General features: G+C 42.9%; 4 protein-coding genes and 1 long non-coding RNA gene across 7 annotated transcripts; 2 read left to right on the top strand and 3 right to left on the bottom strand.

Annotated features, from left to right (window-relative positions):
• The first annotated feature begins 35,694 nt into the window (after nt 1-35,694).
• On the top strand, nt 35,695-62,154 carry zmp:0000000926 (ataxin-1-like). Of its 2 annotated transcripts, none has more exons than XM_029124350.2 (3): nt 35,695-36,174; nt 57,891-59,591; nt 59,829-62,154. In XM_029124350.2, exons 2-3 carry the CDS (start codon nt 58,050-58,052, stop codon nt 60,294-60,296), a joined length of 2,010 nt encoding a protein of 669 aa, XP_028980183.1. In that variant the 5' UTR covers nt 35,695-36,174; nt 57,891-58,049; the 3' UTR covers nt 60,297-62,154. The 2 variants fall into 2 exon arrangements, with proteins under 2 accessions (XP_028980183.1, XP_028980184.1); XM_029124351.2 differs by lacking the exon at nt 35,695-36,174 and adding an exon at nt 53,410-53,914.
• A 1,631-nt stretch (nt 62,155-63,785) lies between these two features.
• On the bottom strand, nt 63,786-72,081 carry irf10 (interferon regulatory factor 10). Its single transcript, XM_034295719.1, is given in 10 exon segments — nt 63,786-64,302; nt 64,304-64,377; nt 69,669-69,787; nt 69,891-70,277; nt 70,393-70,497; nt 70,587-70,638; nt 70,805-70,884; nt 70,993-71,188; nt 71,550-71,723; nt 72,026-72,081. Coding segments are annotated over 10 exon segments (1,278 nt in total). The 5' UTR covers nt 72,059-72,081; the 3' UTR covers nt 63,786-64,244.
• Nucleotides 72,082-73,445: 1,364 nt separating this feature from the next.
• bmp7b (bone morphogenetic protein 7b) lies at nt 73,446-106,026 on the bottom strand. The gene is made up of 7 exons (XM_010905017.3): nt 105,329-106,026; nt 81,770-81,962; nt 80,113-80,261; nt 78,916-79,122; nt 77,891-77,967; nt 77,282-77,392; nt 73,446-76,443 (listed from the first exon to the last, which is right to left on the bottom strand). The coding sequence occupies exons 1-7, from the start codon at nt 105,726-105,728 to the stop codon at nt 76,294-76,296; spliced, it is 1,287 nt and encodes a 428-aa protein (XP_010903319.1). The 5' UTR covers nt 105,729-106,026; the 3' UTR covers nt 73,446-76,293.
• Nucleotides 106,027-128,242: 22,216 nt separating this feature from the next.
• Nucleotides 128,243-130,791, top strand: LOC114840483 (meiotic recombination protein SPO11-like). The gene is given in 6 exon segments (XM_029124073.2): nt 128,243-128,386; nt 128,493-128,592; nt 128,922-128,956; nt 129,547-129,623; nt 130,096-130,207; nt 130,648-130,791. Coding segments are annotated over 6 exon segments (588 nt in total). The 3' UTR covers nt 130,768-130,791.
• A 7,277-nt stretch (nt 130,792-138,068) lies between these two features.
• LOC105009901 lies at nt 138,069-140,563 on the bottom strand. 2 transcript variants are annotated; one of them, XR_004576621.1, is made up of 3 exons: nt 140,354-140,563; nt 139,691-139,794; nt 138,069-139,032 (listed from the first exon to the last, which is right to left on the bottom strand). It is a non-coding gene; the product is annotated as an uncharacterized LOC105009901 (long non-coding RNA). The 2 variants fall into 2 exon arrangements; XR_002197520.3 differs by lacking the exon at nt 140,354-140,563 and having other exon boundaries at nt 138,069-138,634; nt 138,879-139,032; nt 139,691-140,339.
• Between the last annotated feature and the right edge of the window lie 3,616 nt (nt 140,564-144,179).

The following is a 144,179-nucleotide window of genomic DNA, read 5'->3' on the forward strand; positions in this document are numbered from 1 at the left end:
CGGTCCGCCTCAGGGCAATGTGCCATTCACTGCCCTGGAGTATTGGGAGTATTAGGTTTAAGAGGTGAGCCAGCAATGGGATGCAGGGAAAAAACTATAGCATTGTCTCCCTAGAGCTCATGATTACTCTTAATGGTTACTTGGTTTAAAAATGAGCCCTCACATCTCCCAGTTTTAAAAGCATACATAATATTGTGTTGGTCTGTCTGTATTTTTTTTTTTTTTTTTTTGGGTGAGTTTGTGTGACTGAGTGTGAACTCATGCATTAGAAAAATAAAAAAAGGGGAAAGAAATGATGCTAATAATGACAGTAATTACCATTGACTTGGTTGACATTAATAATGACAGTAATTACCATTGACTTGGTTGACTTTAATGACTGATGTGCACAAAAAAATAAAAAAGTGGCGTATCGATATCATTCTTATTCCTTCTCTGGCAGAGAATAACAGAACATAGGGAACGATGAGCAGGAATCAGCAGTAATCAACTCAATCCTTCATTTGCATTATACAGGCTGTTATCCAGAACAACCCACAACACATTCATCTCTGCACATCCCTCATTCCTCCAGATACAGAAACCATGTAGCTTTTTGGAAAGAGGGGACTGTAGTTTGTTGCTGACAGTTAATATAGTATATTTAGCATTTTTACATTTTAGACAGTATTGCTTACCAATATGTAATTATCTGTCTACCTTAACAGAGGCTGCAAAAGGTCAGAGAAAATATAAAGGTCAGTTGAATTCAGGGGTGGGTGTTAATAGGTAGAGACAGAAATAGCGATGCACAAAGATGGGCTGTGGCCAGCAACAGCAGGAGTCATCAGCAATAATCTTGATCATCAACACAATGGGTGGATTTTAGTCAGGGACAACTTCGAGGGAGGGATGGAGTAACACATTAGTGAAAATACCTGAAAATACCCCTGGACAGGGCCAACCTGGCAAAAGAAAGCCTCCCCCACTTTGCCAGGTGTAGCCTCAGACCACTAACAAACTACTTGGAGACATGGCTGAGCGTATTGTCTCCCTGGTACATGCTTCACAATAGTAGACAGAAAGATCTTATCAGTGATTCAATGCACTAAAATGTACCCCTCTTATCTGGCAATTTTCCAATGTCATTAAACCTCTGTTAAAAAAGTGTAGCTTAGAACCTTGTGTATTCAGCAACTATAGACCTATATTAAAATTTGCGTTCAATTGCGTTCAAACCTTTTTCAAACAAATAAGCAATTCCTTAAACTCAAATGGTTACTTTGACACTTACCAATCAAGATTTCGGACCCACCACAGCACAGAAACAGCCCTTAGTAAAGTTTTAACAACATTCTAAAATGACATTTGTCTAAATACAGATTCTGGTAAATTATAAATCCTAATGTTATTGGACCTTCGTACAGACACTAAACTAGATACAGTTGACCACACAATACTGCTAGACAGACTGAAAAACTGTGTTAGTCTTAGTGACACTTTGCTAACTGCATTTCATTCTACTGTACTCGTACTGTTCAATGACAATACAGTTGAATCTAATCTGATCTGTCTCTATACGCAACTATGTATCAGAGAGAACATGCATGACATGTGGAGTTCTGCAGTGCTTTATCTTGGGGCCCCTTTTATTCAACATTGATATGCTACCATTATCCCAAATCATGCAAAGCAACAAAATTGCTTAGCATAACTATTGTTGTCTCTCTGTTGCGCACTTGTGCAATTGGGCTCTACTCTGCTGGCAATACTCGGCCCTCATTCAGGTTGGTTGCGGTTGGTGGGTGTCCCTTTGGTTGTTGCTTGGCAATGTAGGTGGATTGATTTCCTGCCTGTTGGGCCCTGTCCGGGGCCTCCCTTGGGTAGGGCCACAGTGTTGCCGGACTCTTATGCTGTTATATTATTGTGCTGGGGGAGTAGGGTCAGTTCTCCTTCCCCACTAAGTTCTTCTTTTCCACTATAAATCGTTGTTGATATGAGGAATGCCTTTTCTGAATTTTCCCAGTCTCCTCCCATTTAAAACATTAGGAGGACATGAGGTCCTGGTCCACACCTGCGGAGTACCTGGTTTGGGGGACCCATTGATGTCCCTGTCCAAAATTCTCCTGGTTGTGTTGCAGATCAAGACGATACCTGACGATTTCACTGTGCTGACACCTCCCCCTCCCCTGTGTTGTCCCTGTCCTTGTCCATCTGGTCATGCTTCTGACCTGGTCTAAATTTAAATAGACTCTGGATTTAGCCCACAAGCATTTATTAATTATTCCAATTGGACTCTTAATATTTCCCCCGGCACAGCCAGAAGAGGACTGATCACCCCTCTGAGCCTGGGTCCTCTCTAAGTTTCTTCCTAAAACTCGGCCTTCTTAGGGAGGTTTTCCTAGCCACTCAAATTCAACACTACTGTTGTCTGCTCTTGGGGTTTAAGGCCGGGGGTTTTTGTAAAAGCACTTTGTGACAACTGCTGTTGATAGATTGATTGATTGCTTATCATAATCATAATTATATAATCTAGTGACCATGGTCCCATATACTCACATATGTGTGCCAGAACTTTCTGGAACTAAATGAAGATTAAACTGAAATAAATATATTTTGGTGCCAAGGACACGAGACCGACAGTTAGTAATTACCTTAAGACTAAAAGCCAAGTTAAAAATCTAAGGGTACAATGTCAATAGCCACATAACATTTATTACAAAATCAGCCTATTAACACAGCTAGAATTATAGGATTAGTGTCCAGACAAGATCTAGAACAACGTATCCATGCATCTATCTCCAGTAGGTTGTACTATTGTAATAGCCTGTTTTCAGGTCTCTCAAAGAAAGCCCTCAGAAAATTACAGCTAATTCAGAACACTGCTGCTCAAGTTCTAATAAAAACGATATAAGCTGAACACATTACACCAATTCTTATGTCTCTGAATTGAATCACTGTATCTCATAGAATTCTTTTTAAGATATTGCTTCTTGTCTATAAATCTCTCAATGGTTCAGGGCCAAGTTACATCTCAGACCTACTCTCTCAGTATAAACCCTCTAGACCCCTCAGGTCATCAGTGTCTTGTCTGCTAACCATTCTGAGAATAAGGACAAAGGTTGGTGAGGACGCTTTTAGTGATTATGCTGCCCAGAGTTGGAACAAGCCAGAAAGCCTTAGACTTGCTCCAACATTGAACACTTTAATCTTGGCCAAAAGCTTTTATGTTTTCTTCAGCCTTGTATTCATCTTTTAATAATGTTTTAGCCATTTTTTATGTGATTATTTTGTATGCTTTGTATGCTTTGTCTTATATGCTAAATTTATTTATATTATTCCTGTATTTGTTTTCCTATTTATAACAGCCTGGCATGATGTGATACACATTCTTAGAAATGGCACAGGAGAGCCAATGATTCAACCTCTATAATAGTATCAGTGGAGAGAGGGGAGACAGAAAGGTTAGTTTGTCTATGCCAGTGAAACTAGGTTAAGTACCATAAGCTCAATCCACAGCTAGCTTGAGATGTGGCTATACAATTAATACGTTTTGTATAGCTCGAATGGTTGGAAACGTTGTCAAGCACGGAGGTCACGTGTGTTGCGGAACAATGGACCACGAGTTTGGGCCCAGTGTGGGGCCTGATCAACTGTCAGTGGAGGAACATAAATAGTTAGCAACAGCATGGTGACGTCAGCTTCACCGGTGCCTTGCTATTCATCTTTACAGCCCTGGGCCAGACTACTGAAGAGATGAGTCTTCAGTAAAGACTTGAGACCGCGTCTTCATCGTTGTCATTGACTGACGAATCAGAAAGCCCTGCCTCCAGAAAATCCAGGAACAGTACGGAGGCCTGGATCTTCTGACCAAAGTGTACTTGGTGAAGGTATGTATGGCAGTACCAACTCAACAATATAAGTCCATGTAATGCTTTTTAGGTTAACTGTTAAACTTTGAAATCATTCCAGCCAGAACAGTATGCCACTGTAAACAGGCTAGCAGTGGAGTAATGTGATCCAAATGTATATATTTTTTTGTCTTTTATTTAATACTTCACTTCCACTTTGAACAGAGTTGGAACTCAAAGCAGGTTGTATATCAGCCTGGCGCAATAACTATGGTCCCTTGAGGAGCTAATAAGCAGTTGAGCCAGAAGGGTTCTGACAGGACCTCACTGCTCTCTCAATAATAAAGGCCTACTAACAGCCAATTACTCCATACGTGTGCAGCCTTGAATCACGAGGGAGCTCTAAAGCTAAACGCTAGCATCTAAAACTCGGTCAAAGTGTGTAGTGCTCAGAGGCCCAATCCTAATGTTCCAGGCAATATTGTTCTGATGTATGACATAGTTAACTCCTGCTGCTGGGATGATCCATTACTACTGTGATGTCATGGGGATCTCAGGGTTGTCTTCCCCCAGTTCTCTAGCCACTTACACATCATCTAGTCAGCATGCTAAGGCACCAGTCAGTATAATGTAATCAGGGGCATGAGAGATGCAGGAGGAATACCAATATAATGGCATTAATTCCTCCCGGAAGGGATATCGGGAGTATTCTCCAAAATGTTATGTTTGCTTTGTATTTCTCCATCAAAGATGGGCAGTTTGCTTTAAGAAAAAGATAATCGTTTCATATTTTCAGTCCACAGGTATAGTACCTTTCGAAAGTCTTAGAACATATATTGACATATGTAGCCCTGTCACAGTGGAGGCGCACTACAAGGTCATCAGAGGTGAGGACTAGAGTCATGTGACTTGGACTGGAGTTATCTTGAGCCACAATAATCATGAATTTGGACTTGAGAAAATCTGAAATGGCTTATACACTCACCTAAAGGATTATTAGGAACATTGATCCCCTTTCGCCTTCAGAACACCCTTAATTCTACGTGGCATTGATTGAACAAGGTGTTGAAAGCATTCTTTAGAAATGTTGGCCCATATTGATAGGATAGCATCTTGCAGTTGATGGAGATTTGGGGGTGCACATCCAGGGCACGAAGCTCCTGTTCCACCACATCCCAAAGATGCTCTATTGGGTTGAGATCTGGTGACTGTGAGGGCCATTTCAGTACAGTGAACTCATTGTCATGTTCAAGAAACCAATTTGAAATGATTCAAGCTTTGTGACATGGTGCATTATCCTGCTGGAAGTAGCCATCAGAGGATGGGTACATGATGGTCATAAAGGGATGGACATGTTCAGAAACAATGCTCAGGTAGGCCGTGGCATTTAAACAATGCCCAATTGGCACTAAGGGGCCTAAAGTGTGCCAAGAAAACATCCCCCACACCATTACACCTCCACCACCACCAGCCTGCACAGTGGTAACAAGGCATGATGGATCCATGTTCTCATTCTGTCTACGCCAAATTCTGACTCTACCATCTGAATGTCTCAACAGAAATTGAGACTAATCAGACAAAGCAACATTCTTCCAGTCTTCAACTGTCCAATTGTGGTGAGCTCGTGCAAATTGTAGCCTCTTTTTCCTATTTGTAGTGGAGATGAGTGGTACCCGGTGGGGTCTTCTGCTGTTGTAGCCCATCCGCCTCAAGGTTGTGCATGTTGTGGCTTCACAAATGCTTTGCTGCATACCTCGATTGTAACAAGTGGTTATTTCAGTCAAAGTTGCTCTTCTATCAGCTTGAATCAGTCGCCCCATTCTCCTCAGACCTCTAGCATCAACAAGGCTCTTTCGCCCACAGGACTGCCGCATACTGGAGGTTTTTCCCTTTTCACACCATTCTTTGTAAACCCTAGAAATGGTTGTGCGTGAAAATCCCAGTAACTGAGCAGATTGTGAAATACTCAGACCGGCCCGTCTGGCACCAACAACCATGCCACGCTCAAAATTGCTTAAATCACCTTTCTTTCCAATACTGACATTCAGTTTGGAGTTCAGGAGATTGTCTTGACCAGGACCACACCCCTAAATGCATTGAAGCAACTTCCATGTGATTGGTTGATTAGATAATTGCATTAATGAGAAATTGAACAGGTGTTCCTAATAATCCTTTAGGTGAGTGTATTTGGCTTAGACTTGGCAATCACTCACTTGAGACTTGACTTGGCACGACTTGGGGAGAGAAACATATTCTTTTTGTCATATTGTTGTACATTTTTTGTGTGCATTCAAGTGGATGAGTGCCATTCCGTGGGTGAATATGTTGCTGATTATGTCAAGCACCTTGTGGCTGCAACCTGGTCTCAGGAAACAACGTAGACAATTTTACGTAAATCCATGGCACCCGATTTCGTATATGATATGTGACGTTACGTAAGGTTACATTACATTGCGCTACCAAAATGTATGATACATAACAAAATTATTAAAACATAACATATCTTACGAACGCTATTACAACGTATCAAATGTTACGAACGCTATTAAAACGTAAAATAACATACGAACGTCAAACAAAAGTATGATATTTAGGAATTTTTCACAAAATGTTTAACCTGTGTTTCAAACTGGCGACATTTGGATGAGAAGGTAGTAACCCTTCCCACTGACCCACACTAGATATATACATTTAGGATAAGTAACAGCAACACCAAGATCGCTAGAATATTTTATGAAAGCATTTTATCATTAAAGTTAGGTGAACGTAAGGCATCACAGCACCAGGGTTAGGGTTAAGGTTAGATATCACAGCACTGGGGTTAAGGTTAGGGTTAAGGTTTGGTTAGGTCGCACATCTCCGGGGTTCAGGTTAAGGTTTGGGTTAAGGTTAGGTATCACAGCACTGGGGTTTAGGTTAGGGTTATGGTTTGGGTTAGGATTGCAAACAAAATCACTTCTAACATATTTATGTTGTGACAACACCGCTTGCCCTAGCAGTTGACAGGTTCCTCACTTGAGCAGTGGGTAGCACACTTGTTGGGAACGTGGAAGGTCCCTGCTTCAAAACATGGTTTTCACTTTTTTTATCCATTCCGACTCCAAAGTTGTTTTACTGAACGTAATATATCTTACGAAATCCCCTGGCTAAAATGTACTTAGAATTGTCAACGTAGTGTCATGAGACCAGGCTGGTCAGTAATGTGGTATTGCGCAGACCCTCTTACAATGACAGGCCACGAGGGAACGGTGTGCAACATGCCTGTGCCTAGAATTATTTCATCTAGCTGTGACAGGGAAATCACCGAATGTGGAGTGCAATGATGCACTGGCAAATACGAGACTTGAGGATCGAAATGAGACATATCAGACTTGACCTGGGTCTTACTTGAGACTTGCCTACGAAAGAGTTATTTGGACTTGAAGTCAAAAGACTTACTTGTAATAATTACTTGTTGACACCTCTGGTGGCCACCAGATGGAGGCAAAGACTGGATCTGCTGGCCACCTTACCCCCTTCCCAGGCAAACACACCTGGGGCTGATCAACCTCCATACTCCTGCAACTCATTGCTTAATTGGCCAGGTTCCTAGATAATCTGCCTGGAAAACTCTTAAGGGGAGTGTAAGTAAAACCCTCAACATGTCAGTGTGGCTGATAAAGTGTTGAATTACATTAGTAATTTGTTTTTTAACAAGTTTTGTAACCTGAGTTTTATGTTACATTTCCTGTTGCAAATCTCCGGAAAATGGAATGCGTTTTTTTACCTGCACTGCAGCAAACACCGACAGCCCTATGGGGATTTGTATTTTTTTAATTTTATTTGTGTTTGTGTGTGTATTTGTGTGTGTGTTAAATTTTTTTTGGAACAAATTTGTGACTATGCCTAGCATAATAGAGAGCTCCATGGTAACAAAATATTGTAAAGGGCCACAGCAAGGACACGAGACGTGGCTGCAGGTTGAGGCCCAAGGCCGTTTTACTAAATGCAACAAAACCAAACCGGATAAATGAAAACATAAAAAAGGTACACAAAAATGTCACTGGAAACTGAAACTGAAGATGGATCGTGAGCTGTTACACATAGAACTGAATTAGTTGTCTTGTGGTGGTGCATCAGTCCAGAAGGAAGAAGTCTGCAACTTTATAACAATATTTCGGTGCAATTTTTGTGTACAACAAATTGCCAGTTCCCCTGGGAAAATACAATGCATTTTCTTTAATATTGTTGTTCTATGTTATGGAATAATTACATGAAAGTTTATTATGGCCTGTGGAGACTTTGAACAAAACTAGAGGGAGAAATGCGAACCGTAAGCTGCTAGTGTGAATTGAATTATTGCAAGAGAGATATAAATGACTACAGTAATAACCATCAAGCTCTTTTTGCATTCCCATTTCTCACTCGCTCGACCCTTAAGATATGTTTCCTGCTCCATCTCTTCATGTTGCGCTTAGAATATCCTAGCAAATTTATTTAAATATTCACTGGATTACTAAAGTTACAAGACATGCAAGTCTAGAAAACACAGCATTCCATTTCTTGAAACAACTGACTCTGACTGTGTCATTTACAACCTGGCAAGTGCCTGACTATGCAGAGTATACTCACAAGTCGTATGGCAATTCAAAAATAAAACAACTAAAGAGACAGTATTCTCCGTTCCAAAAATACATAATGATCATACCTAAATCAGTCCAATACATAATGATCATACCTAAATTAGTCCAATACATAATGATCATACCTAAATCAGTCCAATACATAATGATCATACCTAAATCAGTCCAATGCAGTATTTTCCAGTGAGGCAACTATTATCATAGATTATTCGCTGTGATACTGCTTTGCCTGCATGCCATGTGGTACCAAGTCTGTAACTGACAGAATCCTGCAACTGTAAACATAAGTTCATCATCACAAAATTAGTTTAAACTTAAAACAATTGAGTAAAAGTCAGTATCATATAAACATTTTAAGTCATTAGAAACCTTTCACTAACATTTCACTAACACTTAGTAGAAATGTTTGAATAAAAAATACCTTAGGGTTTACTGTAGCTTCTACCCCCAAGCCATGAGACTTTTCAACAATACAGCCAAAAAATGATCAAATGGCTAAGCTAACTGCATCTGTATCTTTTTTGTACAAGCCCTTTATTATTGACCATAATGCACACACTAGATTCAACCCAGTCACACATACTTGCACTCCAGACACACAAACATTTTATTAATTTACTTGTATCTGCATTTATCGTGAAAATCGCCCCATAAATGTCTCACTGTTAGCTTACACCTAGTTAATGATTTAAGTACAGTTCAATTTTATTTTATTGGAGGGTCGATTAGAATTCAGAATTACACAATAAAATATGAATGTGAGTAAACTCTTTAAAACAGGTGAGCAAATAGTATTTCACACATTTGAAGTTGCATAAACTGCTTTTACATGAGATTGTACCCGACACTACACTGCTGTTTGTAATGTAATAATCTCCTTTTAAACACGGCAGTCTTTGACACTGAAAAATCCCCAGTGACTCATATCAGCACGGGCCGTAATTAGCAATTGCCATTGCAAAGTTTGCACGAGTCAAATATAGAGTTGAAGTACTACTGTACCAAAGTAAGAAGGGGATTTGACAGTTGAGTCAACACTGTATTGAACTGGCATTAGAGAAGGAACAGTTCAGTTGTAGTTGTGATAGGCCTAGACATGAACTGTGTCACCACTGCTACACTTCGCAAAATGTCATAGGATCAGTGCTAATCAACATTGCCATCTGATATCCGTGCAGTTAAATTACAGTAATCATCAGAGTGTTCGCCTTACGACCTCACATATTTCCTTATCGTTTAGCTTAATCTGGTGGTGTGTATTGTCACCTAGTGGGGAAGATTGTATATTACACGTCAGAAATGCAATGACGACTCATACTTTGCCTGTATAGTGACAGAAACACATTCAAGAGAACAGAATGGGTGTAAGTATTACTTTTTTTAGTGTTTGTTAGTTTAATGTCAGCAAAACAAATGAATCAAAAACAATTAATAACTTAAGTTCCTATGTTTTTATTGCACCAAGGTCCATGTCAAAATGAGTCTCCACTATCAATGTTTAACCCTCTTGTTTTTGTGAGTGCACGTGTACATGCATGTGTGTGCGCATTTGGGCCTTAGTGTGTGAGCGTGCGTGTGTTTGTGTACGCACCTGTGTGTGCTTATTTGCTCTTAGAGCTCTATCAGTGCTGGCTTCCTGTATGAAACTGTGGAGATGTCTCAGCGCACTGCACCGTAGTCTCTGATGTGGCTCTTGAGTCATGTTGTGGTAAACACAAACATACACACGCATCTTCCTCATTCACTAGACTTCTGCAATGCATCAGATGACAGAGGTCTGCTGACAGAGTGGTTTTTACTACTAGATTAGTTTTACTGTGCAACTTCTGAGAGTCGATACTTGCGAAATGCATTAAATTTTTTCCATAAGACAATGTAACTTCTCATTGTTACCATGGTAACAAACATCTATTTGGTTCTATGCCAGATAGATATTTAAGGAGTGTGTAGACGTCATATAGAGAGAGGACTGTGAAACCTTGGTACAAAGTGCTGGTTACTTGTTATGTTGCTGGAAGGTTGAGATGATTGTGCATCCTGAATGGTGAAAAGATATTGTACATTCCTCACCTTGACAACAGTAGTGAGAGAGAAACTTTAGCAAGATTCTGGGCAGCAAGTTGTCTTAACCAAAGAAAGATGTTTCTAACATAGTATTCAGTGTCCTTTTCCTTTAATCTGTATACTACCTATCAATATATATATAATTACAGCCTTCTACTCACTTCAAGTGACACTTAGAGAACTTTAAGAGCAAGTGCATTGAGAACCAACTCTTTATTCTCATTGAAAACGAAAAGTCCCCTGCAAATGCTTCTCAATGTAATATAGTCAGGTTTGAATTACAATTATGACAACAAGTTATAGCTTGCTCATACAATGCCTTCGGAAAGTATTCATAATACTCACCCTTCCATTTCTCCACATTTTGTTGTTTTTGGGCTTATTTAGTAATGTTTTACTTTTCTTTGTCATTAATATACACACTCTAGCCCATAATGACAAAGCAGAAACATGTTTTTAGACATGTGCATCCATTTATAGGAAAAAGTCCCTGAAATATCTCATGCAGACTACATATATAGTCCAACCCTTTATTCAATACCTAAAACACAGCTTTGAGTCTTCTTGGTACACTCTTACCAGCTTTACTAACTTTTGCTTCTGCTATCATTTTGATAAATATTAGCATATTCATAATGCTTGCAAGGTAGATTACACTCTTCCAATCCCCATATTCTCCCTCTGTTCCAGTACATTTTAATTTTGTGGGGCCTGGACAACCAAAACATGGGCATCAGGCTAAAACATGAATGGCTAGCCAGAGTCAGGGGGGAGAGGTCCTTGACCTCAAAACGTCTACTAATTTATTGATTCGCTGCCCTTTCAGTTATTGGGGTGGAAAAAGCTGTTTGACAGTTTCAAGATATTGACAGGTGGGTGTGTACATGCCACAACAAGAGACTCCCACATTAAATCATACCTCTTAGACAAATCTTGTTTAGGCATGTCATGGCTTTTTCATTTGTTAATGAACCAGCCTCAAAACAAGGCCAAATCAGTTGGTTGTAGTTGCTTTTGAATTGTCCTCTTTCCATTGCCATAGCAAAATCCTACCGTACAATACAGAAATTCAACAAATCTGATATTTTTCTGTGGTCTTGGGTAATAATGTGACCATGCATCCATATTTTCCCTGGGACAGTCCCCACGTTCTGGTGACCCGCTGAACCCTCAGAACGTAAAGATACTTGAGTCAATCATTGTTCCTGATTTACTCACTACAGTCATTACTTCCGCCCACTCACCTGTCTCTCTCTGTACAGCAGACCTGCCTAATGTAGCAAAGTTAGAAGATATATTCAAGATGAATGACCATTGTGAATGGTTATCAAATAGACGCCAATATGATAAGAACTATGTATTGGAGTCTACCTGGAAAATAAATTGAAAGTTGGTGGTCTTTCTTGCTCTTCCATGTTTGTGCCTAGTCAATGAGAGATTCGACAGAGCCATGTAAAAAAGCAACCAACATATTAATTGGGCAATTGTTTTACTTTATTTGTCAAGTGGCTTTCTATGTTGGTAATAAATATGTATACAATAATTACCAGAGTTGAGTGAGAGTGAGATGGGGAGAGAGAGAGAGAAGTTAATTGTATTGAGAAGAAGCAACCCTGTAAATTACAGTAATTAATTCATCTTGCACCTACTGTAATACAAATAGGAAACACTGAGCAGGTCTATCTTGATATATAAAAAAATATTTTGAATGTCAAACCACATTGTCCTTTCTTAATATTTTTACAGTTGATTTCTGTAATACTTTACAGTTAGGAGACAATGACAGGCAGGAAGGAGAGTATGTGGACAAGTTAGACAGGAAAGGAAGACATTCAGAACAGACACCTAATGGAGGGAGACTACAATGAGTCCAAGAGGAAGACAGAACAGAGAAAACCAGTTTTTTGAGTTTTTAGAAGGTTGAGAAGTTTGAGAAGCTTAAAACATCTGGTAAGAGTTTCTCTGTTAATTCAGTGTTGTGATGGTATGGTAATATTTGGCAAGGTCGGCACTGTTGTTCGACTTCTAAAGGAGAGCTTGTGAGTCATTAAGAGAGTGCAGGCTGTTGAGGCCTGGTGATTGAGAGTATCGGTTTGACTCTGCCTACAAACCAGAGTGGAGCAGAGCGGAGCAAAGCGACCTTCATATTCTTCTGTGGAAGATATCAGTCAGAAAGCACTCCTTACCCTGGCCTAAGTCTGTCTTTGCCTTTCTCTCTGTATTTATCTCTGTCTGTCTCAATGTCCCTGTGTCTGTATCTGTCTGTCTATTTTTGTCTCTGTCTGTGTGTCTCTGTCCATTGTCTGTGTGTTTGGGTTTCTTATTCTTTCCTTCTCCCAAACAGTCTCTTTAACTATATATCATGTTCTGTGACATTACAAGGTATTCATATTCTTCACATTGAGCACAGTGAGCGAAAAGAGCACTTGAACATTATAATCAACAGAGGGGGTACTGGAGTCAAATTGCCCATAGTAGTTTAATGAATGCAGTAAGAGAAACATATTTGCCTTTCAATTCCAATAATTCTCTGTAGGATTGTAGAATTATCCTTTACATTGTACTGAAGAGCGACATTTTATATTGACTTTTTAATGTCAGGCAATAATTTGTATGTACAATGCTGAATAAAGTGAAAGAAGAATTAGGCCACAGTCCTCACACACTTGGTCTAGTTGTGTGTGATGTCTTCAGTTTAATGTATGTATTTGCATGTGTGCTTGGCCACAGTGTCACCGTGCATGCACTTATCAGGTGTTTGTGTGTATTTTAGTCTCGAATTTTGAATATGAAATGGTGTGTGAGGGGTATTGTGTTTGTTTGCGGGTTTGAATATGAAATGGTGTGTGCGGATATTGTATGTGTGTTTGTGTGTGTGAAGGTGAAATGGTGCATGAGTGTAATGCGTGTGTAGATTTGCAGTCCTGATGCCCATCTCTCTCACCTCCTCTCTCCACTCACGACTGTGCTCCTCTAGTAAACCCGCTGAACTCAGCAACAGGCATGTGCTCCTTTATTATTCCTCTCTCTCACTCTCCCTCCCTCCCTCCACCTCATCCTCTTTCTCTGCCCCCGCAGCTTCAGAGTTGTTCAGACTCACTCAGACGTTCACATCTGTGGAGATATTTGATTCAGCAAGTGTGTGTGTGTGTTATGCACACACGCATGCTTCTCCACGCATGTGTGAGGTAGAGACAGGTAGAAATAGACCTACAGAGAGACAGAGACAACAGACAATAAAGAGACAGAGTCACACAAACAGGCAGAGGCAAAAGAGAAGGAATAGCTGTTGCGCAACAATTTTAAGCGATATTGTATTGAACAATTGCAACAGAACGTAACATTTACTCTGGACAGAACATGTTAGATAGGAATGTGTTGAGGAATGGCTCAGCACATTCCTCCGTGCATTTCTCAGAGCGTTATAAATAACCACCATCCGAATCATTGCAATTATGGTACTCGGAAGTGCCTTTCACCAATAAATCCAAGATGTATTTCAAATAGAAGGGAGAGCTGCGTAGTTTCGCGAGAGTTGAGTGTGGGCTGAGCTGATGGGAAAGGGCAAACTGAACAGGTGTTTTTTGAGACTGTTTTAGGAGACAGTTATCTAGTCAGAGATGGGTCAGGGCCTCCAACGGCTCAATCCGCCGTCCTGGACAACGTTGAGTCAGAGTGGGGGACATTGTAGATGAGAGCTAGCATCTACTAGGTAATGGATGATTTGACTGGGAGCCAGTCAAGGTGTAGCCTAGTGGGGATTTGCTGGTTTCTTCAAATGGGACATTGCAGTTGTCCAGATGTGATGTAACGAAAACATTGTCAGATGTCAGTGGACAACATGAAATCACCACACACGGAAACAGAGTAAAAGAAAATAATAGGGGAGAACAAAATCAGAACAGAGAGATGAGTAAAAGAGGTAGTGATATTCAGTGACTAAGTGTTATACACACAAATAAACTGAATGATCGGCCATGCAGCCAGTGGAGCAAGCTGCCATGGCATCTTACAATATCTCGCTATATTTTCTCAGGCTTTGTAAAGACTACACCCTGACGAGAGCCCTGTTACCACCCTTGATGGGGGGGTTTTCAACGCAGAGCACCACTGGCTTTTACAGATTTGGGAGATAGTTAGATAATCCTTGAGAAGTTGCGAAGCAGTGACAGCTTTCCGATGACCAAAAAAGTGCTATGAATTCTGGCTAGTGTGGTTCGCTTACAACAAGGAAATGTAAATGGCCCATTTCCACCAGCCCAATGCAGAAATGCTTACATTTGTGTCACATGAGGTGAATTCGCAAATTTGATGCACATATGATATGTTAATACCATATTAATGGACAAATAAAAATAGAGCAGCTGAGACTTTTCCCTTTAATTGTTAGGTTTAGAGCAGAAGGGTTAGGGTTAGCATTAGGGTTAGGCATCTGGGATAGGTTAAGTTAAACGTTATTGAGTTTAAGGATAGGTTAAGGTTAAGGGCAATAAACTTTGCTGTCCACATTTAGATAAGTAAATTTGTGTGTGTGTGTGTTTGTGTGTGTAAGGGGGTAGCTTGTGGGTGTAAAAGTCTTGTCACACTAAGTCATACCACTAATATTGGCCAGAAGGAAGGGGCAGTTTTCAGTCGCTACTTTATGTAACTTTATCCCCAGAGGACAAACGTCATCTATGGTGCCTGGGCTGAAAACTGTTGAGCTTGCACTTCTTTGCGTAGTTGTGGAACTGAAACATGCTATTAATAAGCATCGTGACTGTTTGTGTGTGTGTGTGTGTGTGTATGTGTATCCCATATGAATAAAAAAATTAATGTAAACAACATTACTGGGGATACATTTTATGATATACATGAAATATATTTTAAATGTAATAATAATAATAATAAATAATGAATTTTTTTGAATTAGTTGAATTTGTAAAAAATACATTTGTAAAGGAAATACATAATATATGTATTCTGTATTTCCCCCTTATGGGCTTTGTGTGTACAAATGTTTATAAAGGGCACATCTTGAAAGTCCACTGATTTGAGTAGAGGTGGTGAAACCCAGAACGTGCATCAAGGCTTGTGCCTTAAAATAACACATCTCACTGTACTGTGATGACTCTTGCTTTAGTCTGTGTGTTTGTGTGTGTGCGTGTGCTTGAGGGTGCGCATCGTTCATACTATATAACCCATTCCTTTAGGTCAAAGGTAATATGATTATAATAAGGTGAATTGTGTCCAGTCATGCTATGCTAATGGATGATTCCCTGGTCAGAAGCAGTCTTGATACCGATTGTGTCAGCTCTAACTGTACACAGTGAATGTCTGCACTCTGCTTTGCCTCCAAACTAAATATTTATCAAAACAGTGCAACATATCACACAGTAGTCTGATTGGCTTGTATGGGGGCACTTTAAATCTGTCTCATCTTTTCAATGATGTTGTTAAACAGGCAGAGATGCATTTCCCTGGCATTCTGTCTTTTCCCCAGGCAATTCCTTACGCAGATTCTTCCTGGTCGTCTCCCTCCCCAAGTGGCACACGATGGGTGTTGCCGCAGCCCCAGGCATGGTCATGGATAGCGAGGATAAACGGCTAATCGGGTATCAAACCAGTGGAGGGGAAAAAGCCTCTCCGTTCTGTGTCTCATTCATTATTCACACACAGCAAATGAAGTGGGTATAGTGGGAATGCTCAATTATAAATGAGATGGAGGGCAGAGGGAGTGGGAGGGTGTGTGTGTGTGTGTGTTTGTGTGTGCATGCGTGTGTGAGAAAGAAAGAAATAAAGAAAGAGGGGGAGAGACAGGGGTAAAGACAAGGAAGAGGCTGTAGGAGAAGCCCTGGTCTCTAGCAGTATTCCAGCATGTCAGTGAACATTACAGCAGCGTTTATGAAACAGGCTTTTCATACACACACTGAAGCCCCTACACACACTCCCTCACACACACACATGCACACAAAGGCCAGAGAAGCCTCCACAGCGCTAAACTTGCCTATCATACCACAGCCACATTGAAACAACATCTTCAGCCCAACGCTATCCAAACCTCTGCTGTAACCCCAGACTAACTTACCGTTAGTAAGCAAGCCCACTTTCACACACACACACACACACACACTAGACTGTTTGAGCGTACAATAACTTGACATGAAATCGGACGTGGATGAAACTCGACAGCAGTCGTGATAGTTTGCCGTCATGAAACCAATAGATATTAAGGGGTAGCCTAGTTCATACCACATATCCATGTAAAACAGGGTTCCAACATTATCATCAGACCAATGTTTTGTAATGATTAGCGGCTCCCCCGGGTTCATCTCTGTGATCTTGGTGTTTACCAACTCTCTTGTGTTCCATTGTAGTCATAGTGAAACTTGGTTTGATCTTCAAGCTGATGTTGATCTCCTAATCAGTGGGTCACAATGTTCTGCAGTCAGGATACAATTCTCCACATTCAGCAATTTCACTGAAATGTCACTCTCATGCGCACGTATTGTTACAACATCAGACAGAGCATACAACGAAACAATATGCATAAATAACAAAGACATCAGAAAAAGATTGTCTAATGTAGGCGTGTGAACACACACAAACACACACACACTCTCTCACACACAGAAACTGTATCAAAGGGTAGAGTGAATGAACATGAACCAACACACTTCGTGATTAGTAGGAAGTGTGTCCTAGTTGGCAACATGTGCACAGCTCATTTCAGTTTTCATCGTTTGTCCAAAGCGCGGTTAATAGTCCATGGGTAAAGGAAAAGGTTACTGGGTTAGGTGTTCATTCTGAATGGCTAAACGCCAAGATTTGGGAAAGGCTTCAAACTAAATGAAAGCGGCAGTGCTTCTACAAAGGCAGCAGATATAAACGTGTCTCTGTGGGTTCAAATAATTTGCTGGACAAAACCGTTCACATCACTGTCTAAACCTGACCACCCCAACCAACTGCCGTGTACTGGCATGCACTATCACCACTAGTGACCATTATATCCTCCATTGGCCCACCTGGAAGAACGTCTAAAACACACATTGATCTGTGGTGATCACTTTCAGATCTGTCAGTCAGTGTGCTGATAAGGAGTTTGCAGCTGGATCTAGTATGTTTACTTCTGTCGCAGTGTGTTTGCACCAAATGTGTTGTTTTCAGAACTCATGTGGCACTGACACCTCTACCTCCACATCCTCTGGCATTCTGGGACAGTCCCACACACTCACACACATATGCACACACAACCACTATGTGAGGGATTGTTCCAGACCATTCTTCGACGCGATCGCCGTTGAAATGCAACAGATTGATCGTTTTTTTCGAATGTCAAATTTTTTTCGCACTGTTTTTCAAAGTGTATCACTGCACTATGATTTATCTCTCCATTCCTCTATCTCTTTCTTTCTCTCTGTGATTGAGTGCATGTTGGTGTGTGTGTGAGTGTGTGGGCAGAGAGGCTGTTTGAAGTGAGTCAGACCTAAACCAGGCTGGTTTCTCTCACATGTGTGTGGGACGGATCCAGATGGCTCCAGAAGGCCCGCACAAATGTCACACTGTGATAATGAGACGACTGGGGCTGTGAACACACAGGTAGGATTGAAACACACACACACAGCAGAGTAGCAATGTAGCCAGTAGGTGTTGCGTTTGATGTTGGACTGATGATCTATCGCCTAATGGCTTTTGTTGATGTATCATGAGTTAGGAAAGATTTCATTGGACAATGGTCGCTTTACACTTCTTAAATCCAGTTCAATTCAATGTTTTTGTCTTCTTGATTGTATATGGACATTTTAAACCTACTAATTTGGACCTCCTATAAAAGTGCTTGTGATCCATACAAGTTTGAACCTAACATTTATGCTGTACCAGATTGATCAATGGCAAGGGCCAACTTCAATTCAAACATCTACCAGAGGTCATCACTAGCTAGGGGCCAGGGTCTCCCTGAGACAGCAGTTTCCATAGAAACAGCAGTTCTGGGATCTTACTGTGACACCTCTCTCTCTTCGCCAGACTCTCTGGAGTTGGTGTGAACGCAGCAGCGACAACTTGTTATTTATTTCATTTCAGTGTAGCCTGTCAACTCTCTTACCATCTTGAGCCCCCTCTCTTCCACTCTTCCTTTCTCTTAACATCTCTGCACACACAAACTCTCACGCACCATCCTGGTTCTACACACCTAATCTCTAGCTGTTTCTCTCCCAAATGTGATACTTTCCTTCTTTCAATGTTTCTGAAACACTAAGAGCAGTCTGTTTCTGATTACACAATCAAATATGACACTAGTTTGGCTGTGTGTGTGTGTGTTTGCCTGTGTACTACCAGAGATAATTTTGCATGATGTGTATTGCACCTTGGTTTGATACACACATGCGGCCTGTGTCAACACACTGTGTGAACAAGCATGCGTCTGTTACGTAACACGACAGTGCGTAACACGACAGTGCGTAACACGACAGTGCGTGCGTGTCTGTGTCCAGTGCTGGCTCCAGATTTCCTTAGAGGTGATCTGTTATAGTGACAGGGCTGCAGTATTTTTAGATAGAGAGAGAGAAAAGACAGATAGTAAAACAGAGAGAGAGTGCTAGAGAGTGACAGAGGGAGAAAAGGACAGAGGGAGAGAGAAATAGGGGAGGTGTTGGACAGCGGAAGCCATCTGGGTATGGACTGGATTTAGAGCTCCACCGTTTTACTGGATGATATAAGACCTGTTAATTAAAAAAAAAAAAAAACGTCCTGAGCTGTAGTTCATTTGAGGAGAAAGAATTCAAAAGACGCAAGCAGACACACGCTCGCAGACACGCACACACACACACACACACACACACACTCCTTGAAGTCTACCTTGGACACTTCTAAGTGCAGCCTTTCTAAAGAGAGGAAGAACTGTATGGGTGAGACAGAAAAACAGCATGGGTGACAGAAAGAGACCACAGTGAACGAGAACTGAAGGAAAAAGAACAAAGACGAGTAAAAGGGGGATGACGGTGGGAGAGAATGAGAGAGATATTCAGAGAGCGAGGGATGAAAAGAGAAAAAGACATGATTGTGAGCGTGAAATCTATTCAGGCTGTCCCACCGCGGACTGGTTGGGTCACATTGGCTAAAGCCTCAGAGCGGTTGGAGAAAAGATGTGTGGGTGCTGGTGTGTGTTTGTGTAACAATCCTCTCATTTAGCGCAATGTGCTTCTCCATCTCAGGGCCTGTTTCCTGAGTCAGCATTCTGAGCCAGCTCCAGTTTCCCCACTGCCGACCGACACCGCTCTGCCAGCAGGACACTAATAGGACATCACTGCGTGTGTGTTTGTGTGTGTGCGTGTGTGTGTGTGTGCATGCTTGAGAATGAGTATGATTATTTTTGTGTGTGTATGTGTGTGTGTTTGAGAACCCACGCAAGTGTCTGTCTGTACATACATCCGCAAGACAGCTTGAAGTTCACTTTGCATCTCTGTGCTCAGGTCACTCTTACATCTTACGCAATACCATATCTTTCATTTTCAGAGTAAGCCATGATATTTTGGTCCAGTGAATCTCTGATTCTACCTTGATATGATTAAAGACACAGGACTCTCTAAACCTCGCCGACACGCTCTGTTGATGTGGTGCTATTTTAGGCCACTATTATCATTCAGAGTCATATGAGTGCTATAACTTCTCTTTGATTTAATGACACAGTACAGGATTAGGGGGCTGAAGTGTGGAGTAAAGTCCTCTGACTTAGCAGAGGAGTAGCTAACGCGTGGTGAGTCAATTTCACACATGCACAAGCTGACACACAAACATACACACACACACACAGATAGAAACATAGAAGGGAAAGCTTGGGGCTTTCTGGATGCTATTTGATTCAGTTGACCTAGAATCAATGGTCTGTGCACCATGCAGAATGACAGGACAAATGGCCTGACAGAAAAACACCTGCTAAAACTAAGGGGCAGAGTTTCATGGTTAACAAATCAGGCTGTGATTATCATAACAGGAACTCAAAACTTGCTGCTCTCCTAACCTGCAATACTTCACAATCAAATGTAGAATATAATAGCTTGTGGAAATTCTTTAGTCTGTGCATATCCCTCCCGAAGGAGCAGAACTCTGAACAAACTATAAACTGTGTATCCTCAGGCGGCCTTCGTTGCGGTCAGATTATGAGGAAGATTGCTTTAAAAAATATCCCCCAACGCATCTCTTATGCTACACACAGAGTATGGTGAAACACTGTTATAATCTGTTTCAGAACTGCTACAAAGCTTTCCACTAGCCCCTTAAGTATGATCAGACCACAACTCCTTTCTATACATTCCTACCTTTAGACAAAAACAGGAAGTACCAGTGTAAGGACTGTACTTGTGTCACTGGAGTTAATACATTTATTCAGGATATTGTCCCGACAGTAAATATAAAACATTTTCAGATTAAAAAATCCTAGAAATGTGTGCCTTTGCACAAAACTGTTAAACTGTACCATTGTGTGGTGTTCTTGCTAACTTTCAGTATTTATGGACTTTTATCAAAATCCATTTTATCCTTTAAATCAGTTTTAGGACTGGTATTGACTGCGGTAGTGAACATGTTAACTAGATGTAGTGGAAAAGTACATAGATAATAACATGGATTGATAGTTTGGATAAGACTTGACAGAATTAACATGTACAATATGGTTTAGTGTCTTTGAGCTATCAGTAAGTTACTTGACCAAATTTAGTTGTATATTTGAATACCGATTAAAGAGAATTAAAAGTTAGTGTGACATTTGTTTTATATTTTGTCTTGTAGCTTAATTGTTCAAGTTCCTATTTAAATGGGAAAAAAAATCCTAAAAACAACAGAATGTGACTTTGAAAGAGGAAATTCAGAAAAAAATCAAAATTACACAAATTACACAACTTCTGTTTTTCTATGTCAAATCGAGGGTTACTTATGTCAAGTGTAAATTGCTTATGTTGAAATTGGAATATCAGAAGACATTTGGGTAGCTGATTGTTTAGCAGTTAGAGCATCTGTGCAGTAATTGAAAGGTTGCTAGATTGAATCACCAAGGTGAAAAATCTGTCCTTGTGCCCCAAGAGACTGTTATTTTAAAGTCAGTGATTCTGGACTTCGGCATGGCGAAGGACTCTAATTTTTATTTTAAAAAATCACAGAACTTTTGTTTTGGCATGATAACCTTTATCTTGAAAATGGAAATCTGAGGACTCATTTTAGCATGTTTAAAATGCAGCACTATTATATTGAAATTTTAAATATAGGGACACTTATTTAGAAATAAGTAATGAATTACTTATAATTCAACAATCCATGGTGTAGGACTCCAGATGTTGTCCTGTGGTTCTCATTTACCCATGTTTATTTTTTTACATTATACCTTACAACTTTTAATAATATTTAAAAATCCACTGATAATCAAATCTGGGCCAGTTAAACACATAAGTGATAGTTGTGAATTTTAAGTAAGAGAAGTGGGGATTTTAGACACTTACAATTCAAGTCTAAAAAGCTTTCATGAATGGTGGTTGTTTCATTAGTAATTAAAACATATTTGTTGGTTATTATTAACTTGCTCATTTTGAGCATAGCAGGTTTGGTCTGGTGTTGGTACCATATCTTAAACAGGGTAAAATGAAAAGCATTCCCTTTGACATTTAGAAGTTGGTTTCATGTAAAAAGCTTAAAGGTGCTACAAGAGGGATGTTTCCCATATGTGAAAAATAAGTGAATTACAAGACAAATATGCATCATTTAAATTAAATATGTATCAAGAGAATATCTTTTTTTTTTTATGGTCATTATAAACTTGCTCATTTTGAGCACAGCACATTTAGTTTGGTTTGGTGTTAGTACCATAGCTTAAACAGGGTAATAGGAAAAGCATTCCTTTTTTGACATTTAGAAGTTTTGTTTCATGTTAAGAGCTTAAAGGTGCAACACAAGGGATTTTTCCCATTTGTGAAAGATAAGTGAATTACAAGAGCAGTATGCTTCATTCAAATAAAATATCCCCCTCCTCCGCTCCATATCACCCATGCTGACTTTTTACTTTCACTTTCATACAACAGTTTTTAACTGAAAGAAATTATATAATTATAAATATACAAGCCCGTTTCCAAAAAAGTTGGAACACTACGTAAAATGCAAATAAAAAGAGAATGCAATGATGTGCAAATCATTTGTCCATGTATTTAATTGAAATTAGTACACATTTCAAATAAAATCTGATCAAATGTACACATATCAAATGTTATAACTGATAAATGTTTTTGTTTTTGGAAAAATACATGCCCATTTTTTATTTGATGCCAGCAACATAGGGCAGGGGCATGTTTACCACTGTGTTGCATCACATCTTCGTTTAACAATACTCTGTAAGCGTTTGGGAACTGAGGAGACAAGTTGCTGTAGTTTTAAAAGTGGAATGTTCCTCCATTCATGCTTTATAAATGTTTTCAACAGTTCTGGGGTCTCCTTTGCTGTATTTGTCATTTCATAATGTGCCAAATGTTTTCAATAGGGGACGGGTCTGAACTGCAGGCAGGCCAGTTCAGCACCTGGACTCTTTTATTACAGAACCATGCTGTTGTGATTCATACAGAATGTGGTTTGGCAATGTCCTGCTTAAATAACCAAGGCCTTGCCTAAAAAAGATGTTGTCTGGATGGCAGCATATGTTGCTCCAAAACATGTATATATTGTTCAGCATTTATGATGCCTTCATAGATGTGTAAGTCACGCATGCCATGTTCACAAATGCACCCTCATGCCATCACGGATGTTGGCTTTTGCACTGTGTGCTGATAACAAGCTGGATGGTCCCTCTCCTCTTTAGTTTGGAGGATCTAGCCTCCATGATTCCCGAAAATAATCTCAAATTTCGATTTGTCGGCCCAAATGAGCTTGGGCCCAGAGAAGGCGCTGATGCTTCTGGATCTTGTTTAAGTAGGGTTTCTTCTTTGCATGCTGGAGATTTAACTTGTATTTGTGGATGCTGCGACATACTGTGTTCACACACAATGTTTTTTGGAGGTGTTTCTGAGACCATGCAGTGAGGTCCACCACAGAATTATATCTTGTTATAATCCAGTGCCACCTGAGGGCACGAACCAATCCAATATTGGTTTTCCGCCTTGTCCCTTGCGTAAAAAGATATTTGTCCAGATTCTCTGGATCTTTCAATTACATTGTGTATCATAGATGATGAAATCCTTAAACTCTTTGCAATTTTACATTGTGAATTGTTATTCTTGAATTGTGGCACTATCTGCCCACGCAGTCTTTAACAAAGTGGTGAACCCTTCCCCATTCTCAATTCTAACAGGGCCATCATCTTCAAAAAAAGTCCCAACTTTTTTGAAACATGTTGCTGGTCTCAAATTCAAATTGAGCATATATTTTCCAAGAAACAATAAAATGTCAACAATTGATATGTTGTACAATTTTCTATTGAATAAAGGGTATAAATTATTTGCATTCTGTCTTTCTTTACATTTTACACAGCGTCCCAACTTTTTTGGAAACAGGGTTGTATATACACTATCGTTCAAAAGATGGGGGAAACATTTCCTTGTTTTCCATAACCAGAAAAGAAACCAGGCAAGCCTAGTTCAGCTGGCCTGCGATTAGAAGGGATGAATGTTGTTGTCCCTGCATGGTTTCGATCCATGGATTTCTTTGCGGCAGACTGTGTATTAACCATTGTGCTATCTAACCAGTGGGAATCCAACTTTTACCTCAGCCATTAAATTTTTGCTAATATAACGTGGATAACAAAGTTTGTCTGTCCTGAACAAATCCTAATGCATACTTCGTTCCCGTTGGAGGCGCAGATCAAACACTGGTCGCCTGCATGAACGTCCGCAACTCTACCCACTACGCTATTTAACAAGGGGTAGTCAATCACTCAGTCAGTCAGTCACTCCCTCAGTAAGAGACATTCGCGATTTTTGTCCGGTTCCGCTTACGCGGAATAGGATATATAGCAAAATGATTTGGAAATATAGTCATTAACAAGATTAGAAATAATGATTGTGTCCTTCAAACTTTGCTTCAGTCAAAGAGTCGTCCATTTGCAGCAATTGCAGACGTTTGGCATTCTAGTTGTACATTTTTTGAGGTAATCTGAAGATATTTCACCCCCCTGGTTCCTGAAGCACTTCCCACAAGTTTTGCTTGTTGGGCACTTCTTACGATCATGCTGCTCCCAAACAGCTCAATGTGGTAGAGACTGATGACTGTGCTGGCCACTCCATTATAGACAGAATACCAGCTGACTGCTTCTTCCCTAAATAGATCTTCCATAGTTTGTAGCTGTGCTTTGGGTTATTGTCCTGTTGTAGAAGGAAATTGGCACCAATCAAGCGGCATCCATAGGGTATGGCATGGTGTTGCAAAATGGAGTGACAGCTCTCCTTCTTCGATATCTCTTTTACTCTGTACAAATCTCCCACTTTACCCCCACCAAAGCACCCCCAGACCATCACATTACCTCCAACATGCTTGACAGATGGCGTCAAACACATTTCCAGCATGTTTTCATTTGGTCTTCATCTCACAAATATTATTCTTTGTGATCCGAACACCTTAAACTCCAATCCAGTGTCTGTGTTCTTTTGGCCATCTTAATCTTCTATTTTTATTGGTCTGAGATGGCTTTTTCTATGCAACTCTGCCCAGAAGGCCAGCATCTCTTCACAGTTGACCTTGAAATTGGTATTTTGCAGGTACTATTTAATGAAGCTTTTTCTCAAACTAGACACTAACATATTTGTCCTCTTGCTCCATTGTGCACCAGGGCCACCCACCCCTCTCTCTATTCTGGTTGGAGCTAGTTTGCATTACTCTGTGAAGGGAGAAGTACACAGCATTGTGCGAGAGCTTTAGTTTTGTGGCCTCAACATTTTAGTTTTTGTGGCCTCAAGACCTCAACATTTTGAACGGTATTATATACATATAATTATCACTGCCAATCATAACCCTGATGGGTAAGTGATAGTTTAAACCACCATCCACTATTACTGTAGTCAATTGTTCACAACACTACGGTTCAGACCCGAGTATGTGAGCAAAGCAAGGAGCAATCCCAATTTGACTGGTGCATGAAATAGCACAATAGTTCCATTTTGGCTGCATGCTGATAAAACGTTTTTCTTTTCTTTGTAGTTGAATCCCAAGTAATTAGGCTTTATCTTTTATTTTATTTAATATATTCTATATGCAAAATTTTGTTTAAACATTCTGAACACTTGGCAGCCGATGGTTTATTGGAAATGCTTTACTATTTCGTTGTTGTATAAGCTAATAATGTAGTCCAACTTGTTTGAGTGTAGGCTATACATTTTGGTTAAAAGACTGGTAGATAGATAGATCGATAGATAGATAGATTATTTAGTTATTATTTCCCTGAAAGCGAAGAGAGGTTTTGAGATTCAAATATTACAATAACTTACAAGCCTCTTTACTGGTTTGTTATGAATACGTAGCAGGAAGGCAGCAGTTAGAGCCTAGTGGTTATGGATCGAATCCCAAGCAAAAAAAAATATTTGATCCCTAACGCAGCAATTATAAATGTGTAAGTCACTATTACTGGGAGTGTCAACTTTACAAAGCCAACTAAAATAGCTAGCTGTATAGTAGCTGCCTATTTTTGTGTTTGGGTTAGGTTTAAAAGGGCTTTAAGTTTGTGTTAGTTTAAAACCTTAGATTGCATGAGCCTAATGCACCCCTCTGTCTGTTCAGGTTAGGCTTAGAGCTTTGGTAATTGTTTTTGAAGCGTGGTTACACGTTTGATATACAAATTGATCATATAAAGAGTTGACAGAGTTGTTTTAACCTGGGCTAAGCTGCTTTGACATGCTTAGCATGTGACCAGCAGTGCCTCCCAGTGACATTTCAGGGCAACTTTGTCCTACGGGAAGCCCCCTTTGCTAATGCGGACTGTGGGTTCACATTCTGTAATGCTGGATTTTGAAGCCCCTAGTGATGCAAATCAGTATATTTCTAGCTTATTTGCTATTTTTGATATCTGTGTCCATCCTAAACGTTTATGCCCCTTTTGGAGCATACTTAGTAAGTATTTATATATGTCAACTTAAAATGGACCTTCATTTGTATATTATTTTAACACACTTTCACAGTTTGAGATGTTTAAGTACATTTGTCATTATGCTTGCAAAAGGGATAACCATTTTGCGCTAGAGACAACAATGTTATGTCTTTATTCCATTGGTTCCATTGAGGTTTAGCACATCTTACATACTTACCCTAGTTGTATGTGGGTTAGTATCTCTTATATACAGTACATACCTTAATTGTATGGGGGTTTGTGCATCTTACATATTTAACTTGAGGGAATTCCTTCAGCTGTTTTGTGGTAGTCAATACTGGGATTTAGCATTATGTATAACACTCACTTCTAATTCATACTCTAGTAAAACATTCTGCACTCTTAGCCTCTTTCATTTATTGAGATTCATATAAATGTTTTAAGTTATCTTACATCTTCACACAACTTCCATTAAAAAAGTCAGTTACAGTCTTTGGCGCTTCATGGGAGAGGATTTACAGTATCTCTGTGCATAGCTGTGCACACAAAATGCTTGGTGAAGACAGAATAACACCATTGTTCACAGTAATGCCAACTGACTAGCACACAACCCAGTAGTGCTACTTAGTCATTGTGAAATGCTTGGATTGGCTGGACAAGGACCACATCACCTTCATCCTCCTGCCACCCTGAAACTGCATTCCTCCTGGACCAAGCTTGGGACAATGCAACAGCACACACTGCTCTATCCCACCAGGACAGGAGTAACACCTATGTCAGAAGGGTGTTTAATCGATTACAGCTTTCAACGCCTTAGAACCTTGAAGCGTGTCATGGATCTGTGGCTGGAATGGATGTTTGACTTCCTGGTGGGCGGACCCCAGGTCGTGAAACAGGGTTTTCCAATCCTGGTTCTGGGGACCTCTAGGGGTGCCTGTTTTTGATATTGTCCGAGCACTCACGCAACTGATTCAGATGAAGCACCACCATTTACTCACTTGAATGACGTAATCAACTTATCATCAAGTCATTCATTTAAATCAGGTTTGTGAATGCTAGGGCAAAAACTAAAACATGCACCCCTTTGGGGTCCCCAGAACCAGGACTGAGAAACACTTTGATAATGACCTACACCTCAGTGGCCTGTGTGTTCTCAGCATTCTACTGTTCTCCCTGTTCTCCCACTACTGCATCGTCACGTACAACTCCACTTTAATCATCAAGTGTGGTGAATATATGCATGACAACATGATAGTTAGAGCAGTACAGTTTCAGTGCAGCCCTTGATGTTATTGATCAACATTTTTTTTTTCATTGAACTAACCATAATTAAGTATTCCCTTTGTAGAACTGTAGCAGATTTTGGGGGGATGGTGGGAAATGGGAGGGGACATGATGAGTCTATGGACATGAAGGTGGGTTTGATCTACACTACGTCTTTCGGTCGTGCAATTCTCTAGCTGTCTTCGACATTCTTTTTTATTTATGTTTTGGTCAAGCCTGTATATCATAAAAACTAGCTAGCTAGATTTGATTTTAGATCAGCAAATCAAGCTAATGTTAGCCAGCACACTGGATTATTAAGAAAAAATTTGTTCACTAACAAGTTTGCTAGCTAACATTGCCTCAGACAGCTCCTTTTTTTCCTGCGTGTGCTGAGGTTGGCTCCTTTTTGAAGTGAAGCCAGGAAAATCAATGAAATAGCATGGCATGCATTTTAAAAAACATTCTACAGCTAGCCTAACGCCACAAGTACAATCTTCTTGTCTATATCAAAATTGGTTTAACGCTGGGCTGGGGGCTTTATCTAGCTTAAAGTTGACACCAAATCTTTCATATGGATCCATCTCTTATCAGGGCGTTACTCCATACTTGAATATGTGAATGCACGAATAGATAATTTGCAATTTTAATAAATCATCATTTGTTAATAGAGAGCATAAGCTCAGGTTGCATCACGGCCTGCTGCACAACCGGCTCCTTTGAAGGTAGTGACGTTGGCACCATTAGGCTTCTGGTCCTCCAGTGATCATCCACACAGGTCTGCATGAAGGTCACATGGTTCTCAGCCGCCAGCAGTTTACGATTAAGTCATAGATGGTTCAAGAGCATTGAAAAAAGGATAGTGACTGATAGAATACTTCTGCACTCAGGCCACCAGACTGTTAAACTAACTGCATATCTGCACTCTCAGACTCATTCAGTCTCACACTCACTCTCAGACTTATAGACTCTCACTCTCAGATTCATAAAGTCTCACACTCACTCTCAGATTCATACAGTCTCACACTCTCAGACTCATACAGTCTCACACTCACTCTCAGACTCATACAGTCTTACAATCTCAGATTCATAAAGTCTCACACTCACTCCCAGATTCATACAGTCTCACAATCTCAGACTCATAGTCTCACACTCTCAGATTCATACAGTCTCTCACTCTCAGATTCATAGTCTCACATTCACTCTGACTCATACAATCTCAAACTCTTAGACTCATACAGTCTCACACTCACTCTGACTCATACAGTCTCACACTCACTCTGACTCATACAGTCCCACACTCTCAGATTCATTTTGTCTTGCAATCACTTTGACTCATACAGTCTCACACTCTCAGACTCATACAGTCTCACACTCTCTAAATCATTAAGTCTCACACTCACTCCCAGATTCATACAGTCTCACACTCACTCTCAGACTCAAACAGTCTTACACTCTCAGATTCATAAAGTCTCATACTCACTCCCTGATTCATACAGTCTCACAATATCAGACTCATACAATCTCACACTCATTCTGACTCATAGTCTCACACTCTCAGATTCATAGTCTCACACTCACTCAGACTCATACAATCTCACACTCTCAGACTCATACAGTCTCACACTCACTCTGACTCATACAGTCTTACACTCTCAGATTCATAAAGTCTCATACTCACTCCCTGATTCATACAGTCTCACAATATCAGACTCATACAATCTCACATTCATTCTGACTCATAGTCTCACACTCTCAGATTCATAGTCTCACACTCACTCTGACGCATACAATCTCACACTCTCAGACTCATACAGTCTCACACTCACTCTGACTCATACAGTCTTACACTCTCAGATTCATAAAGTCTCACACTCACTCCCTGATTCATACAGTCTCACAATCTCAGACTCATACAATCTCACATTCATTCTGACTCATAGTCTCACACTCTCAGATTCATAGTCTCACACTCACTCTGACTCATACAATCTCACACTCTCAGACTCATACAGTCTCACACTCACCCTGACTCATACAGTCTTACACTCTCAGATTCATAGAGTCTCACACTCACTCCCTGATTCATACAGTCTCACAATCTCAGACTCATACAATCTCACACTCATTCTGACTCATAGTCTCACACTCTCAGATTCATAGTGTCACACTCACTCTGACTCATACAATCTCACACTCTCAGACTCATACAGTCTCACACTCACTCTGACTCATACAGTCTTACACTCTCAGATTCATAAAGTCTCACACTCACTCCCTGATTCATACAGTCTCACACTCTCAGACTCATACAGTCTCACACTCACTCAGACTCATACAGTCTTACACTCTCAGATTCATACAGTCTCACACTCACTCTCAGATTCATACAGTCTCACAATCTCAGACTCATACAGTCTCACACTCACTCTCAGACTCATACAGTCTTACAATCTCAGATTCATAAAGTCTCACACTCACTCCCAGATTCATACAGTCTCACAATCTCAGACTCATAGTCTCACACTCACAGATTCATACAGTCTCTCACTCTCAGATTCATAGTCTCACATTCACTCTGACTCATACAATCTCACACTCTTAGACTCATACAGTCTCACAATCACTCTGACTCATACAGCCTCACACTCTCAGACTCATACAGTCTCACACTCACTCTGACTCATACAGTCCCACACTCTCAGATTCATTTTGTCTCACAATCACTTTGACTCATACATTCTCACACTCTCAGACTCATACAGTCTCACACTCTCTAAATCATTAAGTCTCACACTCACTCCCAGATTCATACAGTCTCACACTCACTCTCAGACTCTCACACTCTTACACTCTCAGATTCATAAAGTCTCACACTCACTCCCTGATTCATAAAGTCTCACAATCTCAGACTCATACAATCTCACATTCATTCTGACTCATAGTCTCACACTCTCAGACTCATACAGTCTCACACTCACTTAGACTCATACAGTCTTACACTCTCAGATTCATACAGTCTCACACTCACTCTCAGATTCATACAGTCTCACACTCTCAGACTCATACAGTCTCACACTCACTCTCAGACTCATACAGTCTTACAATCTCAGATTTATAAAGTCTCACAGTCACTCCCAGATTCATACAGTCTCACAATCTCAGACTCATAGTCTCACACTCTCAGATTCATACAGTCTCTCACTCACTCCCTGATTCATACAGTCTCACAATCTCAGACTCATACAATCTCACATTCATTCTGACTCATAGTCTCACACTCTCAGATTCATAGTGTCACACTCACTCTGACTCATACAATCTCACACTCACTCTGACTCATACAGTCTCACACTCACTCTGACTCATACAGTCTTACACTCTCAGATTCATAAAGTCTCACACTCACTCCCTGATTCATACAGTCTCACACTCTCAGACTCATACAGTCTCACACTCACTCAGACTCATACAGTCTTACACTCTCAGATTCATACAGTCTCACACTCACTCTCAGATTCATACAGTCTTACAATCTCAGACTCATACAGTCTCACACTCACTCTCAGACTCATACAGTCTTACAATCTCAGATTCATAAAGTCTCACACTCACTCCCAGATTCATACAGTCTCACAATCTCAGACTCATAGTCTCACACTCACAGATTCATACAGTCTCTCACTCTCAGATTCATAGTCTCACATTCACTCTGACTCATACAATCTCACACTCTTAGACTCATACAGTCTCACAATCACTCTGACTCATACAGCCTCACACTCTCAGACTCATACAGTCTCACACTCATTCTGACTCATACAGTCCCACACTCTCAGATTCATTTTGTCTCACAATCACTTTGACTCATACATTCTCACACTCTCAGACTCATACAGTCTCACACTCTCTAAATCATTAAGTCTCACACTCACTCCCAGATTCATACAGTCTCACACTCACTCTCAGACTCTCACACTCTTACACTCTCAGATTCATAAAGTCTCACACTCACTCCCTGATTCATACAGTCTCACAATCTCAGACTCATACAATCTCACATTCATTCTGACTCATAGTCTCACACTCTCAGATTCATAGTCTCACACTCACTCTGACTCATACAATCTCACACTCTCAGACTCATACAGTCTCACACTCTCTGATTCATAAATTCTCACACTCACTCCCAGATTCATACAGTCTCACACTCACTCTCAGACTCTTGTAGTCTCATGCTCCCTCTCCTTTTCTCAACATACACACACAAACACATATTCAGTCCACAATGTGTACATAATGAACATCCTTCTTTATAGATTTGTATTTGTCCTTTTGTTGTTAAATATGTGATTTGTTTTATTACAGTTGACTTAATATACAGTTGAACTCATTAGATTGCATACCCTGGCACATATTGTGAAATGTTGGCATTCATTTTGAAAATATGACTCATCATGTCCTTTTTTAAAGGATAGTGATCATTTGAAGCCATTCAATATCACATTGTTGTTTGGCTCCTTTTAAATCATAATGATAACAGAAATCACCCAAATTGCCATGATTTACATACCCTTGAATGTTTGGCTTTGTTACAGACACACAAGGTGACACACACTGGTGAAAATGGCGATTAAAGGTGAACTTCCCACACCTGTGGCTTTTTAAATTGCAATTAGTGTCTGTGTATAAACATTCAATGAGTTTGTTAGCTCTTACGTGGATGCACTGAGCAGGCTAGATACTGAGCCAGGGGTGCAGAAAATAAATGTCTGAAGACCTCCGTAACAAGGTAATGGAACTTCATAAAGAAGAAAAAGGATATCAAAAGATATCAAAAGCCTTGCAAATGCCAGTCAGTACAGTTCAGTCACTTATTAAGAAGTGGCAATTCAGGGATCTTTTGATACCAAGCCAAGGTCAGGTAGACCAAGAAAGATTTCAGCCAAAACTGCCAGAAGAATTATTCGGGATACAAAGAAAAACGCACACGTAACCTCAGGAGAAATACAGGCTGCTCTAGAAAAAGATGGTGTGGTTGTTTCATGGAGCACAATATGACGATACTTGAACAAAAATTAGCTGCATGGTCGAGTTGCCAGAAAGAAGCCTTTACTTCGCCAAAGCCACAAAAAACCCTGGTTGCAATATGCCCGACAACACCTTGACACAGCTTCTGGCACAATGTAATTCTGAGTGACGAGACCAAAATAGAGCTTTATGGTCACAATCATAAGCACTATGTTTGGAGAGGGGTCAACAAGGCCTATAATGAACAGAATATCATCCCCAGTGTGAAGCATGGTGGTAGCCCACTGATGTTTTGGGGGTGTGTGAGCTCTAAAGGCACGGGGAATCTTGTATATGTATGGCAAGATGAATGCAGCATGTTATCAGAAAAAACTTAACATTCTTCTGCATGAATGTTGCGCATGGGATGCTCTTGGACTTTCCAGCACGACAATGACCCTAAGCACATGGCCAAGTTGACCCTCCAGTGGTTACAGCAGACAAAGGTGAAGGTTCTGGAGTGGCCATCACAGTCTCCTGACTGTAATATCATCGAGCCACTCTGAGGAGATCTTACGGTTCATGCAAGACGTCCAAGGACTTTGCATGACCTGGACCTGGGCAGCTATACCACCTGCTAGAATTTGGGGCCTCATACATAACTACTACTATTACAATACACAGTATGAAAAAATAAGTGTATGCAGACTTTTGAACAGGGGTCAGTTCAATTGTTTTCTTTGTTGACACGTTTTGTTTTATGATTGTGCCATTACCTTATGATCTACAGTTGAATGTGAATCCCATAAGAAATAAAAAACGTGTCATGCCTGCTCACTTGTATTTTCTTTACAAATGTTACATATATTATCAGTACTCCAAGGGTATGCAAACGTTTGAGCACAACTGTAACCGACGGCATTGTGTAAGACCCGATACACAAGCATTTAGCTACATCTGTGATGACATCTGCTATAATGCCACCAATAAAACATAAACTATTTCAAATCCAAGTGTGTGATGCCTAAACATAATGTCAGACCTGGGAGGAAACTCAGCAATACATAGCTAAACCAATCAGGATGCAGTAAGAACTAACGACGATACTAGGCGATGACGTTGTCATTTTGTGTATGTGTGTGTTTCTGTTTGTGTGTTCGTGTGTATTACTGGCTTGCCCACCTGGGGTCACATCACAGAGGGCGTACTGCCAATGGCCTCCACCCCCCAGTGGCTGTTTATACTTCTGTCCTATCGATCCCTTCCTGAACAGTCAGCGTGAGAATGTTTATGTGTGTGTGTGTTTCAGAGAGAATTAAGAGAGCAAAGGTCACCTAGGTTGATGTAACTTTCCTTTCACATACTTTGTAGAGTAAGGCATTGTGTACAAGGAGGTACTGTGTTACATTGTAGGATAATACTTCTTCAGTCTACACAAAGAATACAGAAGTGAGAGTGGAAAATTGAGTGAGCGAGAAAAAGAAAGGGATAGAAGGAGAGAAAAAACCACAAAGAAAGAGCGACAAATAAAAAGAGACTGTGAGAGAGCGAGAGACAGAGAAAAGAAACAAAAAGAGATAAAGGGACAGGGGGATAGAGGTCAAGACACAGAAAGGAGAGAGAGACAGAGAGAAAGAGGGGGGGTGATACTGCAGGGTTAGGGCGGTGTACCCAGTGCTCACAAAAGCAGCCACACACTCATCATGTGACCTTTCTCTCAGCATGTGCTAGTCAGACTTTTTCTCATCAGCTGTGTATTTTGAAATCACACCCCGTCACACATCTCAGGACTCAACCTTTGGGCGGAAGAAGCACTTTAATAATGTGGCAATTCAACTCTTTACAGTGCATACTACAATGCAAATAGAGAGCCAAGTTGATTATGTTAAGGGTTTGTGTAATTTCTGACGGATGGAGGTCACTAATGCTATACTGTGCTCCAAAGCTCTGAGCTGTGCTTTAGTTCTCAGTAGAACCATAACCTGAGGTGCGAGAGGACAACAGGGTTACGGTTGAATGATAAATCACATGATGTTATGCAGGAGAGAAAATTGAAATAAAACACATAAGTATAGCTAAATGATCAAATTATAATGAACTATGTTTTTTTTTAACCCATTTCCATTTTAAACATTAGGTTATTTTTTTAAAGAAAATCATTTAAACAAAGAGAAATATGATAACATCAGCTTTTATTTCAACAACAGCTTTTGCACATGTTTGCCTTTTTCTCATTTTGGAAAGTATTCCACCCTTTTTCCTTCATCCTCTTTCCACTTTGATCCCAAACCGATAATTGATCAAGGGGTTGAGGAATTGTCAATGAGTTATTAGACAACTGAAAGAGTATCTGTTTACCAGTGTTCGGCATGGATACTCATATATTTTCTACGGCTGCAATATTTAGAAATCTGTTACACCCAATGAATTAGCTTTATGACCATTTATAAGGGAATTATGAACATTTATACATATAAAAACGTAAAAGTAACTACAGCTAGTCAACGCTACATTGTCTCTCACTATTTGTATTTATTTTATTTGGTATGGTGAATGTGAAAATCTTTTCATTTCCAGCATGACCTGGGAGCAATTAGGGTTAACTGCCTTGGCCAAAGACAGACAGATTTTTCACCTTGCTGTCTCTGGGATTTGATCTAGCAACCTTTCCCGTGACTGATCAGATGCTCTAACAGCTAGACTCCCTGCCGCCTGCTACTGCTAGCTAACACCGCTGCTAGCTCACGCTGCTACAATGAGCCTGACTCTATCAGCTATCAGCTCTGCACTGTGCTCTGGCTAATTATACACACAGGGGGAGGGCAGAGGGTGGGAGGGCGGGTCTAGAGAGGGAAAGAAGGAGGCATAGGAAAGGGGAAGAGGGAGGAATGGAGAGAGCATGTGTGTGCCTGGGCGTGTGTGTGCGTGTGTTTGTGATGAAAGACGAGAGAGAGTCTGTGTGAGAGAAAGGAAAGGGGGAGAAAGGCATTGTAAGTTTATGTGAGGGAAAAAAGGAAAGGGATAGAGTGGTGTATTTCTGTGCGAGAGAAGGAGGGGGTTCTAGAGATCAAGCGAGCTACAGTGAGAGAGAGAGTGCACTGGAGGAAGAGCTAGCTTGAGAGGAGAGAGTGAGGGAGAGCGCAAGAGTGTAGAAGAGTTTAGAGCAAACAGAGTGTGAGACAAGGTGAAGAGGAAAGAGCAGCGTGAAAACAGTGACTCGGAGACAGACAGTAAGAGTTAGACCAGAGGGAAATCGCAGTGAGGTTCACAGTATCAAAGCTGGATTTTTCTATGTGCTTTACTGCTGGCTGATCCAATGATAACTCACTCCATTACTCACCAGGCAGAGACACCCAGAGAGGTAGGTGACCGGGACACTTTCCACCCTCAGACAGTATGTGTTGAGTGTGTGTGTGTGTGTGTGTGTGTGTGTGTGTGTGTGTGTGTGTAAGTGGGCATGTGGGTGGGTAACAGTGAATGAGTGTGTTTGAATTTGGAGTGTGTGTGAGATGACAGACAGTTTAATTAACAGGCAGACATGCAGAATATAGATGGATATAAATAAATGATAGCCAAATTATGATGGATGATATGTGTGTTGTATTAGTGGATTGTGTAAACATGTGTGATAAAAGAAGACTGTGAGGTTGGCACTGTCTGAGGTTCATGATAGAAGTCAGTGGGGGTGAAACAGAGATACTCCATGCATTCATTCATTCATGTGTGTACACTACTGCATTCTGCATGTCAGTGTGTGTCTAACAGCGTGTGGACTTACAACATACTTTATGGATGTGTGTATATCTGTGCACTAGTGTGTGTGTGTTTTTGTATGAGTGTGGGCACATTAGAGAATGTACATATGCCAGAGCCCTGGTCTGTGTGTGCGTGCGTGTGCGTGCGTGTGTGTGTGTGTGTGCGCACACACTTGTTAGTAATTTTGTGTGAGGGACAGAGAGGTGTACGTTCACCATTAAGCTTGTCTGCAGAGCCGACCTCAGAATCAGAGCAGTGGGCTGAAATAGAATGAGTCCAGAGATAGCCACTCACACAGAGAGGGGCAAATATGAAGAACACATATGGAGCTTGTTGTGGAAGATATCGCAGGGGGCAGGGGGATTCCAAATGTAGTTGGAGGGGCAAAAGAAAGACAGACAGACAGAGGGATGGATGATACACAAATTGCCTTCATTTCTAAATGAATAAATAGTCACTGAAATTACTAAATGGAGGACAAACAAAGGTAATTGTATCAGGTTACAATTAAGGAGTTAAGGAATTTGACTAGACTGATGTGAGAGGTAGACACGGGAACAAGAGTTCTTGGGTTGGGCCCATTCATACATGCTCTGGAATTCAGTCAACCTCACACAGTAGACAAAAACCACCTGCATCTATATATAAATAGTTGTGGGTGTGTGTGAGATAACTGTGTTTTCTTCTGCAGTACTCATGAGCCCTCCTTGTCTTGCTGCTTGTTGCGTGACACTACATTGTTCGAGGCAGTGCGAATACATGCATGATTACATTGGTCCAACCATCGCAGCTCACCCAATCAAAACCCTCTCACTCAGGGCCGGCTCTAGCCTTTTGGGGGCCCTAAGCTAAATTTGATTTAGGGCCCCCTCCCCTAGCAATCCCTTGTGGTCAAGGCGCCCGTAGCGGTCCGCTTATGTCTCTTATGCTTAGAACCGGCCCTGCTCTCACTCTTTTGGTTTCTTGGTAAAAGTGACTTCTTCAGTGACTACTTCAGGTCACTTTTCCATTATAACGTCCATTCCCGAGCTTTTCACTCTGCCCTGCCATGGGGCCAGACTCTTAAGCTTCCACCTGAGTTTATTGTTAAGGGGAGATGGAATTCTGCAAGTACAAGTTGGTCCACTGTTAGGAAAAAAACAAACAACCTTGGTTCACCCTATCCAGCTTGAAGTGTAGTGTTTTTTGGAGTCCTCTCGTGTCTGACAGCTCTCTCACAGTATTTCAACGTGAAGGTATACTGTGTATCGTATTATAGCGTAAGACTATGCACGGTCAGCATCTGTGAGTCTGTTACGTGAATATGAATCGATTGTGCTTTCGACCGTTCCAACGTTGTGTTTGGTGTCAGATTTGCCCTTGCCTTTGAAATGACTAAGCACAGTGTGTTTGTCTCTGTGTCCATAGACATTGTATGTGTGTGTCTGTGCAAGCACGTTCGTGGGTGTGTGCGTCTGCGTGTGTGTGTGTACGGGCGAGGTTTGCCCGGGTGGGGCTGGCTGAAGTTAACGCATGTGGATTTATTGTGTTAGGGCTTTCTTTTCATTTGAAGGTGTAGTCTTGCCTCTCCACCTCGAGGTCATCAACCCGGAATGGCATCTGACTCCATCGGGCCCGTCAGTCGCATTCACCGTCAAACACGCGTCCTCATAGGGGAACTGATTGGGTGTCTGCCACTGTCTTCTGACTCCTACACCGTTGACCGATTATACGAGGATCCAATACGTTGGAACGGCAAGGCAGGAAGCTTAAAGAGCTCAGGGTCACCTAATAATTCACCAGGGTTTATTGCACGAGCAGCGTGGATAATGTAAACTGTGTTACAGTAAATGTCAGGTTTACTCTCAACTGCCCGCGTGTCATGTTGGATGAATGTGTGTGTGTGTGTGTTTGTGTGTGTGTGGGGGGGCTGTTGAAGAGAGTGGATCTCTAAATGAGAATGAACTGACTCTCCTTTTACAAACATCTGCACACACACAAACACACACACAAACAGGGTTGAGTCGAATCCATTTCAATTCCCATCATTTCAGTAAGCAAACAATTCCAAAACGTTCCTCATTCAAACCCGTCAGATTTTCAGGTTTACTTCCTGAATTCCTTGTCCTCTGACTGCGTCGTTGGCCCTTTAAGAGGTTTATTTTTACAGGGCAGGCTCATGCATGGAGCGAGGCACAGCACAGAGGAGGCATGGACTTGTAACTGTGACTTGCTAAAACACATAGACCCTTATAGGACTTTGGTTTTGTGTGTCTGTGTGTGGTGGTGGTGGTGGTGGTGGTGGGGGGGGTGGTTATTGGTGTTTGAATGCATGTTTGTTACACCATAAATGGTCTTCACTTCAAATGGACATTAACACCCTTCAAATGAACTGTAACACTGTGTGCATGCGTGCATGAGCGCTGGACCTGATATGTGACCTTTGACCCTGTACTTAGACATAAATGGAAGGCTATGCACAGAAAAACAAATATATGTAATCCCACATACATACATGCCCTGCCAGAGTGTGCCCTCTCCTACGTGATATACACCCACAAGTACTCTTATAGCCCAAAAAAATTACATATACACACACACACATTAATTCTCCCCTACACACACACACACACATTCATTCTCCCTTAAACGCACATGCTGCACATTTGAAGACACGCACAATTTCACACACAGGTGGGACGGAGAAAACACACCCACTGACCAAATGACTTACACATGGCCTGAAAACATCCACCTGCCTTACGCAATCCGTACGTTACATAAAGCCCGGCCTTGCTGTCGTTATCACGGGCCTCACCTACATTGACCCATCTACATTCACACACGCCCCCCACCCCCCGTTAACAGTCATACACTCCAGTAAACTCAAGCTCTATCCCTCTCTCTACGTGTGCAGAACACACTGAAGCAGAAACTGAACGAGAGAAAGTGATGCATGGGAGATGTAGAAGAAAGGCAACACACGAAGAGAGATGTGCAGAGAGAGGGCTGAGACAGATGCAGGATCTTCATTTGAGAATGTTTTTTTTTCTGAACGTGATCAAGTACAGGAGGGGTGAAACACATAGTGCATTTGATCAAATTAAGATCTCTACAGTAGTTGGTGACTGCAGAAATTGATAGGCAGAGGGATATAAGACTGCTAAAGGTTTCCCATCAAATTCCTTTAACACCAGTGGAAAATATTCAACGATGAGGTTTGTGTGTGCGTGCATGGGCGTACGTTGTCACATGTATGCACATACGTCTATGAGTGTCTGCATGCGTGTCTGTGTGCGAACGGGAGTCCCTCAGCTCAGCGTGGGTCCCATTCTGAACCCGGGGAGAGGATAAGCCCATTCTGTGAGCAGCAGGAGAGCAGGTTGATAGTTGGGGCTGCGCAGTAATCCAATAGTAAAGTCAAACAACTACACTGGGCCCGACAGCTCACACACTGGCACCGATCCACCGTCATCTTCACCTCCTCCACATTCCAGACTCTCAAGCCAATGTTTCCCTCCAGAGACTTGGGGACTCGAGTCTCGGATTCGTTTGTAGAGTTGAGCGGACACGAGAAAAAAAAGAAAAGCTGAGCACTACAGAACCAATCCGAGGTCTTAGGGGCGGGTCTTGATAATGGTGCGGTAGCGTGGGTTTTGCCTGGAAGCAAGGGGCGTGGATTTTCAAAGCAGCGGGTGGAGGCTCGCTGCCACACTGCGCTCGCGGGCTTGTAGCCACTCTTTTGAAAATAGCTGACACCACACTACCAAAGTCAGCCAGGAAAAGGATGAAGATCTTGGATCAACATCAACCCACAGCAGAGCACATTAGACAGGTCCGACAGGAGCGTACAAACTGGCACAGGTGTGTGTGTGGATGTGTGTGTGTTTGGATGTGTGCGCGTGTGGATGTGTGTGTGTGTGTGTGTGTGTAGATGTGTGCTCGTGTGGATGTGCGCGCGTGTGGATGTGTGTGTGTGTGTGTGGATGTGTGCACGTGCACGTTAGACACATGACTCAGACAACTGGATAGGATCCTTTTGTCCTTACTCACTGTGTGTTTGACTGTGTGCTGTGTTGACTTGGGTAACTGCTCCGTAATGAACAGCACTGTTGTCCTCCTCCGTCCTTCTGAGTCTACAGCAGGGGTTGTGACCTCTCACCTATGCCTCCCACTATACCTCCCACTCCGTTTCCATTGGGTGGGCCTGCTGTTTCTCTCTGTCCTCACCGAGACTCAACTTACAGGAAAAAATATCATACAGACATTTGCATGCCCAGCACGCATACTGACAGGTACGAGGCCTAGAGAGAGGGAGAGAGATACTGTTCTAATTTCAGACATAATGTACAGTATTTATCCTGTGATAAAAGGTGTGAGTGGGCATCTATTTGAATAAATGTATTTGATATAAAACATTATAAAATGAATCCATTATTTATTAACTTTAAGAAGTCTTAAGAATCATAATGACACTAAGATTTTATATAATGTATAAACAGATAGATGGACAGTGCCATCAATAAGTATTTGGAAAGTAATGCCAAAATTGCTATTTTTGTTGTACCCACAAGGCATTTGGAAATACAATTAAAGTATAAATATAAGGCAGAAGTACAGACTGTCACTTTTTATCATGTCATGTTTTTCCAAATAAAAATAACACTTTCAGAGTTCCAACCCTATTAAATGTGAGCACAAGTATTGGGACAATTCGACTTAAAGGAAATGTGAAAATATAAAAGCAGTGAGAATGCGACCCATTGACAGCAAATCTTGGTATCGTCCTTTGAGATGCTTTGCCAAACCTTTGATGGAGGCATTTTGAGCTGTTGCTTGTTTTGGGGAGTTTCTGACTTCAGTATCCTGTTCATCAAGTGAAATGCATGTTAAATCTTATTTAAATCAGGCGGTTGACTCGGCCCATCTAAAATATCCCCTTTTCCGATGATTGGTCATTGTGCTGCAACATTGTGAAGTGCCACCCAATGAGTCTGGTGATATTTTCGTTGGTAGCCAAGGTTATAACATTTCTGAATAGATTCTGCTGCTGCCATCATTTGTTACATTTCCATTTTTCCATTTTAGTAATTTAGCGGACGCTCTTACAGAAAGTGCATACATTTTAGAAGGGATATGTGAAATAACCACACAGTTTATTAGTAAATGCATTGTACTCAATGAATTAGTTATAGCCAAAGGTCAATGCTGTAAAGAAGCCTATATAAATAAACATAAAACATAAAAAGTTAACAAAAGACAACCAACAGAGGTGGTGGCGGTGGAACTATTTAACATTTTCTGTGTGAGTTTTCTGTGCTGCTTCCTGAGTTGAGGTAAGGCCATACTCAACCAATATCGTAGTGCATGAACCTGCAGGACAAAGTCACTGCCTTGATGTAGCAGAAACCAACAGCGTGTGGTTGAGGGTTGCACCAAGGTTCTTTGCACTCTGGGAGGAGGACAAGGAGCAACCATGGTGGACATGTCCTGGAGAAGACTGCCCTTCCTGTAAAAGAAGAGCACCTCAGTCTTGTCATGGTTAAGCTTGAGGTGGTGGCACAGAGAGATGCATGTTGTCACCTGGGTGTCGGAACAGAGCCAAGACATGGTGTATAGAGAGAAGAGGAGAGGGCCAAGAACCAAGTCTTGGGGAACACCAGTAGTAAGAGGCTATGCGACAGACACCGATCCTCTCCATGTCATCTGGTAGGAGTGGTCTGCCAGGCAGGAAGCAATTCACAGTGTATAGTTCACAGTGTTAAAGGCAGCAGAAAGATTAAGGAGGATGAGAAAAGAGGAGATTGAGGTAGCTTGGGCAGTACAAAGAGCTTCTGTTACATAGAGGAGAGCAGTCTCGGTGGAGTTGCTTGTTTTGAATCTTGACTGGTTAGGGTCAAGGAGATTGTTTCAAATGTGTTAAGAAGAAAGTTGGTTGAAGAGCGCTCAAGTGTCTTGGACTCACTCATCAATAATGATGAGAGAGAATTGTGGATGGTTTTTGAGTAAAGTAGTAATTTTATTTCTGGGTCTAAGATGTCCCTCATGGACAAACCCTGCCCCCTAATAATTGATCATTTGTTTCTGGCAGAAATATAGACACTGGACTGCCCAGTTCCCCACCCCCAAAAAGGGTATACTTAAATGTCAGTTGTACTTTAATACCCCAAATATAATTAACATCATATTAAAATAATATTAACAAGTATTTTTTACATACTTGTAAGCATACTTAAAGGAAAGGTTTGCTGTTTTTGATCCTGGGGCATTTTGTGGATTATCTAGCCTAATCCTGGACTGTGGAGACATTATTTTTTGGAATGAATCCGGTTTTGAGAGTTTAAATTTTTTTTCAGGAAGCCTCTCCTGGCTAAAATGAAAGTGATCAGACCAACAGATATAGCTTTCAAAATTATATGATACATTTGTTTTTCCAAAACGGGAAGGCCAGGGTATATAGGTTTCGGCATGTTCAACAATTTGTGCCAAAACAAGCATTGTATCAATGGTTATCGCTGTTTATTCTTTCTGGAAAATGGATAAGCAGCTGCCACACGGATGAATATGTCTCTGAGGAGGCTGTATCCGTAACCGGCTTTGTATACAGAACTGTAGTTCACGTTAGCTAGTATCGACTATGAGCTCAAACAAAAATATCAGCAACATTTTCGTCAGCAAGCAATCTAGCTCAAGACAAAAATCCATAATTTGTTGGTCTGTCTACGAGGAGGTTCTACAACAGAGGCGTCGCTAGGATCAAAATACATTCGGGGCTTAGCCCACCTTCCCACCCCGCCAGGGCAGAAGGTATAGGGTTTTGAATGTACACGCTAGCAGCCTACACATCTACATTGTCATAATGCGTGATCAGAATTAAAATGAATAGATATAATGCATTATAAGGCATTCATTTATATCCAGGTGTGTAAAAAAGAAGACTTTTAACTTTGAAAGCACTACTATACACTACTGTTCAAAAGTTTGGGGTCACAAATAAATTTGCTTGTTTTTTAAGGAAAAGCACATTTCTGGTCCATTGCAATAACATCACATTTATCAGAAATACAGTGTACTGTAGACACTGTTAATGTTGTAAATGACTATTGTAGCTGGAAACGGGTGATTTTCAATGGAATATCTACATAGGCATACAGAGGCCTATTATCAGCAACCATCACTCCTGTGTTCCAAAGGCACGTTGTGTTTGCTAATCCAAGTTCATTTTAGGCTAATTGATTAATAGAAAACCTTTTTTGTGACTATGTTAGCACAGCATTCTGTAGACTGGTTGAGCATGTGGACCATTAGCGTTTGTGGGTTGAAACAAAGAAAAGTCTTCTGAAACTCATCAATCTATTGTTGTTTGGAGAAATGAAGGCTATTCGTACAACTATGTGTACAACTCCCTTCACAGAAATGACCAAATTGGCTCTAAACAGAATAGAAAGACAAGCGGGAGGGCCCGGTACCCTACTGAGCAAGAGGACAAATGCATTAGAGTGTCTAGTTGGAGATATAGATGGCTCCCAGGTCCTCAACTGGCAGCTTCATTAAATAGTACCATCAAAACACCAGTCTCAATATCAACAGTGAAGAGGCAACTCCAGGATGCTGGCCTTCTAGGCAGAGTTTCCAAGATAAAGAAAATTCAGACCGGCCAATACAAAGAAAAGATTAAAATGGGCTAAAGAACTCAGACACTGGACAAAAAAAATCTCTGAAAAAATTCTGCTTGTCCTCTGCAGATAACAATGTAGAAGTTCATTTGTATTTTTTTCAATTATCAAAAAGTGGATGAATCAAACTTTAATTTGGCTTCAAATGTGATTTTAGGTCATGAAAATAATCACAATATAAAGTCCTGCAATGTGCTTTTTAGAACTTTACTTGTACACATTACTGTGCTCAATTTGTCAGACAAATGTAAACCACATTTTAAGCCAAAACATTCAGAAATTCTATCATGTTCCATCTCTTATTTAGCTCCACTATCCTATATGCATAAGTTAATAAGAATGAAGTATATCCAATGCTGTATATCCAAAATATTGCCTCCTCTACATGAGGGAAAATAAGTGGCTAATTTGCTGTCAAGGGATTGGGATGAATGTACATTATTTGGATGTACATGTATTTGGGCTGTCAGTAGTTACAGTGTATAGCAGGGCTGCTCAATTCTGATCCTGGAGATTTACCATCCTGTAGGTTTACTTTCCAACCCCAGTTGTGACTAACCTGATTTAGCTTTTCTTCCAGCTCATTATTAGAATCATGTGCGCAAAATTTGGGTTGGAGAGAAAACCACCAAGATGATAGCTCTCCAGGAACAAGATTAAGCAGCGTATGTGGAGCACCATTCAATCTTCCAAGCTATCAGAGTGTTAGTTGCTGCAACAAGGTATGACAAATTCACTCAAATATCCAACGTTTTAATTCCCCTTAGAATAACATGTTTTGGAGGTCGAGACATAATACTTAGACTTCATTAACTAGTTATTCTACAAAAAAAGTGTTGAAGTTAGCGAAAGACTTTCTTAAAAAATTTATGTGCCGGCATAAGCAGCTCTGGTAATTTAACCCATTGTTTGTGGTGTCAGAGTCGGCAGTGGAACCACCCATTCACCCTATCCATCCTCAACAGCATAGCAAGTTGTCGGTTTTCTCATTACACTAAAATATACAACTGCTTATTATTGCCCATACTGGCCAATGTTCTCTTATGCCTCGTTTCCACTGGTGCCAAACACTAGTGTTTCACCACAGAGTTCAGAAATGGGCCAGCGCCATTCGGCTTTAAGACTTAGGTTTCAGGTTCACATGTTATGTGCTGCGAAAATGCTGTGCTATTCGAATAGCAATGTTTAGCCTATCATTTGCTGAATCTTTAGGCTTTTCGTAATGGTTTTCATCCGATCGAACAAACAGATCCCTGATAAAATAAAGAAAATAAAGCAAAAGTACAGGGAATCAAAGATTTAGAACGGAAAGAGTTGAAACGGCCGAAGGTGGTACGATGCCATTGACTTAATAGAAAACGGAGCACTGAGAGCGAGATGTAGCCTGCAGAACCTATAATAACCCAAATTACCTAAATTCTCCCAAATCCTTTTATTAAAGGTAGACAGTTTTGACAAAATACTTATTAAACTAAATAATGAATACAATAGCTTACTGTTACGAGTGTTATGAGTGTATGTGGAGAAGGAGCCGGTGGCAGGAGTTTGAGGAAGAAATCAGTTTTATTACTCAATGCTGTATTATAAACAAACTGAGCATGGTGTTATTGTTTATTTTACTACCAGAAAAATATCGCCTTTTATTTTTTATAACCAGAAAACCAAATGTTTAGTTGAAACAGGAAAGTCTAGAGCCAACATTAGCATAAATCACTGGCGTAGCCCTTGTACCGGGGTAAAGCACCAGTGGAAATGCAGCTTAGTGACAATTTTCATCAGCTGGACAAACATCTAAAATAGAGATGGATCTGATCTGAACTGCCTGGTAGATGTGATCTAAATCGTATCCCTGCACATCTGACTACTCCAGATAATTGCTGGTATAAGTGACTACAGCAATCAAGACATTATCATTTCTGATTATACCTTAACCCCTGTCACCTTGGCGACGATGGGTTGTTCTCCAGCAGGTCCTGGGGTTTGGTCTCCATGGTGATAGAGCCATATGCTTGACTGTGTCTGACAGTTTGTTACCATAGCGATTTGGAGAAAACATTGTTTGACTGATCGTCTGTGGCCAGCAGTGTCAGTGCTTATGAGACTAGACAAAGAGCAGCCTCTCTCTCTTTCCCCACTTCTTTCTTTTCTATCTCATTTTCACCCTTTCTCCCACTTTTCCATTCTCTTTCTCGCTTTCTACTACTCTCTCTGTCTCTCTTTTTCTACACCAGCACTCTTTCTTTATTCTCCCACTCCCACTTCCCCCTTTCTCTCTTATTGTTTTCTGTTTGAGTGTGTCATATATTGCTGCATAGTTTGCTAGAGGAGCTGGTACAGCTTGACATGATCTGAACACATGGCCTACAGGCCTGGGAGCAAATAATGACCATCTTTGTATAGCATCCAGTGGTGATGCAGTTATTTGCATTAGTAATGCATCTCAATGAAGAGGATCCAAGACACCCATTTGATATTAATTCAACTAGTCACAAAAGCCTCCCTCTCTTTTCCTTTCTCACTTTCTCTCTCTTTCTCTCTCTCTCTCTCTCTCTCACTTTCTCCCTTCCCCCTTGTTTTCTACTTCTCTCTCTTTTTCCCATCCATCCTCCCTTTCCACTTTTTCTCTTCCTTCCTACCAACCTCTTCACTCTTCCTCCCTGTCTCTGTCTCCCTAGTAAGCGGGTCACTGATCTCATAGCGCATGAGTTCTGCTCACACCATGGGTTCTGAGCTCGGCTAATCTGGTCCGACTGGCAGCCAGGAAAGACTGCTGTTTGAGTGTGTCATATATTGCTGCATAGTTTGCTAGAGGAGCTGGTACAGCTTGACATGATCTGAACACATGGCCTACAGGCCTGGGAGCAAATAATGACCATCTTTGTATAGCATCCTGTGATGATGCATCTCAGTGAGGATCCAAAACACCCATTTGACATAGATTCAGGAGCTTACATTATTTACATGCATGATAAAAATCATAGTGAGTCTGTGTATGCATGTTTTTTTATGTGTGTGTTTGTGTGTGTGTTTGTGTTTGTGATGTTGCCTCATGAAAGCCTCAAACCCACTCTTTGGTTAGTTTGAATGCTAAGGAGGCCTGATATGACTATTAGCTAGTGGAAATCTGATCAAATGAAATTTCATCAGATGACTGTTAAATGTCAAAGAAAGAAAACAACACAACCACTACCAAAATGTCAGTAGTGTTTTTTTTTAGAATACCATTTACAAATTATTTCACAGTCCCCGAAGGGCAGCATGAGTATATTCTTGGGCAGTGTGTGTGGGTGTGCATGCTTTCATGTCTATTTAACACTGCGTGAGTGTGTGACAGAGAGAAAGGAGATGAAGGAGTAAATAAGAAGAGGGAGTGGATGGAGGAGGACAGGAGAGGAGGTTCCCGGCTCCCACTCTACTGAGTAGCTGACCTGGATGTAATTAGCCCAGTCATATTTTTAACTGATACTGCGTAAAAGCCAGCTTAAGGAGCCATAGCTGCCCTATTTATACCCATGGGGCTAACAGCCTGTACCACTACGGGTCTGGGGGGTTGCTTTAGGCCGTACCAATGAGGATTCACAGGGATTAGGGAAGTTGTGCAGTAGGCTCCCCTTCTGCCCTAACCCTCTGTCTCTCACTCCATCTCTTCCTTCTCACTCGCATTAAAACTGTAATGTGCCTCTCACTGGCACTTTTTAACGGTTCTACTGATTCACAACGTGGCTGCCTCTGGACACGTGGCTGCCTTTCATCCTGTTTGAGAATGGGTCAGGTCCTGGAAGACTGACATGGCCTGAAGCCCAATCCCATCTCCCATATCACCCTGGACACTCACAGGATTACCTAAGGCATCATGTAGATAAGCCCCCCCCCCCCCCCCCCCCACGGGGAGACAGTAGTACTCTCACACAGTTTACATTCACACACATAGTCAACGGAACACGTGTTTTTAGGGCAGTGTTTTTAAGGCTCACTGCCCTCTCTGTCCTCTTCTCCTCTCTTCTCCTCCACGGATGGAGAGATCTGTTACATTCAGCAACAAATTTCCGCTGCCTCAGGCGTCCATCACATACCCCCCATGCGCCGGGCTGAAATGTGATCGGGCAGTAGATAGCCGCCTCTCATCGCCAGGGAGGAAAGTTTGTAACAGCGTTCTCATCCAAACTATGACTTTTGGAGCAAAATATAAACGGGATTGAATTTTGCTCCGGATGTTGTTGAGACTTCCGTTCCTAGTTGGTATGATGATGACTTTCAACTTTTCTCTTTGACTTGTCAACGGTCCTAAAGCACTTTGGCCCATTTGGTTTGAGACATTGGATCTGTGCTGTTTGATGTTTGATTCCAGTTTCAAGCGTCGAAGTGCTATAGCAAGTATTTGATACACTGCCGATTTTGCAGGTTTTCCCACTTACAAAGCATGTAGAAGTCTGTAATTTTTATCATAGGTACTCTTCAACTGTGAGTGACGGAATCTAAAACAAAAGTACTTTAATTTTAAGTAATTAATTTGCATTTTATTGCATGACATAAGTATTTGATACATCAGAAAAGCAGCACTTAATATTTGGTACAGCAACCTTTGTTTGCAATTACAGAGATCATACGTTTCCTGTAGTTATTGACCAGGTTTGCACACACTGCAGCAGGGATTTTGGCCCACTCCTCCATACAGACCTTCTCCAGATTTTTCAGGTTTCGGGCTGTTGCTGGGCAATACGGACTTTCAGCTTCCTCCAAAGATTTTCTATTGGGTTCAGGTCTGGAGACTGGCTAGGACACTCCAGGACCTTGAGATGCTTCTTACGGAGCCACTCCTTAGTTGCCCTGGCTGTGTGTTTCGGGTCGTTGTCATGCTGGAAGACCCAGCCACAACCCAGCCACTGAGGGAAGGAGGTTGTTGGCCAAGGTCTTGCGATACATGTCCCCATCCATCCTCCCCTCAATACAGTGCAGTCATCCTGTCTCCTTTGCAGAAAAGCATCCCCAAAGAATGATGTTTCCTCCTCCATGCTTCACGGTTGGGATGGTGTTCTTGGGGATGTACTCATCCTTCTTCTTCCTCCAAACACAGCGAGTGGAGTTTAGACCAAAAAGCTCTATTTTTGTCTCATCAGACCCCATAACCTTCTCCCATTCCTCCTGTGGATTATCCAAATGGTCATTGGCAAACTTCAGACGGGCCTGGACATTCGCTGGCTTGAGCAGGGGGACCTTGCGTGCGCTGCAGGATTTTAATCCATGACGGCGTAGTGTGTTACTAATGGTTTTCTTTGAGACTGTGGTCCCAGCTCTCTTCAGGTCATTGACCAGGTCCTGCTGTGTAGTTCTGGGCTGATCCCTCACCTTCCTCATGATCATTGATGCCCCACGAGGTGAAATCTTGCATGGAGCCACAGAACGAGGGAGATTGACCGTCATCTTGAACTTCTTCCATTTTCTAATAATTGCGCCAACAGTTGTTGCCTTCTCACCAAGCTGCTTGACTATTGTCCTGTAGCCCATCCCAGCCTTGTGCAGGTCTACAATTTTATCCCTGATGTCCTTACACAGCTCTCTGGTCTTGGCCATTTTGGAGAGGTTGGAGTCTGTTTGATTGAGTGTGTGGACAGGTGTCTTTTATACATGTTATGAGTTCAAACAGGTGCAGTTAATACAGGTAATGAGTGGAGTTCTTAAAGAAAAACTAACAGGTCTGTTAGTAGGTGATCAAATACTTACGCAAATTAATTATTTAAAAATCATACAATGTGATTTTCTGGATTTTTAGATTCCGTCTCTCACAGTTGAAGTGTATCTATGATAAAAATTACAGACCTCTACATGCTTTGTAAGTAGGAAAACCTGCAAAATCGGCAGTGTATCAAATACTTGTTCTCCCCACTGTATGTAAATTGTGATGGATTACACAATTTATATTTGTTTCATTTGATTGTCTCTCTGTTTCTGTTACATGCTTTTTGTACACTTCTGAGGAGCAAAAATCCCCACAAGGTTGATAAAATAAGGGAATGTTGACCTTGCGGCCCAGAAAAGTTTGGGTTTAGAAATGAGGTTAGTGGTTAGGTTCATCAGTGTTCCAATTAGGCTTGGTCTTCGGTCATTATGAAATAGCCCTGTATCCTTTGATCCAGTTATAAAAAATTAAGATGAACTTGTTTTACTTGTTTTGCGAGCTGACATTAATGCAGCTGGAATGATATTAAGAATTAAGCCCAATGGGGACTGAAGTTTTCATTGCTTGAAAACTGTGCAGAGTTGAATCCTGCTTCAGTCCTGATCTAGGCTAAGCTTCGAGTATCTTAGTTATGCTAAGATGCCTCAAGTAATGCTAGAATTTCAGCTAGTAAGGGTTAGGGTAAATGTTAGGTTGTTGGTGTTAAAGGAAGAGTTAGAGTTAGGTTTAGGTTTTTTTTCCCCACAAGGACGGAGACTCAGAATTGTGTGCATGCGTGTGTCCAGTGGAGTCAACACCAAGTTAACCACAGTTGAAGACATATAACATTAGACTGGGATACTGAGGGAGGCAGTGGTCTAAGGTCGGGTTTAGAGGGATATAAATAATTAGAAATGTCAGCTAAATAACATTACATTTGTGTGTATATATATATCTATATATATCTATACATATATATATATATATATATATATATATATTAATAAATTAATAAATTAAAGGTTAAGCCAAAAAATTTCATGAATGTAAACAATGTTTAAAATAAAACTTTTAACAAATCTTATAAAGGACCCCTTACAGTAGCTTGGTAACCAACCCGGCCCCTGGTTCAAGCGATCACTTTGACTGGGAAATACAGTTTATCCTAATGTACAAAATCTAAGTTGCATCCCGGGCGGATTGGTGGACTATGTCAGACAGGGCTGCCTCACCTTGTTAAGCTCTAGCATCTCCTTGTGGTGGTTTGATGACCTGAGGGCTCACTTCTGGTGGTTTCTGTGAAAACTTCCTGTTTGAGCTAGAGGTGTGATAAGAGGCAGAATGGCTTGGACGACTGTGTTCAGGAGCACATGTCCTGATCGACACTTCCAACCCCACCAGGAGTCATAACCATAATCACGAACTGTCTCCCAAAATTTAGAGTGGAGGAAATAGGGGAAGGTACAATCAAACAAACACAAAAAAATAACTTTACTCTTTTAATATGGAATAAAATTGCATATTGCAACAACCAGGGCATGATATGTACATTCATTTCTCCATGAACAATTGTAGTGACACACACTTTTACAAGTCGTGTGCATGTTCTCTGTTCCCCTTTCATTATGACTGGACTGCTGCATCTATATTTAAACATTGCTGATCACTGGAACTTTATCAAGAGTTCATGGAAATAGATAAAGAAACTGCATTTTATTATATTCATCGCACATAATACATTTTAGAACAATATCAATAGGCAGAGTATTGATAGTTATGTTTGACATAGTGGTAGCAGAAGAAGAAAATGAGGATGTGAAAGAATAATAGTAACAAATATTAGTTAATTAATAATAATAACAAATATTAGTGGTAGTATTAGAGTTCATGGCTTAACAGTTGGCAAGTATTCCAAAATAATTTGAATCCTTCTTGTTAACAAATAAATTAAAGAAAGGTAAAAAAATTAATAAATGCATTGATCATTGAAAATCTCTAATGTACTTTAAATAAATATGCAAAAAAAATCCTTTATCTAGTATGTACAAAGATATCAACAAGTATTGGAATAAACACACCCAGTTGAATCCATAATCACATTACGAGTTTAATGATTTGTTTTCTTTTTACCACTTATTAGTTACTGTCTATAAATATAAAATATCACAATCACAAAATAAGAATCAATTGAAATAGGAAAAATTGCATCTCCTAATTGTAAATCTCCTAATTGCAGTTCAAATTTTTTTTATACCAATAAATACAATTATTAATTTAATAAAATATCAATATTTTATTTCTGTATTTCTAGAAAGATCGTTATGCTTTGGTTATTTATTTATTCATTGCTTTTATTACAACTGTTTATTACAATTTTGCATGGAACAAGCAAGCATTCGCTCCATGATTATGGTTGCATGTCAATGTCATTTATTGACTGTTATGTTTTTATGTAACACCCCTAAGGTCACGCAACCTACCATTTTTGCTTTTGAGTAAACCATGAAAACAGAATTTAACAGGCCTTTACATATCACCTAACTTCTAACACACAGTTTTCTCCTTGACACTGACTCTAACACATGGCCAATAGTGTGAAGGTTTGCAACAGAGAGACAAATCTCAAAGGTCCATTTCCAGTCACAGTTGCTGCCAACAAGTGTGTTTAATCTTGTAGATGTTTTTGATGAGCTCTGCACATTTATTTGTGTATACCAAACTATACTGTATGGGATGAAGGGTGTTTTTCACTCCTGCCCTAACAACTGTGTGCGCGTGTACATGTGTATCAATAATCCGTGTGTACGTGCATGCAGCTTGTGTGCTCGTGGGCATGCCTATTCTGTTCTTTGAGACCTGAGCATATTTTCCATAATGACTCTAGTGATAGTTTAATGGTATTAATATTAAAAGATTTCTCTCATCATGTTCTGTGATACACTAAGGGCTATTATCAAATGTTCTCTAAGATACAATAGAGAATTCTTTACGGTAGCATGAGTGGATATTGAAGTTAACCTCTGTGTTGTACAGGTTTTACCGATCGGTAGGTAGATTTGAAAAGATCTTCACAGTACTTTCATCCGTGGGCCTCCAGACGATTGAATGGCCTTTCAGTTTAGACCGAATCAGCTTCCTCATTGGTCTCTATTGTCACAATGGTTCTGCCGCTCCTTCATGCTGAACTTCTGCAGGAGTCTCTCTGAGGTTCAATCATTTGACTAGAGCTTCCAATGCACTTCTTGATCTGTTCGTGTGAGTTTGTGAATGTGAATGTGTGTGTGTGTGTGCGCGCAGGCTCGGACGCTGGTGTTTGTGTGTGTGTGACAGAGAGATGAGAGAGAGAGAGATGAGGGAGAGGGAGAGATGTGAAGTTTAGCTTTGAGTCAGAGGCTGCAGCTGAGAGTGTGTGTGGGATGAGAATCCTCCATTTCCCTGGTCTGTCTCTCATCAACACACTCAACGACGCCCCCCACCCACCCCCCCACCACCTCCCCCCTTCATTATCATTGAAGACAAGACACCCTTGTGGAGAAGTGTGAGAAAGATGCGCCGTTTTCAGGGGAGCGTGGTTGTATGTGCGCGCGCGTGCATGTGTGTCCGTCCCTTTCACGGTGAGTAAGGAGAGTGGGCGGTATCAGCAACTGGTCTGCTGCTTAGGTGGCGTAGCAGACATGCTTCTCACTGCGAGATATTACTCATTTCCTCAACCCCAAACACACACACACACGCAGTCTCAGTTAGACACACGCGCCGAAGCGCGCTGACACACACACGCAAGCCTACAGCTACTCCGTGTTGTTCTCCGGTTTGGTGGGCTTGCTGGTGCTATTTCTCACGTACCAACGGAGCTCAGTGGCAGAGTGCGGCTTCTAGATGTTGTCTTCATTTCTGCCGCCGCTGTGAGTAGGAAGCGGTCAGGGGAGGGGCGTCCAACCACCCCACCCCCTCCCCCGGAGGTTAGACGCTTGACCCCGGAGGACTGCAGCATGTACGGTCAAAGAAAAACATTCAGGTCGACCGTCCACTCTAAGGTCAGTGATCCGCACGGAATATTTCAGATCCACGTGGAACAAACGACTCCATGAAGCCGTCAACTCCCTTCTGCTCTCAGCTGCTCTTTCACATGTCCAAATGCTGTGTAGCTGTTTAGAACTGGACTACTTGCTTGCGAATCGACTGAGTTCACTACTAGGCTTTACTTTCCACACCCTCAGTTTCAGAGTCAAATTTGTGAGCCTTCAGTGTTTATGTACATTGACTCACCGACCAGCTCAGAGTGGGTGGGGAGTTGCTGTACTGGCGCGGTCATACCTGTTGGTTCACGTAAGTTAGTTGGCGACAGAGGTGGAAGAGCTATGAGTCATTTTGGGTCCTCACTGTGGTCAGTCTGAGGGTATCATTGTCATTCAGGACACTGGGTTAATAATACAGCTTTAATCTACTGAGAAAAGAGACATAAGAAGCAGAATGGAAAGCATGGAATTGGTACTTCAGGTATTTTTGATAATATTTCAAAAATTACTTTTGCCGTTCAAAGTCCATTATATCCAAGCTTCTTCTTCAGAATTGCTAATTTTCTTAGGTTTGTTATTGCTCAATATGCATTGGACAGGCTCTGTAGTATTCAGAAGCAATAGATTTGGATGGTTCCTTTCATACGATTGTCTGAGACCATTCAATCCGTATCACGGAATTCGAGCATTACAGAGTGATGCAAACGTAAAACCATGTTCCTGAGCATAGACTGCTTTCACGGTAAACTACGCGTCAGTATGCGATACGTTGTATCGATTTACCTTTGTATCACAGAACGCGTAATGCACCATCTGATATCACATAGAATAGAGTTATTATAACGTCCTAACAGTGTTATTTCAACATTACCACAACACTCAAACCACACTGCGTAGCTGTCTCTGTGTGTGTGTGTGTGTTGTGTGTGTGTTTGCGTGCATGTGCATGACCATGCTCATGCCTAATCAGTTGTCATGTGTAGGAGGTGAGGGAGTTTTTCTTAAGCTGAATCTGTAAAGCAGGGGAAGGCATGAAGGCGCCAAAAAATTTTGTTGGAGAAAACGGCCTGTGTGCTAAATTTGAATAACTGTAATAATAATTGTAATCATTATTTTTATGAAACATTCCCGATGATGTTAGTCACCAGTTTTTGTATTTGTTCTATAATTTTACTTAACTATATTTATTTATACCAAAAAAAATAATGTTTAGGATAAAACGCTTGCTAAATAACCTGTAGAGGTTCTACCCAGAGAGAATCAGTCAGTCTGAAGGACTCTCTGTTACTCTGCATCAGTGAGATGGTGCCTCACAGTCACAATGGAACTGACTTGACTTGGCAAGCTGTACTCCTGGCTCTGGTTGATGGGATTGGCACAGGTGTGTTAATATGTTATTTTGGGGAAGACAGTTCACTGAAACCATGTTCCTAAACATGCGTTTGTCGAGGAAACTAATGATGCCTTTCTTAATCATAAACCTTGATATCTAGCAGCTCGTAAATAGTGTTCTATAGTGATTTAGTTCACTACTGGGAGAATGATTTTCTGAAATGTTTTTGAGGTAAGCAACTATAGAATTGGACTGTGGAGTTTGGGTCCTTTCCGGGACTTAAAACCCTGACAATTTGTAAATGCTTTACAAGCAGCAGTAGTTTCTGGTTTGATTAGATGAAAAAAATCAGGAATGTGTGAAAACTGAATTTATACTGGTACAGTGATTTGAAACTGTTTCTGCTAGATTCCATAGTCACTAACATAAAATATTCTAAAGTATGAAAATTTATGAAAACTAAAACAGTTAATAAAATATCAAAAGCTAAAAAACTGCTAAAAAACAGTTTTCAGCTATGAATCTTTTAGCTATGAATCCGCAAATAGGTAGGGTTTTGAACGTGAGCTTTCATTTTGCAAGGGAATATATTTTTCTTACCTCCTTTGCACAAAGAGAACCACAGAATCACAGTTTTACTCATGGGTCAGAGAAATATTATTAACTACATATATCAATACAGACAAGCACTAAATTACAAAGTGATTGCTCCACCAAACAAAAACATTATTTAGTAAACATCTGTTAAATTCCCATTGCTTCTTGTCCATTAGCAGCTCAGAGTAGGTCCCAGAATGTCCAGCCAATGCTAGAAAATTGTGTATTTGTCCTCCATATGCACTGATTGATTGATATTCAACCAAGCGTCAGTCTATCCTGTGAGGCAGCTGAAAACACCCAGCTTTGCTCCTACCTCCTTTTCCCACTTTTATTGGAACTCTGAGTAGTTGACGAGTGACAGTTTTCCCTCCTCCAGAGAGAGTACCCGATGTAACCTGTCTTTCCTGTGTGGACTCAGTTTCCATAGCGACAGTGTGGCGGGTAGCGAGACGGGGAGAGTTGGCAGAGTTCAGTCGGGGCAGACAGGCGTGCAGGCGAGCCAAGCGGTGAGCGGTGTGGAGGACTGGCGGGCAGGCCGGTGGGGGGCGTGTGCGGCGGTAGCAATAACAGTGGCGGGAGGAACAGCTGTGCTGGCGGCTCGGTGGAGCTGTCACATCAAAGCGGCTCATTTAGAACATTTGGAGAAGAATTAGTGGAACTCCCACGCACTGAAACACTGAATGAAACAGGACTGCTCTGCACTGATAGATACACACAGGGAAACGGTACACTCTCACTTGAACGATACACACCCACACACAGAAATACACACACACACATTATACTATCCCACACACACACATTATACTATCCTAGTGAGAACCCCAAACATGACTTCCATTTCATATCATATGTTCTCTAACCCATAACCTAAAACAAACCATTACGCAAAATGTCAAACATTAACCTTAACAAGAACCCTAACCCTCAACCCCCACCCCAAATGTAACCCTCAGAATTAACCCTTGAGGCAAAACCGTTTTTTTCTCTTTTTCTTAAGGGGACAGGCTAAATGTTTTAGTTCTTGGGATTTCTGTTTGTCACTAGTATATTAAAACAAGAACAAACACACACACACACACACAAACAAACAAATCCCTGTGGTGATATCAACAGTGTACCTCTCAGTCTGGGGTGGGTGGTGACCAGTACTGTCCATCGCTGGGGGAGTGAGATTGACTCATAACTGCCTGACAGGGGTGTGTGTGTGGGTGTGTGTGCGTGTGTGTGTGTGTATGCCTGTGTGTGTGTGTGCGCAGTAGTAAATAGGACATAGAACAGCCCTCAGGGTTGTGACAGAGGCTGTTCTTGAGAATAGTATAACCCATATCTCCATATTCAATCCTGAGGGAAAGATAGATGAAAAGCACCCTGCTGGGACAGAGTATAGGATGTGGGTTTTCACAGCTATATTGCACTGCGTCTGAACTGCACTGTTCGCACAATGTGTGGCATATTTTTAGAACACTTGTGGGAGTTCATTTGCTTCTTGAATGAGACCAGTCACCTGGATACTTTAATTTAAACCGTATTACCGGGAACCTCTATGTGTGATACAACTACATAGATCTGGAGCTGTTAAGAATACATTTGTGAACTGGAGTTATTAGTCATGTTGTTTGTTATGTTTACCTAACAGACTCCAGACTCAGTAAGGTAAAATCTGCACTGTCTTAGTTTTTTAGCCAAGTTTTATAGCAGGTCTAGATGCAGACCAGATCCAGAGCAGAATGTAGATCACCGTAGACTGGCCACAGGATAAAGCTTTATAAATGGCAAGATGTCCTCTCCCCAAAACAGTGTGAACGGCTTCAACGGGTCACAAGAATGTTGTTACAACACTGATAAAAGACAATTCTGACCAGTTGAATCTCAGCACTGCTGAGAGTAAACGCTCAAATATAAACAGTAGCTTCTTCCGCATATGTCCCAGTCAAACCTGATGACTCTGGACAGCCAGGCCTGACCAGCTGTCTATGTCTCACTCCGTGATGTTCACACTTCACTCAATCTCCCCCCCCCCCCGACCCCCCACCCCCCCCCACCCCCTCCCCTGTGTAGGTGTTAGGTGGTTCAGAGCTGGTGCCTCAGTGACCTGACAGCGATGTGGTGTCGAGGCCCTCCCCTCTCTCTGCACCCCTCGTTTTCCCGCAAGACCCATATGACCTAGCCGTCAGCCGCACGCAGGGGGCCCCCGCCTGCCGCCGCCGGCGCCCACCCATGAATCCCAGCCCCGACCGTGGCAAAGAGTGCCTCCCCCCGAAGAAGAGGGAGTCCCGGCAGGGTTCGGCCGAGCAGCGCCCCCCGCTGGACGAGTTCAAGCCGCCCGCCGTGCCCCCCAGGACAAGGCCTGCCGGCGGCTCTGGGAGGGGGGAGGGGGGCAGAGAGAGCAGCGGCGGGGCACATACGCACTCCCACAGCCTGCTGTCTTCTCCCACGCCCCCCCTCCCACCCCCAGGTATCCACATACCCATGCCATGGCTCCAGGCCTACCCCCCGCCTTTTCCCTTACACTCCAACCAGGTAGGGGAAAGGCGGGGGTCGAGCTCGCCCTCCTGGAGAGACGCTCCTCTCCTGACCTCCCTGCATTCTCGGTGGCTCCAAGGTGAGATCCCTCTGACAGTGCCACCCTGCTCATCCTCCTCCTCTTCCTTCAAAAGCCCGTTCCCGGCCGACTCCAGGGAGGTGTGGCCCTGTTTCAACACAGGCCGGCGGGACTACTGCTCCTCAACCTTCTTCTCCCCATCGCCCCTGTTCAGCCAACCCTCCCTCTACCCCCCCGACACCTCCCTCACGGAAGGGAGACGTAGATACCTTGGCAAGAGGCCCAACGGGCTGGATGGGCCCGGCAGCAAGATAGCCCCTGGCTCCCGGGCGGGGCCCCCCTCAGGGGAGTACGGGAAGGGACTCAGCGGCAGGGCGAGTCTGGGAGGTGGCCCCCACACTTCCCACACTGCCGACGAGAGGCGGAGACACTCCGAGGATCCCGCCGCGTGTTTCCAGCCAGACGCAGTTTTCCACGATTCCCGCGCGCCTCCTCTAGAGGGCCCCGACTCACATTCCTCTCCACAGGACAGGGACCCCCGGACGATGTTGAAGGCTAGGAGCTCCGCCCTGATCCCAACCGGCTACCAGCCTCACGGGGCAGAGCCCCAGACCCCCAGGAGAGGGGAGTCGCTGAACCCCGTTGGGGATTATCCATCTGAGGCCCAAATCTACTACTCCTTGGGGTCCATGTACCCCACCCTTCCCCCCAGCCACCTCAGCCCACAGGCCCAGGTACGAGAATACCCTGGGTACAGCTCCTCGGGAAGCCCGCTGTATGGCCTGCCCTCCATGAAGAACTCCCAGCGCTCCCCGCAGGGCCAGCCCAACAGTCACAGCGCCGACAGAGACCGAGACGGGCAAAGAGACCGAGACGGAGAGCGCGACCGGGACGGACACAAGGACAGGGAGCTCTCGCCCGGGCGGCTGCGTTACCCCCGCTCCTCCCCCCTGCTCCCCCCCCCCAATATGACCACCTCGCCCCCGCAACACCGCAACCCCCGAGCACTCCTACCTCACTTTGCCAAGGGTTCGCTGATCGAGCTGGCGGGGGGCCGCCTGAAGCTTGTGGAGGAGCTGAGGACGGAGGACTTCCTGAGGAGCGCCGACACGTCCCCTGAGTTCCACCTGAGCACCTGCACCGTGCTGCTCATCACCCCCAGCAACACGCACGGCTTCAACCACCTGCAGGTCCTCCTCACAGATCGCAACACTCAGGTCAGGGGTCAACCTAGTCAACTTTTTCGTGCTTGAGAAAATGCATTTCTAGGAAAGTTAATAGCAATTTGTTACTTCAGCCAACGTTATAGATGCTGTCCAGTTGGTATTATGAACAGATGATACATTTGATTTCAGCAAGGATTGGTCAAATCATGAAGTACTCTACTTGAAAAAAGTGTTGGATCCCAGCATGGTGGTGATATTGTGTTGTTGTTGTGTTTGTTCTGTCTTCAGGAGTTACTAACAGTTTTGGTGGAGTACCCGTTCTTCGTGCGGGACCGCGGCTGGTCGTCCTGTTGTCCACAGAAAACCTCCCAGCTCTATGGCCTATCCTGCCACCAGCTCAGCGAAGGAGACATCTGCCTGGCACTCACCCCCACGTCGACACCTCGCACACACGCGCGCGCAGCCCCCCGGGGTCACTGCACACCCACCCGGGCCGAGACAGGGGTCGGCACACACCGGGAGGACATGCCCCCTCCGCCTCCTCCTCCACCTCTCCCTCTTCCCAGCCAGGGTGTCGCCCCTGCTCCTCACCTCCGCCCAAACGCTGCAGACCCCCGAGCACGGGAGAGGCCTCGCCCGCGCAAAAGGCGGTGGTCCGCACCTGACCTCTTCCCCCCTACCGGAACCGCCGAAGCTACCAGGACTGTAAACACCACAGATTTACCTCACGGCTCCAAGCAGAGAAAGTGGCAGTAGAACTTGGACACCCACAGAGACACACACACACACACACGAGCGAGCGTGCGCGAACACACCCTCTTTGTCTCATGCACAAGCACATGGCCACAGAGCAGGGAGATCATGAGGCCGAGCTGCAGGGAAGGACAAAGAAAATGCCTCTTTACCGGTGCCCACACTGTTACCCAAAGTATGAGCTCATGCCTCTTTCTCCGCCCACCAGCCCCGCCTCCCTCCCTCTCTCCATTTAGCGCACCTCAGACCCAGCAAGACAAGAGACTCCCAGAGAGCTCCATAGAACGAGACATTTAGTGAGACAATCAAGCACTTGTCTGTGTTCACTCTGTTTTTGTAACAGTTGTCCCACACGCCTACTTTACTGATGTGGTTTTTCTGCTGAGTAGCGATTTTCAATCAGTGTTACAAAAAGTCAACTCTACAGAAGAAGTTTGTTGCAGGTATATGAATATAAATATGACTGTATATTACATTACAGGTGTTCTATAAATATGCTAGAGCGATTTAATGCAAACCCTCTGATTGTCACTTTCGTAACGCATTCTCCGTTTATGATTTTCTCGCTTCTTCTGAGCCGAAGTTTGACGCTCCGTCAGTCAGTCAGTTGGCCTGGGCAGGCTAGGTGAATGAATGTATCAGCAACAGTTCACCTTTACTATTCTCGTTATCCGGGGGGGGGGGGGCGGGGGGGGGTAGTCCCGTCAATCGTTTGTTCGCCAAGGCATTACCCTCCAAAATGTTCTTAACATTATCTCAAAGGGAAAAACACTAAAGAAAACTGCGTAGCAGACAATCTCCTCCCAAACCGGCGGGTCTGTGACACCTCGCCTTAACACTGAGAGTGTTTTTCCATTAAAAAAAAATTAAGCTAAAAAATTCTGAAACGGTTGGATGCTGGGAGAGTAATGGTGCTAACAGGTTGGAACTTGATGCTTTGCAAACATTTGGCCCGGCTGCACCCTGTACCTCTTCTGCCCCCTTTACTTTCTTCATGTACTGTATATGTTTGAGCGCAGGGAAAAAATATTACGTTTGAAAGTATTTTAAAACTCAGATACGGGTATATTTTCTGATTCAGCACACTCTTTCACTTTAGTTTTTCAAATTTTTTTTCTTTGTTTTTCAAAAACAAAAACCTTACCAGTTTGTTTTTTTTCTTTGTAAATGTTATAGCTATAAAAGTTGTATATTTTTAAAATTGTGAGTCTGTTATATGATGTTCGCTATAAAAAAAATTATTAAAAAAAAGCTTTATAGATTTATACTGAATGAGGTCACTTGCTTCCTCGTACATTAGCGGTTAGCAGAAATATCCGTGTTGACCAGTGGCTGTTCCACGTATTCGATCTATTCTACAGCTAGTTCACCTGATTCCACTTGTCGACCAATCACATGTGAATGAACTGGACGAGCCTGTTGAGGGCTACAATAAATATTTGAAATGTACAGTGGTCCTTGAGGAGAGGTTTCAGAAACACAGCCGAACCTGATGTTGATTGATTTCATTTTTATAAGTAATGTAGACACAGCCCCATGAGAAGTCACAAATGATGTCATACAAAAATAACAATGTTCAATTCTTCTATATAATGGCTATTTATTTTCTTTATAAAACCCCAATACAATGAAACACCAAACAAAGCATGAATTTAATTAGTGTGCTATTTAAATTACAAGCACATTTCTAACACTCCTGTTCTAAGATGACAAGACAAGATTTTTTTTTTAATTTTTTTTAATAGATTTCAACATATACTTTATGATTGACTAGATCAGTGTTTTCCAATCCTGGTCCTCGGGACTCAAAGGGGTGTACGTTTTTGTTTTTGCCCAAGCAACCACTCATCTGTTATAAATGTTGCCCAACCACTTACACACTTGATTGATGTAATCAACCCATCATCAGATCTTTCATCAGGTGTGTGAGTGCTTGGGCAAAAACCAAAACCCTTTGGATCCCGAGGACCAGGAATGGGAAACACTGGACTAAATCTATAGGAAAATCTCTGTTATTCACATATCTCACCATCAGACTATATACAGGTGCTGGTCAAAAAATTCGAATATCATCAAAAAGTTTATTTATTTCAGTAATTCCATTCAAAAAGTGAAACTTGTATAATGTATACATTCATTCCAAACAGACTGATATATTTCAAGTGTTTATTTCTTTTAATTTTGATGATTATAACTGACAACTAATGAAAACCCCAAATTCAGTATCTCAGAAATGTGAATATTGTGTAAAGGTTCAATATTGAAGACACCTGGTGCCACACTCTAATCAGCTAATTAACCCAAAACACCTGCAAAGGCCTTTAAATGGTCTCTAAGTCTAGTTCTGTAGGCAACACAATCATGGGGAAGACCGCTAACTTGACAGCTGTCCAAAAGACGACCATTGACACCTTGCACAAGGAGGGCAAGACACAAGAGGTCATAGCTAAAGAGGCTGGCTGTTCACAGAGCTCTCTGTCCAAGCACATTAATAGAGAGGCGAAGGGAAGGAAAAGATGTGGTAGAAAAAAGTGTACAAGCAATAGGGATAACCACACCCTGGAGAGGATTGTGAAACAAAAATCATTCAAAAATGTGGGGGAGATTCACAAAGAGTGGACTGCAGCTGGAGTCAGTGCTTCAAGAACCACCATGCACAGACGTATGCAAGACATGGGTTTCAGCTGTCGCTTTCCTTGTGTCAATCCAGTCTCGCCTGGGCTAAAGACAAAAAGGACTGGACTGCTGCTGAGTGGTCCAAAGTTATGTTCTCTGATGAAAGTAAATTTACCATTTCCTTTGGAAATCAAGGTCCCAGAGTCTGGAGGAAGAGAGGAGAGGCACAGAATCCACGTTGCTTGAAGTCCAGTGTAAAGTTTCCACAGTCAGTGATGGGGACGTTTTAGAGCACTTCATGCTTCCTGCTGCTGACCAACTTTATGGAGATGCAGATTTCATTTTCCAACAGGACTTGGCACCTGCACACAGTGCCAAAGCTACCAGTACCTGGTCTAAGGACCATGGTATCCATGTTCTTAATTGGCCAGCAAACACACCTGACCTTAACCCTATAGAAAATCTATGGGGTATTGTGAAGAGGAAAATGCGATACACCAGACCCAACAATGCAGAAGAGCTGAAGGCCACTATTAGAGCAACCTGGGCTCTCGTAACACCTGAGCAGTGCCACAGACTGATCGATTCCATGCCACGCCGCATTGCTGCAGTAATTCAGGCAAAAGGAGCCCCAACTAAGTATTGAGTGCTGTACATGCTCCTACTTTTCATGTTCATACTTTTCAGTTGGCCAACATTTCTAAAAATGTTTTTTTTTGTATTGGTCTTCAGTAATATTCTAATTTTCAGAGATACTGAATTTGGGATTTTCATTAGTTGTCAGTTATAATCATCACAATTAAAATAAATAATCAGTCTGTGTGTAATGAATGAATATAATATTCAAGTTTCACTTTTTAAATGGAATTACTGAAATAAATCAACTTTTTGATGATATTCTAATTTCATGACCAGCACCTGTGTACAGTTACTAGTCTGCTTGCACATTTAATTTCAATCACATATTGATTATGAGGTAAATGGAGGAAGAAGAATCAACTGTTCACATTTTTCAAGATACTGTACAAACATTGTCACACAACACATTAATAGTAAATGAAAATCATGCTGACAAAAGAAATCGACATGGCAATGTTATTATATTTTTCTTTGTAGATTACATTTGTCAAGGCAAAACAATAAATAGCTGTAAGTGAAGTCAACTCCGCTGGACATATCAGTTCCAAACACACCTTTCTCTCCACGTCATGTTGATTTGTTCTTTGGTTTTATCCATTCTACTGACCCCATTGTGCCCACTCACACCTAGTCTTGGCTGGCTAGGTGGACAGGGGATCCTCCAGCAGGGTTACTCAGAAGGAGCTCCAGGGTTCCTTAGCACTGGGAGAAGGGGCGGGGTTGACCCTGTGACACCACCGCCATGGTCTTGTGTGTGATGGTGGGGTCTTTCCTCTGTCCACGACGTCTGGCACCTCTGCAGTAGGTTGACAGCAAACAGTGGCACTACCTAAACACCCACCCACACATACACACACGCACACACAAAGGAAGATGGTGTCTGACTGTCACTACAAGGACCTCTGCTGGAAGCTGCAAAATCTGCAGTTAACTGCTTAGGAGGATTGACAGTTAAAAAACAAATATTTTTGTTTTGCTTTTCATGAATACTTTATGTCAATATAATAACAATCTATAGACTGAAACATCATTACAAAGTTAACATAGTGTATAGCAGTGGTTCCCAACCAGGGGGACTAGGCCCCAAGGGGTACTTGGCCAATCAACAGGGTGTACTTGAGAAGACTCATGAGATCATAGGCTTACTGGTAAATGAACACGTCAGGGGTATTCCAGGCTATTGGTGGTATAGTAACCAAAAAAGGCTGGGAATCAGGGGTACACTTGAGGCCTAATAGGACCCACTAAATGAGTACTAAGAAGCTAGCTGATAGCTATATTGAGGAAAATGTACTTAACATGACTAAGGGGTGAAAGTATTTATCCACCGTATCACTACCCACACACGTTTATCCTTCGTGTCAGTACCCATACACATTTATCCCTCGTGTCAGTACCCATACACATTTATCCCTCGTGTCAGTACCCACACACGTTTATCCCTCGTGTCAGTACCCACACACGTTTATCCCTCGTGTCACTACCCATACACGTTTATCCACCGTATCACTACCCTGACACGTTAATCCACCATGTGACTACCCACACATGTTTATCCCTCGTGTCATTACCCACACACGTTAATCCAACGTGTCACTACCCACACACATTTATCCACCATATCACTACCCACAAGTTTATCCACTGTGTCACTAGCCATACACATTTATCCACCATGTCACTATCCACACACGTTAATCTAACATGTCACTACCCACACACGTTTATCCACCATGTCACTACCCACACACGTTAATCCACTGTGTCACTACCCACACACATTTATCACTTGTGTCACTACCCACACACATTTATCCCTTGTGTCACTACCCAGACACGTTTATCCCTCTTGTCACTACCCATACATGTTTATCCACCGTGTCACTACCCACACACGTTAATCCACCTTGTCACTACCAACACAAGTTTATCCACCGTGTCACTACCAACACACGTTTATCCCTCGTGTCACTACCCACACATGTTTATCCCTCGTGTCATTACCCACACACGTTAATCCAACGTGTCACTACCCACACACATTCATCCACCATATCACTACCCACAAGTTTATCCACTGTGTCACTAGCCATACACATTTATCCACCATGTCACTATCCACACACGTTAATCTAACATGTCACTACCCACACACGTTTATCCACCATGTCACTACCCACACACGTTAATCCACTGTGTCACTACCCACACACATTTATCCCTCGTGTCACTACCCACACACATTTATCCCTTGTGTCACTACCCATACACGTTTATCCCTTGTGTCACTACCCACACACGTTTATCCACCGTGTCACTACCCACACAAGTTAATCCACCATGTCACTACCCACACACATTTATCCCTCGTGTCACTACCCACACAAGTTTATCCCTCGTGTTACTACCCACACAAGTTTATCCCTCGTGTCACTACCCACACACGTTTATCCCTCATGTCATTACCAACACATGTTTATAACCTCGTGTCACTACCCACACACGTTTATCTGGTCTCAAAATCATTTCAGCGTTCAAGAACCTTAGAGTATGAAAAGGGCCAGCTGTTAAAAAAAAAGGACAAATGTAATTAAATGACAGAACAACTGTCATTGGCAGTCAAGTGTTTTTTTGCGCATTTTGCAGCGAAGGCTTCCCATTTTAAACCAACTTGCAAGTTTTCAAAAAAGCTGATAATGCACTCATGATAAACAATGGCCTGGTCTGAGTTTCATTTAAGTCATTGAAATAGGCTCACATTTTCCTGGTGTGGCATACCAACACTATTTTTGCCAGGAAACCATCCCAATCTGTGCCATCTTACTTTCACACCTGCTATGGTTGTCTCAGCTAACCACCATAAGACAAAAGCACTAACTGTAAGTTGCTCTTGTGTCACTACCCACACACGTTTATCCACCGTGTCACTACCCAGACATGTTTATCCCACGTGTCACTACCCACACATGTTAATCCACCGTGTGACTACCCACACACGTTTATCCACCATGTTGATACCCAAACACGTTTATCCCTCGTGTCACTACCTAAACACGTTAATACACTGTCACTACCAACACACGTTTATCCCTCGTGTCACTACCCACACACGTTAAACCACTGTGCCACTACCCACATACATTTATCCCTCGTGTCACTACCCACATACATTTATCCCTCGTGTCACTACCCACACACGTTAATCCACCGTGTCACTACCCACACCAGTTTATCCACCAGGTCACTACCCACACACGTTAAACCACTGTGTCACTACCCACACGTTTATCCCTCGTGTCACTACCCACACACGTTTATCCCTCATGTCACTACCAACACACATTTATCCCTCGTGTCACTACCCACACACGTTTATCCACCATGTCACTACCCACACACGTTTATCCACCATGTTGATACCCAAACACGTTTATCCCTCGTGTCACTTCCCAAAAACGTTAATACACCGTGTCACTACCAACACACGTTTATCCCTCGTGTCACTACCCACACACGTTTATCCACCATGTCACTACCCACACACGTTAATCCACTGTGTCACTACCCACATACATTTATCCCACGTGTCACTACCCACACACGTTAATCCACTGTGTCACTACCCACACACATTTATCCCTTTTGTACTTACCCACACACTTTTATCCCTCGTGTCACTACCCACACACGTTTATCCCTCGTGTCACTACCCACACACGTTTATCCCTCGTGTCACTACCCACACACGTTTATCCCTTGTGTCACTACCCACACACATTTATCCCTCGTGTCACTACCCACACAAGTTTATCCCTCGTGGAAGTGAAGGCTTCCCATTTTAAACCAACTTGCAAGTTTTCAAAAAAGCTGATAATTCACTCATGATAAACAATGGCCTGGTCTGAGTTTCATTTAAGTCATTGAAATAGGCTCACATTTTCCTGGTGTGGCATACCAACACTATTTTTGCCAGGAAACCATCTCAAACTGTGCCATCTTACTTTCACACCTGCTATGGTTGTCTCAGCTAACCACCATAAGACAAAAGCACTAACTGTAAGTTGCTCTTGTGTCACTACCCACACACGTTTATCCACTGTGTCACTACCCAGACACGTTTATCCCACGTGTCACTACCCACACATGTTAATCCACCCTGTGACTACCCACACACGTTTATCCACCGTGTCACTACCCACACACGTTAATCCACTGTGTCACTACCCACACACGTTTATCCACCGTGTTGATACCCAAACACATTTATCCCTCGTGTCACTTCCCAAACACGTTAATACACAGTGTCACTACCAACACACGTTTATCCCTCGTGTCACTGCCCACACACGTTTATCCACAATGTCACTACCTACACACGTTAATCCACTGTGTCACTACCCACACACATTTATCCCTTGTGTCACTACCCACACACTTTTATCCCTCGTGTCACTACCCACACACGTTAATCCACTGTGTGACTACTAACACAAGTTTATCCACCGTGTCACTACCCACACACGTTAATCCACTGTGTCACTACCCACACAAGTTTATCCTCCGTGTCACTACCCACACATGTTTATCCCTCGTGTCAGTACCCACACACGTTTATCCACCATTTCACTACCCACACACGTTTATCCCTCATGTCACTACCCACACACGTTTATTCACCGTATCACTACCCACACACGTTTGTCCACCGTGTTGATACCCAAACACGTTTATCCCTCGTGTCACTTCCCAAACACGTTAATACACTGTCACTACCAACACACGTTTATCCCTTGTGTCACTACCCACACACGTTAAACCACTGTGTCACTACCCACATACATTTATCCCCTCGTGTCACTACCCACATACATTTATCACTCGTGTCACTACCCACACACGTTAATCCACCGTGTCACTACCCACACAAGTTCATCCACCGGGTCACTACCCACACACGTTAATCCACCGTGTCACTACCCACACGTTTATCCACCATGTCACTACCCACACACGTTTATCCACCATGTTGATACCCAAACAAGTTTATCCCTCGTGTCACTTCCCAAACACGTTTATCCACCATGTCACTACCCACACACGTTAATCCACTGTGTCACTACCAACACACATTTATCCCTCGTGTCACTACCCACACACGTTAATCCACTGTGTCACTACCCACACACATTTATCCCTTTTGTACTTACCCACACACTTTTATCCCTCGTGTCACTACCCACACACGTTTATCCCTCGAGTCACTACCCACACACGTTTATCCCTCGTGTCACTACCCACACACGTTTATCCCTTGTGTCACTACCCACACACATTTATCCCTCGTGTCACTACCCACACACGTTTATCCCTCGAGTCACTACCCACACACGTTTATCCCTCGTGTCACTACCCACACACGTTTATCCCTCGTGTCACTACCCACACACGTTTATCCCTTGTGTCACTACCCACACACATTTATCCCTCATGTCATTACCAACACATGTTTATAACCTTGTGTCACTACCCACACACGTTTATCCGGTATCAAAATCATTTCAGAGTTCAAAAACCTTAGAGTATGAAAAGGGCCAGCTGTTAAAAAAAAAGGACAAATGTAATTAAATGACAGGACGACTGTCATTGGCAGTCAAGTGTTTTTTTGCGCATTTTGCAGCGAAGGCTGCCCATTTTAAACCAACTTGCAAGTTTTCAAAAAAGCTGATAATGCACTCATGATAAACAATGGCCCGGTCTGCGTTTCATTTAAGTCATTGATATAGGCTCACATTTTCCTGGTGTGGCATACCAACACTATTTTTGCCAGGACACCATCCCAAACTGTGCCAGCTTACTTTCACACCTGCTATGGTTGTCTCAGCTAACCACCATAAGACAAAAGCACTAACTGTAAGTTGCTCGTGTCACTACCCACACAAGTTTATCCACCGTATCACTAAACACACACGTTTATCCCTCGTGTCACTATCTACACACGTTTATTCCTTGTGTCGCTACCCACACACGTTTATCCATCGTGTCCCTACCCACACACATTTATCCACCGTATCACTAAACACACACGTTTATCCACCTCACAACTCCAAAACCATTAGCCACCTGTGCAATGATCAGCTTCCTGCTTCTCGGTTGGCTGGCATCCGGAAACTCCTCCCCAAAGCAGAGGTCAATCTCATATTGAGGCTTGGGTCCCGTCCCCTGGAGGTAGTCCTGGAGCTCTGTGAAAAAATTAGGGGAGGGATGGAGGTCAGGGCATTAGGTTTAACGCCACATCCCACGTGTTTCCTCGACCAAAGCCGCACCAAAGTCCCCCCCCCGTACCTTTCAAGAACACGGGTATGTCCAGCAGCTTGCAGGTTTTGTCTCTTTCCAGCTTGTTGGGCCTGTCCGTGTGCCGGGCCAAAGGTCCTTTCCAGTACACCCTGCCCTGGCAGAACCGCTTGATAAACACCCCGTCTGGAGCCACCCACACCAGGACACCCCTCTCCAGGTGGCCAAGCAAGCGGCCCATTGCATCAGCGATACCGGGGGGGAGGGGGACGACCCCCGGTGGCGGGAAGAAGACCTGCTGGGCTGAGCAGGGGCCATAAATCCTTTCATTCCCGACGGGTACATGACCGTGCAGGATGAAACAGCCATCTGGGGTGCTGGTGGTCACGTCCACAACCAGCTGGCCCTGGTAGAACAGACACACCCGAACAGACAAGTCTGGACACAAACGGACACACATACACACACACACAAAGAATCGCAAAAATAAATGCATCAGTCCAGAATTAACACCCAAATAACCAACACATCCAAAGCCCTCCCATTTTCTTACCAGAAATCAAGGTCATAGGGTTGACTAGGGAGAGGGGAACGGAGCTGCCCCTCTGAGGACTACCTGTGCTGGGCCAATAATAAACGTGATCCCCCACCACACCCTCTGGATAGGAGAGAACACACACAATGCAAGAATCGGCACTGTACAGTTATTCAGCCGCCAGTCACAAGTACCTGGAGAGTGACACCTACCGCCAGCGTGGACTCCCGCCTCCCTGGCCTCCGATTCCCTATGGCAGCCAAACTGAGGAGAGACAAAAATTCACGGCAAATCACCAGACGTGCTTGGGATGTTCACCACCAATGTGGATACATGATGCTACGTAGTCAGCACCAATGTTGTCCTCTAGGTGGCGGCAGCTATGCACCTGTTAGGCTGTACAGCACTGTACGCCAATCTGATGAGTTACCTGTGGATTGTGGGTGTTCCTCTGCGGAGCGACCGGGTGGGTGGCCCGAACGATCACCTTACTCTCCGTCCGAGGTGATTCTGAGAGAGACGTGTGTAGGGTAAACCGTCACACTTTAAACCCATAATGGGCTCTGAGCTCTCTGGATTGGCAGGACAGAGGAGAGAACTCTAACGTTCTGTCAGTACCTGAGTCTCGGACTGTCTCCGTCTCAGCCTGGATGCGATAGACTTTGTAGGGCTCTGAGATGTCCAGCTGGCTACGGTCTGGGACCTCCTGGAAGTCAGTGCTCTTGTTCAGGGCACAGCGAAGACGCGTCTTCCAAGTGGTGGGGTCTGCCTTGTCGCTTCCCTCCCGATACTTCCCTTTATACACTGCCCATGCCTGATACAAATTAGTGTTTCACACACACATACATACATACAGACACAAACACACGCACGCATACAACATTAATAAAGATTGGGCGCATGTTGCCATATACAAAATACTGATTTTGTGACTAATGAACAGTGAAAGCATATACAATGTCCACATGGACATTCAAAGCAATGCATGAATGACTAAAAATATATTAAATGTTTTATTGTCCTTAATATTAGGCTACGCTGTATTGGCCGAAATCACTATATTTCTACGTAAACGATACATAGGTATATTGCCACAAAACACCACCTAGGTTTTCTTTCATGATTTATTACAATTTCAGTAGAATACAATGGACGAAATGTATAAACATTTGAACCTTGAATAGTGCTGCATCTTCATTTAGAATATAGTCTTGTTTTGCCGCGTGTTTCCATGGGATCCTGAACATAGTTTTGTCCTCGTTCTCCCAGGTGAGTCCAGCGTAACTTCTGCTGTCTATCTGCGCTATCATCCACTCTCTCAGACGCATGTTCTTGACTGCCTCATCCATCTTGAAAAAACACATTAAACAAATATCTTACTCCCAACAAAAATGTAAACTTAATTTTGTTCGGCCTATTCACGAACAGATCGCAGTTTGCACGTGTATAATAAACACATACATAGACATAAAGCTTGGAACACAAATGTAACGAAAATAAGTATGACGAAAGTAAGGCTACGTAATATTGTTATTGTTAATTGAAAGTACACGGCCGAATAAAAAAAGCAAATGCACCCAAAAAAGTTGATAGCGCATTATCGGAGCGTCTTAAAAATGAAAATGAAAGAAAGAAGTGGGAGAGGGCATACTTTCGGTTTCCAAAGAGATTTGAGGACTCGCATGTATCGCAATGAGTGCAGGGGGTGTGAAGTTGCAGTGAAAACGAGGCGGGGTTACACACAATGTGACAATAAAATGCAAGGAAATCCAGGAAATACCTGTAAATTTTACCTGTTTATTAATTGGATTAACAAGAAATATCCCCATGTAGTCGTGATGAAATAAACCTACTGCATGACATTAAAACCAGTATCAAAATTATATGATGATATGAAGCAATACAATTTAGTCTCTTTATTCTTAGTCATATAGTTATTTTTCTCCCTGACTGGCCTGTGCTTTCCTTTCCCCTTTTCATAGAAACGCGGAGTCTTTCAAAATTAATAACTCCAACAACATCCGTTTATTTTATGAATGTGTTGTAACAGGACGGACATAGAGCGTGGATTTTCGTAATTGGAAGTTATAATAAATAATAAAAACGCATCCACAAAGAGAGGGGGGCGATTAAAGGCTATCAACTATCCATTTAAGTCCCTGTGCCTCACCACCCCCAGCAGAGGAATAGAGAACAGAGAACTTGAAAAAAAACGGGGATTTCCCCTTCAGTCAACACTGGAAAACGTGTTATCAGATTGCGGTTACACCCCTCAACCCAAAATGGCCCCTAATGCCAACACATGACATGTTGCTTCATGCTCACAGGCTGGGAGTATACCCTTCCTTCATTGAGGTGTGTGCGCCCTCACTTGCCTGACAACAACGTGTGATTTTGCATTCATGTTAGGATGCCTTGGGGAAGTTAATGCCAACTATATGTGTTTGTGTCTGTGTGTTTGTGTATATGTGTGGCTGTGTTTGGTTTCTCTGTCTGCTATATAGGCTAGGTTTCCTATAAACCACAGTGGTGACAAGATAAATTGATCTTGGGATGCTAACTAAGCAAATAATTACAAGTCATTTACAGAGCAAATTCAATACTTTTGACCAATAGAGATGTAATGCCTTCTGACATTGTACAGATTTCCTACACTATTTTGCCCATGCATGTCTCAGTACTTGCATTTCTTAAATTAAAATGTAAAACCGATAGTGGGAATCAAGTTGTGAATGTACAGTGTATTTATAATTTTGTTCATAAAATAAATAGGTGATCCATTTAAAGGTGCACACACACCCATACAGTACACATACAACCACACACAGAAAGGTATCTTCCAACCCTAAACCTAAGCCTTATCATAAACTTAACCCAACCCAAGTCTTAATGTCTATCCCTAACTGGTAATGTTTAAACCTAAAATTAACCCTAATTCTAACACTATGCCAAAGTATACCTTTTATCCTAACCCTGAGCCACTGGGGATCAGACAGACATCCTTGTGAGGAACCGATTTTATAGGTTTTAGTATCTGTACACATGGATAACACATGGATAACACATGGATAACATGTTCACATACACACATTTAATCTTCACCACCAGAGGGCAGGTCATCCTTTGTCTTTCCCCAACTTAAGAGCATCAGTACTAAGATCTGTTTTCTAAAAGTTAACAAACAAAACTCGAGGTGCTAGATCATTTGAGGAAGTCAAAGTTTGAGAGGTGTCGCTATGGGTTTGTGGAAGAAAACAAGAAAAAACAAGAAAAAAATATTACTTATGCAAATTTAAATGGAAATTACTATAGAAATCACCAAATGTGTCAGTAAAGAAATATATGCACCTATTAAAACCCTTGCTGTTAGATAACAGATTGCAGAGCAGGAACCCAACAGAGGGAATGAGTCAAGGTCAAGCTGCTGCAAGCAAATATCTCGAAATTCCAGCCCACAACCCTCACTTGCCTGACGTCAACGTCAACTGAAACATCATGTCAATTTTTATGTAAAACAAGGGGGGGGGGCGTTGTCGTCAAGTGTCAGGCTCTGGAGGGAGCAAATAAACCCCAGTCTTCCTTGTTTTTGTCAGTGTGCTGAGGTAACAGTGGAGCCTGTGGGGATATAAAACAATGTGACACCAGGAGGAAGTCAGCAGGAGAGGTGGTGAAGGATGGGCTGTTATACAGATCCTTCATTCCTGTCTACAGGGGTAGGATTTTTGGCAGGGCTGCTGGGGTCAAATCTGGATGGTTGATGAGGGCTGAATACAGGCAGGGTTTAGGGTCAAGGTTGGGGTGGGGGGCATGGGGCTCAAGGCTGTTGAAACCTGAAGAAGGAGCAGGGGTGCGGAGGGCTTTAAATTGCATTACCACTTTAGTGACCCCTGACCTCTGTGGTTGCTGTAACTATTGGTTTGATGTAGGAAATGGCAAAAACACTGAAAAACTGCCAATCAGTTTTTTGGCATGAAACAAACTGTGACGCATACACAAATACTTGTACACACACAATGACAGTATATTATAGTGGTACAAGGACCCCTGGGGGTACTTGGCCTATCAACAGGGGGTACTTGAGAACACTCTTGACACCATAGGCTTACTAGTAAAATTAACATGAGGGGTACTTCAGGGGTACTCAGACCCGAGCAAAATTCTGTTGGTGTTACAGGAACTGAAAAAGGTTTGGAAACTCTCACACACACACGTGCATACACAATGGCTGAAATGTAGCTGAATTAGGAACTCTTCGGATAGAAAAGAGTTCTAATCCACGGCAGTCCATGTACTAAACATTATGCTGGAGAAGATCAAATGGAGAGGGCAGAGAGGAGAGAGGAGAGAGAGAGAAGAGAGGAAAACAGGGAGGGGAGAGGAGCGAGGGGTGAAGTAAAGGAGAAGCAGGAGCATTGATGGAAACATTCAGTAAACGATCAGTATGTATGTAGGTATTTTTCAATAACTGTAATCCATCTGATCTAGTGGAGTGCTTTAAAATGTCACAGGTGTCTGTACTAATCCCGGCCCTTCTCTGAGGCCTTGTCACATACTATATATGTATAATATAACAACATATGCTAATTTAACAAATAATACATTGCAAAATATACAACATAAAACTCAGTACCATTGGTGTAAAATATTAAGGGATTGGTATAAAATATATAAATGAATAAATACATTTTACTACTTGTTAAATCGTTTGGACATTCTGTAGGAGTGTGCTGGGGAAAGTAATCTACTTCCACACAGTCAGAGATGCTTCTTCCTATTTTATTGAACCTGTTTTGCAGAAAAAACAAAGACTGTTTTGAATGAACAAAATGCTGCATTGGCAAAGAACACCAGCCTCACATCTCAATAAATAGTCCTCTTCAATAAGGAAGAGATAGACACCAGACTGTTCAGCAGAATATAGCACAACAGACCATCCTAAAGTACCTGGCATATGACACATTGATGATCAATGTAAGTGTACCCATCTCTCTCACTTTCGCTCTCTGTCTCCCATCTTTTTCTCTTCCTGTTGTTTTTTGGAAAGCTATTATTGCGTCACAGTGGCTTGTTTGTTACTTTTCATTAGCATTTGAAAATACTAGCTTATGAAAAAAGTAACTGTGATGTAGTCTACGACAATATTTGGGATAGGGAAAGGTCCATCTCCAATGACAAAGCGGTTTGAAAAGGCACATACTGATGACAGGGTTAACACTGTAACTGTGTAGGTGAAAACAATTTCTGGAGTAGCATGGTCAGAACCAGAACGAGAAAGGGAGACAGAGAGGGAGAAAGGGAGGGGGAACGAGACAGAGGGAGGTGGAAAGAGGGAAAGAGAGAGAGAGAGTGGGTAAATAGCTGCTTAACGTACTGTTTGTGCTTATATACACTGGAGTAAACAGGAGAAACCTTGAACCTACGCTTAACATTCCCAAGACCAGGAAATAAATACAATTCTCTTTGTTTTGAAAAACTATTTACACAGTATTGTACATGAGGAGTCCAAAGATCATCCACACTTCCTGTAGCCTAGGCCTTTCAGTCATTAAAAAAAAATAAAAATAAAAACAACTACAAACTAACAAAAGTTTTAACTACACTAAAACATTGAATTGTTGTTGACTGTGTTTTAATATACAATCACTGCTTGAAATGTCTCATACACAGTAGAAAGCACATGATTGTCTGTCCAGTCCTCGTATACTGTCCTTGGTAAACGCCAATTCAGCAAGGCACTCTGGGATATGTAGTCCATTCTTATATCCATTCATGTGAATCTAAGGAAGAAAGTCTAGAGTCTCTAGATAATAGTGACCTGCGTTGTGGGATATTGACTGTAAATGCATATGTGTGTTTGTATACAGATTGGTGTGTGTGTGTGTGTGTGTGTGCGTGCATGAGGGTGTCAAGGTCTGTTTTTTAATGGCAGCCACAGGCTCGGACCACCATGTTCCGGTATTTCTTGAGGATGACGTTGGAGCTGTCATCAAAGTAAAGCACTGAGATAGCATGGAGCTGGGTGGGGGCACAGCAGGGTTTGGGAATGGTGTCCGGGTTTATCAGATGAACCTGCAGGGGGAGGCAACGTCAAGTCAAAAAAGTGGAATCAACAACTCCGAACTTTTCAGAGCATTTGTCTTTGTGTGGACACTCTCCAGCACCAACTGAAGGAATGAGGAAAGAGAGGGTATCAATCATCTGGTTCCTTCCTGGAGGTTACTCCCTTGTCTCTTATACACCTCGACTGGCTGGGACTCCTTGACTTTTAGAATGGCCTGACATTGGTTGATCCCACACGGAAGTATTATATATCGACATATATTTAGAAGACATATATTTTTAATATATGCCTATATTTTTTTAAACATATACTTATATATGCATTGTATGTATTATATGTAATGTATGGCCATATATTTCATACAAATATTTACATATTCAATTTTGGCTATTTTCAAATATTTTAATGTCTTAAATACAAAATGCATCTAACTGATACATATCCATATTTGTACTGTTTCATGTCATGTGTTTATTTTGTTTAGTTGTTTATTTGAAGTACTTTTACTGAGAGGAATGGCATTCATGATACTGTGTTAAAATGTATATTGTTTTCATAATGAGTGTCTTTTGAAATGTAAACTGCTGCTTGACAGTGATTAAAGTCAAAACTTTGGTGTATTTGCTAAACATTTAACATTATTTTGTGACACAATGGCAGTTGTATGATACTGTAAATAAATGTCCATATTAAATTAAGAAGACTGACTCTAACCAGCTGTTTTTTACTTGCATTTACAATGCAATTTTTATTTTACACTGCTATAATACAGGGCTCAACTGTAAATGAGACCTTGGTCTCAGCTTGATTTCCCTGTATAAATAAAGATGAAATCAAAATACTCACTAGAGTCTGAACGATGGCGTGGTTAGTAGCGTTCATGTAAGAGTTGAGAGGGAAGGCACACTCTCCCTCACAATAGTACGCCGCATAGCCCTCCGGCGCGATGATCCAGTCCTGAGACGGGGGGGAGATGGGGGTTGAAGAGAGAGAGAGATAGAGAGGGGAGGAGAAAGAAAGATAGTGAGACAGATCCCGTGATCTGCATGTGATCCAGTCCCTCCAACCATGGTATATTTAGTAACAACCAGCTTCCTGGTTCTAAACACAGAGTTGGTATTTCACTGTTGGCTACATGACTGTACCTCTCCCCTGTTTAACCAGCTTTTATATTGGATCTCATGGACAAAAAGCCCCTGTAAGGCCTATAAATCACTCAGGACATGAAGGAGGACAACGAAGAAGACAGAGGGTGAAATAGGGACTAGAGGGGGAGTGAGACAAAAATAAGAGCTATGGAGGGAGAGAAGGAGGGAGGGAGAGATGAAAGTGGGAGGAGGGATAGGGGAAAGGGAGAGAAGGAGGAAGAGACAGAGAGAGGAACGAAAATTGACGAACAGGAGAGGTGATGAAGGGAGGGGAGAGACAGAGGAATGTGTGGGGTGTGTTCGGTACCTGCCACCCCAGGTCTCTGAAGCTGACGTAGAGTTCATGTTTCTTACAAGCCTGCTTCTGATCAGCACTGCTGTTCTCTGAGAGAGAGACAGAGAGAGAGAGAGAGAGACAGAGAGAGAGAGACAGAGACAGAGACAGACAGGGACAGAGAGACAGAGAGATAGAGTGAGAGAGACAGAGAGAGAGAGACAGACAGAGACAGAGAGGGACAGAGAGAGAGAGAGACAGAGAGAGACAGAGAGAGACAGACAGAGACAGAGAGAGACAGACAGAGACAGAGAGAGACGTGGGAAGCGTAACAATATTACTGTGTGGAAACATACAGCCTTACGGTAAAATTAGTCTATGTACCCCGGCCCAAAACCTTTCCCGTCCAAGTGACCCTGACCCTCAGGCTGCTTTGGAACACCTGACGGAGAACAAAGAGCTTGAACCCATCTCTTCCTCCTCTAGCTGCTCCCTCCCTCCCTCCCTCCAGGGGTGGAACATACATTTGTCCCAGTCAGTTGCTGGGATTGGGAATGATCAGGAACGACTGGTTCTCATCAGCTCTTTTAAAAAAAAGGACTGACGTTCCAAGAAGGCCCGCTTGGACCATGTGTGCCGGGCAGGACCCCTCCCTCGCACATCCACCCAGCCCCCACGCATACACACACACACACACACACTTGCAGTGCAGATGTACTCTGCCATAAACGCGGGCCCTGCCTTTGCTCAGCACCGGGTTCTTGGCTCGGACCGGTCCACTCCGTAAGGCCTGTGTAAATAAACACAGCGGCGAACGGGGCTATTTGAAGCCAAGGCATTATGGTCTAATGTTTCAGATCACAGCAGAAACAGCCCTCCCGTACTTCGCGATGCAACAGTCCGCCGCTGCGCCCCCCCCCCCCCCCCTCCCCACAACAGACGTTTCGGAGAGTAAGCATTCCTTCTTCCCTACATTCACAAGAAAGGCCTTTCGTATACAGAGCCAACCGGGCCGGTCCTCGAATATGCATGGCCGGCCGTATCCTTGTCCCCAGTACCTGCGACGTTGGCCACCCGGAGTGCTTCCTGGCTCTTGTTGGCTCCTTTGGAGCGGTTGGCGTTGCGCTGTTTGGTGCCAGCCGGCGCCGAGCGTATGCTGCGCAGGTGCACCTCGGTGGCTTTGAAGAAGGCCACCATGAACGGCTGCTTGTTCTGAGGGCCGCTGCGGCCGATGAGCCCCGCCACCCGTGGGTTCACGCTCTCACCTGCAGAGGGAGACAAAGAGGGTCCAAGTTACGACAAAGGCTCACACTGGCGTGTTTGTTTGTGCGTTCGCCATGCTGTGTATCTCCAAGTGCGTGTGGTCCAGTCAGTCTTTAATGAGAACCATTTCTTTGGTCGGTGTAATCCTGAAATTGATGTTTTCCCAAATACGAGGTTTTCCTCTCTGAATTCCCACCCCCTGCTCTCTGCCTCTCTCCTCGGAAATGTCAAGCACCGAAGCAGTGTCAGACATCAAAGGGAAACACTCTCTCCCCGATGGACCCGCTGGTGTGTAGGGTGTGTTTATGCATGTGTGCGTGCGTTTTTGCGCGTGTGTGAGGGACAGCGTATGCGTGTGATGTTCCCTTGCAGGAATGTGCCTGTGATCACGTTGCCGAGGCGGACTCAGGTAGCAGGCAGCCCGTGGCGACAGAACGTCCCCCGTGCCTGCCAGCACACGCCTGCCCATACCCCCTCTCCACACACACAGAGACACACACGCGAACACGTGCCATCCCTGACATGAAAGAATCTGTTTTGTCCACCTACGAAAGGTAACATCCAGCTGTCTGCACCGGGCTAGATAACAGTCTCCTTAGAGACGTCGGTGTACATTGCTGTTGTTGCTATTGATGTTGGCGTAGCTTTTTAGTGATGAACATCGTGCCCTCCTGATAACGATCGGCCCCAGAGTGGCCAAAGAGACAATGGACTCATTAGAATTCCATCTAGGCTACATGTAGTTGATTGTTATCGGTCCTGTCTGGGATGATGAGGGCCTGTATTCTCCATTATTTTCTCTCTCTCTGTCTCTCTCTCTACTGGGCTTTGCTAGAGGACACTGGAGACGGTAAATGTCCAGGCCAGGGCCCTTCATCCGTTGGAGTAGCAGAGCTGACCTGGGATCAGTTTAACCGTTTCGATCCTACTTCAGCAGCCCTACACGCTGTATGGATATGGGCCCAGGATCCTAAAGAGGTTCTTCAACTGACCCGTGGTACTCTCCAGAGCCAGCTGCAGCCCCAGATTGCGTCCAGGGTTTATCACCCAGTGGTTACTGGTGACTGTGACATCGAACACCAGCCAGCCCTCCTCCGCTGCCCAGATGACCCGCGAGTCCAACAGAAACAGGTCCGACTCCCTAGATGAGAAACACACACACACTTATGAGAAAACATTCACAAATAAACACACAGGCAAAATCATACCCAGACATATACGCAGAATGACACAAGTAGCCAATTGTTTTGGAATTATCCATGATTGGATTAACTAAAGAAGAAGGCTGATTTTTCAGCTGCCAACATAATCAATGTGTGAGGCGCTTTTCGCTCGGAACAACTCAGTTGACCCATTCCACTGCCTTCAGAGAAAAGGGGGTGGAGTTTTGGGGCGGGGTATGGTTGGGACTGTTGCACAGACTGGATTGGAGTTGCAGTTCATTGCCTCTCAATTCCCCCGAAAGACACTTGTGTTTGTCTCCAGTTCCATACTGGTCATTCATTTTAGGGCACAAATCATCCCTTCTGTCTTCAGCCCAAACACCATTACTGAATCATAGCTAGAAACATACTTTTCCAACGCAATATTTGTTTATTCGCTCTGCCTGCACCAAAGCCCCTGCAGAGTTCCATTTGGTTCTTCATCTTCCTTTTTAAACAGGAAATCATCTGGTTTTCAGCACTTAGGGAAAACATTTAAAATGGAAAGAATCGTGAGAATTGTGTTACACGTGTATTGAAAGTCTCTGCGTATTTACTTCATCACCTGTAGTTGAGCCGGGGGCGGGTCCGTGTGAACAAACAACTGATGCAATGATACAACATCACAACGGTACACTGACCCACACACACAGACACACACACACACACACACACACACACCTGAATACCTGACAAGGACGTTTGTTTGTCTAAAGTTTAGTGAGTGAAGCATGGTTAAGCACATAACTGAGGCACACTGAGGGAGCGGGATCAAAGTGACAAACAGAGAGGGTGGGAGAGAAAGGGAGGGAGGGTCCAGATGGCAAGGCCCGGGAGAACACTTCATTTCCCTAATTGACGATAATGGCTTTATAAACGACTACTCCATTCATACTGAACACACTGTCCATCACATACTGGAATTAAGGGGAGAGCCAGAGAAAGAGAGAAAGAAAAAAAACAGAGGGAGAGAAACAGGAGAGCAGAACTTCAATGTTTTCCGTTTTTCTTCCATCCTGGTCCAAATGACGATCACAGTCCCAAAGTGGGACGTTCTTCTCTGTTTCCTCTGTTTAATGCTGATATTCTATCCCCTGTCCGTGTATACATTATTTCCTCCCAGGCCAGAACTGGTCAAACGACAGCCTGGATAGTGTGTCGTAGTGCATTGGTTCACACACACACACACACACACATACAGTTGGCAAAGGGATAAATGCCAGTGTTGTTCCCTTTGGAGCTGTGCAGGCAATAGAACTCTTAAGGATGGGTCAGAGAGCAGGGCCCCAGTCCAAGGGTCACTTTGAGGCCCTCTCCATAGTATGAATTACACAACCAGCAGCTTCCACGGGGCTCTGGGAGCGACTCTGCGTGCCAAGCGTTAAAACAACAGAAGTGAGGGAACGCAACCAGTTACACACATACGCACGCACACGCACTCCCTCACCTGTCACTGTGTTCCTCAAGCACCTGGTAGACACTGATTCGGAAGGTTTCGTTGTCGAAGCGTTCGTGGACGAAGTCTTTGTAGATGCGGAACTCCGCGGCGGTGACCGCCTCCCCCTCAGGAATACGCGATAGGTCGAAACGGAACTCTCGGTGGTGCCGTCGGACCGGGAGGAACTCCTTATCGTGTTCCACTGGACAAAACAAACACAGGATCGGACAAGGCGAAAAAGAGACAGACAGACAGTGAGTCGAACAGAAAAGACAACCACAGAGTGTCGTGATCATCTGACGGTGGCACATCTCGGGCGTTCATGTCCCCCTAGTAACGTCAACGTTTGGTGGCCTAGATTTCCTTATGAAAGCCAAATCGTTTTGAATGGATCGCTGGCAAGTTCAGTTTCAAGAACAGTAACCCCACCTGTCCGATTGGTGTCAAATTGTTGAATTGGTCAGTGTTTTCAGCCACGCAGGACATCGTAAGCCAAGAGGGTTGATTCATTTACCTTGTTTTCCCCATTGCATATATGGGACCTAGAAAAAACCTAGAGGAAACCTAGAAAAACCTAGAGGAAAGACTCGGTGAAATCCTCAAACTAAAACCAGCGAGATCGGTCCCAAAAATGTCTTTGATTGGTATGACACGTTGCGGAGAATGATTGCCGTTTATCTGCCATCTCAGGCTACCAGGTTAAAGTTTCCAACCCTGATCCAATATCTAACGCAGTAACAGACACTTAGCCCCTGGGCGGACATCTCCTTTATGTAGAACACGGACGACAACGGTAAAGAGATGCACGTGTCGTTACACCCCCATGATAGAGAGACCCGAGCTCACCCTGACAGCTTTACGACACTCTTTTCCCCTCTCTTCCTCTTCAAACCCCAGAGAGCCATCATTTCTCTCCACTTTTTTTCTCGTTCTCTCATCTGGATCTCATGAGGTGAAGCACACACACGCACGCACACACTCTGGTCCCAGCAGGATGTCCCAGGGGTCACTGACTTGTCTGTCATCATCTGCCAGCCCCGCCTCAACCTCTTGTCCCACCCCCGCACGGAGCTCGGAGCAATAGGTTTGGAGCTTTCATCTTGCAGGGCCCACATGTACTGAAAGATCCACTAAACATTGGACGTTGTCAAAGTCACTTTGGATGACACGTCTACTACATGAGCCGTCTCTGAGCCGACAGGGCAGCGATTCCCAAACGAGGGGTCATGACCTAATGTGCCCGATTTAGAAAATGAGGTCACCAGAGAATCTGTTGTGGACAAACTTGGGAAAAAAAGATTCTGGAAAATATAATAATAGAACCGAGGTTACGTAAGTCATCTCCGGTAGCGGTGAAATGCGGTTGTATTAAACAGACCAGCTTTTGTTCCCCCATTACAAATGCACCTCTAACTTTCTAACAGATACTATTATTAAATATAATGACCCCATTCCATATAGATAGATAAATATTGTCTGAAGCTCCTTGTGTCTTCCTTACTTTACAGATATAAATACTTTTACAAATCAGTCATAAAAATTGCTCCAATTAGGGATGTACAATACTTCTTTGTTTTTTACCTGACTGGGTCATGACAAATTGATTCAAATTGGGATCTCGCGCCAAAAACCTATCTATGATACTTCTGAACAGCATCTCTAGTCTGTGTCTCTACGATACTTCTAAACAGCATCTCTAGTCTGTGACTGTATGATACTTCTAAACAGCATATCTTGTCTTTGACTGTATGATACTTCTAAACAGCATCTCTAGTCTGTGACTCTACGATACTTCTAAACAGCATCTCTAGTCTGTGACTCTACGATACTTCTAAACAGCATCTCTAGTCTGTGACTCTACGATAATTCTAAACAGCATCTCTAGTCTATGACTCTACGATACTTCTAAACAGCATCTCTAGTCTGTGACTCTACGATACTTCTAAACAGCATCTCTAGTCTGTGACTCTATGATCCTTCTAAACAGCTTCTCTTGTCTTTGACTGTATGATACTTCTGAACAGCATCTCTAGTCTGTGACTCTACGATACTTCTAAACAGCATCTATAGTCTATGACTCTACGATACTTCTAAACAGCATCTCTAGTCTATGACTCTACGATACTTCTAAACAGCATCTCTAGTCTGTGACTCTACGATACTTCTAAACAGCATCTCTAGTCTGTGACTCTACGATACTTCTAAACAGCATCTCTTGTCTTTGACTGTATGATACTTCTAAACAGCATCTCTAGTCTGTGACTCTATGATACTTCTAAACAGCATATATTGTCTTTAACTGTGTGATACTTCTAAACAGCATCTCTTGTCTTTAACTGTGTGATACTTCTAAACAGCATCTCTAGTCTGTGACTCTACGATACCTCTAAATAGCATCTATTTTATTTGACTCAACAATACTTCTAAATATCATACAATAGTGTTGTGTGTGTTGTGGGTGTTGCGTGTGGGTGGGTGTGTGTCATACAAAGGCAGCACTGTCTGACTGAGCAATGAGTTCATGATAAAGACATGGATCTAATTTCTGTCCTACAATGGACAGATCTCTTTCTCCCTCGATCTGTCTATCTCATCCAGCCTGTCCGTCTGTTAGTTTTCTCTCTGTCTCACTCTGTCTTTCTCTCTCTCCATGTCCATAACTGAACTGCTCATGTGGTCATGGCTATACCCATGTAGACATCCAAAGTGTAATCTACGTTCTCATGTGGGGGGTGTGTATGTGCCTGTAATCTCTTTCCCCATGCCCCTCCCCTCCACAAACACCAGTACAGCCCCCCCATCTATTCCACACCTGTGCTATAGGCCTGCCATGTGAATGAGGGCTTTCATAGTGCCACTGTCCCCACAGTCATTCCAAAAAGGTGACACACAGTAGGTCCACAATACATATATTATACTGCTGGAGCAAACTACAGATCCTGTGGAACCCTCAGGAACCATCTCAGGAACCATCTCAGGAACCATCTCTCTTCTGTTCTCCTCTCCACCCTTCTTCTTTCCTCTCCTCTCCTTTTGTATTCTCTCCGCTCCTTCTCCCCTCTTCAATAATGGCTGAACGTCAAACTCGGCTGGTCATCAATTGAAGCAACATGAGTGCACCCATGTCATAGTTCATTTGCTGGACAGGAGCACCAAATAGTGACAGTAACATGTCTTTTTGGCTTCCATGTGATTGCGAGTAATGGTCTTTTTATTTGCAAGTGTTTATGTTCTGGCCTTTTTATTTTTGCTGTGGGAACCGGCCAGTAGAACTGTGAACAGACACTGTAGCATTGGATAAGGTAAATAAGGATAAGGTGAGAGAATATTGTGTGTGCGCGCGTGTTAAAGAGCACAGCTGAGTCGTGGCTTGGAATTCTGACTTTCTCATTGCATGTGTGTAAACATCTGAGGTGCTTGTTTTTCAGTTTAGGAGTTTTAGGTTAGGGTTGGGTTAGGGTTGGGTTAGGGTTGGGCTAGGGTTGGTTGAGTTAAGGAAATATGATCATGAGCCCCACAAAGAGGGTAACCACGCTGTGTGTCCGCGTGACCATGTGACCTCACACGTATTCTCAATGACTCCAATGACGGCCAGAATGCCATGAGGCCCAACCCTGGAGCGCTGTGCCTTACACACTCACAAATGCATGCAAACAACACACACACACACACAGCTGAGATGACTGTGGTTTCTCATTCATACCCCCCTCATCTCAATCTTCTCCCATACATACCTCCTGTCAGCCCAGCAAAACCCCCAGTCAGTCATCCTGTCAGACAGCCAGCAAGTCCGTCAGTTGACCAGACAGCCACTCAGAAACAGGGCTTGTTCCTTCCCCCAGGCCCCTCTCCCTCTTGCCACCACCCAACACAGGTGTACGCTCACTGGGTAGAAAGACAGATCTGTTTCTTTGGCCTATCATGAAACCTTTTGCCCTTCCACTGTAAAACTTTCCATGTGTACTTCCAAAGTAACAATTCACTCCCCCTCACTTATGTTTGTATTCATACTGTACACCTAAAAACAATGGTACCAAGTACTCTGTTCCCATTAAGAACCATTTGAAGAAAAGTTAACTTTAAATAAAATATAATTTGTCAATATGTTGAGATAATCTGAAGAGATTTCACCCCATACTTCCTAAAGCACTTCCCACAAGTTATGCTTGCGATCAAGCTGCTCCCACAACAGCGCAATAGGTTTGAGATCCAGTGACTGTGCTGCTCCATTATAGACAGAATAACAGCTGACTGCTTCTTCCCTAAATAGTTATTTTTGCTCTGGAAAAAGATGGTGTGGTTGTTTCAAGGAGCACAATACGACGATCCTTGAACCAAAATGAGCTGCATGGTTGAGTTGCCAGAAAGAAGCCTTTACTGCACCAATGTCACAAAAAAGCCTGGTTACAATATGCCCAACAACACCTTGACACGCCTCACAGCTTCTGGCACAAAGTAATTTTGAATGACGAGACCAAAATAGAGTTTTATGGTCACAACCATAAGCGCTGTGTTTGGAGAGGGGTCAACAAGGCCTATAATGAACAGAATACCATCCCCACTGTGTAGCATGGTGTTGGCTCACTGATGTTTTTGGGGTGTGCGAGCTCTAAAGGCACGGGGAATCTTGTGAAAATGTATGGCAAGTTGAATGTGAATCCCATAAGAAATAAAATATATGTGTTTTGCCTGTTTATTCATGTTTTCTTTACAAATGGTAGACCTCTGAAGGTGTGCTGTGGTATCTGGCAACAAGACGTTAGCAGCAGATCCTTTAAGTCCTGCAAGTTGCGAGGTGGGGCCTCCATGGATCAGACCGGTTTGTCTAGCACATCCCACAGATGCTCGATTGGATTGAGATCTGGGGAATTTGGAGTCAACATCTTGAACTCGTTGTTGTGTTCCTCAAATCATTCCTGAACCATTTTTGCTTTGTGGCAGGGAGCATTATCCTGCTGAAAGAGGCCAATGCCATCAGGGAATACCGTTGCCATGAAAGGGTGACCATGGACTGCAACAATGCTCATGTAGCTGGTACGTGTCAAAGTAACATCCACATGAATGGCAGGACCCAAGGATCCCCAGCAGAACATTGCCCAAAGCATCACACTGCCTCTGCTGGCTTGCCTTCTTCCCATAGTGCATCCATGCACCCGGTCATCCACATAATGTAAAAGGAAACGTGATTCATCAGACCAGGCCACCTTCTTCCATTGCTCCGTGGTCCAGTTCTGATGCTCACATGCCCATTTTAGGCACTTTCGGCAGTGGACAGGGATCAGCATAGGCACCCTGACTGGTATGCAGCTACGCAGCCCCATACGCAACATACTGCGATGCACTGTATGTTCTGACACCTTTCTATCAGTACCAGCATTAACTTTTTCAGCTATTTGAGCTACAGTAGCTCATCTGTTGGATCGGACCACACAGGCCAGTTTTCGTTCCCCACGTGAATCAATGAACCATGGCCGCCCATGACCCTGTCGCCAGTTCACTGCTTTTCTTTCCTTGGACCACTTTTGATAGGTACTGACCACTGCAGACCGGGAGCACCTGACAAAGGCTGCAGTTTTGGAGACTCTCTGACCCAATAGATTGCCATCACAAATTGTCCCGTGTCAAAGTCACTCAGATCCTCACGCTTGCCCATTTTTCCTGCTTCTAACACATCAGCTTTGAAGACAGAATGTTCACTTGCTGCTTAATATATTCCACCCCCTGCCATGATAATGAGATTATCAGTGTTATTCACTTCACCTGTCAGAGGTCATAATGTTATGGTTCATCGGTGTATATAACACTATAAGAAAAACATTTAGCATACATTCACCACCATTAGGTACACATGCTCTTTAATTCAACTAGCCAAAAAGCGAGTCATGTGGCTGCAACTCAATATATACAAAATGAAGACATGGTCAACAGGGTTGCTTGCTGTTAAACCAAAGACTAGAATCTAAGTGACTTTGACAGTGGTATAATAGTCAGTACCTCACATGGTGGTTCTACCAACTCAGAAACAGCTTATATCCAGAAGAAAAAAATATTTTTAAAACATTACAATCTATAGTTTACGGAGAATGGTGAAGCAAACAAAAAACCTATAGGGAGCAACAGTTCTGTGGGCAAAAACACCTTGTTAAAGAGAGAGGTCAGAGGAGAATGGCCAGAGTCCTTCAAGCTGACAGAAAGGCCACAATAACTCAAATAACTCTTTCCAACAGTGGTGTGCGGAAGGGCGTGTCTGAAAACACAACATGTTGAACCTTGAAGTGGATCAGTTACAGTAACAGAAGACCTCGCCCAGTTCCACTCCAGTCAGCTAACAACAGGAAGATAATGCTACAGGGGGCATGTGATCACCAAAACTGGATGATTAAAGAATGCCTGCTTCAAAATACAGACAGACGGGTCAGAATTTAATCTGGATCCATCCTGCACTGTATCAGTGATAGATGCTGGTCGTGGCGGAGGTGTTATGTTTTCTTGGCAAACATTAGACTGGTTAATAACAGTTAAACATCATTTGAATGCCACAGTGTATGGGAAACAGTCTACCCATTTGGATACTTAGCAGGACAATGCACCATGTCATCAAGTGCGCATCATCAAAAGCTGTTTCCACATACATGACAGTGACTTTAGTTCACTCCAATGAATCCCCAAATCTAAGTACAATAGAGCACCTTTTAATGAGGTGGAACGGGAGGTTTGCAACGTGAACATGCCTCTGGAAAATCTTTAGGGATTGTGTGATGCTATCGAGTCAAAGCTGAACCAAAATCCCTAAGGAATGTTTCCTGTACCTTGTTGAATCCATGCCATGAAGGCTGTTTTTGGAGGCAAAAGGAGGTCCAACACAATACTAAATAGGTTAAATTAATAATGTACTCAGTGTATATAAACCTTTTGCGTGTTTCTTTTATTATTGTCTGTGGCAATGGATCCAACTTTCTCTGGATCTATAATATCTTTAGTCCATCTTTAGATCAAAACATCTGGAGTGTCCCAAAGCTTTTGTGTGTGTAGTTAAAAAAAATATATATATATATAGTGTGCATATGACAATCATTCCATTATTGTCCACAGGCCTAAGAGAACTACAGTATTGTCAACAGGCCCTATAAAATCACAGTATTGTCAACATGTCCTACTAAATTACAATATTGTCAACAGGCCCTATAAAATCACAGTATTGTCAACAGGTCCTACTAGATCACAGTATTGTCAACAGGTTCTACTAGATCACAGTATTGTCAACAGGTCCTACTAAATCACAGTATTGTCAACAGGCCCTTTAAAATCACAGTATTGCCAACATGTCCTACTAAATTACAATATTGTCAACAGGCCCTATAAAATCACATTATTGTCAACAGGTCCTACTAGATCACAATATTGTCAACAGGTCCTACTAAATCACAGTATTGTCAACAGGCCCTTTAAAATCACAGTATTGTCAACAGGTCCTACTAGATCACATTATTGTCAACAGGTCCTACTAGATCACAGTATTGTCAACAGGTCCTACTAAATCACAGTATTGTCAACAGGCCCTTTAAAATCACAGTATTGTCAACAGGTCCTACTAAATCACAGTATTGTCAACAGGTCCTACTAAATCACAGTATGGTCAACAGGCCCTATAAAATCACAGTATTGTCAACAGGTCCTACTAAATCACAGTATTGTCAACAGGCCCAATAAAATCACAGTATTGTCAACAGATCCTACTAAATCACAGTATTGTTACCAGGACCTATAAAATCACAGTATTGTCAACAGGTCCTACTAAATCACAGTATTGTCAACAGGTCCTACTAAATCACAGTATTTTCAACAGGTCCTAATAAATCACAGTATGGTCAACAGGACCTATAAAATCACAGTATTGTCAACAGGTCCTACTAAATCACACTATTGTCAACAGGCCCTATTAAATCACAGTATTGTCAACAGGTCCTACCAAATCACAGTATTGTCAACATACCCTATAAAATCACAGTATTGTCAACATGTTCTACTAAATCACAGTATTGTCAACAGGCAATATTAAATCATAGTATTGTCAAAAGGCCTAAGAAATATGGTGGACTAAATGTATGGAGGATTTACTGTGGCATAATATTAAATAAATAAATAATTACATGTATAATTGAATATATAATGAAAATGAATAAACATTCCATTTGCATTATGTACACTTGTGCATTGTCCAAATTCAATCAACTTTTCATTAGGATTGTGTAAACTTGTGCATTGTCCAAATTCAATCAACTTTTCATTAGGATTGTGTAAACTAGTGCATCATCCAAATTCAATAGTTTTTTCATTAGGATTGTTTAACCTTTTCACGCTCGAGTTTCAATTATTCCTTACCGACCCCCCAGCGTGAGTTTTTTTGCACGTGACTTCAGTACTCTGCAGCATTTGAACTCACGCCAGCATTTGAACAGTCATCTTGCCAGGTAAAGAACACTACATGCATTGCATTGCAAGCTTCTCTCGTTGACTCGAATTCTAAGAGCTGCAAAAGTTGGTTGATTTATTACTGTAGCTAGCTAGAAAACGTCAGCTAACCGCTAGCAAACGTCAGCTGCCTGCTAGCTAACAAATCGTGACCAGTTATTCAGTGCAGTGAAAATGAATAAACTATATAAAATGCATACAACGGGGAACGCAACTTCAAGAAAGTTTTTGCAATGGTTTTGATCGGTAGTAGTCGCTAATATAATTCGTTTTTGTGCATTAGTGTTGGCTGTCTGTTGGTACGTAACTAACACTTCTTGTCCCGATTTGAATGCTTTCTACCTGGTTAATATCATAGTATGGTCTTGAAACAATTACAATCAGGAAATAAAGTTATAAACACTGTGTGAGCTAAATGTGAGTAAATAATAGCGCGGTTTTACCAGCCATTGTTACGTTACTTGTAGCTAGGTATGCTAATGGTGCGTTCTAAACATGACGTTCTAATCACACCGGTGTGATCGTACGCTCCAGGGACCACTCTAGATTGATCACACCAGTGTGATCGTACGCGCCAAAGGGTTAAACTAGTGCATCGTCCAAATGCTTGGAACACTGTTTTATGTTTTATGCTTGGAACACAGTGTTTGGACACTTCAAACAAACTACCAGGTGTGAGCTGTCAATCAAGTAGCACACAAATGAGTTTCAGTGTTGACTTGTCCATTATTATTTCAGAATAACACAGACACAATGTGTTAGAAAAAGAGGGAGTTGGGCCAGGTCACAGGTTGGGCAAAACACACTCAATTAAAGTTGTGTTCTCCACTTCCTCCTTATAATCGGATTTAACATTCATGATAACACATTACTCCCGACAGCCAAACAAAAACTAAAATATGTAGCTGGCAGCCCCCAGCCTTCAGCAGTGGCAAGTCGTGCTGGTAAAGTGCATGTGTGGGAATCTGACCGTCTGACATCAGTGGTTGACTTTCAGTAAGCAGTTCAAACAAAGGATGTTAGAAATTTCTTTACTTCTACCACTCAATACAATAAAACACATTTCTAACCGTCACCAGTGATCATTTTCACTGCATTGAATTACAGGTCACACTTTATTTTAGCTAGCGGTTAGGTGACGTTTGCTAGCAAGCTACAGTAACATCAAACAGCGTTTTTGCGTTTTTGCCTCAATGAGAGAAGCTTACAATGCAATGTATGTAGTGTTCCTTAGCTGGGAAGCACTCACTGCACGTAGCTAATGTGAGGTTAATCCAGTTTGTTTTGTGTTGGTAGGGTTCACACACAATAGTTGAATGTGCAGGGCTAGTACAGTAGCGGGCAAATCGATGGCACAAATTAAAACAGTAATGTATTACAGCACTACTTTTTGTGTCCCCCTCAAGAATTGTTCTTTCAGGTAACTGTCCCATCCAAAGTTGATATCAGATTTTCACCCCTGCTAGCAGCCTTGCACAACCAAGACACACACACTTCTCTGGTCCTCCACCCGATCACGTGGGGTATACACAATGCAAATGCAATGTGTATTTATTTATGTATTTAATTATATATTTATTTAATTATTCATGAAATTATTTAATAATTTATGTAGAACATCTATTAATCTGTTTAATATTATGGCACATTTAGTCCTCCATAATGAAAATCACAGTATTCACAAAAGGACAAAGAGACTCACAGAATTGTATACAGAACTGAACATAATAGCATAGAATACATTTAATGTTAGACAAAAAGCAGTGTCAACCACTGCATTTAAAGGGATATTTGTAATTTGTTCCCACCTAGTTAAGTTGGCTGAAATACATAAACAACATATTTAACCAACTCTCCAATCCACTCCGCAAGGATAATTTCTTCTAGTTTTACTATACGTCATAATTAGTTCATTTTGTCAAAATCTTTCCGTTTAAATTATTGGGATAGGCATTCAATCTCCTTGAGACTCCAAGACTTGAATAAAACAGACAGAGGGAACAACCTTAAATGTACAACCATAACCTGTCTGTTTCTTATGCGTAGTAGTGTGTTGTTGAACGTGATCTCTGTATGTGACGAAGATTTGGGAAGCACCTCTGTTAAGTGGTTCCATCTCACTGTCTTTCCTGTTTTCAGTCGATTCCAGATAAGGAAAACTGACCCAGAATGCTCCCTGCTCTCTCTGCTCCTCCTGTTTCTCTATTCCCTCCTTTTATCTCACTCTGGTTGGTCTGTGTCTTTCTGTCATTGTCCCTCAGCTCCATCCCTCCATCCAGCCGCTCTTCCTTTTTCTCTTAGCCATTACAGTAGGATGGCATTCAACTGAAATAGGACGGACAAGCAGTTAAACCCACGCCAGAGTTTTTATGACTTCCTCTGGGAGGAAGTGACTGGCCATCGCTATGCTAGCCCCACCTGTGTTGCAATACACACACATATGTTGGTGTTGTGTCTTCATCAGCATATGTGTGTGTGTGTGTGTGTGCGCATGTGTGTTTATCAGTACATGTTTGAATGTTTGTGTGTGTGCCGTACTCTATCAAACACAGTCATACACACAGACGTTACACACCCACTGCCCACACAGACGCTACACACCCACTGCCCACACAGACGTTACACACCCACTGCCCACACAGACGTTACACACCCACTGCCCACACAGACGTTACACACCCACTGCCCACACAGACGTTACACACCCACTGCCCACACAGACGTTGCACACCCACTGCCCACACAGACGTTACACACCCACTGCCCACACAGACGTTACACACCCACTGCCCACACAGACGTTACACACCCACTGCCCACACAGACGTTACACACCCACTGCCCACACAGACGTTACACACCCACTGCCCACACAGACGTTACACACCCACTGCCCACACAGACGTTGCACACCCACTGCCCACACAGACGTTACACACCCACTGCCCACACAGACGTTACACACTGCCGTCGTGTCGTGTATGTCAGTGTGAAATAGTGATGGCCTTCTCTGATCTGTCCCTGGATGCTAACACTAAGCGCAATAAGTGATACCCCAACACACAACAACGTACTGATTAGAGCAAGAATGAAACTCAGAAAGATGTCCTCAAACAAGTTGCTGGATGTGGTTTTTAGAGATCAAAAGGTGCATACTTTAGTCCCTGATTGAAGCCCCACACATGTGCTGACCACAACAGAGTTGCAGTGATGAGATTCTCTTCAATCAACCTCTGCTACACGGCCCACCTGGCACACAGAAGAAGGTTGCCATGAAAACCTTCACAATTAAGGGTGAACCCATAAAGCACTGCCTGATGTGGTTCTCCCATGATCCACAATCACACCTGCTCCAAACATGCATACTTTGTGCTCCTTCAAGCTTCTACCTTATACATTCCCTTCCTCTTTCCAGACCTATCCCTGGAACCAATACCCACCAACTTGCTTCCAGACCCATTCCTGGATACAATACTCCCAAACTCTCCTCTACCCAAGTTCTTACTGAGATTTTCCTCAAAACAATTGGTAGGCAATATCACTGAAAATCAAAGGAAGCCAGTTCTGTCTTGACCTTGATCTCTTTCAACCCCCAGCCGTTACTCCCACTCTCTTCTCTCCCCCTTCTTTCACTCCCCCTCCCCACTCCCTCTCTATTTTCCCCCTCTCTGCTTCCCCCCTTCCTCTCCCTGACTTTCCTCTCCCCCTCTCTCCTCTCCTCCCCTCTCCCCACTCTGTCCTCTCCCCTGGGCCAGTGGACCCCAGACACTTCCCTGACACTTCTGTGTCCGGAGCAGTAGCAGCCAGAACTGACGGGTCACATTAGCTCAAGTGTCTGTTCAGCACCCTGACACCCTCAGTCCTGCACTGCTCACTTCCGCCAGCCCATGGGGAGGCAGCTAACCCCCAGCTCCTCAACACCTCTCTCCTTGACAGAGATTTCCTACCACCAGCACCAAACCTCCCCACCACATCTACCCCCATGCTGCCCAAATAGTGCTTGACGATCTTCCCAACGCGCATAGGCGCACACATGCACAGGCAAACGCTCCGACACACACACGCACCGACACACACACTCACACACAACTGAGCCTTAAGCTCCTTATCACACCCCCTCTAACCTGGAGATCACCGACCTCCGCCTGCCACCCCCCCCCCACCCCACCCCCGTCCACTGGAAGAGGATGTTGATGCAGACACTTCAAATTGCTCTCCGTTAACATTTTAAAACATTGTACAAACACTGTGTCACATTTTCCATAATCTCCAGAGAGAGGGGAGGGGAGAAGGGGAGAGCTGGAGAGAGGAAAAGGGAGAGAGAGAGAGAAGGTGAGAGGGTTAGAGGGAGGGACGGACGGATGGAAAAGGAGAGGGTGAGAGGGATGGGAGGGAGAGAGGGAGGAAAAAGGAGAGGGTGAGAATGAGTGAGGTAGAGGGATGGAGAGGCAGGGGAAAAAGCAGATTGCTCAACATGTTTATCCTATAAAGAGGAGAAAAGGTTTGATCTCCTTGGTAACGGGTGAGTGCCCGCAGCAGAGTGATTACCGTGTCAGGAAATATCCTGCCCGCCGGCGACTACTGATGACATCAGTGCCCTGTGATGTATTTATGCCGTTGTAACTCCTAGCAGGCTGGCTGCCTGGGAAAAGGTCAACACAGTTCCTGGCCGCTCTTAAGACCCATTAAAACACTGGAATCTGTGTGTGGGTTTGTGCGCGCGTGCACGCCAGTTCGCGCGTCAGCACCTGTGTGTGTGTGTGTTCGGGATTGTGCACGTGTTTTGCACATTTCGCACTGCAGCAGCCGAATGATGCCGAGAACAAGGCGTTGGGCGGGAGTTACGAGTGGCTGATGGATTTGCTCTCGTAGACCTCCGACCCCGGGCCGTCGACTGAGACCCCGCTGTCCCTGGAACACACAGAGAGGGGAGGGGGGTCCGCACTGAAGTCCCTCCGAGCCCATAAACATGACAGCTGGGTTTTACCTCACGCTCCACTGCCTCTTATGGAGGTTCCCTGAACCTCAGAAATGTACAGTAACAGCACAGGCCCACTGAGCGCATGGGGCTCCGGAATGTTCCGCATAGGGCATGGAGAGAACTCACAACCCAACAACCTGGACAGAATATTAACAGGCGAGAGGCCTATGCCTCAATGAAGCTGGGAAAGTGATGTAAGAATTCTCTGTCTCTGAGGTGTATGTCAAGACGCGCTGTGTTCCAAGTCGCGCTCCTCTTTGCTCTGGTATACACGACGAGGGAGTTAGAGAATGCAGCTATACCACTCTGAGAAACCTACATAGAACCACAGTCATTTCTCCTCTCCCCCCTTCACGTTCTTTAATTTAGCCGCTGCAGTAACCACACCCTCCTCAACCAGCCAAACCACCTCTTATTATAGACCTCAGGGGATTTTACACACTCGCATAGACACACGCACAAATGCATAAATGCATAAACACACACAAACACAATAATTTCCAGTGTCTATGTAAATATTTTAACTGTTCCCCCCGAAACCGAGGTCGGCATTCTTTGCACACATGACAGGCACATTGTAACCCTCATTTAACGAGCCTGTTGTTTATTTATTTTAATTATAACTATTCTCTTTCAAAATAAATAAATAGTTGAGAGGGAAGCGGTCCAACCGAAGGAAAACAGCGGCTGCCTTCTCAAATAAACATAAAACTGACACATATTTCATATTTCACACTAAATTGACGGGACATTTCGACACTTATCATGAAAACACTTGCTTGCATTTGTTGCTTGGTTTTAATAAGCTTTGATTTGGCTTTTTTCTTATTGGATAATCTGTTATTCATTACAGCCTCCCACTAACGCAATTTTCTGCTAGAACAACAAACAAGCACATGCACACACACAATCAAACAGCATCTGGTCACAAAGTAGGATGGGTGGCTTCTGCATTCATACTGTGCTTACTGCGCTCCACAAATACACACACGCACAAATACAAACAGACCTCCATAGTTTCCCTCCATTGTACAACTTTCATCCAGGGAGGGAAAACGCCTACGGTTTTTGACGGTGATGAACATTGAATTTTGATGATCAACGGAACATTCGAGAAACCAAGAAGTGTGTCAACTTTGGCAGCACCTATGAGTGCTGATGTGTGATGCTTAAGATCTTTTTTTGGTTTGGTTACTTCTGCGCTGTAACAGCATGAAGCAAATCTGACCTCGCGAACAGATCCTGTGTGTGGCTTGGGTGAAATCATTTTTTCGTCTCGTTTAAGGCAACATCTGTTGCGTCGTTCACATGGCGACGTCACATCTTTCAGTCAACCTTTAAGTTCCAGTGTTGATAGTCAGTCAAAGTGCATGGATGTGGAACCAAACTAAGGTATTGCATTTGAGAAGCTAAGGTTTAGGGGTTGAAATAAGGGTTAAAACATGACACTACAAACTACTTAGGTCCTTAAGAAGAGCAAAAACCCACACACAGTGGTTATGACTTGTGCGTGTGGCAAAAATTTACTTCCTTTTCTACAGTTAATTAATAATAATTTAAACATGCCACTCCCCCCACTAAACATATGTCAATATGACAAGTACTTCAATACTTCTATTATTACTACAAATGTATTTTATGTATTTAATGACTTTCTGTTTATCTTGTCGTGAGGGATCCTGCAAGAAATCATTTCGTTGAATGGTTCAGAGCTCGTTATTTAAAACTTAAACCAAAGACCTGCGCAGCACTGGTACTGAACAAGCAACCTTTCATATGTCCATCCTGATCCTTCTAACAGCAAGTTGTCGAGGTGACTCCTGAAAATGTACTTGGAAATGGCGCATCCTGACTGCACACACAAACACACACACCAACACACAAGCCGACACATGCATTTCACAGCACACTCCACTCAGCCTTTAAATGTCTGCCTTAGTGCTCCAGTTCGGGCCCTATAGACCAACGTTTATTTGTTTTCCCAGCAGCGTGGTTTCACTCTGGCTTTGCTCTGGACCACATCTGGGCTCTCTCTGTCTCTCTCCGGGGAAGGCTCTGCTCCACACGGCCCTCGGCGGAAAGACAAGGGCGCTGGGCTCTCTCTCTGACTCTCATTCAGTAAAACTCCCTGTGCTTTGCTGCTGGGTTGATGCACTTCATGCAGATCAGGTGTTGCGCCCATTTCACAGCAACATTACCAGGAGATCAGAGTAGCCGAAGGCTGTGTGCCTATCGTCCGTCCCCCCCCCCCCCCCCCCCCCTTCGGCGGTGTTTACGAGTAACCTCTGGGGTAAATTATGTCAGCAGCACTCTCCCAAAGTGAGTAAGGCCCATGCCTCGACGAGCGAGAGATTTTGAAAAAGCTATTGGCCTCGAATGCGCGCCGTCTGTCATTTCAGCCAAGTGAGAAAACCCGCCGCTCTGTGCATCTGGGTCATTTGACAACTCGCCACATTGTCGAGTCCCACCCGCGGACTGCTTCAGCACCACTCGCGGCAAGTGTCAGCAACGGTCAGAAAGTGAGGAGAAGCTGTGCATGTCCAGATGTCAGTGTGTTTTGAACATCTTGGCGGTTCCATGTTCAGGGGTTCAAGAGGAATGCTCCGACCTGGATCAAAAGGCTGTGTGCTGTGTGGTAGCTAGCAGAAACTGTGAGGCATTCCGTTTGCTTCCCTGCAGTATTTGAGGTGTTTTGAAGTCAGCACAAAGCATTGAAAGAGGTTATGAATGTCATAATCTGAAGGCAACAGTCGCTGCTGTACACTCCCTGTCCAACATGAAACTTAAACGCTGGTATGTACTTTCTGTCACAAACAGAGTTCCAGAATGTTATTTTAAACATGTTTTGTATGCGTGTGTTTGAGTGTGCGTCTCTCTGTATGTGTGTGTGTGTGTGCGTGTGTGTGCGTGTGTGTGTATCCACCAAGAAGTGACCACATAAATCAAACGGAGTGGGAGGAAGAACCTCTCCCAGTGTCAAGGCCAGGTTAGTAGTAGCATAAGGCTGATCGTAGAGAAGAACCATCCAATAGACTTCAATCTACTATCAAAAAGAATTAGTTCTCAGACCACAGAGAGGTTATAAAACACTGACTTTGATATGACTGCTGGGGCTTGTGTGTGTGTGAGGAAGTGTTGACATGTTTTGTGTTCGGCGTGTGGAAAGGTTGAGCCCTCATCTTCAACTCTGAGCCAGTTGTACTTTTTTTTATTTGTTATGAATTCAGAACACGGACTGATTTAGCCTTGGGACATAAGGTTTGTGCAATTAATTATCAGATAAAATTGAAAAACAACCAGCTCCAGGGTAGGGTAAGATTTAAACACCCTTGCCCTATTGAAAGGGGGGCAGCACCTTGGGTTGAACAGAACACTGTAGGAGATAAGTTGTGACTTAAGTCAGGAAGAGGTCTGTGTATCGGGGAGAGATGGTCAGACCTGGCTGGGACTGATCTGAGAGGGACAGGGTTGGTGGATAGAAGGCTGTAGGAAAAGTCTGTTGGGCTGGGATGAGATAGAGTTTCTCTGCACAGCTGCTTTGGCCTACAGACAGAGAGAAACATCTGTATTGACCTCAGTCCCAGGGCAGCCTGCTGAAAACAGGAATGCAAGGAGGGCCAGAAAAAGAAGGGGAAAGGGGGAGAGTGAGTGTGTGTGCCTGCCTGCTTTCTATCCCACTCCAGTATTATCACTTCAACACCCAGCCCATATATACCATCCAGTCATCAACATCCATGTCTGTCTGGCCCGATTTGCCTAGGCATATTCCTCCCTGCACAATATTATACAACCAGTGATGTGAATCTGTGACCCAACACAGCAGTGACAGCAAAATGACTGACTCCAACACGGTAGTGACACCAAAATGACTGACTCCAACACGGTAGTGACACCAAAATGACTGACTCCAACACGGTAGTGACACCAAAATGACTGACTCCAACACGGCAGTGACACCAAAATGACTGACTCCAACACGGTAGTGACACCAAAATGACTGACTCCAATACGGTAGTGACACCAAAATGACTGACTCCAACATGGCAGTGACAACAAAATGACTGACTCCAACATGGCTGCGACTCAAACATGACTGTGATTTCAACATAACTGTGATTCCAATGTGGCTGTGACTTTAAAATGGCTGTGACTCCAACATCACTGTGACACAACATTTCTGTAAATCCAACATGGCTTAAATTCCAACATCACTGTGACACATCACAACAGTGACTCCGACATGGCTGTAATTCCAACATGACTGTGACACAACACGACAGTGACTCCGACATGGCTGTAATTCCAACATGACTGTGACACAACACGACAGTGACACCAACTTGGCTGTAATTCCAACATCACTGCCAGTCATTGCATGCAAGAATGATAGTGTGTGTACAGCCGTAGACCTAATGCTGTATTAATGGGAAAAATGTATGGGAAAAATAATAAATCCAAAATCTGGGTCATCATATCACCCGTCTGTTAACAGGCCGTAAAACCTTGACAACGGACTGCTGACTGTGTGTGTGTGTGGGGGGGGGGTCACCTTGGTGACAGATGGGTTATTTACCTATTGTTTGTTGATTACTCGCCTTCCCTGTGCCCATAGTATAGAAGGTATACTGCTTGCTCTCATCGAGACTCACATCTGGACCCAGGTCATGAAGGATTCTAAAGATTGTTTTGCCATATCAAATATGTAAAAGCATAATGTTGTTTTTTTTATTTGCTCAAGATTTTATGTTTTGGGGTGAGGGTTAACAAAAAGAAGTATTTCAAATGTACCCAGAATTTGTCTCAGAATGAACACTTAAATTAGGCTAAGATTGGACAGAAACCTTATAAAACAATATTCAGGATAGTTAGGAGCCTATACAATATGAATTGTGATTGTTATGATTCTACATGCAACCGCAACTCTGTGTGCTGTGATTCGATACCACCGTTTTTGCATCACTGGATATTATAAACACATTGTTCACCATTAAGTCTACTTGTACATGCAACTAGCACAAAATAATGCTTTGTGCACATACTGGCCACAGGTCTATGGTTACAAGGCTGATGTTAGAACCAACTGTGAGGAAGGAAACCAGGGCTCAAATGGTCTCCATTTTCTGAAATTTTAACTCCATTTAGTAAAACGTTTCACACATCTGGCGCAGATAGCAACAGAACCTTTGGACAATTAAAAAGCACGCCAGCAGTACACGTTTTGGAAATAAGCTGACATTCGTTTCAACGTGTAAAGTGTGTTTTGGCGTTGGAGCCAAACGCGAGGCACTATTTTTACGACGACCCCCCTCTGAAGTCCGCCAGGTATGTTACACACCCAGGGACCGATCACCACGGCGCCGGGTAATGAAAAGCCAGAGTGCCAACGAGCGTTATTTCATTTGTCTTTAGTTATACACTTGACACACACACACATGCACCCATACACAAACGCACGCATACACACACAGTTTCAAACTGCCTCATGCTAGGTTAATCAGCGCCAGATCGCATGACAACAGGGCAGAGCAGGAAGCCGCGACTAAGTCACCTAATAACATATTAGGGTGAGACATTAAACCCCATTGGTTGTAAAACTCTACACGCCGGCGAAGGCCTGTTTACCGACATGAGACATGAATGTAGTAGACACTCGGATCATCCTGCCAACCTGCAGTGAATTAAGCCCAGTGGGTATCCAGGTGTGTGTGTGTGTGTCTGAATGCTTGAGTGAATGCGCGTGCAGTGGCGGTCTGTGAATATTTGACTTCACAGTACCGGGCCACCTGAGCCAAGCAGCCCAGAGCTGTGCAAGCTGTGGTTTGTTGAAAGGGAAGTGCCTTAATTCACTGTGGCTGAGGGCTAATGCACTGGGGACAGCCAGGACCATATCAAATAATTACCCAAAGGGGAGGTGTGTGTGTGTGTGTGTGTGTGCAAAATGTCAATCATTCCAGCTGAAAAAGAATAAGCTTTGAGAGTGAGAAAGATGAGGGAAAGTTAGATAATACTGCAACCTTAAGAGCCTATATTTGAGATTCCAAAAGTGTTTTTTGACCGTCCACTGTAAGAGAAAGTTTTTTTTTTCTTTCAAACCAAACCTTTTTTAATTCCATGTAAAACAAAGTTTCTACTGGGAACCCAAACATTTTTGACCTGAAACCAGAAAGGGTTCCTATAGGAACACCCAAAGAATACTTTTGGGTCATTTTGTTTCTGGGAGTGTAAAGCAGAAAAATCCAATGACACACAGTGAGTGTTGTTAGGTAGTGTCTTAGTGTGTCCCCTTAGTATGTTTAGGAGATACACACCCTGCGCCAGTGCGACTCATGTTGTGTGTAGCCATTTACATTCTGCATGTATGCCGTAAGCCATTTACACAGCTGGCCTTTTAACTGAGGTGACTCAGACAGAAGAAAGGAGAGGACATCGCTGGCCCAGGGGTCTGTCCTGAAGAAACACACCCACCGTGGCCTCTGCTGGAAAGCACCCGCCATAGAGCAGCTCGGACACACACTGACAACACATCCCTTAACAACTGGCCTGAGAACAGCTCCCGTACGTATACAGACGACAGATCCCTTATCAACTGGCCTGAGAAATGCTCAAATACTTGACAACAATTCAGCTGTCATCTTGCCCACAGAGGCTGACTTATATGCCTAGACAGCAAGCCAATTCCTAGCTGTTAACTGTTAGCTTAGCTGCTGCACAGAGCCACATGCTCATCTCCCAGCAGCTACATGGACGCACATACAGTACTGGAACTGTAAATCATCTGTAGATTACTACTTATATCCCATTATCTTATATGCTTAACCTCAACGTGTTCCTTTATGTTGTCTACTACTAGCAGCCCTCATATCAAGTACAGTTCTGGGTACATGTAAATGTTCTTAGTGTATTAATGGGATACTGATCATGAACTAACCTGAACTAATCCACCACAGCTAACACATACACTGACAACAAAATCAACTATGAGGCTGGAGCGCTCTTGCAAGCTAAAGAATGGCTAGAATACAGTATATACTGTATATACTAACAAATCAGCTATCAATTGGCTTTTAGAGTAGCTGAAATACACTCTGATTCTATCAGTTTGTTTCACTGCCATTAAAAACTCTGAATACAAAGCACAGCTCCACCAGCAACAACACGCAGCAGCACTTAGCAATAATAAAACATCAGTTCCAAGCATTATAATCACTTCAGTGAATGGTGCTTTAAATGATCTGCAGGTGCTTAAATGCTCAGAATGTTCCAGCTGCAAATCTGTTGACACGCAACAACTAGAAGTGAGGCAGAGCTCCTTTGTAGTCTAAGGAAATCCTTTAAACGGAAAGTAGGCGTTGTGTAAGTAAACCAGGAGGACACATACAGGACAATGTCACAAGTCTAAATCTCTAACTATTCCGGTTCCCGGCCTATAGACATGTTTTTGTGCTCTCCTTACAAGTCAATGATCGGAGTCATGCGGAACCACCAAACAAACCAATGCCTCTCCCGTTTTCACTCCGTATTCTCTTCGCTCTCCTTGTCTCCCCCCCATCAAGTGGATTATCAACGCAATCAGACACACTCCCGTTTTCATAATACTTGAACGCTACAATGCCACGCAGCTACTTCAAAACGTTTTCCAAGCCATTTCCAAGGCATTTGGAAGTTAGTCTAGGAGAGGCACCTTGGACTTGATGCCATTTATAGAACCTGACTTCTGACGGTTAAAATTGCAGTGATTAAATTAAAAAGCCTGTTGCTCTCTCATTTTCCCTCGCAGAGATCTTGAATTAGAAAAACCCACAGTGAATGAATGGAAAATAAAAAGCCATCAGTGTCTATGATTATAAATCACTCTCCTCTCTCCCTCTCTCCCTCCCCCTTCCACTCCCTCTTTCTTTCTCTCTCTGTCTCTCTCATTGTCATATAAAGGCTTGTGAGTCTGCATTTTAATCTGGTAGCTTGAATCGAGTCCGGCTTACATCTGATGGCATCACATGAGACTCGGGAAGAAGAGCCCCAACAAAGAGGCCCATTCAGACCCGCGGTGACATCATAAAGACAAATGTCCACTATCCAATTGAGTGACACAGATAACTTGATATATGGTGAGAGGGACATAAGAACATGGCATGAGGGGAAGCTAACCGGCCCTGAGGGGAGGAGAGAAGGCCTCCGTGCTACTCAGTAACCACATCACCAGGCCTTAACCCCTCACGCTCACTGGAAGCTGAATGGAAAAGGCCAAGATTACTTTTACAGGCCTTTGTTCCCCAAGCCGACAATGACAGAAAAAGCTTAGGAACCTCAAGCGAGAAAGGATATTGATTGCACAAGATGGGTTCAGTTATGAAATACTCCTTTGCCTTCACCCCAAATCAAAAATATGCTCTCTTGCTGATGGGAAACATCTTTGTTATGATTGACTGTCAGCCTTATGGATCGCAGACGTAGACCGAACCAAAGACCCACAGGCTATGGGACGTAACAGAGCCAGCCGTCTCTCCTCTCCACTGCCTTTCATGGGCTCCTTGCCCCGTTCATGTCTTAGGTCTCCTCCCAAACAGTATCCTTTCCTGTTCATAGTGCACTATTTCGGCATGGGGCCCTAGAGCCCTACGTATTATATAGGGATGGGGAATTTGGTGCCTTTTCAGATTTTTGCTTCAGTTTGGCAACGATAGGGAAAGGGAGAGCACAGGGCCGTTGACATTGCCAGATTCTGCAGACATCCATCCGCGTCACAACGAATCAAAAATAGTCCCAACACGGCAGTGCTGTCTGTAATAACACGGTGCAGTCGAGGAAGTACTGTCACCTCCCTCTGCATTGCCAAAACAGTCCAAATATTCTCTCCAGGATTTATCCCAAACTCCAGCTCTCCCTCTGGCTGGGGAATATCCTCGTTTTCTCTGCCTTGTTAATTCTATCTGCCACAGTTGTACTGTGTACTGTGCTCTCTAACCTGACCACAGCGGTGTCCTCTCCTTATTTATGGGAAGAACAATTCATTGGTTACAAAATATGTCGGCCAAATTGATTAATAGTGTGTTTATCTCTCCGTAAATGCCCTGGTGTTGCCTGCTAATGTTGTCATCACGGGCAGGCAGTTAATCCTGGCTGGTTGAGGCTGCTGACAGTACAGGAGCGCGAGTGCAGCATCTCAGATAGATTTATCTGAGACTCACTGATCAGATAAGGAACAGGATAATGAAACCTAGACATACTAAACCCACATCCAATATCTATCTGAAAATATGTATATGTTAAATGGGAAGAGACATTATTGGTAATAGATTTTTTTCCTCCGGCAATACATGTAGTAGAAATAACTGTAGAAGAAGCAAGTCCAAGTAAATTAAGTTATTTGTTGTGAATGCGAAACCCAGGAAACCAAGGTGCCCTTTGAACCTATTTTGTTGACACTCGCTCCTGCTCTTGATAACCATGGACTGATGACTCCAGGAATCAGCGTAAGGGGCTGAGCACCAGGACATCAGAACAGTGCCCAGTTGTTTGACCAAGAGGAGAGAGACGTAACATGCTGTGACGCTCATGAATCCCTCAACTGGGATAGTAACTCAATTACAACACACATTAAAAACTGGCCATTCAACAACTTTTATCTACACTATGGGTTTCCTCGTACAGCCTGTGCTGGAGCACTGTAAAGACTTCCAGCAGGACAAAGACCTACGCAGCCCTGTGGCCAGATAAAACAGTGCGATTGGTCTGGCAGGAAAGACAAAACACCTAACTTTGTTTTCTCCTGAGATGTGAGCAATCCCAGTTCTTTTAACATGATTTCCATTAATTCGATAGCGTAAACATGGCCCAGGGAATATGAACATTTAATGTATTCTGTAAATCATTGTTACTAACGGTTTAATAAGTTGCACATCTCAAGTTTCACCGATGTTATTACATATTGGTGAGTGTGTAATAAGTTACGAGCAACTTGTTACTTCATTTTCAAGCATGCCCGCATCTGTTTTCAAGATCTCTTGAAATGAGATATTCGCCAATAAGTTCAAAACCGCAGATGGTTGAGATTAAGACGGAAAATCGGACACTGCTGGGGAACTAAGGAACCCGCACAGATGGCAAGGGTGACATACCTAAATTGACAAAACTCATAACCATGTCTGCGTCGTTGAGGAAGTTGTTGTCCTGAAGTGTGGCTATTGGCGGCCCCTGGGTGGTGAAGACGGGTTTGTATGGGTAGGAATATCCATCCTCTTCCCCCTCGGTAGACATGGCATTGTACAAGTCCAGCATGAACATCGGGGCCGCGTTATGCTTCCCGTGGAGATGCGGCCGCGGTCGGTGCGGTAGCCCTAGGATCGAGAGGATTTCCCGCTGCATCTCGCGTCGCTCCTGGCTCTTTAGCCTTCGGTGAATGAAACTCGAATGGACCTCGTTGTCTAGGGTAAAGTTCGAAAATACAATGTCCGCTAGGACGCAGTAGCCCCATACGAGGAACAAAGCAGGGGCACGTCTATCCAGACATGAAACCATATTGATGCCGTGCGTAATTGCGCTAAGTGCTCTGTTGTAGAACAAGGATATTGAACTTCGCAACCTGTTTGTTCAATACCCGAATTATTGACGGTCCCTCATGTTGAGGGAAGAGATCCCGATTGCAACATCAATTATGTCCTTTTATTCAATTGGCCAAAATCCAGTGATTTGCAATTATTATTATTTTTAAATCCACTTCCCTTTACATCCAGCTACTCCGACCCGTTTCTCTTTGACTGTCTCTTTGGGTCACGCGTAAACTGGGAGGTTGACAGGACGTGTTGCAGCGAGTGCGATGAGCCGAGCTCAGCGAGCGAACTTTGAGGAGGTGCTTTATATGCTGGGAGGAGCAGAGCTCTCGGTGTCAAGTGTGTGTGTGTGTGTGTGTATTTCTGTCTGTGTGCGTGTGTTGCAGTGGGGGGGGGGGGGGGGGGGGGGGGGGGGGGTTGGGGGGGCTAGAGAGAGAGATAGTCAATGAGAGAAATAGGTAGCGATAGAGAGACCTGTGCTTGCTGGTTGCCAAGGGGAGGCTGAAGGAAAACATGGATCTGTGAAGGTGTTTGAGTCACTAGATTAATGGGTGGGGACAAAACATACCAAAACCCTATTTTTTTCATTCAATGCAAACAGTTAATAGCACATACCACCTATGACAGGCATCTGCTATTGTTTTCTCAGTTTTATGGAGGGGCAATTATTTTGTCCTGTAGGTAAACTGTGGGCAGTGTTGGCACACCGGTTCTGTGTTGCCTAATACCATGGAAGAGATTACAACGTGTTCAAAGTTCCATACAATCAGTTCATATTGCAGGTGCACTCAACCAGAACCAGAAAAATAAATACCCGATTACAATATTTATATCACATCATTCAGTCAGACAAGCTGTCTGAGGTAGGATGAGGCAAGTGACACATTTCCTAACCTCTGCCTGCCCGCGTGTCACACGCCCACATGCACACGCCTGCTGAGCGAGGGTTGTGAGGCAGTGTGAGCGTCCCCTTACTCATTGTCGTTCTAGCCGGAGTCCAGGAAGGCAGGAAGCAGGGGAGGACAAACAGCTCTGAGCGGTGCTCAGACACAGAGCCGCCCACGTTTGGAGGGGACGGGTGCAGATGTTAGGCAGCTGTTTCACCCCATCCATGTGCCCCACTGGTCCCAGCACCTCTTAAACACCACTCTTTAATGGAACGTCCCTGACCCTCTCGTGCGTCTCTTGCACAAGCCTTGGCTGGGAGAAGGGCTATCGGGTGGCTCTTCCAGCGTTAATGAACATCCCATGTTGGAAGGGGCTCCTCCTCAGAGTGGAAACAGTAAACTTTAAGCTTCACAGAGAGGCTTGTTTTAATGGCACTGTGTGTTTGAGATGTTTTAGGGCCACAGCTTGCCAGGTAATTTTATGACAGTCAAATTAGACTTCAATGGCACAGCGAGGTACAACGGGACAGGCAGTCCCCGATTCCGAGCTGTAATTGCCGGTAGGAAAGAAAGAGAGGAGGGAGAGAGCATGGCTAGAGGTAGTTACGGGCCGAGCCCACCTTCCTGACAACTTAATGTGCTTGTTCTCCATTTCATAACTGCCCCACTCCCCTCCTGATGACAGTTCAGTGCAGGTTGTCTGAGGAGCAGCCTGGTGCTCCATCCATGCCTGCCACCAGTCATTCCTGGTGTGTTACCGCAAGTCACTCTATTGCTATGAAATGGTCTTTCAGCAGTAGCTTATAACATATAAACACTGCTATCCGGTCACTCAGATAGAATCAGCTAATGGCCGCAGGTGTTTACATTATAGCAGTTTCCGACAGAGGACATGAAAGGGACTTGGTTTCAGTGAGAACCATGCTCTCTCGCTTTACTCGGCAAGACGGGCCCCCCTCAGTCCCCAGATCCCTAGCCCTCCGGTTCACCAGTCCCCTAGTCTCTCAGCCCTCCAGTTTCCTAGCCTCTCAGCTCCCCAGCCCCCCAGCTTTGGCCTCAGTCTGTGCCCAGAATGGGGCTGCCACTCCGGGGCAGGACAATAGGAACAGACCCCCTTTGTTTGGACCTCCATGGCCCTGGTGACAGTCACAGTAAACAGTGGACACAGGCTGAGGCCAGGCTGGGTGAGCTGCACTGAGGGGCCTTTGACCAGGGGAACTAAAGCAGAACAAAGAGGGTTTGAGCTCTCCGTCCCTTCACTGTCACATTATGTATATGTAATACACTAACCATACATCATCACGCATGCAAATTCACTATATACATTAATGAATCAACACGCGTACACCTGTGTACACACACACACACACCGACAGACAGGCAACTACTCCTATCCTTCAGGGCAAAGCCTGGAATCTTACACAATGCCGTAGTCAATATTAAACAATATGAAACATGTCACAGCTGTCCTCCACCTGCCTTGATCCAACCAGTCAGTAAGTAGCTGTAGCCTTTACTGGGAACAGACACACAGGGGGCCCTGGTCTAGTGGGTCAAATACTGACGGAAATTAGGAGCTATGTGGTCACCTATTACCATTAGTAGTATATGATTTACCATATTGGTGCACACCTTTAATGTTCTGCACTCAGAACAACTGACTTACACTCATTTGAGCCAAATAATATTCTTAAGATACAGTTCTTCTAAGCGCCTTTTATGTTCTCATACAGATACATTGAGGAAATCTGTTAATAACCTTCGAAGTGTTAATAGTGATTTTGTGTTTGTTTGTCCCATTGTATACAGTATATATTTCAAGCTTTGCCTTTTCTCTTTAATCCCTAAGCAGGCCTTTTTCTTTCAATAAGTCCCTATTATGAACAAAATAAAGGTCCTCTTGTGCACAAAAAAAGAACAAGTTAACATGGAATAGCCCAATTGGCGTTTGCCCAAAATGCCATAGAAAATTGCAGTCGGAAAATTGCAGTCGGTCAAAATGTTGCTGTTCAAACATTGCTGTCCACACACATATATTAGTACTTAGTATAAATATATATATATATATATATATGTATGTATGTAAAATAAAGTAATAAAAAGAGAAGGCATCTAAAGTTTCTTCAGGGATTTCTGAAAATCATTGTCTAGCAGGGAAAAATTTTTTTCATTATAGACAAATATATACAGTATACATACATGCATACATAGTTGCATTTTTCAAGCTCTGAATGTACATTTAGGATACTTTTATAAGGGAAAATATTGTATTTGCTTTTAAATATTTTAAATACTCTACATTTTCATGTTGGCTAAATGCCTGAAAATTCCCTTGCCTGAGCAAACTATTTAAATCTTAAAAAATAAAAATATTCTCACTGACTTTAAGTAGTCCTGTCAAAACATTGATCCATGAGACAAATAAATCAGGAATGAGCAGATTCAGTAACATTTTCATTTGTTAATGGAGACGCTAGCTAGCTTTTTTTAATACTATGCTGCATGAATTCAACAATACTGTGATGTAACTAGCTAAATACAAATATTTTTTTTATTTTGCAGTTGGTATTATTTACACAACATTAAATTATATGAGTTATGAAACTTTAAAACTAAGATTTTTTTTTTTATCTTGATATGGATCTAGCAGTATGTTGCATGTTCTAGTTAAAAAAAAATGCATGTCAACATCAACTGTTCAATATACAAAACTGGTTTCTACAAAAATGTATGTTCTCCATCTAAAAAAGACAAAATGGTAATGAAATAGCCAGATGTTCATATCCTGATCATGTCATACCCACATGGCTTGGGAGTCCAGCTGGGCATGGCTTATTGCTGCCGAGGGTGAAAAGGTGGTTGTCGGGAAGGGTTGCCTAGTCTCATTGCATCCAAGCAACTCCCTATGTTAGATCAGGCATCTGATCTAAGTTCATCTGAGTTCAATCATTGTTGGCTGGGAAATACACTCACCTAAAGGGTTATTAGGAACACCTGTTCAATTTCTCATTAACAGAGGTGGGGGACTCGAGTCACATGACTTGACTCGAGTCTGACTCGAGTCACAATTTTCAGGACTTGTGACTTGCTTGATTAAAGTATGAAAATGACTTGACTTGACTTTGACTTTAGAACAAGTTACTTGAGACTTGACTTGACTTGAAGTGGAAGACTCGACAATGACTTGAACTTATAATAAACAAACAGCAATAAAATTATTTTATATGTTGTGACATCAGCAGCACTAATCAGCGTATGTGCCATTAACGCTGCACAATTCAAACCGCGCCAAACATGGCAGACAGTAATGTTAGTCGAGCTCCACAAATAGTATCGTTTGGATACAAGGATTTTGAACTGGACCGTGTGAATAAAAAAAGATTTCATTCGTCATATTAAGAACCACAAGGAAAGGTTAGAAAGTAATCTCAGTTTCACTAAGATCTATAACGATTAAGTAATGAATTAATCTTTTGTTTGTCATAATTTAGCCTTGGTTGCATATTTTTTATTTATTTTTATTGTTAGAAATGTGACCATTATCATTACAGAATACATCTGGTAAATAAATGTAAGAGAATTTGACTATAACAGTGGCATAGCCTGAATTTTTATGTTGATGGGCATCTTACAATGGGCGGGCATGTATATTATTACACGTAGGCCATAATGTCTGTATTAAATGAGCGCATTTTCAAGTGTTTGTGGACTGCGTGTGGAAACTAAAAAGCATTGTGCTTACACCATAACAGTTAACTTTACTGCATGAAAGGCTAACATGGAGGCGCCGATGTGATTACTAGCACCTAAACATTTCGAAGAGTTTTTTTATTTTTTACTAATACAGACAAGAATAATTACAGCGTAATTACATATTAGGCAGTTTTTCAGTCACAATAATTAGTTTATACGGTTGTTATTATTAGACCTTATTACATGTATTGGCTGAATTCCAGTGCAGAATGTGTGTTATTTCTTGATAACAGACCGTTGCCATTAAAAACCTTGCGTTGCTATGGACGCAGCAGGATTCTAACCAGAGACGGAACGGACTATTTTCTTTAGAGGAAGCAATACAATCGTTTTTAAATCAATAAATTCCTTTTGAAATCAATATTTTGTGTCAAATTATTGATTTATTTGGAAGGTAGCCATGTAATAAACGGGATAAGGTATAGCGAGGCGGTTGTTATAGCGAATACAACCCCTTCAGGCTGATTCAAGATCCCCCCAAAAAATTGTACCGCGGAGGAGAAAATTATTTGATTTTGAAATCGAGCTTCGCACCAAGCGCACGTCAGAAACAGAGGACAGTGTGTGTTGTGTGTTCATCTCTTTAGTACTGTGACTTGACTTGAAACTTATAAGGACTTGACTTGACTTGCTTGATTTATCTGAACTGTGACTTGAGACTTGACTCGAGACTTGATGGTTAAGACTTGAGACTTGCTTGGACTTGACCATGTGTGACTTGTCCCCATCTCTGCTCATTAATGCAATTATCTAATCAACCAATCACATGGCAGTTGCTTCAATGCATTTAGGGGTGTGGTCCTGGTCAAGACAATCTCCTGAACTCCAAACTGAATGTCAGAATGGGAAAGAAAGGTGATTTAAGCAATTTTGAGCGTGGCATGGTTGTTGGTGCCAGATGGGCCGGTCTGAGTATTTCACAATCTGCTCACTTACTGGGATTTTGACGCACAACCATTTCTGGGTTTACAAAGAATGGTGTGAAAAGGGAAAAACATCCAGTATGCGGCAGTCCTGTGGGCGAAAATGCCTTGTTGATGCTAGAGGTTAGAGGAGAATGGGCCGACTGATTCAAGCTGAGAGAAGAGCAACTTTGACTGAAATAACCACTAATTACAACCGAGGAATGCAGCAAAGCATTTGTGAAGCCACAACACGCACAACCTTGAGGCGGATGGGCTACAACAGCAGAAGACCCCACCGGGTACCACTCATCTCCACTACAAATAGGAAAAGAGGCTACAATTTGCACGAGCTCACCAAAATTGGACAGTTAAAGACTGGAAGAATGTTGCCTGGTCTGATGAGTCTCGATTTCTGTTGAGGCATTCTGATGGTAGAGTCAGAATTTGGCGTGAACAGAATGAGAACATGGATCCATCATGCCTTGTTACCACTGTGCAGGCTGGTGGTGGTGGTGTAATGGTGTGGGGGATGTTTTCTTGGCACACTTTAGGCCCCTTAGTGCCAATTGGGCATTGTTTAAATGCCAAGGTTTACCTGAGCATTGTTTCTGACCATGTCCATCCCTTTATGACCACCATGTACCCATCCTCTGATGGCTACTTCCAGCAGGATAATGCACCATGTCACAAAGCTCGAATCATTTCAAATTGGTTTCTTGAACATGACAATGAGTTCACTGTACTGAAATGGCCCCCACAGCCACCAGATCTCAACCCAATAGAGCGTATTTGGGATGTGGTGGAACGGGAGCTTCGTGCCCTGGATCTGCCTCCCACAAATCTCCATCAACTGCAAGATGCTATCCTATCAATATCGGCCAACATTTCTAAAGAATGCTTTCAGCACCTTGTTGAATCAATGCCACATAGAATTAAGGCAGTTCTGAAGGAGAAAGGGGGTCAAACACAGTATTAGTATGATGTTCCTAACAATCCTTTAGGTGAGTGTATGTTATTCTCCAGTGTGTATTAGCAAATCCTTTCCTGGTTAAGTGAGCAGTTTGGGCTTCGTAATACTTATACACACACACTCAGGTCTTAATTATAGCAGTTGTTTTGCAAAAGTAACATGTCATTTTCCTTTAGTAGAAAATGTAGCAGTTCTTGACCCTAATGGCTAAACTCCATCATTTACATTTGATGTAGAGACACCTTACAAATGTGCTCTATTATCATCTCAAGGGATTCAGGAAAAAGCAAGATGTTAGTGCTGTTTCTATTCCTGGAATTCATTACACTGAATCCTTGAAGCACTCAACACTCACCACCTCCAAAATGAAAATATATGAACCCACACACAAATTGAATGCAACATTACGCTGAAATTTGGTAGAAAATAACCCTTTAAGTAAACATACAGCGCCTTCTCCACAGAACACACAGACAAACACTCAAACACGCGTAAAGAAAAAAAAAGTCCCACACTTATCCATGCCTGCCTGCAGGTTGGAGCACGACAGAAGCCTTTGAAAGACAGACCACACAGCAGCTCTGTGATACACTCCTGGAAAACACACACACTCTTGCACACATACATACACCATCTCTTTCAAACCAGCGCATGTTCTGTGTCCTCCACCTCACAAGCCGTGTCTCTCGCGTACACATTCAAATAGACTGTCACACCCATGCTCTCCTCTCACTGTTTTCAAATCCATGCTCCCTTCATTCGTCCTCCCTCTCTCTCACTCAAAAGAGAGGTCAAAGATCAAATGAATGTTTATTTCGCGCGTTGCCTGGGAGAGAGCCGGACCGGTCTCCTTTGAAGGGGTGGGGGCGTCAGGGAGGGGTGTGGGCTGGCTCCAGTCGAGTGGCCTTGTAGAGTGTACAGTAAAACCTGCTTTTGGGGTAAACTGACCCTTGGATGAAGCAGCACGGTCGGGGGTTTAGGGACAGGAGGGAGGGAGGGTGGGCGCATTTTTCAACAACCCCCTCCTTATTGACCTGGCCCGTCCGCCCCGTCTACATTCTCGGCACAGCCCCACTGTGCCGCTGCATGGTGCCCTGGCCTGTTAAAACACAGTGACCAGGTGGGGCTGAGCGAATGCAAATGTTCCCCCCTTCTGGTGTCTGACACTTCCAGGGGCCTCAGGAACATATGAAACACAGCTGTGAGACAGCCAGAGAGAGAGAGAAAGCAAGAGAGAGGGAAGTAAGATACAACTACTCTAAACTCCCATATGTTGTGTTTTTCCTTTTCCCAGGTGGATTTTTTTGGTTTCGAACTTTGCTCTGCATTAATGGAACAAGAAAGACTCGAGACAAACTCAGATTTCCTGATGATGTTCAGCTAATTGGAAATCCTGCATCTGCAGTTGCTCGTCCTGTCATTCAGTACCTGCTACTCTCATCCATCCCGTCTGTCAGTCTGCAAACGGATTTAGGTCATGCGGGAACGCCACAGCAGTCTGGTTCTGATTCATAGCACTCCGCAGCTCCGCAGCTCTGCAGCTCCGTTCACCCTAATCAGTTATGTTTGCTGTTGCTGACAGGCGAAGCATTTCCCCCCTAATGCACCCACCACACAGAGTTATCGCCCAGACAGCCACTTACTCTGTCACCGCGTGTCATCATTTTAGGGAGTAGGCCTGTCAATACGCTGTTCTCTCGCTTTTTCGGCATGCATGGGGTTAATAACACCCCCCCCCCCCCCCACACGCTTGGCAGCGGCTCTCATTTAGATCCTCGTCTCTGTAGTGAGTGGGCCCTTGTTCTCATCACTCTGTGAGTCTATGCTGGAGTGTCAGTCAAAACCCAGTGATCAGTCACCTCCTCCTCTGGTCAGAGGCTCCATTAGTGGAGCAGTAACGCAGCCAGACCGGCCTCATTGGCCTGGGCAAAAAGCTGATGAGAAACAGGGGGTTTGGTGGTGGGGGGTAGTTGTGTTGGCTGGTGGTTGGGTCCATAGAGGCAGCTCTGTTTTCTATTTGTGAGGATTAGGCTGACAGATCTGTATTTGGTTTCTCTGGACCTCTAGCTTCAGCTAATCCCCCTCACCTGCAGTGGGTGCCCCCCCGCACTCTCCTCTCCTTTCCTCTGACCCTACAACCCCTCTAGCCCCCATACCCCCCCCCCCCCCCCCCACAGTCTTCCCCCTTCGCCCAGTACAAACGTCCCGAGACGAGCACATGACTCGCTGCACTCTGTCTCCTGAAGTTAGGGCCTCACACTCAACACAAATCTCTCGCTGGCCAAGGGAAACTACGGGGGTCCCTGCCTCTCTGGACCAGGGGGAAGAACGACGACCCCCACATATCGTGGCCTTTCCTTCAAAGATTGTTATCTTTTCATGGTGAGGGGTTGTTGTCCGTCTCCCAGAGATAGCAATTACTTGCCGATTAAGAGCCATTACTACGGAAGCAGCCTGTCACAGCCACTCAGGAGCAAGAGGGAGACCTCAGCTTTAGCAACACATTAGGAGATATTCAGGGTCGGGTCAGGGGCAGAGATCTTTTCCCTTCTAAGTCTTGGCTCCCACACACTCCTGAACAAGCCCAGGACATACTGCGAGAGATCACAGCAACTCTACAAACACTCACAGCGTGCCTGCAAGACATCCTTCAAGGAGAAAATTATCAGACGCTTCCAGAATCAGGAAGAGGTAGCCTACATTGCAAATTTGGTGACATGGTTTTCATGCCTCATATTGCCAGAAAAAACATATGGCCCCAAGGCAAGTATTAAGAGATTTTAGCTGCAGGTTTTCTTTCATGTCAGGCTCCCGAAAAAAAGAGAGAGAAGGAGTAAGTGAGGGGCTCTCTTTTAGCGAGAAATGAAAGCTGCCTGTCTTGTAGTGAGGCAGGAATTTGTGGCTCAGAGGTAGATTTGCCATAGGGGTCACAAAAGTACCAACAATGTTTTGAGGGTCTTGGGGTGGAGCACATGCACTCTGCAGCTGGTGAATGATGGCACAGTACTCTGTGGAGCAAGACACACATACAAGCATTCCTGCTACCACACTTCTAATGAGAAGCAGTTATGAAATTTCACCGAAAATTACAGCCATTTCCTGATGTGTCGGACTGTCGCTGTGCACACATGTTCACTGACTCATAAGCAACTGATTTGAGTGTATGTGTGTCTGCTAAATACACTTATTTGCACAGCATTTTAACACATAGTCATGCATAAAAAAATTACACAACCACTAAATGCCCCTACTATTTGAGAGAAAACACACACACTCTCAGACACACACACACACACACACACACACACACACACACACAGAAACACACACACACAGACACACACACAAAGGACCATTGGACAAGTTACAGCAGGCCAATGTCAGGCCCTCATTAAACTCAGAGTTATCAGCAGAATGTGACTGGAGGTGCAAATGGGGTTTAGTGGAGCCCTATGAGGTGTTAACTGGCCCACACACTCACTGGCCCTGGGCAAATAATAACTGATCATATATCATATAACCAAGTAGCAAAGGGCTTCTACAACTGCTGATGACAGCTCAAAATAAAAATGCAGCATAAAATGTCTATACAAACACCTTTGAAGCTTGGAAACATTTATAATTGACTCATTCCAAGGGAGGGGAATGCTAGGATAATCTTAATTGATTCCCTGAACACACCCTACAATCATGCCTTTCAAGGCCAATGAGTGTTCAAGCCCATCAGAAGTCTTGTCATCCAGTTGACATGATCAGGGCTCAACTGTCATTATCTGATAATCTGCCTTGTCTCATTTCAAGCAAACATGTGGAACATATTACTACCAGCTTTAGCATAAATGTAACTGTCCACTGATGGATGTTTGTTGCTAAAGTTGTCACTGTACCATTCCTTCACAATCACTGCTTGTGCTGTTTCTCTGGTTAGCTGTAGACAATGAGTAAAATGTCCAGCAAAAATTATTTGACGAAGACTTCCAAGACGAGTTTTAGTTCTAGACCATCTTTAACCGATCCTCACAAGCTGTGCCTGGTGTGTCTCAGTTTGGTTCATGCTTCTGCTTTCAACTGCACCTCACTATAAGGTGGATTGTGTTCCTGCAAAAGTTGGAAGTTGCTTGGTTACATACAGGGCGGAAATTAATCTTGGAATCATATCCATGGAATATGATTCCAGCCAATATAATGAAACTGTATCATCCTGAAGACAGTGGTTCTGTTGTCTGTCCAACCCAATTAGTAGAATCAATGGTAGGTTCTACCAGCCGCTCCAGGGCATCCATCCATTTGTTCTGAGGAGGTAGCAGGAAATTCCTTGGGGATATTTCTGATACTGGCTTCTTACATTGCTCAATGCCCCAAAGTATCTCTAAAGTTACTGCAGAATTGAATCAACAACTCTGTGACCCACTCTCAACTAAAATAGTGATTGTCGCAATCTTCACAAAGCTGGAATTTATGTCAGGGCTCCCATTCGTAAACCGCTTATATACAAGGCAAATGCATAAAGATGCATAGCTTGGTGTAGTGAGCACAAAACCTGGAGCCCTGAGCAATAGAAAATGTAATAAGATCTCATGAGTAATTTTTCACCCTATTTCCTACATCTGGGACAGATTTACATTTGGAGAAAGGCCAAAGGATTCCTTCATTCAGCAATGTCTGTTGCCGACTGTTAAACATGGTGGGGGATCCGTAATGGTATGGGCAGCCATTGTGTGGGAGTCATCAGATCCGATGATTGCTCTGTATGGTCATAAAACGGACAAGAATCATGATTCAATTTTACTGGATCCAGGTGGACCCTATGGTGCAAACACTGTTCCCCAGATGATGTTCCAACATTCCAGGATGATAATGCCCCATACACACTTCTAAAATAATTCATCAGTGGTTTTATGAACACCAGCAGGATGATGTCAGATGCCGTCCATGGCCTCCCCAATCACCAGATCTGACATTGAACCTTCATGGGAAGTTCTGGAGCACAGAGTGAGAAGTAAATTCCCATCTCTTTCCATCTCTCAAAGAACTGGAGGCATTTCTTCTCAAAGAATGCTGCAATATCCCCCTATAGAAGGATAGGAGCTCTTCTGAAGGCAAAGGGTGGCCCTACTCCTTATTAGGTCCTTGATATTAATATATTTGTATGTGTTTCTTTTGCCACTGTAGACTAATGCGTTTTGAATCATTTTCTTGCTATGTGCCAGCTGCGATTTGGCTCACGGACAGATCGCCTGCCATTCTCCTGTAGAATTATCTGATACAACGCAGAATTCCTGGTTCCGTCAATGATGAAAAGTGGTTCAGGTCCTGATGCAGCAAAGCATCCCCTAACCATGATACTTTCACATGTGGAATGCAGTGTTTGGCTTTTACCAGACATTACAGGACAAATGTTGCCCAAAAAGTTTCACTTATGACTCTGTCCATGGAATGTTGTTCCAGAACTCTTCACGATCATCCAGGAGTTTTCTGGTAAACACGGGATGAGCATTCATGTTCTTAGTGAGCAGTGGTTTCCACCTTGCTACTAGACATTGAATTCCGTTTTTGCCCCGTATATTTCTGATGGTGAAGACACTGACCATGCCTGAGGAGAGGCCTGCCCACAAGCTCCACAGTGCCCCAGGCCTCACAGTGACCGTAACTGAGAGTGCATGTCTGCAGCCAGATCCTTTTGTCCCTTTAACTAAGGAATGTCCTCATTTCATATGTTGAAAATAAACAATGTACTTGTAATAACGTCTTTTTGATTTTGGCAAAATAGACTGCTTTACTGATGCATAAAAAACAGTAGGAAGTCAAAATCCAGCATGAATAGACAGCTCCATAAGAAAACAATTGGCAGTAAAACTAACGATAGACACACAAACAGTGCATAACAAACATTAAATCCACCTTGTATCATTTTAACTGCCTGCATGTAATTTTTGGTGCAAGCATCAAAGTGCAAAGGGGTAATATGCGGCCCATATGCACACAGCAGGCCTACAACAAGGTGGGAAATGCATTCCGAAAGCCTACTGTTACGAAACACTGTTACCAAACGTCACTCACACAAACAGTTGCTGGCAGCTGAGATCCCCTAGGCAGCACACAGGTAGGCAGCTCCAGCCATTCAATTTCAGTCATCATGTCAGTTTGAGAACAGAATCATCCCACTCGAATGTATCCCCGTGAAGCCAATGTGTGATTTAATGGTTTTAGTCTCATCCATGTTGAAACAGACAAGGCTTGCTCATTTTATTATATGCAGTGCTGCTTGTAGCATTTAGCTGACTCTAGTTTTAACATCTCCATGGCAAAAGTCACTGAGGTAGTCAAACAACTCCACATTGGCAAAGCTCCGGGGATTGATGAGATCCATCCAGAAATGTTGAAAGCTTTGGGTGTGGAGGGGATTTCTTGGATGACACGCCTCTCCAACATTGCGTGGGAGTCAGTGGTGGACCGGGAGTGGTGGACCGGGGTGGTGGTTCCCCTGTTCAAAAAGGGGGACCAGAGGGTGTGTGCCAATTACAGGGGTATCACACTTCTCAGCCTCCCTGGGAAAGTCTACTCAAAGGAACTGGAAAGGAGGGTTTGGCAGATAGTCGAACCTCAGATTGAAGAGGAGCAATGCGGATTCCGTCCTGGTCGGTTGTTCCGACCAGCTCTTTACTCTTGCAAGGATCCTGGAGGGGGCCTGGGAATATGCCCATCCAGTCTACATGTGTTTTGTGGATTTGGAGAAGGCGTATGACCGGGTCCCCCGGGAGATACTGTGGGAGGTGCTGCAGGAGTATGGGGTGAGGAGGTCCCTTCTGAGGGCTATCCAATCCCTTTCCGTCCAAAGTGAGAGCTGTGTCGGGTTCTCTGTAGTAAGTCGGACTTGTTCCAGGTGGGGGTTGGCCTCCGCCAGGGCTGCGCTCTGTCACCAATCCTGTTTGTAACTTTTATGGACAGGATATCGAGGCGTAGTCGGGGTGGGGAGGGGTTGCAGTTCGGTGGGCTGGGGATCTCATCGCTGCTTTTTGCAGAAGATGTGGTCCTGATGGCATCATCGGTCTGTGCCCTTCAGCACTCACTGGACCGGTTTGCAGCCGAGTGCGAAGCGGTTGGGATGAGGATTAGCACCTCTAAATCTGAGGCCATGGTTCTCAGCAGGAAACTGATGGAGTGCCTCCTCCGGGTAGGGAATGAGGCGTTACCCCAATTAAAGGAGTTCAAGTATCTCGGGGTCTTGTTCGTGAGTGAGGGGACATTGGAGCGGGAGATTGGCCGGAGAATCGGAGCAGCGGGGGCAGTATTGCATTCGCTTTACCGCACCATTGTGATGAAAAGAGAGCTGAGCCGGAAGGCAAAGCTCTCGATATACCGGTCAATTTTCATTCCTACCCTCACCTATGGTCATGAAGGCTGGGTCATGACCGAAAGAACAAGATTGCGAGTACAAGCGGCTGAAATGGGTTTTCTCAGAAGGGTGGCTGGCTTCTCCCTTAGGGATAGGGTGAGAAGCTCAGCCATCCGTGAGGAACTCGGAGTAGAGCCGCTGCTCCTTTGCGTCGAAAGGAGCCAGTTGAGGTGGTTCAGGCATCTGGTAAGGATGCCACCAGGACGTCTCCCTAGGGAGGTGTTCCAGGCACGTCCAGCTGGGAGGAGACCGCGGGGTAGGCCCAGGACTAGGTGGAGAGATTATATTTCGACACTGGCCTGGGAACACCTCGGGATCCCCCAATCAGAGCTGGCATAACTGGCTCGGGAAAGAGAAGTTTGGGGTCCCCTGCTGGAGCTTACCGGATAAGCGGATGAAGATGAGATGAGATAGTTTTAACATAACAATCCGGACCACAACTAGTGCAACCACTAGTATGTTAAACATTAAGAATTGTATTAATTTAGTTGTAAATTGTGCTCAAGAACAAAACAACATATTTTTTACCTTGCCTGCTCAGGGACTTGATGTAGGCCTAGTAACTAGTAACAAAGCTACTTACAAAATATACTTGACTAGGAAATATCTGCACTGGTTATGTGCTGTTTTTTAACTACTTGTTTTAGGCCTCATGATTTATTTTTTGGGAGTGATTCAATCAGTTAAATTGTTTGTTTACACAGCTGGCAGCAATGACTCCTACATTAGGATCACTGGCAGGATTTATACACGGTTCTCCAACTCAGTACTCAGACCAACAACAATTTAATGCGTGCTGAGAAAAATAAATCAACCTGCAACCCGCCATAGAGAATTTTAACTACCTCAGCATGGCAAATATACCTGCAACACCACAAATGTAAAGAGAATGTCCACCATGAAACACTATTCAATGTGTTTTTTAAGTCTCTGTACATTATTATGTATGATTGGAGTTATTTCAGTCATAATTATGCATTACGGTTTTTTGTAAAATTTTCTGCCAGCAAAAGTTCCACTAATGACATTGAATGAGCCTGCTGTCTGATCTAAGAATGTATAGAGTAAAATGATTTATCAACTAGTGTCCTTTGTGTTTTGCCAATTGCTTATTCCCACTAAAGAGAGAGGTAGGGTAACATGGGGCAACCTATTACACTTTTATGATACCATGTTTTAGGAATGCACTTTAATCCAAATCTTCCTCATCGCCCATGAGGAATGCATTGTAGTATGCTCGTTTCAAGTTTCAAGGTTCATTTGTCAAATGCATCAAACACAGCTTCATCCTGCACAATGAAATTCTTATGACATGCACCTGGCAACAATGTAGTGACAGTTAAGGAGAGTAATATATAAGCAAAAATAAAGCCAATTTTTTTTTTTTAATAAAGCAAAAATATACATATGTACACCAGCAGCAGTTTAAAGAAAATAGTTCTGTAAACTTGCACCAATCTGGGCAGTATTATTGAATATTAAGATATGGCACGTATGGCAGTAATATAGATAATGTAAACTATAGCAGCAACTGGTAGAGGTATTGAATATTATAGAGACATATGAGTTCAATAAGCTTATGAATGGTGGCGCACTACAACTACGTAGTGAGAATTTAAGGACTAAAACTGTATACACAGCAAAAATATAGCAAGACGATAAAGCAATATTATACATAACACTGTACATAGCAGCAGTACAAAAACAGTATTGTCAACTATCAGCAATATTGGTAGTAGTATTGAGTATTGGTATGGTATATATACAAATGTAAACTAGCATACATTTTTTTAATTAATCCATGCGCGTGTCCCTACCGGTTCTCCACTTTAAACTCTAATACAACAGTGTATTTGAGTTCATTATCCATATTTACGTATGTAAAAACGTTGTAACTAGGTTTTACTATAGTGTCACAAGGAGGGAATCAAACATGTCAACAGTTTACTGAAATTGACAAGCTCTGGGTCGAGTTAGGAAGATTAGGAAAATGTAGATAGGAAGATTCACACCCAACACAACCATGATGAAGTCAGCAGGTAGGCCCACGTTTCTTCCAGCGTATGTGACTCAGACAACCGTTCTTGAAGCAGGTCTACTGTAAGCCTGTATTTCTGCAACAGGTACATGCATAAGGTATATAATAATGATGATCGTTTTTCATTTAATGGTAGACTCGTTATTTAGACTATGAACCTATTCCCATTTTGTCCAATGTTTTATCTGATTCTCAGCCAGGAGGTTTTAATTCGCATTGAGAAGGTGATTCTAATGACAGGCTGCCATGATTTGTAAACAGGACATGTGAAGTCAGAACCTGTAAGTTGTCTAAGTTGTTCAATATATTTGGGGAAAATCCATTTTTGGTTCTCAGTCTATATTAGTGTTGAACAAGTCAAAATAGACAAGGATAACATTTTTAATTAGATCACTTGCAGTTTTAACCTTTGAAGTTTTTAGTTGAATTAACTTCCTGACTCAGAATAGGTGTCACTTTGATAAAAGATGTAAAAAGCTCCCACTAAACACCCACACACAAATCTGGCAGTTTGCAGAGTTCTTTAAAGTGCAGAGGCTTTGGAGACCTCATGCTTAGAACAAAGCATGCTGTCCAGTTAAGTTTACATCAAACCTTTCAGCTTAAAGCACATTCTGGCTCTGCCCTTTCAAATGTGAGAATCCCAGAGATTGTGAGTCAAAGGTTTCACAGAGGAAATGAAGTCAATGTATGGGGGAGGCCTTCTACTTATCACAGGTAGCCCCCAGGGTTTGGGATTCACAACGGTGGTGTGCTCGTTTACAAAGCTGATCACGAGACAAAATGTTCAGATTCTGTGAATAATTAATTAATTAACTTGTCTTTCTACTTTGTTCCCAATATTTTTGACAAGGCTGTTGGCCTTAAAGTACTTCAGGATGGTACAGAGCGACTGTTCCTCAACTGTCACTAAATTTGGTAAGAAAAATCACACACACCGCTGTTTGTAGTATGCCCCACCCCCATTTTGCCCTTCTATCTTTCCAGTGCACAGAGAATGTCACATTATTTCCATTCACAATTATTTATATTTTTTTTATCAAGCATCAATACTTTGTGTTTTTTTTTACTATTGTTTAACTACTTGATGATTAATTAACTGTTATCAGTGGTCATAGGGGATTGATTGAAAGATTTTCCATCTACAAACGTTGTTACTGAATAAAACCACCCTAAAACCTTTGCAAATACCTTTTGATATGACATGTTATGATTATTTCAGAGCTAACAGATGAAGGCTCTCAGCTGGTTTCATATTTTGATTTTTTTTTTATGTCTTACACAGGAAACACCTGTCTAAGCTTACTCCAGGATTTCCATTATCAAAAAGCAGTAAAATTCAACTTGACTCGAAAGCTATTTGTGTGTGTGCGTGTGTGTGTTTAATGGTTTCCAGCTGGCCACATCCAAGGGCTTCATCTCAGGTGATCTGTGCTACCTGGAGGAGGATGTACACAACTCTGCAACAGATAAAAAAGTGTCAAATATTGAGACATTTCTTCCGATGCATGTTAAGCCAAGCCTCTCTGTTTCTTTTTTTAACCAGAAAGGTTTCACCGGTGTTTCATTCCTCAGCTGAAATCCACAATTTAGCTTTCAGTCGCCCAAACTACCACAAGGAATGGATAGAGTACTGGCGACAAGGCAGTCTTGTCCTGCACACCGGGCAATGCAGAGACAATTATGCGGCACCCTCAACTGGGCTCCCTGGGCAGTTTGCAGCTAACTCTTGGCCGCAATTATTCAGCTGTACTGCAAGGAGCTGACTTAAGCCTTGTTCACATTTAAATTGAGCAATCCATTCAATTCAGCAGTTAAGTTCAGTTCAGTGGAATCGGAAGGCTCCCTACTGGTTAAAGTCTCTTGCAAAGCGGATGCTGCATATTTAGCATATTTTCAAACTCTGCCATAGGTAGTGTGTCCACATGAGGAAGTTAGCAGCCTAGCTTCTTTGCAGGCTAGCTTGACTTGTTACAAAGTTACTGAAACAAGTTCCAGAAAAAGTAACCGCATGAAGCAAGTTTTATTCTTTTATGAAACAATACAATCTCTTTTGTTGAATGCAACTGTCATATTTTGAATGAGATCTTTGAAGATATATGGGCTCCCTCCATGCTCTACATACAGTACACTTGTCCAACCAGTAGTGGAACTAGATTGTGTGAATAGGACATACGTTGTAATTACATACTTGTTGTAATGTGAACAAGGCTTTACATCATTGTGCATCTCAGAAACTGGTTTCTAAACAATAATCTGAATAAGAATGCCTGTTCTAACCGCATTTGATCAAGAACTCAGCATTGTCACCATATGATTGTATTTGTTAAATATGCAGATTAGGTTAAGGTGTCAGTTACACAGTTTCATCATCCACCATGTACACTCACCTAAAGGATTATTAGGAAAACCTGTTCAATTTCTCATTAATGCAATTATCTAATCAACCAAGCACATGGCAGTTGCTTCAATGCATTTAGGGGTGTGTTCCTGGTCAAGACAATCTCCTAAACTCCAAACTGAATGTCAGAATGGGAAAGAAAGGTGATTTAAGCAATTTTGAGCGTGGCATGGTTGTTGGTGCCAGATGGGCCGGTCTGAGTATTTCACAATCTGCTCACTTACTGGGATTTTGACGCACAACCATTTCTGGGTTTACAAAGAATGGTGTGAAAAGGGAAAAACATCCAGTATGCGGCAGTCCTGTGGGCGAAAATGCCTTGTTGATGCTAGAGGTTAGAGGAGAATGGGCCGACTGATTCAAGCTGAGAGAAGAGCAACTTTGACTGAAATAACCACTAATTACAACCGAGGTATGCAGCAAAGCATTTGTGAAGCCACAACATGCACAACCTTGAGGCGGATGGGCTACAACAGCAGAAGACCCCACCGGGTACCACAAATAGGAAAAGAGGCTACAATTTGCACGAGCTCACCACAATTGGACAGTTAAAGACTGGAAGAATGTTGCCTGGTCTGATGAGTCTCGATTTTCTGTTGAGGCATTCTGATGGTAGAGTCAGAATTTGGCGTGAACAGAATGAGAACATGGATCCATCATGTCTTGTTACCACTGTGCAGGCATGTAGTGGTGGTGTAATGGTGTGGGGGATGTTTTCTTGGCACACTTTAGGCCCCTTAGTGCCAATTGGGCATTGTTTAAATGCCACAGCCTACTTGAGCATTGTTTCTGACCATGTCCATCCCTTTATGACCACCATGTACCCATCCTCTGATGGCTACTTCCAGCAGGATGATGCACCATGTCACAAAGCTCGAATCATTTCAAATTGGTTTCTTGAACATGACAATGAGTTCACTGTACTGAAATGGCCCCCACAGTCACCAGATCTCAACCCAATAGAGCATCTTTGGGATGTGGTGGAATGGGAGCTTCGTGCCCTGGATGTGCATCCCACAAATCTCCATCAACTGCAAGATGCTATCCTATCAATATGGGCCAACATTTCTAAAGAATGCTTTCAGCACCTTGTTGAATCAATGCCATGTAGAATTAATAGTATGTACAGTATTAGTATGGTGTGGGTTTGCTTATAGCTCCCCAGCTCTGCCGCCATGTGTTGGAGTTTACCCCGGTGAACGAGAGGGTCGTTTCCCTGCGCCTACGGGTCGGGGATAGGTCTCTCACTGTTGTTTGTGCCTACGGGCCGAACCGCAGTGCAGAGTACCCGACCTTCTTGGAGTCTCTGGGAGGGGTGCTGGAAAGTGCTCCGACTGGGGACTCTATCGTTCTACTGGGGGACTTCAACGCCCACGTGGGCAACGACAGTGACACCTGGAGGGGCGTGATTGGGAGGAACGGCCCCCCTGATCTGAACCCGAGTGGTGTTCAGTTATTGGACTTCTGTGCTAGTCACAGTTTGTCCATAACGAACACCATGTTCAAGCATAAGGGTGTCCATCAGTGCACGTGGCACCAGGACACCCTAGGCCGCAGGTCGATGATCGACTTTGTTGTCGTCTCATCTGACCTGCGGTCGTATGTCTTGGACACTCGGGTGAAGAGAGGGGCGGAGCTGTCAACTGATCACCACCTGGTGGTTAGTTGGATCCGATGGCGGGGAAAGAAGCTGGACAGACTCGGCAGGCCCAAGCGTACTGTAAGGGTCTGCTGGGAACGTCTGGCCGAGTCTCCTGTCAGAGAGATCTTCAACTCCCACCTCCGGCAGAGCTTCGACTGGATCCCGAGGGAGGTTGGAGATATTGAGTCCGAGTGGACCATGTTCTCCACCGCCATTGTCGAAGCGGCCGCTCGGAGCTGTGGCCGTAAGGTCTCCGGTGCCTGTCGAGGCGGCAATCCCCGAACCCGGTGGTGGACACCGGAAGTAAGGGATGCCGTCAAGCTGAAGAAGGAATCCTATCAGGCCTGGTTGGCTTGTGGGACTCCTGACGCAGCTGACGGGTACCGACAGGCCAAGCGGGCTGCAGCCCGGGTGGTTGTGGAGGCAAAAACTCGGGCCTGGGAGGAGTTCGGTGAGGCCATGGAGAAGGACTATCGGCTGGCCTCGAAGAGATTCTGGCAAACCATCCGGCGCCTCAGGAGAGGGAAACAGTGCCCTACCAACGCTGTTTACAGTAGAGGTGGGCAGCTGTTGACCTCAACTGAGGATGTCGTCGGGCGGTGGAAGGAGTACTTCGAGGATCTCCTCAATCCCGCTGTCACTTCTTCCATTGAGGAAGCAGAGGATGAGGTATCAGAGGTGGACTCGTCCATCACCCGGGCTGAAGTCACTGAGGTGGTCAAGAAACTCCTCGGTGGCAAGGCACCGGGGGTGGATGAGATCCGCCCTGAGTACCTCAAGTCTCTGGATGTTGTGGGGCTGTCTTGGTTGACACGCCTGTGCAACATCGCGTGGCGGTCGGGGACAGTGCCTCTGGGATGGCAGACCGGGGTGGTGGTCCCTCTTTTTAAGAAGGGGGACCGGAGGGTGTGTTCCAACTATAGGGGGATCACACTTCTCAGCCTCCCCGGGAAAGTCTATGCCAGGGTTCTGGAGAGGAGAATACAGCCGATAGTAGAACCTCGGATTCAGGAGGAACAGTGTGGTTTTCGTCCGGGCTGTGGAACACTGGACCAGCTCTATACCCTCTACAGGGTGTTGGAGGGTTCATGGGAGTTTGCCCAACCAATCCACATGTGTTTTGTGGATTTGGAGAAGGCATTCGACTGTGTCCCTCGCGGCATCTTGTGGAGGGTGCTTGGGGAATATGGGGTCCTGGGTCCTTTGCTAAGGGCTGTCAGGTCCCTGTACAACCGAAGCAGGAGCTTGGTCCGCATTGCCGGCAGTAAGTCAGACTTGTTCCCAGTGCATGTTGGACTCCGGCAGGGCTGCCCTTTGTCACCGGTTCTGTTCGTAATTTTTATGGACAGAATTTCTAGGCGCAGCCAGGGGCCGGAGGGTGTCAGGTTTGGGGACCACACAATTTCGTCTCTGCTCTTTGCAGATGATGTTGTCGTGTTGGCCCCTTCTAACCAGGACCTTCAGCATGCGCTGGGACGGTTTGCAGCCGAGTGTGAAGCGGTGGGGATGAAAATCAGTACCTCCAAATCCGAGGCCATGGTCCTCAGTCGGAAAAGGGTGGCTTGCCCACTTCAGGTTGGTGGAGAGTGCCTGCCTCAAGTGGAGGAGTTTAAGTATCTAGGGGTCTTGTTCACGAGTGAGGGAAGGATGGAACGAGAGATTGACAGACGGATCTGTGCAGCTTCTGCAGTAATGCGGTCGATGTATCGGTCTGTCGTGGTGAAGAAAGAGCTGAGCCGCGAAGCTCTCGATTTACCGGTCAATCTACGTTCCTACTCTCACCTATGGTCATGAGCTTTGGGTCATAACCGAAAGGACAATATCCTGGATACAGGTGGCCGAAATGAGCTTTCTCCGCAGGGTGGCAGGGCAATCCCTTAGAGATAGGGTGAGAAGCTCGGTCACCCGGTAGGAGGTCAGAGTAGAGCCGCTGCTCCTCCACATTGAGAGGGGTCAGCTGAGGTGGCTTGGGCATCTTTTTCGGATGCCTCCGGAACGCCTTCCTGGGAAGGTGTTCCCGTCCCGTCCCACCGGGAGGAGACCCCGGGGAAGACCTAGGACACGCTGGAGGGACTATGTCTCCCGGCTGGCCTGGGAACGCCTCGGTGTCCCCCCGGAAGAGCTGGAGGAAGTGTCTGGGGAGAGGGAAGTCTGGGCATCCCTGCTTAGACTGCTGCCCCCGCGACCCGGCCCCGGATAAGCGGAAGAAGATGGTATGGTATGGTATGGTATTAGTATGGTGTTCCTAATAATCCTTTAGGTGAGTGTATATTCAGCACCCTTAAATCACTCCCATTGTCAGAGCACATAAAGGGTTTGTTAGACTTCCTCTATGAATGTATCTGTGTTTACATGTACAAGCAGGATTCAGGTGTAAACTTTTGTGTAAATGTATTGAGAAGGCCAGCGATAGACATTAATAAAGATGTAATCGGAGAGGGCTGTCATTGTGTAGCCCAGAGATTTTAATTCTATGTCTATGCATTCACTATGGAACACACTAAATCCTTGACTGGGCATCCAGACATTGTGTCATCTGCAAAGTTTGTTTTGATAGTGGAGAAGGACGCCACCTTCCAGAGGCTGCTAGACGATGACATTTGCAGCAAGCTATCTCCCTGCATCATGATCACAGTATGTCCAGCGGATTTACTTGTGCTTTTCTCTGTAGTCACCATTGCTTTGAACCTAATGTGTTAATCGTGTGACCTTTTCTGAATCAATTATGTGTGTTTTTCAGGGTAAAGGTGTCCCAGATGTGAACAGCAGGCTGATGGTGAGAAAGCTTTGGGATACCCTCCACGTCCCCATCTTCGCTCTAGTGGACGCTGACCCTCACGGTGATTCTCTCTAGGCTTTTATCTTATAAGATGTCCACAAACCGGATGTGTGCATGTCCCGCTAAGCCCCCGACTGGTGTGTCATGATGGTAAGAATGGGGATTGTTTGTGTGGGCGTGGTCCAGCCCAGTGGAATCATCACACCAGGGCCCCCTGCCCTCTCTCTCTGTACAGCACCTCTCCTTCCCTCTCCTTGCAAGGCGAGTTGCATGTGTAATGCTTTGTTCTCTGTCCCCATGTCTTCAGAGGATAATTGCTCTGGTGTGGTAGTGATTGTGCTGTCTCTCTTTAAACCTTTCTCTGTGTCTCTAATTTTCTCAGGCGTTGAGATCATGTCCTATATATCTATATGTACGGATCAGTGGTGAGTCCTGCTGTGCATGTGTGTTACTGTACATCAGTGTCTCCCAACCTTTTTCAGTTACTGTACCCCCAAAATGTTTTTGCACTGCTTTCAGTACCCCTGAAGTACCCCCTCATGTTAATTTCACTAGTAAGTCTATGGTGTCATGAGTGTTTTCAAGTACCCCCTGTGGAGAGGCCAAGTACCCCCAGGGGTCCTAGTACCCCTGGTTGGGAACCACTGCTGTACATTATCTAACGTGGTCTGGGCAATGTCTCATTATTCTCCTCTCTTAAGTGGTAAAAAATGGATCAATAGACCATGTCAGAGCATGTAAAGTGTCATGAAGTGGAAATGTTAAGTAATTGTGTGGAAGATCACTTATGCGGTTTTAGTTTGGGCATATATACAACCTTGAGTTTTTCCGGTTGATGTGATTCTACCTCAGATGGACTTCATGTACAGTAATATTTACATGCTTTGTGTAAATGTGCCTGTCCCTCTACCAGCTGGTTCTCCATCCATCTGTCTGGGTACCTCCTTCAAACATATCAGCATTGGTGTGCATTCTGGTCGTATATTGATGCGTTTCTGTATATCTTTCCCCTCAGGCCATTTCGTTTGAGGCCCACAATCTGACTGTCCCCAGCGTAATGTGGCTGGGCCTCCTCCCCTCTGACCTCCAGAGGTTTGGACACAACCACTCTCTACTTCCTCCTCCTCTGCCTCTAATTTGGATTATATTCTGGGGATTTGGAGATTGTTTGTTTTGGTTGCTGTTGCTGTTGCCTTTGCTTTGTTCCTGTCCCCAAGGAGCTGTTTCAGAGAGTCTATTGAGTTTTAAGTATATATCAGCAGGAGCAATCTTAGCCAGAAAAGAGGGTTTTGACATAAGTAAAGTTTAATTGTAGTCTGCAATCCTGCTCATAAGACTCACACTACACTACATGATCCACTTCTCTAGTTTGAACAGAAATGAAGAGAGCTACTTTGTCTCAGGGTACTTCATTTGTTTCAGAACAATTAGTATTGTCATTTAGAAGACTGTCAACCAAAGCAATTCACAGTTAGAATATTCTCTTTTTTTCATAATCACATTTTGAACTGACTGATGAGAAAATTGTATTGACTGCTGTAAATAATGTTTTTCTGTGCTTCAGATAGAGAGTACCTGAGGAATCTCTGATCCCCCTCACTCAGAGAGACAAGAGTAAACTGACCAGCCTGCTGAAGAGACCCTACCTAGCCTGCCAGCCCATCTGGTACAAAGAGGTAAGAGGGATTATCATAAAGGAGAAAGAGGGCTGTTGAGATAAGTAATCAACCTACAGTTCTCTAATCTGTTTTAACAGAGATGGGAAAGAACAGTAAAGATGAGTATGTGAGCAGCCTTGAGAATAGCTGAATGCTACTTGGTTTAGTGTGTGTTGTAAACATGTTTCTATTCCCCATTACCGTCCTCTGAAGGAACTCTAAACTTGTAGTCATTCACTTGTGGTTTACGAGACGCAAGACGGCATTCTCTAAGTGTGTTTTTACTACAGTTGAGATGTTTTTCAGGTGTGACACAGCGCTGTGGAATGTGTCTGAGAGGACTGTCAGCTCCGTTATTAAATGAAGTAGATACTCTCAACTGGTTCCAGGCAAACTTCCGTTTCTTCATCCTTCCTCATGGAAATCTCTTAAAAATTGTTATCTTGCTTCTGCTGCAGATAGAAATCATGCAACAGAGCGAGACGAAAGCTGAAATCCAGTTCCTGGCATCCATAGCTCCTGATTTCCTCAGCCATGTCTACCTGCCCAACAAGCTGCGATACGGGGGCTGGATATGATCACAGACTGCCCCTCTGTGGTGGGGTGTGGGAATTTATTTCATGTTTATATGGATGCCGTACCGTTCCAGTGGATTTATTTGACTCACAGAGACATTGCGCATTAAATCTTCATTTTATTTAATATTTTAGATTCATTTAAAGAATCAGTCTAGCCCATATGACAAAATGTACCAATTGACTGTGTCCATGATAGTAATGTGTCACCATATGATAATAATTATACAGAATGTACTGTCTGAAGTTTCATTGGTCTCCTAGCAGTACTGCTTAGTTATGTGGTATGCAATGCAGATATACTTTCTATAGTATCCTCAAACAAATACTGATAATGTGCATTCAGATACTGTGGAATCCAGACAGTGGCTGCAGGTAGTTTTGCATCCAGCTGGTTGTGGCTTGTGGGGCAGTAGGCTGGAGAGAAGTGCTCCAGTGACCCACTGTAAAATATAACATAGACACACATAAGACACAGACAAAATAGCAGCACAGACATTTAATGCCAACTCAGCTAAGATTAAAAGCCAGAGTAAAAAGGTGTGTCTTTAGCAATGACTTAAAAGTGTGTATAGTCTGGGCATTTCGCATATGCAGTGGTAGGCTATTCCAGAGGATGGGACCACCCACAAGTGAAAGCTCGATCCCCTCTAGTTTTTAGCCTGGCTTTTGGTACAACTAGAAGTAACTGGTTAGCTGAACTCGGTGCTGCGGCTGGAGAATGACAATGTAAAAGTTCAGACAGATATAAAGAGGCCAATTCATTTAAAACCTTAAAGACAAGCATTAAAATCTTAAAATCAATCCTGAAACGAACAGGAAGCCAATGGAGGGAGGCCAAAATTGGTGTTATGTGCTCCCGTTTTCTTATACCGGTTAAATGTCGAGCGGCGGCATTTTGTACTAACTGGAGCCGATTTAGGGTTTTCTGATCTACCCCCAGGTACAAGGAATTACAGTAATCCAGCTTAGACATAATAAATGCATAGATAACTTTCTCAAAATCCCTCAGAGGAAGATAGACATTAACTTTGCCAAAAGTCTTAGCTGAAAGAAGCTAGATTTCTACTAGATTCATTTGCTTATCGAGTTTGAAGGAGCTATCAAAGATAAAACCGAGATTTTTAACAAATGGTCTACTATAAGAGGCTAGAGTGCCTAGGGTACCAAGAGGATCACCCAGCAATTACCTCGTCCACACATAAGAATCTCTGTCTTACTTTCATTTAAAGTAAGAAAGTTTAGCGCTAACCAGATTTTGATGTCATTTAGGCAGTCTGAGGTAAACTGTACAGAGTCTTTTTATCGGCATGTAAATTTGTACATCGTCGGCAAAGCAATGAATGGAGATATTGTGTTTCTTAATTAAAAATGGACCCCAAGGGCAATATATATAGTGAAAATAGGATGGGGCCTAAAATGGAGCCTTGGGGGACCCCACAAGTGAGAGGTGCCGTGGTTGATGAAAACGTGGCAGGTATGGTGGCAGGTATGACTCAAACCATTTCAGGACAGTTCCTTTGATGCCAATGAACTGTTCAACGTGTTTCAAGAGAAACATCATGTCTCTTATTTTCCTATGATCCACCATGTAGCTCAGTTGTTAGAGCATGGTGCTAATAATGCAAAAGTTGTGGTTTTGTTTTTTCACAGGTTGCCAGTCTTAGAAAGTGTATGCACTGACTACTAAGTCGCTCTGGTTAAGGGGTTACGCTAAATCCCTAAATGTAAAATAGACAATAAATGGCCACTTTGTTTATTTACAAACATAAATATGTAACCTGAAGTAACATCATACATAATGTGTGGTTTGTGCCACCAGATGGAGACAGTAATGTAGGAACATCAGTGTGTTATGAAACACTGCGGTTAAAGACCCCCTAAAATATGCCTAGCGACATCCCTGTTAGGGAGGCTTTCTCTACGTTTGATTTGAATGCTGTAACTTTTGGTATTTTATGTACAGATAAATAGAAAGGAAAATTGAGTTGGCTCGTTCTAGATTGTGTTGAGATGTTATATTTGTATCACACAAATGTATCATTGCTAACATTAGAAATTAGTACCTTCATTAGGTTGGCTCTGTTTAAGTTCCCTATTAATAGAACATTTGCATTTGACATGACCTAGCTCATACGCAACACCCAGCAGAAAACATCTGTGGTGCTGTTACTGTACATTACATCAAAGCAAAAATCTGCATGTAATGATATTTCTTTCTATTTGAATGTATAAATTACTGAATAATGCTGTGACTTTCGTAAGTATGGCTGTGATGTTTTATGCTATTGGACCTATAATCCCCAAAATGATGATTTCACAATGATTGTGAGATTGAAATATATATTCTGACATTTGAATTATGTGGACATAATGGTTTACACCATTTGGAAATTACAACTCTTGTTATACATTGTACCACTATTTCAGGGCACATAAGTATTAGGTCACCAGTTGCCTTTAAATATATTGTCAATGGTTGCAGGGATCAACGTCAAAACTTGACCTCTGCTTACTTAGCTGGCTCAACCCACGGGGGCCATGCCCTTTGCCAGATTTGATTTCACCTTGTGTTATCCCGCAGGTTCAAAGAACATGAAGATGCATTATCCCACACCCACGACAGAGGGGACTCCAGTGGTTGATACCCCGGGCATCCCCCTTGACGGGGAAGTTGGAGGTCACGGTCAGCCTCATCTCTATGTACCAACCTTAGTCTAACGGAAAGGTGGAGAGGTTGAACCAGGAACTATGGAGGTTCCTTAGCAGACTCGAGGCTATGTGGTGGCCTGTGCCACCCTACATTGTAAAAATAATTCTGGAAAAAAACTGCAAAAATCTGGCAGCAAAGTTTCCAGATGGATACCATCAAACTACAGCAAATAACCATAACACAAAATTACATGTAATAAACTGTAATAATACAGAGCAGGATTTACAATAAATATTAATTAAATTTACAGTATATTTTTGTTTTTATACGTTTGTTAAACCGTGGGAATACAAAAATACATTAAAAACAACTACCTTTCAGGTTAATCTCAGTACATTTAGGGTATTTACTGGTAACTTTACAGTAAAACAAAATGTTATTACAGTATATTGTTTTTTTATATTTATTAAACCATGGGAAAACCATGGGAAAACTGAATACATTAAAAACAAACAACTTTCAAGTTTATCCCTGTAAATGTAGGGGCATTTATTGGTTACCTTTATGAAACATTTCAGTCTATCTACAGTAATTTCCTATAATATTACCGTCTTTTTTGGAGTTGGGTTAGTACTCCTTGACAACTTCTCTTGCTACTTTCTGATTATGTTTCTGGCTACATTTAAAATCAAAACATATTGATCATTTAATAATTGTAGACAAAGTGCTGAAATGTTTGGTTTCAACTTTCAAATAGGTGTCCAATGATTGCTAAATAAATAATTGATGGCTAAATGATTGTACCCTAATTGTAGCTATTTAATGTCCTATTAAATGTAGCTGTTCAATAGGATCATGATTTTGCATACCATTGCATGAATGACTGACATAATTTATGATTATATTTATGAATAACACTCAAATGATTAATTACTTAGAAACTAGTTGATATGCATAAAGGTGCCATCAGTTGTGTTCTTATGAATGACTTGTTTCTCATTGAGTCAGTGTTGCTGATGCAAAGTAGGCCTTTCATTACCAAACGACAAGTAACTAAATTAGGATACAATTATGAGTCATTAGCAAAATCCCAGGATTTTCACTCTTTTCCAGGAGGGTCACATAGACTTGTCTGTAATATTGGGGGGGGGGGGGGGGGGGGGGTCATGACGTGGATGTGAATATAATTGAACACAATTGTCAACTGAGGATAAAGAAAAACATACGTAAAACAATAAATAATTAAGAAAAAGTGTTCTGAAAAAGTGAGTCTGAAACCCCACATTTTAGGCTACTGGTAGGCTAGCTTTGGTGCTGGTGCCTCTCTACTTCCAACGCAGGAACTAGGAACTTTTCCAGGAACTCGCTGCGATTCCACTGCAGGAACCAATTCTCTTAAATTATTTATCCATTAGGCCTCTGTGAATGTTGTAACCACAGTGGGTTTTTAATCCACTTTGCTACTACTGCTCGTCTCTTCCACAGTAGACTCAATGACCACATTCGCAAACCAATAAATCATGATCAACACAACTTCAATCTCCTCCCTGTCGCATAAATAATAAAGGTCCCTGCCGGTCGCTTTGTATAGCATATAGTGCATACGTAAGAACATACATCAGTGGATTGTGGACAGTCAGTGGACAACAATGGGCTGAAGGAACCATTTAGTTCTTTGAGTAGCAGTTCCTGGGACTCAACGTTCCCGGTACTTTTTGGTGGAAACGTGTTGAATCAGTTAAGCACTAAAATCAGCTATCTATTGTTAACTAGCTAGATTGCGTAGCTGCATGTAGTCCATTCTTGTGGTTGCTCTTAATTGCAAACTACATCCAAACTTAGGAACAAACTGCTGACCATGAGATTTTGACAGTAGCAGGGGCACAAAGGCCATGGTGGCCGTAGGGCATTCCATGATTTTCGGGGCATCATGGCCAGAATGGAGGGCAATGACGGCCATGGCCGTCATGAAATTCCTATGCTGGATATGTTTCGTCCATCCTAAATTTCACTACTTCAAGTTTTTAATTTTCCTATTGATGTCTAAGTTGTAGTAGAATACATCGCCAGCGATATTACATGCTTCTGATAAGTAATCAAGCTCTATCAAAATATAATGGGCTAAATTACAGAAATCACATTGTAGCATTTTTAATGAATTTATTGGTAAATTATGGTGGAAAATAAGTATTTGGTCAATAACAAAAGTTAATCTCAATACTTTGTTATATACCCTTTGTTGGCAACGACAGAGGTCAAACGTTTTCTGTAAGTCTTCACAAGGTTTTCACACACTGTTGTTGGTATTTTGGCTCATTCCTCCATGCAGATGTCCTCTAGAGCAGTGATGTTTTGGGGCTGTCGCTGGGCAACACAGACTTTCAACTCCCTCCAAAGATTTTCTATGGGGTTGAGATCTGGTGACTGGCTAGGCCACTCCAGGACCTTGAACTCCAGGACTCCTTCGTTGCCCGGGCGGTGTGTTTGGGATCATTGTCATGCTGAAAGACCCAGCCACGTTTCATCTTCAATGCCCTTGCTGATGGAAGGAGGTATTCACTCAAAATCTCACAATACATGGCCCCATTCATTATTTCCTTTACACGGATCAGTCGTCCTGGTCCCTTTACAGAAAAACAGCCCCAAAGCATGATGTTTCCACCCCCATGCTTCACAGTAGGTATGGTGTTCTTTCGATTCAACTCAGCATTCTTTCTCCTCCAAACACGACGAGTATAGTTTTTACCAAAAAGTTATATTTTGGTTTCATCTGACCATATGACATTCTTCCAATCCTCTTCTGGACCATCCAAATGCTCTCTAGCAAACCTCAGACGAGCCTGGACATGTACTGGCTTAAACAGGTGGACATGTCTGGCACTGCAGGATTTGAGTGCCTGGCAGCGTAATGTGTTACTGATGGTAGCATTTGTTACTTTGGTTCCATCTCTCTGCAGTTCATTCACTAGGTCCCCCCGTGTGGTTCTGGGAGTTTTGCTCACCTTTCTTGTGATCATTTTGACCCCACGGGGTGAGATCTTGCACGGAGCCCCGGATCGAGGGAGATTATGAGTGGTCTTGTATGTCTTCCATTTTCTTATAATTGCTCCCGCAGTTGATTTCTTCACACCAAGCTGCTTACCTATTGCAGATTCAGTCTTAGTGCAGGTCTACAATTTTGTTTCTGGTGTCCTTTGACAGCTCTTTGGTCTTGGCCATAGTGGAGTTTGGAGTGTGACTGAGGTTGTGGACAGGTGTCTTTTATACTGATAACAAGTTCAAACAGGTGCCATTAATACAGGTAACGAGTGGAGGACAGAGGAGCCTCTTAAAGAAGTTACAGGTCTGTGAGAGCCCGAAATCTTGCTTGTTTGTAGGTGACCAAATACTTATTTTACTGAGGAATTTACCAATTCATTCATTAAAAATCCTACAATGTGATTTTCTGGATTTTTTTTCTCATTTTGTCTCTCATAGTTGAAGTGCACCTATGATGAAAATTACAGGCTTCTCTCATCTTTTTAAGTGGGAGAACGTGCACAATTGGTGGCTGACTAAATACTTTTTTGCCCCACTGTATGAGTCATTTATTGTTTAAAGAAATAAAAGTAAATGTAAGTCAAATAGAGGAAAATGACACAACACAAACATTAAGACTTTGGAAATGTTTATTTTAAGCACTGACCTCTGCTTCACAAAAAACAAGAATAAATTGAATTGTCACAGTATTCTAGAAGAGGTACGGGTTAGCTAGATACAGAATTAGCAGCAGTACCACAGTATTCTAAATACCAATACCTATTTCTAAATACCTAGGCCTGTAAGACAGTTACAGTTATGAACTCTGTGTGTTAAGCTCTCTGGCACGCAGAGATGTGAATCCATCACTCAAGTGTGTGACACACAGAAGGTACAAGCAGTCAAGAAACTTTAATTTCAAGTTGTTTCACAGACTGGTCCTCTATGAGAACAATAGCAGTCCCCCTCACCAATTTCTCAATGCGTATCAATAATTTTCCACGTCCACACAGACACCATTATGACATCACCTGCATGGATAAGACGCATCAGAAGGGAATCAGCTTGGTTGTCAATGGAAACCATTATTAGCATTCTACATCCTAACCAACATTCATTAGACACATTCAAGATTCTCCTCATAAATCACTATGCCCATTCTGTAATTTCGAATAACTTCGGATTGTTAAAATGTGACATACATTTTAGCTATGAATCAAACTCTCTGATGAGGAAGACCTTGATCTCTTTTTAAGCTGTGCCCTGTGTAGACAGAATTACATGTACAGTAATTACACAAACACAAAAATAATTCAACAAAAAATTACACAGTGCATCGTAGGGGTTTTCCATAAGACCTCTAAATTGGGAAAGTGACACCAGAGTGTTTAACTTAAAAATGAAAACCTTACAATAACCTGGTTGCATAAGTGTGTACACCCTCTTATAACTGGGGATGTGGCTGTGTTCAGAATTAACCAATCACATTCAAACTCGTGTTAAATAGAAGTCATTACACACTTGCCATCGTTTAAAGTGACTCTGATTAATCACAAATAAAGTTCAGCTGTTCTAGTAGGATTTTCCTGACATTTTCTTAGTTGCCTCTCAGAGCAAAAGCCATGGTCCGCAGAGAGCTTCCAAAGCATCAGAGGGATCTCATTGTTGAAAGATATCAGTCAGCAGAAGGGTACAAAATAATTTCCAAAGCATTCAATATACCATGAAACACAGTCTTAGGTATTTATATTCAGAGACTTGTTCGATTTTACTAACATCCATGCTAGTAAATACACGTGTGTCCATCAGATGATTTGGAACTAGAAAAATACATTACATTAGTTTTCCTAGCATTTAAAACAAGTTTAAGTTGTAAAAGATATCTCTGCAAAATCTTAAAATCAGACTCCTACTTCTCAAATGCTTCATCAGCTGAGGGAGCAATAGAAAACAACACAGTATCATCAGCATAAAAATGGAAGTTACAATTTCTAAAATCATCACAGATATTGTTTATATAAAGCGAAAATCTAAGTGGACCAATTATCACTTTCTCAGCATTTTATGGAGCTCCCATCCAGGGACAAACCAGGGCTGAGACTTTGACTTTAGAGTCAAGCCAGCAGATGCGGGGTGAGACGCTGCTGGTGTGTAGAGGTAATGATACACCTCACATCAGGGTCTGGATTTCCACTCTTGCTGAGAAAAAACAGAGATATCTGCACTTTTACATCTTTCTATGGGTTTCACTCTCTCCACCCTTGGCATGTTATTACACCTCACAACCACTTCCAGATGAAAGCAGGGAGTGGGACAGAGGGTCTCAGTCTCTTATTAAAGAGGCTTTATTAAGTAGGTTATCCTACATTTTAGCAAGATAAGAAAACATGGGGATTCGCAAATTTAAACGTCCCCATTGTTTTCCGGCACCAATTTGCTTTACCTTGCGTGCAAGCTGTGGGCATGTTCTGTGACACTTAATTTGTGACACAAAAGGGAGAATACCAGACACTAATAGACAACCCAATCCTGGGTCTGTCAAGCTAGAAGTTCTGTTGGTCCAGGCACTTTATTGTCCAAAGTGTGTAGCCGGGTGTCTGACAGGGAGAAAAATCATAAACAAAGAGAATATTTTAACAGATTGATAAATGGCAATTGCTATTTCCTGAGTTTGTTGGAGCAGTACAGAAGAAGCATATATTATAGGCTTATCAGACACTAACTGCAATGGTAATATGGCATTAATTGCACTTTACTCAGCGTTGTCGTTGCTAGTGTTATCGACAATCTACAGATGCTGCAGATTTACTCACGGTTAAAGGTAAAACATGGGATATTTACTGTTGTGTCTAGATTACACTAGGGGCTTATGAATATTACTTAATGAATGATTAAGTATGCAAATATTTAGAAGAAATTAACTGACCATCATCATGTCAGCAAATTAATTTAGACTGATGGCAATGACCAAATCTTCACCCCGATTCAGGATGCACTTAGTACTGCTCAATGGTGCATCTGACTTCAGACAAACTTTCAAAATAGTATGGTGATGATATGACACATAAATGCAAACCATGAAACTTACAAAGAGATGAAGAAAATAAAGTGTAAACTAGCAGCACGCTGATATTGCTCAACATGTGTTATTTGTTGTTACTAAGAACATTAAGATAACCCTGCTAATCATTACAACAACACAAGTATGCAGGACCATCTATTAAACATATTGGACAAGTGTAACTTTAGACAAACCATGTTGGCATTTTGTCTGGCGATGTTTTAAGCAGAATTAAACCCAGCTGTTGGAGAATCATCAAGACACGATCTCTGGTGGCTGCAGCCCCACACCTGGTCCTCTTCACGCAAAAAAAGATTAGCAAACTGTACAGTTCCTGAATATACTGTATATGGTGAAGTTTAATTATTGCTAGGAGTGCTAGTATTACCGAGTCGTCAGGCAGATGATACAAAACAAGACAAATGCGTAATTGCCGGGTAAAATGTTGTAGCGGAAATCACATTTGCACAAAGCAACCCATTGTACTGCTTTTGTGTTTACAAATTTAAGTAGGTATATAGACAGTGTGGTTGTCCATTTAATAACCTTGTTCCTGTAGCCTTGCTACGCTATGTTGACTCCTTTTGCATAGACTATGAAGCAGCATTTACACAATGTTTGGTTTTGAAATCCCATTCTACGTGTCCTGGGATAGTGGCACTAGACAGAGATACAGTAGCCGTATGAATGTATAGCTTACCTGTAGTGCAGAAATAAACATGTTTCATGTCCATATCATTGTTATGTACATCACATTTATATTTCTACATTGCTTTAATGTGATTCCTATATTTATTTTATTTTTGCCGGACCGCGTAAGCAGAGCCGGCCTAGAAGAGTGAATGTCTAATCCTTACCAATCATGTTAAATAGCGTAGTGGTTTGAGAAGTAGACCTGCAAGCTATAGATCCCATAATCGAATCTCCTCACAGTCAAAACAAAGTATGCATTTAGATTTGTTCCGGATAGACAGAAACTTTGCTGACTATCTGCACTATTTATGGTTATATTGTCATGGTGCGTTGAACAGCAGCGCCACCGTGCCATATATTCTCAAGTTCCCATATCACACGAACACATCCCGGACTGTCCCATGTCTCCAATCTTTCACACCAGGTCCCAATTTGTATCGTTTGTATGTGTTTAAATGTTTCCCCTCTGCTCCCCACATTGTGGATCGTTGTTGCTGTCTGTTCGTTTATTGGTGTGTGTTGCGTGTTTGTACTGTCTGAAAATTGCCTGTTAAGACTCATGTTGTGCACTTTTATTTAATTCAGTCGTTTGTAGAGTTTTCCGTTCGTGTTCAGTTTGTTTGTATGGTTATTAAACCCATGAATGTGATATATGCCTGCGCCTGGTTCCTTGCCAACACGACACCAACTAGAAGCATTACATATATTGCAACTGTTTCTGGTAGATTTTCAAAGTACACAACCGTGAATGCTTTTTGTGTCAGGACAGACAAACTTAGCTGGCTACTACATTCAGGATCTAAGTTATAGTAAGCCTAAACAAAAACTGTTTATTGTTATACAGTATTGTGACTATTTCTTGGGGATTTTCAAAGTACACATCCAAGCATGCTTTTTGGGTCTGGACAGACAAATGTAGCTGGCTACATGCAACATTCATTAGCTACATTATTGTAAGCCTAAACTAAAACTGTTTACGGTTATATTGTGACTGTTTCTGGTGGATTTTCAAAGGTACGCATCTGTGCATGCTTTTATGGGTAATAATATAGGCTTTATCAAAACCCCTTGGGCAGTAAAAGAGTTGGGGTTTCCACGATTCTCTTGTCTTCACTTGACGAGAGTCAGTTATTGTATCAATGTCATTCATGAAAGAGAAACAAATGACAAAAAACAAAAACTTTGCTGGCTAAAACCTTCATTAGCTATGTTATAATCCTAAAATGAAAGGATTACACAACACCCGGAGCAAAATAAACAAGTGGAAATCATCAGGGGGACACAGGATACTGAGCTTGAAGATGTGACCGTAAAAAGCTAGTTGTCAAGCTCTCAATCTTAAATAAAATTTTACCACAATACCCTCTGAAATATAATCATCACTTTTCTGTTTTTGTGTGGTGGAACTCTAACAAATGTCATTTAACTGGGCGTGACTGCAAGTTTCCAATGCAGTTGTGCTACGTAACTTGGTGAACATTTTAGCTACATTGTTCATTAGTTAGCCTTATCTTCTAGATGTTTTATTATTAAGAAGTTATTAGATCTTCAAGTCCATTCTGTCTACAGTAAACTTGTGGGATGTGACTTCCAGATCAGCACACCGGTTTAATTAAATTTGCGGTCTGTATTTCAACTTTAATTAAAGCTTCTTTAAATTTGTAATGATTAATGTAAAATATATTTTAATTGCAAGTAAAGTTGCTGGGGCATGTTTTAACTGTTAAACCAAAAAAAGGAACCAGGCAAGCCTAGTTCAGCCGGCCTGCAATTATAAGTGATTAACATTGTAACCCTCACTGGATTCAAACCCAAGTCTGCCATGTGAGTGGTTGTGTCTTTAACTGCTACACCACGGTGCTGTGTGTTAGTAAAGGGGTGGTAGCATCTTGACATTAGATAATTTTATGCATTAACATCACGCCAAGTGTGAATATTTAGTTTTTTGTTAAGTTTACCTCCACCACAAATAGTATCTATGAAATGTATGGCTTTTGCCACAGGCCTTTTTTAAAGCTTATTATCCAGTAATAGGCATACTAGTATCTTACTTACTACTTGAACTTAACACAGCCAAAGCTATATCATGGCGCAAAAGCGTTTTATTCGTGAATGACATCGATACAATAACTATCAATATAGGTGACGATAACAGATTTTTCGTCAAGTGAAAGACGAGAGAATCGTGGAAACTCCTACTCTTTTACTGCCCAAGGGGTTTTGATCTAGCCTATATTACCACAAAAATCATGCACAGATGCATACTTTGCAAATCCACCAGTAATGTTTGCATTATAAAGTTTTATTTTAGGCTTACTATAACATAGTCAGTCAGTCAGTTTCATTCTTCTTGGCCGGCTCCACTTACATGGTGTGGCAAAAATAAAAATACAATCGCTTTTTGAAGTTGGGATAGTCTAACAATGTGAAACTAGGTTGGTTTGATCCCTCTATCTTGATCAATTTAAGAGATACTGTTTAAGGGTTAATTTATGCAAATTATTCACATGTATATTATTATATATTAGAAGTGGACAAAGATAATATGCTATATTATTTTCCAACTTTTGGAGAAAGTGCTCAAAAGTTGCATTTTTTCACCAAACACCCTAAAGACTTTTGTATGTAGACAATACCATACGTCACCCACTTTGTTTGAATATTTCTCTCTTTACTGAAACCATTATTAGACGCCTAATAATACTGCCAAGTATTGTAATCTGGATAAATAGTTTGTGATGTTTTTACTTTTTCTACGCCAATATGCATATTTGTTTGGAATATGAGAGGTTCTGTGGGAGTCTGAATAGTGCTTGAAATTGCTTATATCTTGACACACTTAAGTACAGTCGAACTCTACCTAGACTGTCCCCTTGTGGAATTGGCAGCCGGCACTATGTCCCACCATCACGCTACACATGAGAGTGAGCTTAAGCTCTATTTGTCTCTCTGTTTTACTAGTTCTGATCACACTGTTCCACAAGGATCCTGTGTTCAAAATAAGAACAACAGGACCACCACACTATTTCTTTATCATGGCCTTTAAATGGCCTTTTTTGAATGTGAGTATTGAGCAGGTTTTGTATAGTTCACTCCTTTTTATTTCAATTTAGTTCCCTTTTCCATGCCACAAAACATACAAACAAACATTTTACATTTCTATCGTCAATGGATCGAGACACAAATTATAAACTGTAATTAATGGGACCACTTAAAATTATAAGTTATAACGTTAAAGCAAGCAAACTGCCAGATAGCATTTCTACAGGAAAATCATCTTTCTAATGGCGAACATGATAAGCTTAAAGGAACCGTATGTAAGAAATCAATTTCAATTAATCATAAACTGGCCCTGATGTGCCACTAGACATTAAGAAATCATGTTCATTTCAAATACTTACATCACTGACAACAGTAGTCTGGCCAGGATATTGTCATTTAAAAGTGAGAGTTGCAGCCCTCAACTGATGATTATGTTGTCATGTTGTGTTTTGGCCTGATGTGCCACCCTCCACCTATCTACCTATCACGAAGTCAGTTATTTCAGGATCCGGGTTGCCAGTGTTTCAGGATCCGGGTTGCCAGCTCTGCTCTAACCTACCCTAACTCTAGATGGATAAATAATGTCTAACGTTACGAAATCTAAAAGACCTCGTTATAATTCCGAAATACGTTGTGACAAAGTCCGAAAATAAAACAAGAATTTATATAGGGGATGCCTTTGAAAGATGGAGACGGCTGAAAACGGAGAAGAATTTGAAGACAGACGACAACGTTGCTAATTTTCTCCTGGACAGGTAAGATTAATCTATGTTTGACTAACTTATACTTGATGTCAATGGACATTTCATATATTCATGACAGTCGAACAAAGTTATGCATGTTCGTGCAAAGTAACGTTACGTTAGCTCATATGGACGTATGCTAACATTAGCAATGCATTATCAGAGCCCGTTTCTCTGTCCTTATGCTGAGACGCTGAGGAAAACA

Source organism: Esox lucius, chromosome 12, assembly GCF_011004845.1.
Source record: "Esox lucius isolate fEsoLuc1 chromosome 12, fEsoLuc1.pri, whole genome shotgun sequence".
Lineage (NCBI taxonomy): Eukaryota > Metazoa > Chordata > Actinopteri > Esociformes > Esocidae > Esox > Esox lucius.

Excerpts from the sequence above, each read along its gene's own strand:
- bmp7b (XM_010905017.3), bottom strand. The coding sequence starts at position 105,728 with ATGGTTTCATGTCTGGATAGACGTGCCCCTGCTTTGTTCCTCGTATGG. Across the intron at positions 79,123-80,112 it reads GGCTCTGGAGAGTACCACGG|GTGAGAGCGTGAACCCACGG; the intron begins GTCAGTTGAAGA and ends CTCCCTCTGCAG. Across the intron at positions 77,968-78,915 it reads CCGGGTGGCCAACGTCGCAG|AGAACAGCAGTGCTGATCAG; the intron begins GTACTGGGGACA and ends TCTCTCTCTCAG.
- zmp:0000000926 (XM_029124350.2), top strand. The coding sequence starts at position 58,050 with ATGAATCCCAGCCCCGACCGTGGCAAAGAGTGCCTCCCCCCGAAGAAG. Across the intron at positions 59,592-59,828 it reads TCACAGATCGCAACACTCAG|GAGTTACTAACAGTTTTGGT; the intron begins GTCAGGGGTCAA and ends TTCTGTCTTCAG.